The 144,179-nt window shown below is 34.5% G+C and overlaps 5 protein-coding genes and 2 long non-coding RNA genes across 8 annotated transcripts; 4 read left to right on the top strand and 3 right to left on the bottom strand.

The window, feature by feature from the left end:
* Positions 1-48,842: 48,842 nt before the first annotated feature.
* Positions 48,843-51,035, bottom strand: LOC139851297 (uncharacterized). Its single transcript, XR_011760588.1, has 4 exons — positions 50,786-51,035; positions 50,059-50,198; positions 49,422-49,509; positions 48,843-49,066 (listed from the first exon to the last, which is right to left on the bottom strand). It is a non-coding gene; the product is annotated as an uncharacterized lncRNA (long non-coding RNA).
* Positions 51,036-52,887: 1,852 nt separating this feature from the next.
* On the bottom strand, positions 52,888-56,254 carry LOC139855945 (uncharacterized). 2 transcript variants are annotated; one of them, XR_011761612.1, is made up of 3 exons: positions 55,970-56,254; positions 54,899-54,968; positions 52,888-53,163 (listed from the first exon to the last, which is right to left on the bottom strand). It is a non-coding gene; the product is annotated as an uncharacterized lncRNA (long non-coding RNA). The 2 variants fall into 2 exon arrangements; XR_011761613.1 differs by lacking the exon at positions 52,888-53,163 and adding an exon at positions 53,412-54,089.
* A 1,211-nt stretch (positions 56,255-57,465) lies between these two features.
* Positions 57,466-57,906, top strand: LOC139854183 (uncharacterized). Its single transcript, XM_071843502.1, has one exon. It carries the CDS (start codon positions 57,466-57,468, stop codon positions 57,904-57,906), a length of 441 nt encoding a protein of 146 aa, XP_071699603.1.
* Positions 57,907-57,921: 15 nt separating this feature from the next.
* Positions 57,922-65,604, top strand: LOC139854181 (uncharacterized). The gene is made up of 3 exons (XM_071843501.1): positions 57,922-58,235; positions 58,413-58,728; positions 65,551-65,604. Exons 1-3 carry the CDS (start codon positions 57,922-57,924, stop codon positions 65,602-65,604), a joined length of 684 nt encoding a protein of 227 aa, XP_071699602.1.
* A 150-nt stretch (positions 65,605-65,754) lies between these two features.
* Positions 65,755-73,593, top strand: LOC139854180 (uncharacterized). The gene is made up of 4 exons (XM_071843500.1): positions 65,755-66,125; positions 72,440-73,177; positions 73,265-73,387; positions 73,478-73,593. The coding sequence occupies exons 1-4, from the start codon at positions 65,786-65,788 to the stop codon at positions 73,591-73,593; spliced, it is 1,317 nt and encodes a 438-aa protein (XP_071699601.1). The 5' UTR covers positions 65,755-65,785.
* A 5,774-nt stretch (positions 73,594-79,367) lies between these two features.
* On the top strand, positions 79,368-80,735 carry LOC139854179 (uncharacterized). The gene is made up of 2 exons (XM_071843499.1): positions 79,368-79,998; positions 80,085-80,735. Exons 1-2 carry the CDS (start codon positions 79,627-79,629, stop codon positions 80,733-80,735), a joined length of 1,023 nt encoding a protein of 340 aa, XP_071699600.1. The 5' UTR covers positions 79,368-79,626.
* Positions 80,736-98,454: 17,719 nt separating this feature from the next.
* Positions 98,455-98,893, bottom strand: LOC139854178 (ABC transporter E family member 2-like). The gene is made up of 2 exons (XM_071843498.1): positions 98,640-98,893; positions 98,455-98,554 (listed from the first exon to the last, which is right to left on the bottom strand). Exons 1-2 carry the CDS (start codon positions 98,891-98,893, stop codon positions 98,455-98,457), a joined length of 354 nt encoding a protein of 117 aa, XP_071699599.1.
* Positions 98,894-144,179: the final 45,286 nt, after the last annotated feature.

The following is a 144,179-nucleotide window of genomic DNA, read 5'->3' as shown; positions in this document are numbered from 1 at the left end:
GAGTCAATGGGACTTGTTCTAGAGGTAGACATCTATCACATAATATCAAACGCGTTAAGAGATTAATATATCACATAATATTCACATGTTAAAAATATATAGTTTCCAACAAAATTTGTTAAGCAATCATTTTTCAAGTAAACACGGTCGAAGTCCAGACTCACTAATGCATCCTAACAAACTCGATAAGACACACTAATGCAAAATTCTAGTTCTCTAAGACCAACGCTCGGATACCAACTGAAATGTCCCGTTCTTATTGATTAAAAACGTTCCATATTAATTGATTTCGTTGCGAGGTTTTGACCTCTATATGAGACATTTTTCAAAGACTGCATTCATTTTAAAACAAACCATAACCTTTATTTCATCAATAAAGGTTTAAAAAGCTTTACGTAGATTATCAAATAATGATAATCTAAAATATCCTGTTTACACACAACCATTACATAATGGTTTACAATACAAATATGTTACAACAAAATAAGTTTCTTGAATGCAGTTTTTACACAATATCATACAAGCATGGACTCCAAATCTCGTCCTTATTTAAGTATGCGACAGCGGAAGCTCTTAATAATCACCTGAGAATAAACATGCTTAAAACGTCAACAAAAATGTTGATGAGTTATAGGTTTAACCTATATATATCAAATCATAATAATAGACCACAAGATTTCATATTTCAATACACATCCCGTACATAGAGATAAAAATCATTCATATGGTGAACACCTAGTAACCGACATTAACAAGATGCATATATAAGAATATCCCCATCATTCCGGGACACCCTTCGGATATGATATAAATTTCGAAGTACTAAAGCATCCGGTACTTTGGATGGGGTTTGTTAGGCCCAATAGATCTATCTTTAGGATTCGCGTCAATTAGGGTGTCTGTTCCCTAATTCTTAGATTACCAGACTTAATAAAAAGGGGCATATTCGATTTCGATAATTCAATCATAGAATATAGTTTCGCGTACTTATGTCTATTTTGTAAATCATTTATAAAACCTGCATGTATTCTCATCCCAAAAATATTAGATTTTAAAAGTGGGACTATAACTCACTTTCACAGATTTTTACTTCGTCGGGAAGTAAGACTTGGCCACTGGTTGATTCACGAACCTATAACAATATATACATATATATCAAAGTATGTTCAAAATATATTTACAACACTTTTAATATATTTTGATGTTTTAAGTTTATTAAGTCAGCTGTCCTCGTTAGTAACCTATAACTAGTTGTCCACAGTTAGATGTACAGAAATAAATCGATAAATATTATCTTGAATCAATCCACGACCCAGTGTATACGTATCTCAGTATTGATCACAACTCAAACTATATATATTTTGGAATCAACCTCAACCCTGTATAGCTAACTCCAACATTCACATATAGAGTGTCTATGGTTGTTCCGAAATATATATAGATGTGTCGACATGATAGGTCGAAACATTGTATACGTGTCTATGGTATCTCAAGATTACATAATATACAATACAAGTTGATTAAGTTATGGTTGGAATAGATTTGTTACCAATTTTCACGTAGCTAAAATGAGAAAAATTATCCAATCTTGTTTTACCCATAACTTCTTCATTTTAAATCCGTTTTGAGTGAATCAAATTGCTATGGTTTCATATTGAACTCTATTTTATGAATCTAAACAGAAAAAGTATAGGTTTATAGTCGGAAAAATAAGTTACAAGTCATTTTTGTAAAGGTAGTCATTTCAGTCGAAAGAACGACGTCTAGATGACCATTTTAGAAAACATACTTCCACTTTGAGTTTAACCATAATTTTTGGATATAGTTTCATGTTCATAATAAAAATCATTTTCTCAGAATAACATCTTTTAAATCAAATTTTATCATAGTTTTTAATTAACTAACCCAAAACAGCCCGCGGTGTTACTACGACGGCGTAAATCCGGTTTTACGGTATTTTTTGTGTTTCCAGGTTTCAAATCATTGAGTTAGCATATCATATAGATATAGAACATGTGTTTAGTTGATTTTAAAAGTCAAGTTAGAAGGATTAACTTTTGTTTGCGAACAAGTTTAGAATTAACTAAACTATGTTCTAGTGATTACAAGTTTAAACCTTCGAATAAGATAGCTTTATATGTATGAATCGAATGATGTTATGAACATCATTACTACCTTAAGTTCCTTGGATAAACCTACTGGAAAAGAGAAAAATGGATCTAGCTTCAACGGATCTTTGGATGGCTCGAAGTTCTTGAAGCAGAATCATGACACGAAAACAAGTTCAAGTAAGATCATCACTTGAAATAAGATTGTTATAGTTATAGAAATTGAACCAAAGTTTGAATATGATTATTACATTGTATTAGAATGATAACCTACTGTAAGAAACAAAGATTTCTTGAGGTTGGATGATCACCTTACAAGATTGGAAGTGAGCTAGCAAACTTGAAAGTATTCTTGATTTTATGTAACTAGAACTTGTAGAATTTATGAAGAACACTTAGAACTTGAAGATAGAACTTGAGAGAAATCAATTAGATGAAGAAAATTGAATAATGAAAGTGTTTGTAGGTGTTTTTGGTCGTTGTTGTATGGATTAGATATAAAGGATATGTAATTTTGTTTTCATGTAAATAAGTCATGAATGATTACTCATATTTTTGTAATTTTATGAGATATTTCATGCTAGTTGCCAAATGATGGTTCCCACATGTGTTAGGTGACTCACATGGGCTGCTAAGAGCTGATCATTGGAGTGTATATACCAATAGTACATACATCTAAAAGCTGTGTATTGTACGAGTACGAATACGGGTGTATACGAGTAGAATTGTTGATGAAACTGAACGAGGATGTAATTGTAAGCATTTTTGTTAAGTAGAAGTATTTTGATAAGTGTATTGAAGTCTTTCAAAAGTGTATAAATACATATTAAAACACTACATGTATATACATTTTAACTGAGTCGTTAAGTCATCGTTAGTCGTTACATGTAAGTGTTGTTTTGAAACCTTTAGGTTAATGATCTTGTTAAATGTTGTTAACCCAATGTTTGTAATATCAAATGAGATTTTAAATTATTATATTATCATGATATTATCATGTATGAATATCTCTTAATATGATATATATCCATTAAATGTCTTTACAACGATAATCGTTACATGTATGTCTCGTTTAAAAATCATTAAGTTAGTAGTCTTGTTTTTACATATGTAGTTCATTTTTAATATACTTAATGATATGTTTACTTATCATAGTATCATGTTAACTATATATATATCCATATATATGTCATCATATAGTTTTTACAAGTTTTAACGTTCGTGAATCACCGGTCAACTTGGGTGGTCAATTGTGTATATGAAACATATTTCAATTAATCAAGTCTTAAGCTTAACATGTTGGAAACATTTAATCTTGTAAATATCAATCTCAATTAATATATATAAACATGGAAAAGTTCGGGTCACTACAGCCGACGCCTTGAGCAGGAAGGACAGAGAACCCATTCGAGTAAAATCTATGAATATAATAATTCACAATAACCTTACTACTCAAATAAAGGAGGCGCAACAAGGAGTTTTAAAAGAGGGAAATTTAAAGGATGAAATACCCAAAGGATCGGAGAAGCATCTTAATATTCAGAAAGACGGAACCCGGTATAGGGCTGAAAGGATTTGGGTACCAAAATTTGGAGATATGAGAGAAATGGTACTTAGAGAAGCTCATAAAACCAGATACTCAATACATCCTGGAACGGGGAAGATGTACAAGGATCTCAAGAAACATTTTTGGTGGCCGGGTATGAAAGCCGATGTTGCTAAATACGTAGGAGAATGTTTGACGTGTTCTAAGGTCAAAGCTGAGCATCAGAAACCATCAGGTCTACTTCAACAACCCGAAATCCCTGAATGGAAATGGGAAAACATTACCATGGATTTCATCACTAAATTGCCAAGGACTGCAAGTGGTTTTGATACTATTTGGGTAATAGTTGATCGTCTCACCAAATCAGCACACTTCCTGCCAATAAGAGAAGATGATAAGATGGAGAAGTTTGCACGACTGTATTTGAAGGAAGTCGTCTCCAGACATGGAATACCAATCTCTATTATCTCAGATAGGGATGGCAGATTTATTTCAAGATTCTGGCAGACATTACAGCAAGCATTAGGAACTCGTCTAGACATGAGTACTGCCTATCATCCACAAACTGATGGGCAGAGCGAAAGGACGATACAAACGCTTGAAGACATGCTACGAGCATGTGTTATTGATTTTGGAAACAGTTGGGATCGACATCTACCGTTAGCAGAATTTTCCTACAACAACAGCTACTGATAATGCTAAAAACGAACATATATTTCATAGCATTATTCCTCAAGAAAGACAAGCTTTTAGTTACAATTGTTCTATTTAAAAGTGATATTCGTTTAAATAATAAAAGGTGAAGATAAAAGACAGATTCGACGAATTGAAGACGCAAACGACCAAAAAGCTCAAAAGTACAAAAGACAATCAAAGAGGTTCCAATTATTGATAAGAAACGTCTCGAAATTACAAGAGTACAAGATTCAAAACGCAAAGTACAAGATATTAAATTGTACGCAAGGACGTTCGAAAATCCGGAACCGGGACATGAGTCAACTCTCAACGCTCGACGCAACGGACTAAAAATTACAAGTCAACTATGCATATAAATATAATATAATATTTAAATAATTCTTATAATTATTTATATATTATATAAATAAATAAAAACCGTCGGCAAGAAAGACTCCAAAAGCTGGTGAGCTATATTTACAAACTCCGCGGAGTTTGAAGGCAAAATGGGCCGCGAGTCGCGGAGCACCCCTGAACTCAATTCCCTATAAAGCCAACCGAATTCTGATCATTTTCATCATCTTTTTTCTTCTTCTCTCATAAAACGTATTATATATTTATATTTTAATTTTAATTTTAATTTTAATTCTAATAATAAGGGTATGTTAGCGAATGTTGTAAGGGTGTAAGTCGAAATTCTGTCCGTGTAACGCTACGCTATTTTTAATCATTGTAAGTTATGTTCAACCTTTTTAATTTAATGTCTCGTAGCTAAGTTATTATTATGCTTATTTAATCCGAAGTAATCATGATGTTGGGCTAATTACTAAAATTGGGTAATTGGGCTTTGTACCATAATTGAGGTTTGGACAAAAGAACGACACTTGTGGAAATTAGACTATGGGCTATTAATGGGCTTTATATTTGTTTAACTAAATGATAGTTTGTTAATGTTAATATAAAGATTTACAATTGGGCGTCCCTATAAATTACCATATACACTCGATCGGACACGATGGGCGGGGTATTTTTATGTACGAATAATCGTTCATTTAACCGGACACGGGAATGGATTAATAGCCACTAGAATAATTAAAACAGGGGTGAAATTATGTACAAGGACACTTAGTATAATTGATAACAAAATATTAAAACCTTGGATTACACTCAGTCGACATCCTGGTGTAATTATTAAACAAAGTATTAAAATCTTGTTACAGTTTAAGTCTCCAATTAGTTGGAATATTTAACTTCGGGTATAAGGATAATTTGACGAGGACACTCGCACTTTATATTTATGACTGATGGACTGTTATGGACAAAAACCAGACAGACATATTAAATAATCCAGGACAAAGGACAATTAACCCATGGGCATAAAACTAAAATCAACACGTCAAACATCATGATTACGGAAGTTTAAATAAGCATAATTCTTTTATTTCATATTTAATTTCCTTTATTTTATATTTAATTGCACTTCTAATTATCGCATTTTTTATTGTTATTGTATTTAATTGCACTTTTAATTATCGTACTTTTTAATTATCGCAAGTTTATTTTATCGCACTTTTATTATTCGCAATTTCATTATTGTTATTTACTTTACGCTTTAATTTAAGTCTTGTATTTATATTTATTATTTTACATTTGGTTTTAACTGCGACTAAAGTTTTAAAATCGACAAACCGGTCATTAAACGGTAAAAACCCCCCTTTATAATAATAATATTACTTATATATATATTTGTATTTTTATAAAAGTAAACTAATATAGCGTTAAGCTTTGTTTAAAGATTTTCCCCGTGGAACGAACCGGACTTACTAAAAACTACACTACTGTACGATTAGGTACACTGCCTATAAGTGTTGTAGCAAGGTTTAAGTATATCCATTCTATAAATAAATAAATATCTTGTGTAAAATTGTATCGTATTTAATAGTATTTTCCTGCTAAAATTAATAGCTATTTTATATACACCTCGCGAAACATCAAGTTATTTTTGGCGCCGCTGCCGGGGAACAATCTAGCTTAAAAGCCGGAAGCGCAACGCTAATATAAAAAAAAAAGATTTTTAGTTTACTTTTATTAAAATTCGCCTTTGTAAAAATACGTTTTAAATATTCGAAAATATAAAAAGAAAAACAAAAATATAAGTATTTTTAAGATTTTGTTAAATATTTAAGTTTTATAAAGTTTCTTTATTTTTATATAAGTTTTATTTAAGTATTTTGTTTTTATTTAAAACATAATAAAAAAAACCGAAAAAAAAAACGCGTCAGTTTTAAAATGTTCCAGGGTTGAGTTTTGAAACCCCGCGACTCGCGGGGTTTACTGCTTGAAATACCGCAAGTCGCGGAGATACTCTGACACGCTACAGAACCCTAATTCTGCATTTATTACGGGTAATTATTAATTATTATAATTATTAACCCTAATTATTATTATTATTATTATTAGTTTTATTTTAAAGTTTTACTTTTTATTTAATTTATATTTTAGTTAAATTAGTTTAATTAAATTGTAAAATTAATAGTTTTATAAAATAAATAATATTTTTATAAAAAATTGTACTTTTTACAACTTTTTGTATATTTTTATATTTTATCCCTTTTTAATTGTTTTAGCGTAATATTTTTATTTTTAGCTCATATTTAATTTTAAACTTAGTTTTTGCCATAGTTATTTATACTTCTAGATTTTTAGGCTTTGCCGTAGAATTCCTTAAGTGCTTTTTCTTTAGACTAAGATTTAGGTACTTTAGAATTTTGCGACGCCTTTTTAAGTTTTAGTTTCTTTTTAAGTTATTTCCATTTGGGATTTAGTTTTTCTTTTAAGCTTTAATATTTTTAGACGACTTTTACCTATGTATCAATTATCATTCCAATTAGTAATCTCAATTTGCGATTATAATTTTAAGTTAGTTGTAGTAATAAGGTTAGGTTAGTCAATTGTTTTTAAGTTTTATAAGTTTCTTTTATTTTTCCGTCACCTTTTATTTTTCAACCATTTTTCTTTTTCGATCTTTTTCCGACGAACTCTTTTTCTTTCTTATTTCTCGCTATTCTAGTTTTAGGACATAGATTTTTATTCTACTTCTTATCTAATTTTCTTAAAATTACGAAAATTTATTTTAAGTGGTTAAATTGATAGACATCAAAATTTTCTGGTTCGTAGTAATAGTTGGATTTGTACGTGGACCGGGTTATTGGAGCCAAACAGTCCTCAATTATATTGAGACCAAACGAATCCTGCCCCTCTGCTGCATCTTTTAGCTATTCGAAACGTGGGCAAAATCAGAAAAGTCTATTGATTGGATAACTTATTATAATTTTTCTTTTCTTTTTAAAACTAATAGGATATTCAGTGAATGCACTGTAAGACCCGAATATTCGTAGTGTACATAGGTGTATATGAGTTACTCAAGTTTGGGGTTTTTGTTGCACATAATTAAAAAGACAAAAGATGCTGAACTGGGAGGGTCGCGCGCCGCGCGGCTAGGTGGCGCGCCGCGCCATCTGTCTGCGACAGATTCCCCTTTTCTTTTTAATTAGATATTTTGAGGGCATTTTGATAAAATCACCTTGGGGTCCGAATTTAATGCCTTAGGATCAGTTTGGTGAGCTCATTACTCCATTTCTCAACCACCAAACATCATCCATTCATTCTAGAGAGAGAGGGGGTGTTTAAGTGTGAGAAAGCTTAAATCGGGGAAGAAGAAGCTCATTTCGGGTTAGAACTCGGGAGTTAAAGTTGTTCATCTCCTCCTTAGCTACGTTTTGATTGTTGTGGTAAGCCCTAAACTTGATTACCTTAGTTTAATGTGTTTAAGGGTTAGGGTTTGGGTTAGTGATGCACACAAAACCCACTTGCTAGTAATTTTGGGGTTTTGGGTGAATTTGGGTCATGTAGACTCAAAGGTAACTAATTAGGGTTTTCAAAGTGTTAATTTATGTTTATGAACCTAATTAGTTAGTTAAAGTACTAGAACACTTCAATGATATGTAAATGGGTGTTAATTGGGCATGGATGACCCAAATGGGTGTGTTGACCTTGAAATGGGTCAAATGGGTCTTTAATGACCTAAGTGATCTTGCATGTGTGAAAATGAGTTAAATTGGTGATGTAAAAATGTAATAAGACCATATTTGACTAGAGTTAGGGTTTTTGGTGAAGTTGACCCATTATTAGGGTTAATGGTGCAAAATGGGTCGGGATTGCACTTTGGGTCAAAATGACTTAGGAATGGTGAAAGAATTGGTTGACCGACTTGAGTTTGCGTTTGATAATATGTATAATGTGATAGGTACGTTACTTTGAGGTTTTGCAAGCTCGGGTATCTTTTCACAAGACTTTGAGGTGAGTGGAATAATTATATGTGTAGGTATATAATGTATCTATTTGTTGTAGCGTGAAATGTGTAGTGTTGAGGTGTTAAGACACCACGTTTCACGTGAAAAGTGTAGCATCGAGGTGTTAAGATGCCACTCGGGTGTAGCATCGAGGTGTTAAGATGCCACCTAGGAGTGTAGTGTCGAGGTGTTAAGACACCACTCCATAAAACTAATGAGTGATGCATCGAGGTGTTAAGATGCCACTCAGGGTGATGTGCCGAGGTGTTAAGGTGCCACCCTAGGGGTTAGTGGTGCGAGGTGTTAAGTGCCCTAACGGATGTTATGAACACCGATGGCGTTTTCGCGAGCGCCGTTCCCTTGTACTATTGGTTAACCATGGTCATTTGTGTTGTAAGCATATTATATTATTCGAGTTATATTTATATGCGGTTGTTATGCTAGCTTGTGGTATTGGAGATTTATAGCTTGTTATTGTGACGATAAGCTAATTATGTTCGCTAGCGTGTTTGCGGTTTGTGTAAGTGTTTGCAAGTAGGTATAATTATATATGTATTCGTATAATTATTGCATTCACTAAGCTTTGCTTACCCTCTCGTTGTTTATCATTTTATAGGTTCGGTTTTGGACAAGGGTAAGGGCATCGTTTTGGACTAGAGATCCCGCTTGATGCTAGGGGACGCTTTTGGCTTTAGTAGCTCTTGGAGTTTGACCGATAGTTGGGTAGTTTAATCCCAAACGCCATGCTCATTGTGTAGTTTGGAACTTAAACTTTTTGGTGGTCGAAACTCGTAAATAGTATTAAACTCGTAAAACGGCCGATGTGGGCCCCGCCTGTAAAACATTGATTTTATATTTAAAACAAGTTAGTTTTACATATTTGGATGTATGGTAAAAAGCGTTTCGTCTAAAAGTGTCGGGAACTAGTCAATCTTTTTCGCATTATGAGACTTCCCGGACAGTCCTATCTGGTGCGCCGCGCCCCTATCTGGCGCGCCGCGCGGGTATGCTGCACAGGAAATTTTTTTTATTTTGTATTTTCGCGTGGTTTGGTCGAGGGTTGGTTTGGGTTGTTACAAGTGGTATCAGAGCATGGTCTAAGGGATTTAGGTGACTTGAGATAGGCGCCTAGACTTAGACTTTTTGTGTGCGCGTTTATGCGGGACTTGTAGGACTTTGGGTCGGATCGGGATTGGTTTGTGCATAGGTTTATGTAAACTAATCATGTGCTATTGGTTATGTATGTTTAGCGAGCATCGAGCGAGATGGACGTTGTACTAGCAAATTAATGCGACGTGCTCGCGTAACAATGATTAGCTACCATTGTTACGGGCGCAAATCGTGTCGAACGAGCAATGTACGACGATTGTTGAGCAAGATGGGGTAGTGTGGTGTATATGTATATACATACGTGTTATGTCTTTTTGTTTCGCCGCTTAACCTACTTCGTTTTATAGAATGAAGACGAGAAACGGACCCGATCATGATAACGGAAGTACAAGTGAGGACGCCGAGTTTTCGGCCAAGGTTGAGGCCGTCTTTAAAAAGTTAAAAGCGGATTTTCTTACGGACGTCCGAAAGGTCTTCCAAGATTCGGTCGATGGGCAAGTGACCGATTTGATAAATGAACGAATGAAGGCCACTATCGAAGAGGCCCTTGATGCTAGAAACATTTATCCTCGTGGTGAAGGAGGTGAAGGAAGGCGGGACTTCCACTACAAGAATTTCAAGGACGCTCAACCCCCGATGTTTAATGGGGTACGAGATCCTTTAAAAAGTACATGTTGGATCTCCGACATCGAGGGAGCTTTCCGTACCTCGGAATGTCCTCCTGAGAAGAAGGCGAGGTATGGCTCTAGCATGCTACGAGAAGAGGCTAAGTTATGGTGGGATGATAAAATCAACTTGTATGGTGAGGAACAATGTATGGGCTTGACGTGGGAAGAGTTTAAGAAGGAGTTTTTCAAGGAATACCGAACTTCTTCCGACCTCGATAGAATCCGGGACGAGTTGCACCATTTGCAACAAGGCTCAATGGACTTAGTTACTCTTAAGTCTACATTCTTGGCAAAGACTCGTTTTTTCCCGGAATATGTTGGTGATGATCATAAGCTCATGAAGGATTTCTACCGTACTTTGAATGATGAGTACAAGGGGAAGATTAGTCGGGGTATGGCTAAGTCTTTTGAGGAATTGTTCGAGTTGGCTCGGGGTTTTGAGCCGGAGGTTCCAAGAAAGAGTGATTTCATGTTTTCCAAAAGAAAATTTGAGGGTTTTAGTTACTCTAACGCCTCAAGCAAGAAGAGCAAGAGCAAGAGGGGGGCCGAAAGTGTCAATAGTGCAAAGAAGGGCACTACCGGCGAGTTTTCTTATACGTGCTACAATTGTGGGCAATCGGGTCATATGGCTCGTGAGTGTCCGAACCCACGTTCCGGAAACAAAGTCACTTGTTTTAATTGCGGCAAAGAGGGGCATAAGAAGCCGGAGTGTCCCGATTTGCGAAATGGTAATGTGAAGCGGTTAGAGAAGGCGGCGGGTACGGCTAGGGGTCGCAACTATTTGATGACCAATGATGAAGCCAAACAATCGCACGAAGTTGTCTCGGGTACTTACATGGTTAATTCTAATCCGGCAAGGATTCTTTTCGATAGCGGTGCAAATTTGTCGTTTGTGTCTCCTAAATTTGTGCCTAAACTTAATAGACCGTTAGCTAAGTTAAGTCGTCCGATAGAAGTCGAAATAGCGGACGGCAAGACGGTGCTAGTGGTTGATGTGTGTGAAAATTGTGATGTTGTTTTTGGTTCCGAAACCTTTAAAATTGATCTTATTCCAATGACCTTGGGCGACTTTGATATTGTCGTTGGTATGGATTGGCTCGATCGTTATAGAGCCGATATTGCATGCCATGATAAGTTTATTCGTGTGAAGGCCCCAAGTGGGGGAGAGTTAATTATTCATGGTGATAAGCGAAGGAGACCGGTGCCGATATGCACTTTTGCACGGGCACGTCGTTTTGTTGTTACCGGTGGCATGGCTTTCCTTGCTCATGTTGTTGATACTCGCAATGAGCCACCACCTATTCGTGAAATTCCGGTTGTTAGTGAATTCGAAGACGTTTTTCCGGACGAATTACCGGGTGTTCCGGCGGAAAGACAAGTTGAGTTTCGTATTGAGTTGGTTCCGGGAGCTACTCCCATTGCTAAAACTCCTTATCGTTTAGCACCAACGGAAATTCAAGAGTTGTTAAATCAAACCCAAGAGTTGCTCGAGAAGGGTTTTATTCGACCGAGTGCTTCGCCATGGGGCGCTCCGGTGTTATTTGTGAAGAAGAAAGATGGTAGTATGCGTATGTGCATTGATTACCGTGAGTTGAATAAAGTGACGATCAAGAATCGTTATCCATTACCTAGGATTAACGATTTATTTGATCAACTTCAAGGTGCAACGTATTTCTCTAAGATTGACCTACGGTCCGGCTATCACCAAATGCGGGTCCGTGAGGAAGACATAGAGAAGACGGCTTTTCGAACGCATTACGGGCATTATGAGTTTGTAGTTATGCCCTTTGGTCTTACGAATGCACCGGCGGCATTCATGGATCTTATGAACCGAGTGTGCCAACCTATGTTGGACAAGTCGGTAATAGTGTTCATTGACGACATACTAGTCTACTCGAAAAGTATGAACGAGCATGAACGTCATTTGCGTGAAGTATTGAAGACGCTACGAAAGGAGAAGTTGTATGCAAAGTTCTCCAAATGTGAATTTTGGCTAAGGGAAGTTCAATTCCTTGGTCATATCGTGAACGAAAACGGTATTCAAGTAGATCCGGGGAAGATCGAAACGGTGAAGAGTTGGGGACGACCGACTACGCCTACGGAAATCCGAAGTTTTCTCGGATTGGCCGGTTATTATCGTCGGCTTATCCAAGACTTTTCTAAGATTGCTTCTCCATTGACGAAATTGACAAGGAAGAATGCGAGGTTTGGTTGGGAGAACGAGCAAGAAATTGTTTTTCAATTGTTAAAAGAGAAGTTGTGTCAAGCTCCGGTGTTAGTGTTACCGGAAGGTGTTGAAGACATGGTGGTTTATTGTGATGCTTCCTTAAATGGTCTCGGGTGTGTTCTAATGCAAAGAGGTAAGGTTATCGCTTATGCCTCTCGACAATTAAAGGAACATGAAACGAGGTATCCGACTCATGATCTTGAGTTGGCGGCGGTAGTGCATGCGTTGAAAATTTGGCGCCATTACTTGTATGGTGTCAAGTGTACGATTTATTCGGATCATAAGAGTTTGAAACATCTCTTTAATCAACGAGATTTGAATTATCGCCAACGTAGGTGGATGGATGTGGTGAAAGACTACGATTGTGAAATACTTTATCATCCGGGTAAGGCGAATGTGGTCGCGGATGCGTTGAGTCAAAAGAGTCAACATCCGGTGATAAAAGTGGGGTCGTTACGTTTGATTATTACCAACGATTTTCTTGAAAAGCTTGGTGAGATTCAAATAGAGGCTTATGTTCACAACAAGCATACGGAGCGAATCGTGGGCCAAACGGAGTTTATTACTATGGGTCCGCGTGGGATGTTGTCCTTTCAAGGAAGGGTGTGGGTGCCTAAGATGGGTGATTACCGACGAGTGCTACTTGATGAAGCACATAAGTCAAAATACTCCATTCATCCGGGCGCGACGAAAATGTATCTTGACTTGAAGAAAGATTATTGGTGGCCGGGCATGAAACGTGATGTTGTGAAGTATGTTGAGCAATGTGTCACTTGTTTACAAGTAAAAGCCGAACACCAAAAGCCGTATGTTAAGTTGCAACCATTAGAAATCCCGAAATGGAAATGGGAGCACATTACCATGGATTTCATTACAAAGTTACCTAAAACGGCGAGAACCCAATTCGATTCGATTTGGGTTATAGTTGACCGATTGACAAAAAGCGCTTTGTTTCTTCCCATTAAAGAAGCGATATCGTCGGAGACCTTGGCTAAGTTGTTTATCAAGGAAGTGGTCTCGCGACATGGGGTTCCTATATCTAATATTTCGGATCGAGATACCCGTTTTACATCTCGGTTTTGGGAAAAGTTTCATGAAGATATGGGTACGCAATTGAAGTTGAGCACGGCGTATCATCCTCAAACGGACGGTCAAACCGAACGTACGAATCAAACTTTGGAAGATATGCTACAAGCGTGCATCATTGACTTCGGTGGTAGTTGGGATGAGCATTTGCCTTTGGTGGAATTCTCGTACAATAATAGTTATCATACTAGTATCGGGATGCCACCTTACGAAATGCTTTATGGGCGTAGGTGTCGAACTCCCGTTTGTTGGGGAGAAGTGGTTCAAAGAGAGATCGGGAGTACCGATTTGGTTTTAGAGACCAATAGCAAGATCGATTTGATTCGGGAACATTTGAAGAAGGCTCAAGATAGGCAAAAGTCGTATGCCGATAGACGTAGGCGATCGATTGAGTTCCAAGAAGGCGATATGGTGATGCTTAAGGTTTCGCCATGGAAGGGTATTATCCGATTTCGAAAACGGGGAAAGTTAGCTCCTCGGTTTATTGGGCCATTCAAGGTTTTAGCTCGTGTTGGTGAAGTTGCATATCGATTGGAATTACCCGAAGAGCTTGCGGGGATCCATAATACATTTCATGTTTCCCACCTCCGTAAGTGTCTTGCAGATGATTCCTCATGGATGCCTTTAGACGAGATCGAGCTAAACAACAAGTTAGAATATGTCGAGGAACCGATTGCTATCCTTGACGAGAAGGTGAAAATGTTGAGAAATAAAGAGGTGAGAACTTTCAAGGTTCAATGGCGACGAAGTAAAGGTTCCGAGTTCACTTGGGAACCCGAAGAGTTCGTGTTGGTTTATCTTCCCTCGTGTCATGCGGCTTGGATTGCGAGGACGCAATCCGAATAAGTGGGGGAGAGTTGTAAGACCCGAATATTCGTAGTATACATAGGTGTATATGAGTTACTCAAGTTTGGGGTTTTTGTTGCACATAATTAAAAAGACAAAAGATGCTAAACTGGGAGGGTCGCGCGCCGCGCGGCTAGGTGGCGCGCCGCGCCATCTGTCTGCGACAGATTCCCCTTTTCTTTTTAATTAGATATTTTGAGGGCATTTTGGTAAAATCACCTTGGGGTCCGAATTTAATGCCTTAGGATCAGTTTGGTGAGCTCATTACTCCATTTCTCAACCACCAAACATCATCCATTCATTCTAGAGAGAGAGGGGGTGGTTAAGTGTGAGAAAGCTTAAATCGGGGAAGAAGAAGCTCATTTCGGGTTAGAACTCGGGAGTTAAAGTTGTTCATCTCCTCCTTAGCTACGTTTTGATTGTTGTGGTAAGCCCTAAACTTGATTACCTTAGTTTAATGTGTTTAAGGGTTAGGGTTTGGGTTAGTGATGCACACAAAACCCACTTGCTAGTAATTTGGGGGTTTTGGGTGAATTTGGGTCATGTAGACTCAAAGGTAACTAATTAGGGTTTTCAAAGTGTTAATTTATGTTTATGAACCTAATTAGTTAGTTAAAGTATTAAAACACTTCAATGATATGTAAATGGGTGTTAATTGGGCATGGATGACCCAAATGGGTGTGTTGACCTTGAAATGGGTCAAATGGGTCTTTAATGACCTAAGTGGTCTTGCATGTGTGAAAATGAGTTAAATTGGTGATGTAAAAATGTAATAAGACCATATTTGACTAGAGTTAGGGTTTTTGGTGAAGTTGACCCATTATTAGGGTTAATGGTGCAAAATGGGTCGGGATTGCACTTTGGGTCAAAATGACTTAGGAATGGTGAAAGAATTGGTTGACCGACTTGAGTTTGCGTTTGATAATATGTATAATGTGATAGGTACGTTACTTTGAGGTTTTGCAAGCTCGGGTATCTTTTCACAAGACTTTGAGGTGAGTGGAATAATTATATGTGTAGGTATATAATGTATCTATTTGTTGTAGCGTGAAATGTGTAGTGTCGAGGTGTTAAGACACCACATTTCACGTGAAGAGTGTAGCATCGAGGTGTTAAGATGCCACTTGGGTGTAGCATCGAGGTGTTAAGATGCCACCTAGGAGTGTAGTGTCGAGGTGTTAAGACACCACTCCATAAAAATAATGAGTGATGCATCGAGGTGTTAAGATGCCACTCAGGGTGATGTGCTGAGGTGTTAAGGTGCCACCCTAGGGGTTAGTGGTGCGAGGTGTTAAGTGCCCTAACGGATGTTATGAACACCGATGGCGTTTTCGCGAGCGCCGTTCCCTTGTACTATTGGTTAACCATGGTTATTTGTGTTGTAAGCATATTATATTATTCGAGTTATATTTATATGCGGTTGTTATGCTAGCTTGTGGTATTGGAGATTTATAGCTTGTTATTGTGACGATAATCTAATTATGTTCGCTAGCGTGTTTGTGGTTTGTGTAAGTGTTTGCAAGTAGGTATAATTATATATGTATTCGTATAATTATTGCATTCACTAAGCTTTGCTTACCCTCTCGTTGTTTATCATTTTATAGGTTCGATTTTGGACAAGGGTAAGGGCATCGTTTTGGACTAGAGATCCCGCTTGATGCTAGGGGACGCTTTTGGCTTTAGTAGCTCTTGGAGTTTGACCGATAGTTGGGTAGTTTAATCCCAAACGCCATGCTCATTGTGTAGTTTGGAACTTAAACTTTTTGGTGGTCGAAACTCGTAAATAGTATTAAACTCGTAAAACGGCCGATGTGGGCCCCGCCTGTAAAACTTTGATTTTATATTTGAAACAAGTTAGTTTTACATATTTGGATGTATGGTAAAAAGCGTTTCGTCTAAAAGTGTCGGGAACTAGTCAATCTTTTTCGCATTATGAGACTTCCCGGACAGTCCACTTTAGCGCGCCGCGCCCCTATCTGGCGCGCCGCGCGGGTATGCTGCACAGGAAATTTTTCTTATTTTGTATTTTCGCGTGGTTTGGTCGAGGGTTGGTTTGGGTTGTTACATGCACCGAGCAAGACGTTCACCACCTTTTGTACGATCACCACCTGTAACTAGATCAAGACATTTAGCAAATATAACCGCCGTTGATTTCTCTTTAGAATCGTCATCCAGTCGACCAAGTACTTCAGTTCAAATTTCCGATAATCCATTTTTTGAACCCGACCTCACAATTGAGAATTCGGAGAATATTCAGGAACGATTCGTAGATCCTGAACCATTAAATTTTCCTCCGGAACCACTAATCATTCAAACAGAGATTGTTGAGGAACGAACCATTAAATCAGAATCCTCTAGTGATTCTGATTCAACAAATTCAATTATGGAGAATCTGGAACCTTTAAGTATGGAAGACCGAATGAGAGCTAAACGCATTGGCCAAGGTCACGCAATTACTCATCCAGACATTAATGCGCCAGATTATGAAATCAAAGGACAAATTCTACACATGGTGACAAATCAATGCCAATTTAGTGGTGCGCCGAAGGAAGATCCAAATGAACATCTACGTACCTTTAATAGGATCTGCACACTATTTAAAATCCGAGAAGTGGAGGATGAACAGATATATCTCATGTTATTTCCCTGGACTTTAAAGGGAGAAGCCAAAGATTGGTTGGAATCGTTACCTGAAGGGGCGATTGATACATGGGATGTTTTAGTTGACAAATTTCTTAAACAATTCTTTCCTGCATCTAAAGTCGTAAGACTTCAAGCAGAAATTGTTACGTTTACACAGAAGCCAAATAAAACTCTATATGAGGCGTGGACAAGATTTGGAAAGTTATTAAGAGGATGTCCGCAACATGGTTTAGACACCTGTCAAATAGTACAAATATTCTACCAAGGATGCGACATCACTACAAGGAAAGACATAGATATAGCAGCTGGTGGTTCTATTATGAAGAAAACCGAAACTGATGCTTACAAAATTATTGATAACACTGCTTCCCACTCACATGAGTGGCACCAAGAAAAAGATATCGTTAGATCATCTAAAGCAGCTAGAGCCGATTCTAGCCATGACTTAGATTCCATTTCCGCAAAGATAGATGCTGTCGAGAGACGAATAGAAAAGATGACTAAAGATATTCACTCAATACGAATTAGTTGTGAGCAATGTAGAGGACCACATTTGACAAAAGATTGTCTCAGTATTGAATTAACAATGGAACAAAGAGAGAATATTTCATACATAAACCAAAGGCCTGGAAATAATTATCAGAATAATTATCAACCGCCAAGACCGATTTACAATCAAAACCAGAATTATAACAGAAATATTTCATACAACAACCAACAAGGTCCTAGCAATCAACAAGTATCCAATAATACTTACAATCAGCAAAGACCTAATTTTCAAAACAAACCACCACAACAAACCGATGATAAAAAGCCGAATTTAGAAGACATGATGACGAAGCTAGTTGAAACTCAAACGCAGTTTTTCACATCTCAGAAACAAACTAATGAACAAAATGCTCAAGCATTTAGAAATCAACAAGCTTCTATTCAAAATCTGAAACAAGAAGTAAGTAACCTAGCAAGGTTAATAGGTGAAAGAAAACCGGGAAGTCTACCTAGTGATACAAATGCTAACCCCTGGAATAAAACAGCTAAAGTCATTACCACAAGAAGTGGTACAACACTTAAACCACCTAAAATACCTGTAACTTCTGATGAAGCTATTCCTACTCCACAAGAACCACAACCTGATCAAGATAAGGAAAAAGAACCGGTAGTTGAAAAGGTTAATGAAGATAACACAGCTAAGGATAAACCTTATGTTAAACCATACCAACCACCACTTCCTTACCCGAGTAAAATGAAAAAAGAGAAACTTGAAGCCGAGCAATCCAAATTCTTGGATATGTTTAAACAGATAAATGTAAATCTTCCTTTCATTGATGTGATTTCAGGAATGCCTAGATATGCTATATTCTTGAAAGATCTAATCTCAAATAGAAAGAAAATGGAAGAACTCTAGGCCGTTACTATGAATGCTAATTGTTCAGCAGTGCTGTTGAATAAGATACCAGAAAAACTATCTGATCCGGGAAGTTTCACAATTCCATGTTTTCTGGGTAGTCTTAGTTCAATAGAAGCATTGGCAGACTTAGGTGCTAGTATAAATCTAATGCCGTATTCACTATACGCTAAACTAGACCTTGGAGAATTGAAACCAACCAGAATAAGCATACAACTAGCCGATAGATCAATAAAATATCCTAGAGGGATAATGGAGAACATGCTAGTTAAAGTTGGTACTTTAGTATTTCCAGTAGATTTTGTTGTTCTGGACATGAAAGAAGATTCTCAAGTTCCTCTCATATTAGGAAGACCATTCTTAAACACGGCTAAAGCAATGATAGACGTGTTCGGTAAGAAATTAACCCTAAGTATAGAGGATGAGAGTGTTACCTTTTCAGTTGATAGAGCAATGCAACAACCACAATCTGCAGATGATACATGTTATTATATTCAAACTATAGATGCACATGCAGAATTATTAGAAGAATTTCCAGAATTACAAGGAACAGGAGAATGTTCTTTAGGAGAAGGTAATGAACCAATTGATGAAGCTGAAATGTTAGCTACACTTATAGCTAATGGATATGAACCAACAACAGAAGAAATCCAAATGCTAAAAGAAGAAGACAGATATCGATACAAATCATCGATAGAAGAACCTCCGAAATTAGAGTTAAAGCCACTTCCAAACCATTTGGAATACGCTTATTTACATGGTGAATCTGAATTACCTGTAATAATATCGTCTTCTCTTACTGAAAATGAGAAATCACAACTCATTTCTGTGTTGAAAGCTCATAAACCAGCCATTGCATGGAAGATTCATGATATTAAAGGAATAAGTCCTTCGTATTGCACACATAAAATCCTTATGGAAGAAGGTCATAAAACGTATGTGCAACGCCAACGAAGACTAAATCCTAATATGCAAGATGTAGTTAAGAAAGAGATTATTAAACTGCTAGATGCAGGTTTAATTTATCCAATCTCTGATAGTCCATTGGTAAGCCCAGTTCAATGCGTGCCTAAGAAGGGTGGCATGACTGTCATTACAAATGAGAAAAATGAGCTTATTCCTACTAGGACTATAACAGGATGGCGTGTATGTATTTATTATAGAAAATTAAATGACGCCACCAGAAAAGATCACTTTCCCTTACCTTTTATTGATCAAATGTTGGAAAGATTAGCCGGAAATAGTTACTATTGTTTTCTAGATGGATTTTCCGGATATTTTCAAATTCCAATAGCACCCGAAGATCAAGAGAAAACCACATTCACGTGCCCTTATGGTACTTTTGCTTACAAACGCATGCCATTTGGACTTTGCAACGCCCCTGCAACCTTTCAAAGGTGTATGATGGCGATTTTTCACGACATGATAGAAGAATGCATGGAAGTTTTCATGGATGACTTTTCAGTCTTCGGTGATACATTTGAATCATGTCTAGTTAATCTGGAACGTATGCTAATTAGATGCGAAAAATCAAATCTAGTACTTAATTGGGAGAAATGCCATTTCATGGTTAAAGAAGGCATCGTTCTTGGACATAAAATTTCAAAAGAAGGAATTGAAGTGGGTAGAGCTAAAGTAGATGTAATTGCTAAACTTCCACATCCCACCAATGTTAGAGGAGTTAGGAGTTTTCTAGGGCATGCCGGTTTTTACCGACGTTTCATAAAAGATTTTTCTAAAATTGCCACTCCTATGAATAAACGCCTAGAAAAGGATGCTCCATTCATCTTTTCAGATGAGTGTATCAAATCTTTTAATATTCTTAAAGAAAAACTCACTAATGCACCGATCATGATAACACCAAATTGGAATCTACCATTTGAACTAATGTGCGATGCAAGTGATTTTGCAATGGGAGCCGTTTTAGGACAAAGGATTGAAAAACGATTTCAACCTATATATTATGCTAGTAAGACGTTACAAGGAGCACAAACGAACTATACAACTACTGAAAAAGAACTCCTTGCTATTGTCTTTGCTTTTGACAAATTTCGATCATATCTCGTTCTAGCAAAAACGGTTGTCTATACCGACCATTCTGCTCTTAGATACCTATTTTCGAAACAAGATGCTAAACCAAGATTAATCCGTTGGATCTTACTCTTACAAGAGTTTGATATTGAAATCCGAGATAAAAGAGGAGCAGAAAATTTCGCCGCTGATCATCTTTCTCGTCTTGAAAATCCCGAATTAGAAGTTCTAAATGAATCGGCCATACAAGACAACTTTCCTGATGAATATCTATTGAAGATAGATTATAAATAAATTCCATGGTTTGCAGATTATGAAAACTACTTAGTTTGTGGATTCCTTGAAAAAGGATTATCGTACCAAAGACGAAAGAAATTCTTCAGTGATATAAAACACTATTTTTGGGAAGATCCACATCTGTTTAAAAGTTGTCCCGATGGAATAATACGCCAATGTGTATTTGGAGATGAAGCTAGTAAAATTTTAAACCATTGTCACACAGGACCAACAGGAGGGCATTATGGGCCTCAACTAACAGCAAGAAAAGTTTATGATGCTGGATTCTATTGGCCTACAATTTACAAAGACGCACACCTTCTTTGCAAATCCTGTGATGCTTGTCAAAGGGCTGAAAAAATAAGTCAACGTGATGAAATGCCACAAAATGTCATCCAAGTATGTGAAGTATTTGACATTTGGGGTATTGACTTTATGGGTCCATTTCCAAAATCTCATAATAATCTCTATATTCTCGTAGCCATTGATTATGTATCTAAATGGGCGGAAGCACAAGCTCTCCCAACTAACGATGCACGAGTTGTAGTCAACTTTTTAAAACGTCTTTTTGCAAGGTTTGGAACACCGAAAGCTTTAATAAGTGATCGGGGTACTCATTTCTGTAATAATCAACTTGAGAAAGTTCTTAAAAGATATGGAGTAACTCATAAAATCTCCACCGCATATCATCCACAAACAAGTGGACAAGTTGAAAATACCAACCGAGCTTTAAAACGTATTCTAAAGAAAACCGTAGGATCAAATCCGAAGGAATGGTCCATTAAATTTGTGACGACCCGGAAATTTTCGACCAAATTTAAACTTAATCTTTATATGTTTTCGACACGATAAGCAAAGTCTGTAATGTTGAGTCTAGAAAATTTTGAAACGATGTTCATATATTCAATTGACCTTCGACTGCTCTCGACGATTCACGAACAATTAATTGTAAATAGATATGTGTGTATATATATATAAATAAATAATAATTCGAAATATAATTTGAAGTATTATATGTTACTATTAAAAATTAATAAAATAAAGATAGGATATTATAATAATAATTATTAAAAATATATTTCTATATATAAATAAAGTATATTAAAAATAAACATTAAATGATTGTAATACTCGTTTGATGTTTCAATTGATATTAAGCAAGTTAAATTCAAACTTACGTAATTTTAAAATAAACGGTGATACGAAATTGTGTTCTATAAATTTTAGACTTATTAAAAAAATATAATTAGGAACTATTTGTTTAATTTTAAAATTTTTATATTGTACTTAGGGGTTGGGAGTAAATAATTAATGTAATTTTTATTTAATAATTTACGATCGAATTTTATACCATAATGACTAAAATAAATAAAAATAGTTAATATAGAATTTTGGGATTTTTGTTTTTTTTTTTGGAAGACTTTTATCCACACCTGATTAACAACGAAGCGTGATATAGTACTCTGTGAAAACTGTTGGCAGAAATATCTAACTAGTGGGGATGCTAGAACATTTTTTTTTAACCCTTTTATTTATGTGATATATTATTAGATTATTATTATTCTTATATTATATATTATATGTAGTTACCAATATTAGTAAATGTGTATTAAATAATATAATATGATAATGATACTAATCATTCATAGAAATGGCCGACCATAATTTTAATGGATTCTCCCACCTCATCTTTTTATATCATCAATCAATTAGTATTTATATTTTAATATTAATATTAATAATTATAAAAAAAAATTTTAAATAGTAACAATATTAATAATTAACCTAATAGATGATGACAACTACTTGAAGAATCTGGACATTTTTTCTACAATGGTGTGTACAATTGTGAATTCGTAAGTCAAAGTTTGGGTAAACGCTAAAACTCAATTATTTTCATCTTCACCCATACACATATATTCTTTTTAATGCTACTGCTATTAGTGCACTCTTTCTACCTATCAAGAACCACCAATTAACCCTACCATATATTCCATCTTTCTTTCTTTTGTCCGATTCCCTTTATCATTTTCTTGTTACCATCTTGTTTATCTTACTAATATAATATACATAGTGGCGATGGCTTTCCTGTATCCAAATAAATGCACGTTTATTTTTTTTACTATATTATAATTTATATTATTGGTTCTTTTTAGCAAGTTGTATAATTATGTACCTACATATAATCATAGAGAAAGAGATTGGAAATTATTTTCATCACTTCCTTTTTGATTTTTTACAACGGTCACCACCAAACCTCACTACCACCGCCATCCTACAGTCAACCGGCGACCACCACTGCAACCCTTGGCCACCACTATCCGACTACCTTACAACCACAATCATCTTCATCTATTACCCCATCGAACCACCATCATTTTTTTCATTAACCATATCGATGTCTTAATCCATCACCACACATGACAACCATCATGGTGGCTATGTAACCAAGCACTACTATTGTTATTTCTGTTATGATTCCATCTTAGCCGTAAGCCCGTAAACCGCTATTCATCTCTCCATCTTCTTTCTTGATTTCTCGTTCGTGAACCTACAATAAAACCATTGTGAACAAACGTCACACTACAGCAAACCACCATTGCTACCACTCGTCTTTTCGCTTCCGTTCCTGGTTCAAATCAAACTACCCTCGGAGCCCACACCCACTGTTGTCGCTAACAGAAACCCATTTAAAAAGACGGTGTATAGTGTATGTTTGTTGATGTTGTTAACCGATGAAGAGGATGATATTGATGATGATAACGATACGCACGATGATAATGAATCAAGATATAGTATGATGATAAGCATATGTCGATGATGAAATGATCATGAAATAATGGTGTTCGTGATTTTATGTGAATGATGATAGAGGGATCGAAAATGATGATGATGGAAAAGTGATACGATTTGATATGGATACCGTGAGGTGGTGAGGAAGAGGATATGTATTATGATATTGATTATATTATGATTATGATACATGAGATGATTGTATGATGATGAAGAACAATTATGTTTTAAGTTATGATGAATAGTTCTGGGTTAGGTTATGAGGGAAGAAGATGAGACAGAAAAGCTTTGGGTTAAATAGAAAAAGAATTTAAGTTCAAGCAAATATAATAGAGCGGATGGATGGTTTGGAATGTTTGTGTTATACGAAAGGTCACAGGTTCGAAACTAGGCATAGGCGCCTGCATGTATTTTTTTTTTAAACTGGCTGTTGTCAAAGTTTGAGATGTTGGGCCGTGATTAGATACTTGGGCCGTAATTGTTAACTTGGGCCGTGATTAGATACTTGAGCCGTAATTGTTAACTTGGGCCGTTTATGGTTGGGCTAAACAAATGGGAACAATAAAACTCCGTTAATGCTGATGATGGAATAATGGAAAATGATGATAGATGATGTTAGTGAAGAAGGAAGACAGATAAATAGTTAAATAAACTTAACCTGTGAATTTGATCAGAAAAAGAAACAACAGAAGAATGGTTTAAGGGTGTGGTTGCTAAGCAAGAGGTCATAGGTTCGAGTCCGGGCAATGACAGATTGATTTTTTTTTTAACTTGTTTCCTTTAAAGGTAGTTTTATTATTATTTTTATTATATTATAAATATTATTATTATTATTTATATTATTATTATTGTTGTTATTAGTATAATTATGATATAAAAGATATATAAATTAGAAATATTAAGATAAAAGTAATTATGGTTATATTTAATGATTATGAATATTATAAGTATGATGAAGATTAGGTTAAGATTATAAATGCATATAATATTATCATTAGTAGTAAGATTGTTATTATTATTATTACTATTACTATTATTATTATTATTATTATTATTATTATTATTATTATTATTATTATTATTATTATTATTATTATTATTATTATTATTATTATTATCATTATTATTAAGTATTAAGTATTATTATCAAAATTATTATTTTCATTATCATTATTATTAAACTTATCATTTTTATTAAAAATTACTATTATTATTATATGTATCATTATTTTACAATCATTATTATTATTTTTACTAACAATATTTTTATTATCATTATTTTGATTACCATTAATAATATTATTATTATCATGATTATTATTATTGTAATTATTTTTATTATTAAAATTATTACTATTATTATTATTATCATTATAAGCTAATACAATTTTTTATTAATATTAATTTACCAAATAACAATTAGTTACATAAAATCATATTTAATACATATAACATATAATTTATTAAAATAACAAATATATCATTAATAATATAAAACTTCGTTCGATTTCAATTATATGTGTTAATATAGATATAAATGATATAGGTTCGTGAATCCGAGACCAACCCTACACTTGTTCAATGACGTCATATGTATTTTTACTACAAAATACATTAGGTGAGTTCATTTGAATCCCTTTTACTCTTTACATTTTTGGGCTGAGAATACATGCAAATGCTTTATTAACTGATTTACAATATTTATATGTGTGAGTTTCATTTGCTCCTTTTTACTCATTACATTTTTGGGCTGAGAATACATGCAAATGCTTTATTAACTGTTTTTACAATATTTATATGCGTGAGTTTCATTAATCCCTTTTTAAATGCTTTTGCAATATATATTTTTGGGACTGAGAATACATGTGCTGCTTTTATAAATGTTTGACGAAATAGACACAAGTACGTGAAACTATATTCTATGGTTGAATGATCGAAATCGAATATGCCCTTTTTATTAAGTCTGGTAATCTAAGAATTAGGGAACAGACACCCTAATTGACGCGAACTCTAAAGATAGATCTATCGGGCCCAACAAGCCCCATCCAAAGTACCGGATGCTTTAGTACTTCGAAATTTATATCATGTCCGAAGGAGGATCCCGGAATGATGGGGATATTCTTAAATACATATTGTGAATGTCGGTTACCAGGTGTTCAATCCATATGAATGATATTTTTGTCTCTATGCATGGGACGTATGTTTACGAGAAATGGAAATATGAAATCTTGTGGTCTATTAAAATTATGAAATGATTATTTATGTTAAACTAATGAACTCACCAACCTTTTGGTTGACACTTGAAAGCATGTTTATTCTCAGGTATGAAAGAAGTCTTCCGCTGTGCAATTGCTCATTTTAAAGATATTACTTGGAGTCATTCATGACATATTTCAAAAGACGTTGCATTCGAGTCGTTGAGTTCATCAAGATTATTATTAAGTCAATTATAGTTAGATATATTATAAAATGGTATGCACGCCGTCAACTTTCGATGTAATGAAAGATTGTCTTTTCAAAAACGAATGCAATGTTTGTAAAATGTATCATATAGAGGTCAAGTACCTCGCGATGTAATCAACTGTTGTGAATCGTTCATAATCGATATGGACTTCGTCCGGATGGATTAGGACGGGTCTTCACAGTTGGTATCAGAGCGGTGGTCTTAGCGAACCAGGTCTTGCATTAGTATGTCTAACTGATAGTCGTTAAGATGCATTAGTGAGTCTGGACTTCGACTGTGTCTTCATGTCAAAAGTTTTGCTTATCATTCGTGTCGAAAATTACCTGCTTATCATCCTTAGGGAATCATTTGCTTATCATTTTTAGTCTAGACACATCTTACTGCATTGAATGTATGAATAGTGTATAGACAAAATTCATATCTTAACGTATCTGTTATTGTTACCTTTGCCTGACAGCTTCCGTAGATTCCTCCGTAACTTATGAGGTTTTAGTATTATATATGCATATGTAAATTATGTATTGCAGGGTACTAATCTACATCATATTATCTACTTCTTATCAAAAATCATTCATCTGATCGTACGAGATGAATCACTCAACCAGATCGAATTCTTCGGATTCCGACAGCTATTCCAATATGGAGTTTCACCTAAGCTCCGAAAGTAGTGTCACCAGAATGAATCAACCAATCATACATCCCCAATTCATCTGATGGGTTCGTTGTCGACTTAATCGATGGAGACGCGCAGACGGCGATCCCTTTCACTAACCGAATTCACCTCTTGATGAAGAACCTGTTCGTAACACCATTTTCACCCTCATTTCCCAAATATCTGGCCACGACTATATCATAACTCAGATTCTAAACCTTATTCATCCCCTCGTCTGACCCACAATCATCCCGGAATAATAGAAGAAGTCAACGAACTTCACGCTCAAATAATCAATTTGGAAAACGTGGTGCAAAACCTACCAGCTTCAGCAACAGCACCAGTAACACCAGTACCACCAACAACCCAAGTTTCAACATCACACGCCTCAACATCTCAATCTGTACCTCGAGTATAATCATCGTTCTATATCATTTATTTTCGTTCGACATGGCGATCATGTAATCTCTAATGTTTTAGAGATTATATATTCTTGTTCTAACGGTAAACCAAATGAGTTTAATATCATATTAACTCATTAAATCCATGATTACATCTGAAGAATATATATATGTATATATGTTTTCATAAAGATTGTAATTAAAAATTCTTTTGTACAAACTGTTAATGGTGAAAATATTTTAACGGGTAGGTAATACCCAAAGAATATTTAGATTTCACCTTAATAAATTACACTGTACATTCTTCGAATCTGATTCAACAATCATTTACTATCCTATTTATAACCACCGATATACAAATCCGTTCACCACAAAATAACCAGTTTCATTCAATTTCATATTTGAATTCTGACCTATCAGAATCCTACAAGTGGCATAATGAAGAAAACATTGGACAAAATAAAATTTGTTAGAAATAAACAAATTAACTATGAGAAATTTTGTTAAGAATCCACGCTAACCAAATCCTAGATAACTGTTCCTAGCTAACTGATTACATTTTATTTATCGAAGTTTATTTATCACAATTTAGTTATCGTAATTTTATTTATCGTCATTTAATTTCTGTTATTTATTTTACGCACTTTAAATAGCGGGACACGTATACAAGGTTTTGACATATCATATCGACGCATCTATATATATTATTTGGAATCACCATAGACACTCTATATGCAGTAATGATCGAGTTCTCTATACAGGGTTGAGGTTGTTTCTCAAATAATATATATACTTTGAGTTGTGATCGAGTCTGAGACATGTACACGGGTCACGATATTCATTAATTAATTCAAATATTATATATTAAACTATATATGAATTATTGGACTGTCAACTGTGGACTATCGACTGAGGACTAATAACATTGGACAATTAAAATAAATTAAAATATTGATTATAATATATGAAACTAAACAACTCTTCAAGTTTGCCACTTGATTTCATCTTAAACCTAATTTGTATCTTGACAATTACAATCTGCGTCCAAACCTTTCATGATTCTTGAAAACACCTCAATCGAGAGGATGATTCAGCCACATGTTATCTACGTAAGAAAAGATCGATGCATCTAGTTATGCACCTGAAAACTCTCGAAAACTGAGTAAACGTTTAACGCATAGCTGTGCTAATTCCTTTGGCATTATTATTACCTAAAATAACTTTGCAATCTCTTTTCAAATTAGCCAATTTTATCACAGCTTCAACAAGTCAACTTCGATTTTTCGTTCGAAACAATCTTATCATAACTTTGATATATATGTGTGCTCTTTTATTGTTATCGGAGAACCTTTGATATTCCACCACATCACCAACAGACGTACCAGCAACCTCGTTGCTCCTTGGCTTAAATCTCTCCGATAAATCACTATATTTATCTATTGAAGTCTTATCATGAACTCATCCGCACCTTGTAACGAGAATTGCCATACCAATTACCAGAAATCAGCGTTTAATCATCTAAAAACACAAGTCTCTTGAAACCCCTCGGTTTGATAACCAATGATTCAGATCCGTTAACTTTGAGAATGCTGACGAAGCAGCATGTAGTAAATGGTCTTAATGGCCAAAAGTGATGATAAAAGAATGGAGTGTTGGGAACATTCGATAGAAAATTTGGTACTGAAAAATGGATTGAACAAACCATGAAGGAGACCAAGGACAAATACAAGGATCATACCCTATATTCAAAGAATCCAGATAATTCTGTATACAATGAAGTCTTCAGTGTATATCTTGCCCCGAAGTCATGTTAAAATCTTGCGAAAAATTTTTCTTCATAAACCTTCGAACTTAGAAATTCCCAAAATATCATCATAAATATCTTCGATATTTCTGAAGATATTTTTATAAATATTTTCATCCGTAATTATCTATCTCCTCGTGCTATCTATGTTACATCATAAAAGAAACTATTTTAGTTTCTATCCTTCTATAAATTTGAGTTTAAATTATGAATGAGTGCTGGAGAAGTGTTGGGAATTGAAGCATGAGTTAGTATAATATAATGACACTTGGCCAACGTGATTATATTACAGTAAGTCATGCTGAGTTTCTAATAAAACGTGATGATGGTTCACAGTAGATCCTACCATCATCATGTGCCATGTTACATAAATCTTTCATTCTACTTAACTTCTGAACATATCAAGAAAATATATTCTTGATAGTTCTATCCTCAGTAATACTGGTAATTTGACAAATCAAATCGTGCAACTACCTTTCCTTTCTACCTTGTATACTATGATAATTCGAAACTCCATACCTATGAAGTCTGGACCATTACTTGCGAAAAGAAAACAAAAGCATGAAGTTTCGAAAGAGAAAGGGGGTATAAACCGCAGCAAATAGGAGGGAGTATTAACAGTGGATAACAATGATTATAGGAAACAGAAATAGGGACATTGAAATATGAGGGGAGATATCAAGCCTGATAACAACACATAAATTACAAACCGTGTATATCAATGTTTATCACAACATAAAGACACAGGAGAATTAAAAACACTATAACCTCAAGGACGAAGTAGAAGAAAACAGATTCCTCCGGTGGAAGTTGGAAAAGGAGAATGATTGTTGCGATAGTGAGGATAAGGACAAGGATCAGAACTGGATTAAGCATTTTCATAAACTTTTGAAATTGAGAATTGGGTATAGGAATGGTAAAAGTAACGGAACGGAAGAAGTTAATTTATAGAGAAATATCTGATAGTAAAAATCAAGGCAGATCTCCGCATTTATTAAAAGAGATCTTAATTTCCTTATTTGCCGACGAATCAAATCTTTTAGATTTCGAAGATTTTCTTTCAAATCGCTTGAATTCCGGAATTCAACCCTGGCTCCATCAAAAGTTAAGATGAATCTTTACTTTTCCTATTTCAATCTTTTGTGATAGCTTCATTCGTACACTTCGAATAATCGAATTGTTTTATCCATATTACTCAATGATGATAAAACTCTATTTATCAACTCATAGTCGTCATGAAAGCATTTTTATTGTTAGCCATGACCACCTCACTCAAATTTCGGGACGAAATTTCTTTAACGGGTAGGTACTGTGACGACCCGGAAATTTTCGACCAAATTTAAACTTAATCTTTATATGTTTTCGACACGATAAGCAAAGTCTGTAATGTTGAGTCTAGAAAATTTTGAAACGATGTTCATATATTCAATTGACCTTCGACTGCTCTCGACGATTCACGAACAATTAATTGTAAATAGATATGTGTGTATATATATATAAATAAATAATAATTCGAAATATAATTTGAAGTATTATATGTTACTATTAAAAATTAATAAAATAAAGATAGGATATTATAATAATAATTATTAAAAATATATTTCTATATATAAATAAAGTATATTAAAAATAAACATTAAATGATTGTAATACTCGTTTGATGTTTCAATTGATATTAAGCAAGTTAAATTCAAACTTACGTAATTTTAAAATAAACGGTGATACGAAATTGTGTTCTATAAATTTTAGACTTATTAAAAAAATATAATTAGGAACTATTTGTTTAATTTTAAAATTTTTATATTGTACTTAGGGGTTGGGAGTAAATAATTAATGTAATTTTTATTTAATAATTTACGATCGAATTTTATACCATAATGACTAAAATAAATAAAAATAGTTAATATAAAATTTTGGGATTTTTGTTTTTTTTTTTGGAAGACTTTTATCCACACCTGATTAACAACGAAGCGTGATATAGTACTCTGTGAAAACTGTTGGCAGAAATATCTAACTAGTGGGGATGCTAGAACATTTTTTTTTAACCCTTTTATTTATGTGATATATTATTAGATTATTATTATTCTTATATTATATATTATATGTAGTTACCAATATTAGTAAATGTGTATTAAATAATATAATATGATAATGATACTAATCATTCATAGAAATGGCCGACCATAATTTTAATGGATTCTCCCACCTCATCTTTTTATATCATCAATCAATTAGTATTTATATTTTAATATTAATATTAATAATTATAAAAAAAAATTTTAAATAGTAACAATATTAATAATTAACCTAATAGATGATGACAACTACTTGAAGAATCTGGACATTTTTTCTACAATGGTGTGTACAATTGTGAATTCGTAAGTCAAAGTTTGGGTAAACGCTAAAACTCAATTATTTTCATCTTCACCCATACACATATATTCTTTTTAATGCTACTGCTATTAGTGCACTCTTTCTACCTATCAAGAACCACCAATTAACCCTACCATATATTCCATCTTTCTTTCTTTTGTCCGATTCCCTTTATCATTTTCTTGTTACCATCTTGTTTATCTTACTAATATAATATACATAGTGGCGATGGCTTTCCTGTATCCAAATAAATGCACGTTTATTTTTTTTACTATATTATAATTTATATTATTGGTTCTTTTTAGCAAGTTGTATAATTATGTACCTACATATAATCATAGAGAAAGAGATTGGAAATTATTTTCATCACTTCCTTTTTGATTTTTTACAACGGTCACCACCAAACCTCACTACCACCGCCATCCTACAGTCAACCGGCGACCACCACTGCAACCCTTGGCCACCACTATCCGACTACCTTACAACCACAATCATCTTCATCTATTACCCCATCGAACCACCATCATTTTTTTCATTAACCATATCGATGTCTTAATCCATCACCACACATGACAACCATCATGGTGGCTATGTAACCAAGCACTACTATTGTTATTTCTGTTATGATTCCATCTTAGCCGTAAGCCCGTAAACCGCTATTCATCTCTCCATATTCTTTCTTGATTTCTCGTTCGTGAACCTACAATAAAACCATTGTGAACAAACGTCACACTACAGCAAACCACCATTGCTACCACTCGTCTTTTCGCTTCCGTTCCTGGTTCAAATCAAACTACCCTCGGAGCCCACACCCACTGTTGTCGCTAACAGAAACCCATTTAAAAAGACGGTGTATAGTGTATGTTTGTTGATGTTGTTAACCGATGAAGAGGATGATATTGATGATGATAACGATACGCACGATGATAATGAATCAAGATATAGTATGATGATAAGCATATGTCGATGATGAAATGATCATGAAATAATGGTGTTCGTGATTTTATGTGAATGATGATAGAGGGATCGAAAATGATGATGATGGAAAAGTGATACGATTTGATATGGATACCGTGAGGTGGTGAGGAAGAGGATATGTATTATGATATTGATTATATTATGATTATGATACATGAGATGATTGTATGATGATGAAGAACAATTATGTTTTAAGTTATGATGAATAGTTCTGGGTTAGGTTATGAGGGAAGAAGATGAGACAGAAAAGCTTTGGGTTAAATAGAAAAAGAATTTAAGTTCAAGCAAATATAATAGAGCGGATGGATGGTTTGGAATGTTTGTGTTATACGAAAGGTCACAGGTTCGAAACTAGGCATAGGCGCCTGCATGTATTTTTTTTTTTAACTGGCTGTTGTCAAAGTTTGAGATGTTGGGCCGTGATTAGATACTTGGGCCGTAATTGTTAACTTGGGCCGTGATTAGATACTTGAGCCGTAATTGTTAACTTGGGCCGTTTATGGTTGGGCTAAACAAATGGGAACAATAAAACTCCGTTAATGCTGATGATGGAATAATGGAAAATGATGATAGATGATGTTAGTGAAGAAGGAAGACAGATAAATAGTTAAATAAACTTAACCTGTGAATTTGATCAGAAAAAGAAACAACAGAAGAATGGTTTAAGGGTGTGGTTGCTAAGCAAGAGGTCATAGGTTCGAGTCCGGGCAATGACAGATTGATTTTTTTTTTAACTTGTTTCCTTTAAAGGTAGTTTTATTATTATTTTTATTATATTATAAATATTATTATTATTATTTATATTATTATTATTGTTGTTATTAGTATAATTATGATATAAAAGATATATAAATTAGAAATATTAAGATAAAAGTAATTATGGTTATATTTAATGATTATGAATATTATAAGTATGATGAAGATTAGGTTAAGATTATAAATGCATATAATATTATCATTAGTAGTAAGATTGTTATTATTATTATTACTATTACTATTATTATTATTATTATTATTATTATTATTATTATTATTATTATTATTATTATTATTATTATTATCATTATTATTAAGTATTAAGTATTATTATCAAAATTATTATTTTCATTATCATTATTATTAAACTTATCATTTTTATTAAAAATTACTATTATTATTATATGTATCATTATTTTACAATCATTATTATTATTTTTACTAACAATATTTTTATTATCATTATTTTGATTACCATTAATAATATTATTATTATCATGATTATTATTATTGTAATTATTTTTATTATTAAAATTATTACTATTATTATTATTATCATTATAAGCTAATACAATTTTTTATTAATATTAATTTACCAAATAACAATTAGTTACATAAAATCATATTTAATACATATAACATATAATTTATTAAAATAACAAATATATCATTAATAATATAAAACTTCGTTCGATTTCAATTATATGTGTTAATATAGATATAAATGATATAGGTTCGTGAATCCGAGACCAACCCTACACTTGTTCAATGACGTCATATGTATTTTTACTACAAAATACATTAGGTGAGTTCATTTGAATCCCTTTTACTCTTTACATTTTTGGGCTGAGAATACATGCAAATGCTTTATTAACTGATTTACAATATTTATATGTGTGAGTTTCATTTGCTCCTTTTTACTCATTACATTTTTGGGCTGAGAATACATGCAAATGCTTTATTAACTGTTTTTACAATATTTATATGCGTGAGTTTCATTAATCCCTTTTTAAATGCTTTTGCAATATATATTTTTGGGACTGAGAATACATGTGCTGCTTTTATAAATGTTTGACGAAATAGACACAAGTACGTGAAACTATATTCTATGGTTGAATGATCGAAATCGAATATGCCCTTTTTATTAAGTCTGGTAATCTAAGAATTAGGGAACAGACACCCTAATTGACGCGAACTCTAAAGATAGATCTATCGGGCCCAACAAGCCCCATCCAAAGTACCGGATGCTTTAGTACTTCGAAATTTATATCATGTCCGAAGGAGGATCCCGGAATGATGGGGATATTCTTAAATACATATTGTGAATGTCGGTTACCAGGTGTTCAATCCATATGAATGATATTTTTGTCTCTATGCATGGGACGTATGTTTACGAGAAATGGAAATATGAAATCTTGTGGTCTATTAAAATTATGAAATGATTATTTATGTTAAACTAATGAACTCACCAACCTTTTGGTTGACACTTGAAAGCATGTTTATTCTCAGGTATGAAAGAAGTCTTCCGCTGTGCAATTGCTCATTTTAAAGATATTACTTGGAGTCATTCATGACATATTTCAAAAGACGTTGCATTCGAGTCGTTGAGTTCATCAAGATTATTATTAAGTCAATTATAGTTAGATATATTATAAAATGGTATGCACGCCGTCAACTTTCGATGTAATGAAAGATTGTCTTTTCAAAAACGAATGCAATGTTTGTAAAATGTATCATATAGAGGTCAAGTACCTCGCGATGTAATCAACTGTTGTGAATCGTTCATAATCGATATGGACTTCGTCCGGATGGATTAGGACGGGTCTTCACAAAATTGGAGGATGCACTCTGGGCTTTTAGAACAGCCTACAAAACTCCAATTGGAACCACACCTTTTAGACTTGTTTATGGAAAAGCATGTCATCTTCCAGTAGAAATTGAACACAAAGCATTTTGGGCTTTGAAGACATGTAATCTTGATTTACATGAAGCCGGACGTCTACGATTAAGTCAACTAAACGAATTAGAAGAATTAAGACATGAAGCATACGATAATTCATTAATCTATAAAGAAAGAACGAAGAAATGGCATAATAAAAGAATCAGAAGTTCAAAAGAATTTAAAGAAGGAGACAGAGTTCTTCTTTTCAATTCACGATTCAAGCTATTTCCTGGAAAATTGAAATCAAGATGGTCTGGACCATTCATAGTCAAAAGAGTTTTCCCATACGGAACAGTAGAATTGATAAATTCAAATGGGATTGAATTTAAAGTTAATGGTCACAGAGTTAAACACTACATAGATAGTCCGATGGAAGTCGACAACGAAGTTAATTACAATTTCAACACCACAGCTAACTAAGTGTGGGGAGAATCAAGTCTTTAAAGGATAATATGTATTTCTGTTAGAGTTAGATTGTCTGTTTTTGTGTAGTTCTCGAAAATGGAACCCGAATGGTCTTTCCCTAGCAGACCCTCAAGAACTAGTCTTCTCCCCCCATTCTGAATTTTTATTTTTTTAGGAAATGAAGACTGCCTGTGAACTAAACCATGGTCTAATGCTACACGCTTTGATCATTAAACGTAATAATGAAACACTTCCGAGTGAAATAGTATCAGTAATCAGAGAAAGAATGGACGGAGTTAGAAAAGAATCCAGATGCGAAGATAATAAGTTACAATTTGGTAAAGGAAAATCAAAATCCGCAGCGAAAAGAAGAGCACGACACCTAGAAAGATGTCACAAATGCGGAAAATGGTCACATGGAGGTAAATGTTCAAATAATCAAACCTATTCAAATACCGAATTTGTTACTTTATGCAGAGACGGACCGTTCATATGTTTAGAAGAAAAGACACTGAATGCTCGAGGTTACGCCTATGTAGCCATGGAAAACCAATTAAACCGACTATCTTATGAATGGGATAGATCATATAACTAAGAATACTATCTCACAGGTATGTTTGTACAGTTTTTAATTTTTTTTTATTTTTAACCTTTTGATAATAAACGCTAATTTGTTCGCTATAAAGTATTAAATTGGTATTGAATAAAATTAGGTTTGGCGACCGAAATTATTGATATCATTCAAAAATGTATTACATCACTGCGAAATTTAACGTTTATTCTTAAGGTATAAATATCTTTAAACAATCAACCCAAAATATTTCAAAAATTCGTCATGAGTTAAATTAGGTCTTGGAACCGAAATTACTTTACCGAAAAGAGGGGCGCATATTTTTGATAATATTTGATTGATTAAAGTGGGATAAAAAGCCAAAAAGATTTTTAATTTTATTTTTACCATGTTTTTAAAATTAATATATAAATCTTAAATTAATATTGTAAACTTTGGAAAATCAATATATTTAAAATTGTAAATATTTGAAAAATTAATATAAGTTTGGTGTGAATTTATAATATGAATTTTTAAATTAAGTTTGGTGTAAATTTTTTATTTTTAAAATATGAATTTTATTTTTATGCATTTTAAATTTTAAGTTTGGTGTGAATTTTTAATATTAATTTTGAATTTTATATTTAAATTGTGTGAATTTAAAAACAAAAATTTACTTTATCTCATTAAGTAAAAAATATGATTTTTAAAATTCGTCGTAAGTTGAAGACTAGGTCTTTGAACCGAAATTGCTTTACCCAAGAGAGGGACGAGAACTTTTATTATCATTATTTTTAATCTTATTGAATTAAAGTATGCCAAAAACATTAAAAAAACCCAAAAATCTTAGCTTTTAAAACAATCGCTACAAAAAGACAAATTTTAAAATTTTGTCGAAGGACGGACTAGGACATCGATCCGAAACGACCTCGTCCTAAATAATAAGGGAAACAAAATTTTAAAATTAATTACTTAATTGTTTTAATTAATATAAGATGTTAAAAAAAAAACAAAACAAACTCCGCGACTCGCGGAGTTTGAAGTTTCAAACACCGCGACTCGCGGAGGTATCGGATTACAGAAAAAAAAAATAAGAGCTGGAACAGCTCAGTCCACACAACACCCAAAGAAAAATACTGCGAAAAACCTGCGCAAAAACCCGAAAAAAAAACCCTCCCAAAATCACAATTTTTAACCGTTAATCATCAAATCTTTTACTAAAATCATGTTGAGAAGGATGCTATCAAGGAATTACTCAAGAAAAACGGTAAATTTCTACACTTAAACACCATTTAATCCGAAATTAGTGTTCTTGAGCAATTTTTTCCCCAATTTGATTTTGATGCTTTTCAGTGTAATTAGGCTTAAATTGTTTATGTATTATGCTTGTATAACCTAGATTGATGCTGTTTAACATGATTAGAAGCCTTAAACTTCAAATTTTGAGTAATCTAGGGTTTGTGTTCTTGAGCAAATTTGGGGCTTTTTGATATAAACAGGTTATGGCCGATTTTTGTCATGAATTGTTGCTAAATTAAGTAGTGTAACATGTTTAGGTAGTTAAATGATCCAAACTTTGAGCCTAAACATGATTTTGAGAATTAAAGTGGACTTTTTCAAGTCTAAAAATTCATGAACTTGATTTTTGAGAGATAATGCCATTTGAAACTTGTTTAATTGCTAGTAATGATTATTTTGACATGTTATTTGAGTTGAATGCTTATGAACTTGGCGAACGTTTTCGTATATGCTTATTTGAAAAAGTGTAGATTTGATAAAAATGTGAAAATAAGCTTAAGTTTGATATAAATTGATCATGTCATTGTAATTATTTTGATTGATGATTTGCTGACACTAATGCATATTTGGATGCACAAAAATTGTGTTTGATGTGTTTTGCAGACTGAAAGGGGTGAATCTTCATCCCAAGCTCGCAATGCTCCTGCTGAGAATGCGGAACAACAGGAGGTGGATAGCTTCTACAAGCAAGATATACCTCATCCAGTCATGACATTTTCTGATATGCACTTGGAAGATTTGCATCCGAACCTGAGATTTGACAGACTTTGGATAGATTATCCAAAATACCAAAGGGGTTTGCATACTCTTCATTCTAAGGTTGTTGAGGTACCTAGGGTCATAGAATGGGGACCATTAGAAACTGTAGAATTGGCCGGACTAATTAGGGAATTACTTGTACAGAGGTATGGTAATTCTACTTTTAATGACTGGGTACGTTTATTCACCATGCGTAGACCTGTATATAAAGTATGGTGTGAAGAATTGTTGTGTAGTATAGAATTAAATGATCGGGTAGCTAGTTTAACCGATCGATCTTTTATTAGATTTTTGTTAGGAGGTTCGATGCGCCACATGTCTTTACTAGACATGGCTCAGGCTTTACGTATATATACGCCTGAGGAGTTAGCATCTGCCGATTGTAGAGGGTTGATACTAAATGGTAGAAAGATAGATGAAAATTTTGATACACACGGTGTGTGGAGTCAAATGACAAGCCATCACCGTTTCAAAGGGGGAAATTACTCTTATTTGGATATAGATAGAGCCGAATTAAGAGTGATTCATAGGTTTTTAGCTAATTCGATTACACAAAGAGGTAAGAACAAGGAAAAGGTAAATGAACAGGATTTGTTTTACCATATGTGTATTCGAGACCCACAAAGCGCTGTAAGTATACCTTATTGTGTGGGTTATTATTTATCAGCTATGGTTAGGGGGATGAGACCGCATAGCATAATAGGAGGTGGTATTTTTATTACTTTGATTGCTGAATATCTCGGTGTGGATATAAGTCGGGGGGGATTATTAGTCGAAGAACCAGAACCCCGCGATACTATAGGTTTAAATGTATACCATGGTGCGAAAGTTTTGAAGAGGCAAAATAACGCCGCAGTCCAATACCACGGTAGACATCCACAGGTTGAGATAAACCAACAGCAAGGTAATGTAGGAGGGGGAAATGAGATGCAAGAAATGCAAAGGTTTATAGCTTCACAGGAGTACGAAAATGCTAGACAGAGAGCATTTGAAGATTGGAAAGTTCATCAAAACCAAATCATAGCTCATTGCCAACATATAGGTAGAAACTATATTCCTACTCCGAAACCCATATTCCCTCCCTGGTCTATAGAGATGCAACCACCGTATCCTACGTATAACCCTGCCGAAGCATTTTATAGCACCTATGGTTATGCTTGGAACCCCTATTGGTACCAGTATCATCCCTAGTCTACTTAGTTTTATTTATTTTTTAATTTATAATGTTGATACGTTTAATACTTATGTTAATATTGTAATAGTTTTTATAATTTTCTAACTTTTATTCTTAGATTTTAATAATTTTTGAATGTGGGGTAATATACCAAACTTCAAAAATATGTATATATGTTTGCAGTTTATCTTATGTACACAACAGGGTAAAACAACGCATTTTCAAAGACTGGCATTAAGTTCAGCAAAAGCAACTAATTTTGACGACAAGATGCAAAATATATGTGAAATAACAACAAGACGGAATGAACAAATGATGTGCACCATTTATCATTCAGCAAACAAACGCCAATATGTTTGGAAACTTTGGTAAAATTTAATCATTTTCACACAAATCACCCTCAATAATTTAAATTGTTACTGTTTTCTTGCAAATGAGGGCATTGCAAGATCTTAAGTGTAGGAAGGGGTTAAATTCTTTTGGATTTTAAAATTTTTATCTTAAACACTTGGTTACCATTAGAAATACTAGTAAAGTAGTAGTTGTATTAGAATCTAGTGCTCTCTGATAATAAAGAACAGCCCTAGTCTTATATACTGACTACCCAATTCTAGTAAAATTTTTCAAAATTTTCAATTAAATGAACTCAAAATCATGTTTATACATATTTATGAACAATAAAACTAGGTTTTAACACAGAAATTATTGTTACCTCGGAAAGGACATAAATTGAGAAACAAACCAAAATGTTAAAATTCATTTAAAATGGAATATAGGACGATAAAAAGGAAAATAAAAGCCAAGTGTGGGAAAATTTACTAAGTTATCTTAAACATATGTCACATATTTTTGTACAAATAACTGAAAATACTTTTGCTTTGGACTAAACTAAACTGTTTTACCTGATTTACTGTAAGAAAGATGGATCTACACGATGAATCAATTCCATCATTAAAAGGAAGTAAAGTCTTCCGAAAAAGAAACGCGCTTCTTGATTTAGGTCAAGAAGTTGTCGTCCAGACCAGCTGTAGGTTGACGAAAAATCTAGAAAAGTCATCACTAAAATCAGCAGGAAATCCACGGACCTCAGCATTAAACAGGGTCGCCAAGTGGTCAGATTTATCCTAACCATGAGAAGGATTTATCTCGTACAATGGGGGGGCACCGTGCAAATTAGCTTGATAAGACTAATGAATCAGATCTCCAGAAAGGATAATCTCCTTAAAGATTAAAAATCAGCTTTTAAGACTGATATTACTCAATCCTTAAGATTGACCTTAAAGATTGAGAATTACAAACTCATGGAATTCGATGATATCTAAACTCGAGCTTGAACGAGAAAATATTTTGATCAAATTAAAACCGATTTGTTTTCTGAAAACCTATTTTCAATGCGTTCATTACCATTGAACGTGAAATCCTAGGAATTCACCTGGAATTCATTAGGTCACCTGAACTAAATCGGGTGTCAACCGTAAGAACGGTGGTTGCATAGTGGTCAAATACAGGACCTTGTGCCAGACCGAAAAATTATAAGGGTGAGCTTTATTATTGCTCCTACCAAGGATAGTAATTGCGTCCGACACGTTATAGACCATAATTAAAAGCATGTCAGGAGACATTGCCTTAACAGTTGCTTGTTCAACGCTTTCCTTTACAACCGGACGGTAGTTTACCGAAAGGTAATATACGGGACAAGTAAACTGGATGTGTTGATTTCCAAATACAAGGTTAGCAAGTGGGTGACACAAAACCATAAGTTTTGAGCTAAAATTTTCAAATCTGAAACCTACCAAACCCACAAAAATATTTTGCAAACACCGTTAAAGGGTTATTCTGGAAAACTTATCTAGGGTAAAAACTAGATTTAATTTTTAAAAGATCAAATGTTTTCATAAAGATCCAATTTCCTTAATGGATCTAAATTTTTATAGTCATGTGGGACTGTAAACCATATCATTATTACCATTGTTTATACCGCCGTATAGAAATCACTGATGTACAAAGTGTGAAGAATAAAGAAGTGATTCTAGCATTTCAAGACAATATTGCTTGAGGACAAGCAACGCTCAAGTGTGGGAATATTTGATAATGCTAAAAACGAACATATATTTCATAGCATTATTCCTCAAGAAAGACAAGCTTTTAGTTACAATTGTTCTATTTAAAAGTGATATTCGTTTAAATAATAAAAGGTGAAGACAAAAGACAGATTCGACGAATTGAAGACGCAAACGACCAAAAAGCTCAAAAGTACAAAAGACAATCAAAGAGGTTCCAATTATTGATAAGAAACGTCTCGAAATTACAAGAGTACAAGATTCAAAACGCAAAGTACAAGATATTAAATTGTACGCAAGGACGTTCGAAAATCCGGAACCGGGACATGAGTCAACTCTCAACGCTCGACGCAACGGACTAAAAATTACAAGTCAACTATGCATATAAATATAATATAATATTTAAATAATTCTTATAATTATTTATATATTATATAAATAAATAAAAACCGTCGGCAAGAAAGACTCCAAAAGCTGGTGAGCTGTATTTACAAACTCCGCGGAGTTTGAAGGCAAAATGGGCCGCGAGTCGCGGAGCACCCCTGAACTCAATTCCCTATAAAGCCAACCGAATTCTGATCATTTTCATCATCTTTTTTCTTCTTCTCTCATAAAACGTATTATATATTTATATTTTAATTTTAATTTTAATTTTAATTTTAATTCTAATAATAAGGGTATGTTAGCGAATGTTGTAAGGGTTTAAGTCGAAATTCTGTCCGTGTAACGCTACGCTATTTTTAATCATTGTAAGTTATGTTCAACCTTTTTAATTTAATGTCTCGTAGCTAAGTTATTATTATGCTTATTTAATTCGAAGTAATCATGATGTTGGGCTAATTACTAAAATTGGGTAATTGGGCTTTGTGCCATAATTGGGGTTTGGACAAAAGAACGACACTTGTGGAAATTAGACTATGGGCTATTAATGGGCTTTATATTTGTTTAACTAAATGATAGTTTGTTAATGTTAATATAAAGATTTACAATTGGGCGTCCCTATAAATTACCATATACACTCGATCGGACACGATGGGCGAGGTATTTATATGTACGAATAATCGTTCATTTAACCGGAAACGGGAATGGATTAATAGCCACTAGAATAATTAAAACATGGGTGAAATTATGTACAAGGACACTTGGTATAATTGATAACAAAATATTAAAACCTTGGATTACACTCAGTCGACATCCTGGTGTAATTATTAAACAAAGTATTAAAATCTTGTTACAGTTTAAGTCCCCAATTAGTTGGAATATTTAACTTCGGGTATAAGGATAATTTGACGAGGACACTCGCACTTTATATTTATGACTGATGGACTGTTATGGACAAAAACCAGACGGACATATTAAATAATCCAGGACAAAGGACAATTAACCCATGGGCATAAAACTAAAATCAACACGTCAAACATCATGATTACGGAAGTTTAAATAAGCATAATTCTTTTATTTCATATTTAATTTCCTTTATTTTATATTTAATTGCACTTCTAATTATCGCATTTTTTATTGTTATTGTATTTAATTGCACTTTTAATTATCGTACTTTTTAATTATCGCAAGTTTATTTTATCGCACTTTTATTATTCGCAATTTCATTATTGTTATTTACTTTACGCTTTAATTTAAGTCTTGTATTTATATTTATTATTTTACATTTGGTTTTAACTGCGACTAAAGTTTTAAAATCGACAAACCGGTCATTAAACGGTAAAAACCCCCCTTTATAATAATAATATTACTTATATATATATTTGTATTTTTATAAAAGTAAACTAATATAGCGTTAAGCTTTGTTTAAAGATTTTCCCTGTGGAACGAACCGAACTTACTAAAAACTACACTACTGTACGATTAGGTACACTGCCTATAAGTGTTGTAGCAAGGTTTAAGTATATCCATTCTATAAATAAATAAATATCTTGTGTAAAATTGTATCGTATTTAATAGTATTTTCCTGCTAAAATTAATAGCTATTTTATATACACCTCGCGAAACATTAGCTACCATTCAAGCATTGAGATGGCGCCGTTTGAAGCACTTTATGGTAGAAAGTGCAGGTCTCTGATTTGTTGGAGTGAAGTGGGGGATAGACAGATTATGGGTCCGGAGATAATACAAGAAACTACCGAGAAGATCATCCAAATTCAACAACGGTTGAAAACCGCCCAAAGTCGGCAAAAGTGCTACGCTGACATTAAAAGAAAAGATATAGAATTTGAAATTGGAGAGATAGTCATGCTTAAAGTTGCACCTTGGAAAGGCGTTGTTCGATTTGGTAAACGAGGGAAATTAAATCCAAGGTATATTGGACCATTCAAGATTATTGATCGTGTCGGACCAGTAGCTTACCGGCTTGAATTACCTCAACAACTCGCGGCTGTACATAACACTTTCCACGTCTCGAATTTGAAGAAATGTTTTGCTCGAAATCCAAATCAACGAAAAACTTCAATTCATCGAAGAACCCGTCAAAATAATGGATCGTGAGATTAAAAGACTTAAGCAAAACAAGATACCAATTATTAAGGTTCTATGGAATGCTCGTAGAGGACCCGAGTTCACCTGGGAACGAGAAGATCAGATGAAGAAGAAATACCAGCATTTATTTCCAGAAGATACGTCAACACCTCCAACTGCTTAAAATTTCGGGACGAAATTTATTTAACGGGTAGGTACTGTAGTGACCCGAACTTTTCCATGTTTATATATATATTAAATGAAATTGTTATTTACATGATTAAGTGTTTCCAACATGTTAAGCAATCAAACTTGTTAAGACTTGATTAATTGAAATAGGTTTCATATAGACAATTGACCACCCAAGTTGACCGGTGATTCACGAACGTTAAAACTTGTAAAAACTATATGATGACATATATATGGATATATATATATATAGTTAACATGATATTATGATAAGTAAACATATCATTAAGTATATTAACAATGAACTACATATGTAAAAACAAGACTACTAACTTAATGATTTTGAAACGAGACATATATGTAACGATTATCGTTGTAACGACATTTAATGTATATATATCATATTAAGAGATAGTTATACATCATAATATTATGATAATATAATAATTTAAAATCTCATTTGATATTATAAACATTGGGTTAACAACACTTAACAAGATCGTTAACCTAAAGGTTTCAAAACAACACTTAACAACTAACGATGACTTAACGACTCAGTTAAAATGTATATACATGTAGTGTTTTAATATGTATTCATACACTTTTGAAAGACTTCAAGACACTTATCAAAATACTTCTACTTAATAAAAATGCTTACAATTACATCCTCGTTCAGTTTCATCAACAATTCTACTCGTATGCACCCGTATTCGTACTCGTACAATACACAGCTTTTAGATGTATGTACTATTGGTATATACACTCCAATGATCAGCTCTTAGCAGCCCATGTGAGTCACCTAACACATGTGGGAACCATCATTTGGCAACTAGCATGAAATATCTCATAAAATTACAAAAATATGAGTAATCATTCATGACTTATTTACATGAAAACAAAATTACATATCCTTTATATCTAATCCATACACCAACGACCAAAAACACCTACAAACACTTTCATTCTTCAATTTTCTTCATCTAATTGATCTCTCTCAAGTTCTATCTTCAAGTTCTAAGTGTTCTTCATAAATTCCAAAAGTTCTAGTTTCATAAAATCAAGAATACTTCCAAGATTGCAAGTTTACTTCCAAGTTTTCTAAATCCATTCCAAGTAATCATCCAAGATCAAGAAACCTTTGTTACTTATAGTAGGTTATTTTTCTAATACAAGGTAATAATCATATTCAAACTTTAATTCAATTTCTATAACTATAACAATCTTATTTCGAGTGGAAATCTTACTTGAAATTGTTTTCGTGTCATGATTCTGCTTCAAGAACTTTCAAGCCATCCAAGGATCCTTTGAAGCTAGATCCATTTTTCTCATTTCCAGTAGGTTTATCCAAGGAACTTGAGGTAGTAATGATGTTCATAACATCATTCGATTCATACATAAAAAGCTGTCCTATTCAACGTTATAAACTTGTAATCACTAGAACATAGTTTAGTTAATTCTAAACTTGTTCGCAAATAAAGTTAATCCTTCTAACTAGACTTTTAAAATCAACTAAACACATGTTCTATATCTATATGATATGCTAACTTAATGATTTAAAACCCGGAAACACGATAAACACCATAAAACTGGATATACGCCGTCGTAGTAAAACCGGGGGCTGTTTTGGTTGGGATAATTAAAAGCTAAGAAGAACTTTGATTTAAAAGCTATACTTCTGGAAAAATGATTTTTCTTATGAACATGAAACTATATCCAAAAATCATGGTTAAACTCAAAGTGAAAGTATGTTTTTCAAAATGGTCATCAAGATGTCGTTCTTTCGACGGAAATGACTACCTCTTTCAAAAACGACTTGTAACTTGTATTTCCGACTATAAACTTATACTTTTTCTATTTAGATTCATAAAGTTAAGTTCAATACGAAACCGTGGCCACTGGAATCACTCAAAACATATTAGAAACGAAGAAATGGCGAGTAAAACAAGATTGATAAAAACTACTCATTTTACCTACGTGAAAGTTAGTAATAAATCTATTCCAACCATAACCTAATCAACTTATATCGTATATTATGTAATCTTGAGATACCATAGACACGTATACAATGTTTTGACCTATCATGTCGACCCATCTATATATATATATTGCGGAACAACCATAGACACTCTATATGTGAATGTTGGAGTTAGCTATACAGGGTTGAGGTTGATTCCAAAATATATATATAGTTTGAGTTGTGATCAATACTGAGATACGTATACACTGGGTCGTGGATTGATTCAAGATAATATTTATCGATTTATTTCTGTACATCTAACTGTGGACAACTAGTTGTAGGTTACTAACGAGGACAGCTGACTTAATAAACTTAAAACATCAAAATGTATTAAAAGTATTGTAAATATATTTTGAACATACTTTGATATATATGTATATATTGTTATAGGTTCGTGAACCAACCAGTGGCCAAGTCTTACTTTCCGACGAAGTAAAAATCTGTGAAGGTGAGTTATAGTCCCACTTTTAAAATCTAATATTTTTGGGATGAGAATACATGCAGGTTTTATAAATGATTTACAAAATAGACACAAGTACGTGAAACTACAATCTATGGTTGAATTATCGAAATCGAATATGCCCCTTTTTATTAAGTCTGGTAATCTAAGAATTAGGGAACAGACACCCTAATTGACGCGAATCCTAAAGATAGATCTATTAGGCCTAACAAACCCCATCCAAAATACCGGATGCTTTAGTACTTCGAAATTTATATCATATCCGAAGGGTGTCCCGGAATGATGGGGATATTCTTATATATGCATCTTGTTAATGTCGGTTATCAGGTGTTCACCATATGAATGATTTTTATCTCTATGTATGGGATGTGTATTGAAATATGAAATCTTGTGGTCTATTGTTACGATTTGATATATATAGGTTAAATCTATAACTCACCAACATTTTTGTTGACGTTTAAAGCATGTTTATTCTCAGGTGAATACTAAGAGCTTCTGCTGTTGCATACTAAAATAAGGACAAGATTTGGAGTCCATGTTTGTATCATATTGTGTAAAAACTGCATTCAAGAAACTGATTTCGATGTAACATATTTGTATTGTAAACCATTATGTAATGGTCGTGTGTAAACAGGATATTTTAGATTATCATTATTTGATAATCTATGTAAAGCTTTTTAAACCTTTATTTATGAAATAAAGGTTATGGTTTGTTTTAAAATGAATGCAGTCTTTGAAAAACGTCTCATATAGAGGTCAAAACCTCACAACGAAATCAATTAATATGGAACGTTTTTAATCAATAAGAACGGGACATTTCAGTTCCCACATGTGTTAGGTGACTCACATGGGCTGCTAAGAGCTGATAATTGGAGTGTATATACCAATAGTACATGCATCTAAAAGCTGTGTATTGTACGAGTACGAATACGGGTGCATACGAGTAGAATTGTTGATGAAACTGAACGAGGATGTAATTGTAAGTATTTTTGTTAAGTAGAAGTATTTTGATAAGTGTCTTGAAGTCTTTCAAAAGTGTATGAATACATATTAAAACACTACATGTATATACATTTTAACTGAGTCGTTAAGTCATCGTTAGTCGTTACATGTAAGTGTTGTTTTGAAACCTTTAGGTTAACGATCTTGTTAAATGTTGTTAACCTATTGTTTATTATATCTAAAGAGATGTTAAATTATTACATTATCATGATATTATGATATATTAATATATCTTAGTATGATATATATACATTAAATGTCGTTACAACGATAATCGTTACATATATGTCTCGTTTTGAAATCATTAAGTTAGTAGTCTTGTTTTTACATATGTAGTTCATTGTTAATATACTTAATGATATGTTTACTTATCATAATATCATGTTAACTATATATATATATCCATATATATGTCATCATATAGTTCTTACAAGTTTTAACGTTCGTAAATCACCGGTCAACTTGGGTGGTCAATTGTCTATATGAAACCTATTTCAATTAATCAAGTCTTAACAAGTTTGATTGCTTAACATGTTGGAAATACTTAATCATGTAAATATCAATTTCATTTAATATATATAAATATGAAAAAGTTCGGGTCACCACATATTACACTTGCTTCCTACATGTGCTACAACTTGATCATTTTCCTAAATCTAAAGTAATTTTGATGAGTTGCAACAAATAACAAAGATAATGACTATCTTGTGCTTCACACATGTGCAGCCATCAAGAGCTTCCATCTACCTAATGGGATAAAATGATTTTTGATGAGTTACAGGAAATATACCATTTGTATAAAATGATTTTTGATAAGTAACAGGAAAATGAAAAAAGAAAGGAAAGTTTTAAAAAATTAATAGTTGTCATTACTATAATCCCTGTATTATAACTACAACCTGGAATAGGGAAAAAGACTATCAAATTCAAAACAAAACAAAATAAAAAGGATGCAAGAAAATTACAGCCCCATAGGTTGTTAAAAAATTTTAAAAATTTCTGTACCCTTTGTATAAGAGTACTTGGCAGATCTAATCATTTTATCCGAAAAAATTGGTGAAAATTGTGAATCGAACTCAGATGTCATCGAATTAGGGTTATTTACACCCAATCCTAGACGGACCGTAATAAGAAATGATTTTTTGGACCTGTCACCCAATCACCCACCCCGCCACTTCTAGTCAGTATTTTACCCACAAGTGACACGGATACATTAGATGAACAAACACATACAAAAATGAGCATGAAAGAATTCCAGCACTCAACTTAGTTTATAGTAGGATAGTCATATGTAAGTTGGTTGAATGCATTATTGACTGGCTAAATAGGAAATACTGTAAGACTACAATTGAACATAGACGGAACATGAAACTGAAATTAAAAATAGAAGGAACATAAAAAACTGTAATAACTGAACACATGCCTCTTAAGTTTAAGATAACCCATTGCCCTGGTTGCATAAGCTACTACAGTTAGTGATATTGCAAGAATCGTGGAATAGGAGTCACCGCTTGTTTATAGTTTCTATTCAGAAGAACTCGTTACCCTGCAACATCATAAAGAGATTTAATGACAAGAAGTTAAGGGCGTTACCGAAAAAGGTCATCAGGCTATTCTATTCTCATAGTGGTTATTTTCAGTCATTTGCTTTCTCATTTTACGTTAATAAAAAGCATAAATTGATATTACACTCTCTTCCAACCTGACATGTCCATTTATTCCGATTAAAAACTGTTGGCTTTTAAAATCCATATTAGTTAGTTGACACTTTGACCTCTAGTAAAAATGTAAAGTTGACACTTTGACCTCCAGTAACATTGTAATCTCAAATGAATAGTAGTCAATATCATAAAATCCATTTTGTGTATAATTAACTTTATTAAACTTTTGAAGAAAGTTACCTACGTAGAGCTTCTAAGCATTAGGCACACCTTTACGCAGGGAGACTCGGATTTTGTAAGTATATAGAACCCATGATCAATTATAGTCCTAACTCGAAGAGACAAGCAAAACAATATTTAGACATGAAATTTCAACTCATATAATTTAACTGCATTTTCAAGCATGCAAATCAAATAATAGTTACATGTAGGTATGGGACAAGAGTTTATATAGAAAAAGGTTTAGAAAAAATAAAATTTACCAATGAGGGAGGATTTTATGGATTGACATCCATTGCAGCTCATAAAAGCAAGAGACTGAAAATATTGAGGTTAATCTCTAAATTATTTCTTGTTTCTTAAAACAATTTTTATACCCAATTTCATAGTTAATCCAACACCATTCTATTAAAAAACGCCCATATTACTTATTCATAGCTCCATTAGTAGACAACAATATTAAGTTCTGGAGTATTGTAATAGTTATACAAAATCATTGTATTCATATTTAAAGATTCAACTATTATCATAAGAAGTTCAAAAAGTAGACAAAAGAACTGTTGCTGTTGCTTGTCAGTTTTACCCGACCAACCTGATAAGTATGATACGTTTCAACATAACCCATTTGACATGTTACCCCAAACACCCATATAGTAACCTGAATTGAAAAACTGAGTAGATTCTTAAGCTAATTGGCTCTTTTTCAGCATCTTTAAACTTCGTCATAACATCAGCATTAGCTTTTATTGTCGACTTTCTAACTTTTCCTACCTCATGTTTTTAGTTTAGTAGCATTGCCTAAAAAAGTTGGATGAAAGATTATAGTAAGCAATCAAAATCAAAGGCATAGCAATACTATGAGATCAGAAGTACAGAGTATCATTGAGTTAAAATTTGAGATTTGACAGATATCAAAATTTAGAATAATAAAATACCTTTGAAAATTCACTAAGCATAAAGCAATATCAAAGGAATTAACAAAGTGAAAAAATAGATAGTAATAGAATGACATTGAGTTTAAAAAAAAAAAACCACGTACGCTAATGTATGCGTGAAATTGATGATAACAATGACAATAAAAAATTTACAGTTTGAATCGTTTTCTAACATTTTTATGAAAATAAATATTTATTTATAAAATAATACGGAGTACATAAGTAGGGTTTAATGAAAACGAAATTTAAATCAAATCAAATAACAAATCAGCAAAAATCAAATTTCTCAATCCACGGCTTACATTATAAGATTTGTGAAATTACATACCTGATCCGACCGGAATAAAATTTTCAATTTATATTATGAATAAACTGGAAACAATTACGTTTTGGCGATTATGAAGATTTCTCAGAATTGGAATTGATTGATGATTCAAATTAAATACACACCTCTATAATTGATCCTTCAAGAAATTGATTCATCATATATCTTCGGGGTTTGAAACGGTATTGTTGATGCTTGAATCATGATTTGAAAAATATTACTGAATCATGCTTGAAGCGCCAGAGTAACATGATTTGCGTTTGAATCGCTATGATTTAGGGAGTAATCGATGAGAAAATTTAGAGAGAGGGTAGTGCAAGCCGCGATTTTAGGGTTTTTTGTAACCGTTAATCAAGAGGAGAGGAATAGTTTTAATCTCTGTTTTTAGATGTAATTAGTGACATGGATTTGATGAATTTCCTACGTGGGTTACTTATGTAGTTGACAACTAAGCATTATTAGTGAATAATTAACAACATAATTAAAATAAACCACAGTTTGACAAATCAGAAATAAGTTTACGGTTTATACATATGTATATATGAATCGCTATGATTTAGGGAGTAATCGATGAGAAAATTTAGAGAGAGGGTAGTGCAAGCCGCGATTTTAGGGTTTTTTGTAACGGTTAATCAAGAGGAATAGTTTTAATCTCTGTTTTTAGATGTAATTAGTGACATGGATTTGATGAATTTCCTACGTGGGTTACTTATGTAGTTGACAACTAAGCATTATTAGTGAATAATTAACAACATAATTAAAATAAACCACAGTTTGACAAATCAGAAATAAGTTTACGGTTTATACATATGTATATATGTATGATGTATGATGTATGATATGACGCTTGTTGATTATCAGTTTCGTCTTCTCTGATTGAAGTTCATTTGGGGTTTTATAGAACCCTAAGTTGGAGGTATGCATCTATTCTTAAATTGTTGATAATTATTGAGGTTATTAAAATCAGAAATAAGTTTACGGTTTATACATATGTATATATGTATGATGTATGATGTATGATATGACGCTTGTTGATTATCAGTTTCATCTTCTCTGATTGAAGTTCATTTGGGGTTTTATAGAACCCTAAGTTGGAGGTATGCATCTATTCTTAAAGTGTTGATAATTATGGATGGCCAATCCCCATCGTCCATGTGAAAGAGACGTCCGTTTCTTCTCTCATTTCTTTCTCCCGGACGCCACAGAGACGCCACCAAGTGCCCGACCGTTACCTATGATTCTGGCATTTCTTTATGTCCAACTCAGCAAGTAACGGGGTCACTTCGACCCGTTACAGATGGTCTAAGACTACGGATAATGGTGATTGAAACGTGGAGTGAATAATGTGCAATTTTTTAGGCAAGTCAGAGACTGGACCATGCTAGGGAAGGGGAAGTTGTTATTTGGGTGGGGTGGGGTGTGGGGGGGGCTTTTGTCAAATGATGACAGTGACGTGTCAGTTTATTTTTAATTCTTTTTTGGTTACTTTAATTAGTTTTTATTTATTAAATAAGATAAAATGTAACATTTCATATATAAAAAAAATAAGTTACATTAATAAAAAAAATTTACATAAAAAAAAAAGTTACATTAATAAAAAAACATTACTTTAAAAAAAACATTACACTAAGAAAACATTACATGAATTAAAAAAATAAAAGTGCACATTAAAAAAAGGGTTAAAGTCAAAAATAGGCTACAAACTTACACAAATGTACCGATGTCGCCCACAAACTCATTTACATCCTATTGTCGCCTACAAACTTTCAGAAAATGTGCTAATATCAACATTTTATAGTTTTGACCTTTACATACTAATTTTGACCTTTTATTTTTTTTTTTTTATTTTTTTAAGAATTAAGATCAAATCCACGAACGACACGTGTTGATTTTAACCAGTTTAGCCGGTAGCAAGTCATTTTTGTTTACATTGGTACACTTTTTAAAAGTTTTTGTTTACATTGGTACATTTTTTGAAAGTTTGTAGGCGACAGTAGGACGAAAATGAGTTTGTAGGCTACATCGATACATTTGTGTAAGTTTATAGCCTATTTTTGGCTTTAACCCTTCCAAAATGTACCAACTATTTGATAAATGTACCAACAATTTGATATTTTCTAGCAAACAACAATTAACGCATCAATAACCTCTTAAACACGAATCCTAAAAATCTTTTTAGAGAGAAAATCAAAGAAAGATCTTCCATCAATAAAAAAAAGTATCTCATATGACACTGCTGAATGACATCTCTGAGATTGTAGCTTCTGACCTACAGGATATCAGTCAATTGGTGAACATCATTTAATTTTTCTCCAATTAGGCTTTTGATGTAACAAATAATAAAGTAAACATTCTTTGCAAGAATTAAAAGAGCACTAAAGAAACAATACTACAAAACGATTCAAAATGATATAGTATCCACATCTATGATCTATCCATGGCTGCCGAAGCATCTTCTACGCAATCAATTGTTCGGAGAATCGATCCCTAGGGAATGAGGGACCTGCCTTGAGACGGGAAGATGGGGTTAGATGTAATGCAAGTGCTGATCACATCCAAAGAATATACTGCAGAGTGCATATTATTACAGTTGATAATCTGGGCCATACAAAAATTAGCAGAACCAACTTGATTAGAGCTGTCTTCAACCTTAGACCAGTTGTAACGAGCCCTTGGTCACGGCGTGGGGATGAGGTGGCAGCAGACGCAGCCCCCTTCCTCCCGTATCAGGGCGTGGGTGATGGTGTGGGTGCGTGGGTCTGCAACGCAAGAAGCCATGGGCGTGTTCAATTTTTTTAATTTTTTTATTAATTTAAAATATTATTTTATACCCCTTTTTAATATTTAACTCAATTATATTTTAACACATCATCACAATACTCCCAATCCACACCAAAATCCCACACCACCACTACTCCACAAAAACAACCCACACGTCCTAGTCATCAAAAAGGTACAAAAAGCAACTCACGCCCCCAACCGTTACGAGTGGTCTTATAAGAAAAACACTGAGGGAATATGAATATATGATATAAGGTATACATTTAAAAAATACAAATGAAAAGGAGTACTTGTGATTGTGTGATTCGTTTTAGCGCTGGAAAAAAAATTAACTTAGGGAGAGCCAATAGGAATGTCACTCCTTTAAATTACTCCAAATTTCTTTCATGTCAATAAAAATAAAAATAAAAATAAAAATACTTGACGTAAAAACAAATTCTTGCAAAATTGATAGATAATAGGACAACCATTCCTTCCAAAAATTTCCCCAAATTATATAACAATTAAAGTCTTCAAGAAAATTAAATGTATGAGTAAGAGACAAGTATTTTATTAAAAAAAAAAACATTAACTAGTTCAAGCATAGCTAGATCATCCTTTGTAACCTATCATCAAGCCACCAACTATAGTTAAATTAGCCGTTGTAACCTATCACAAAGTTTAAAAGAATTTTAAGTCTCATGTTAAACATTGAGAATCTTACTGATTGTAAGGTCAAGGCATTAATAAGTACACACAGGAGATACTGCTAAAGGCAATGCGATAAGAATAGTACCTTCCATAGATTAACTTAAAAATTACAATATCTAACTAACAAACCCGTTTGAGTAACACAACTGCCAACATTACTTTTATGCTTCATGATAGGGTCGCAAACTATTGGTAAGTTAAAAATAGTATCTTATGTGACGAGTTGAGCTGGTCAAGTGGGTCAAGTATCATCCTAGTTGTATCAGTTATCAAACACACAAGTCATAACCTTTTAAAAATCTTAAATAAGATGCTTGTCGGGTTAACACTTAAATATAAATAGAACAAAAGTTATTCTCAATCCAATCTTATCCGCACCCAATTATCTTGCCCAATACCCATTCCACCATTGTCATCAGCATTGAATACTAAAGGTTGAAAGACATGTTCAGCTTATATTTATGAGCGGGTCAAAAACTTAAAACAAGGCAGGGCATGCCAGGTTGAGTTGCCTCACAAACAAACCTTTTGTCCTTTCATCTAAATAAAGTTGTTAAGTTTCAAAAATAGCAACTCCAATCCTTTAGGATTTGATTGATTATGTTAAGTTTCCAACTATCAGTTGGTCACTTGGTCAGTTGGTCTAGTTGCTAAAACTGACTCATGGAACTTTTAATTAACCCCTATTGCTACCCGTACGTTGTCTGGTTGCATATAACAGAAAAACTATTTAATTTCATGTATATCATATAAAGTTATGAAAAGACCTGAATATGTTCAAAAGTTGTTGAAACTCAGAGTCACCAGAAAACAACGCCTGTCTTTTTGCCATTTCATCTGTGCAAAATTACAATATGGTGTCATTAAATGGCCTAATATTAACACTTCAAGCGCGCTGATTTACAACAAATCTGAAACTACTAAATATATAAATTATACTCCAGTTAATATGAAATACATAAGCATTGAGACTAGCGAATGCTAACAGAATAAAAACAATTGACAACAGATTTAAATACAGATAAATACGAATGACGACACTGTTCTGTTCATATATCGATAACAACGTATCTAAATCCAGTCTTTATAGAGTTGGTCAACCTAATTCAACATGTTAACATTCATCAAAATGTTACCAAAACAAAACAGTTTTCGATTTGCTACAAAACAGTTTTCGATTGATTTGATTAAGGATATAAGCTCTAAACTAGAAGCCCTAAACAAATGCAAACAACACTCACTTGCAGTATACAATACATCTTTTCTAACATGCATTTCATCAAACACCTTAAGAACATCTTGTAATAAACTGTATAGTTTGATGAGATGTATGTTCTAACATTTTCACATTCATTTTCTAAGAGACCACATTATATGCAGCAAAAAATTGAAGAAAACAATAGTCAAATGATTGAATCTAGCTGAAAATAAATATATATGGTATCGTAACACATCAGCTAGTAGAGTTTTTGATTTCTGGTACACTTAAATAGCATAAAAATTAAGTTCGGCTAGGTTAACAATCTAACACATAATCAGTTGTAAATGCAGTCATATCTAAATGATAACATTTATTTATTTATATCTAAATAATGTAAATGATAACAGTTGTATACATCAAATGCAGTCATACTTAATGAACGATAACATATGTAAATGACGAAAATTTATCTTAATAACGAATCAATACATATATGGTTGCATAAGCTATTGTAATCAATTAATGACCAGAATCAGCTTCTCAACATGAACATAGAACATCTGAATGTATGGAATAATAATGTTATTTAACGATTCGTGCTCCAGTCAAAGATTACCGAGATTAAAGAAGAAATTACCGATAGAGTGGCAAGGATTTGTAGAAAAGACTTGAATGAAGATATGGAGCGGCTGAAATTAGGGTTTGAGATTGGGAAAAAAATCAAAGAGTTGAAAAAATAGAGATCGGTGAACCCATTAGACCATAGATAACGCGGTATGCCGCCACAAATGCCACCACAAACGCCGGAAATGGGCGGTTGTGGGCATTTGTGCGGCGGCGTTTGTCGCCGGATCACGGGGGTGAGGGAAGGGCGGGTTGCACACGTGTATTTCTCTGATTGGTGGAGGTATTTCTCTCTCTTCTAACGTCTCTTTCTCTCTGTCTTGCTCCACCCCAAAAAGCAAACAACCACCTATTACATTTAAACTTAAATTGTTCTTAGCTTGGATCAAATTAGAAGCCGTCACCGGCACCATCAAAATCGCAGCAATTTTCCGAACCTGAGAGTATAACTTTCGCCGGCAAACCTCTCGCAACGCGCCACCACGCGCCGCCTCTCAGGTCGCCGGAATAGTTCCCGGTCATTTTTATTTTTTTTTCTCGCAGGTAATATAACGGAGCCTGTAACAAAAGTCCTCACGATCCAGAAACCTAGCTAAGTCGCTGTTTGCTGCTACCTCTTTGCCGTCGGGAGCCGCTGCTGCCGGAACTCCTTCATCCTCGTAAGGCTGTGTTTGTTTTCTCTGACCCTTAAATTTCTCTTCTCCATAACCTAACTTTTCTGTAGCCAACCTTACTGTACAATTTCTATTTGGTTTTCATAACTTAAACTTTTATGCTGTTTGTCTTTTTTTTACGCCTTTACAACCTGTGCTTTCCCCGTATTACGAGTAATATTTTTGTAGCTATAGTATATTAAGTTTCCATCTAATAGATTTTTTTATAAATTTATTAAGTATTTTCCATTGGGTATAAATTCTTCTTATATATACATATATATATTTTTTTCCTTTCTTTCTCTCCTATTTGACTATATTGGATTATATATTATTCTTTTATTAATATACCGCCTAGTTGTAATTTATATTATAGTATAACTTACATTTATATATCCTTTTTAGTTCTAAATATTATAATTTACAATTTATACGAATTTATCTTATTCATATTATTTAGCTTGTACTTGGTCATCTTTTTAGTGCACAAAGTAATATAGATCCTTCGCATAGTTATGGTCACTTGAGGTCATGTTCTCCTGTTTTAGGGGCGGGTAGGCCTAGCGGGGTTAGAGGAGGTTGTAGGGTAGCCACCGTTGGTAGGATTAGAGTGGGTAGTTGGAATATATGAACCTTGACTGGTAAGAGGATTGAGCCCGTTGTTACCTTTCTTAAGAGTAAGGTAGACATAGTGTGTGTTCAAGAGACTAGATGGAAGGGTGAAGAGGCGATAGAGATTCAGGACTATAAGTTGTGGTACTCGGGTTCTAGGATAGCACGGAACGAGGTAGGTATCTTTTTAGGAAAACTACATAAAGATAACGTTGTTGACGTGGGCAGGTTTAGCGATATGATTATGTCGGTTAGTTTAATTATTAAGGAGGAGACTTTCACGGTCATTAGTGCATACGCACCTCATGCGGGTTTAGGTGATGCGGAAAAGAAGAGTTTTTGGGAATTGTTAGATGAGGTGGTGAGGGGGTGCCCAGCCGACCATCGACTGATTATAGGTGGTGATCTGAATGGACATATAGGAGTGGAGGCAGAAGGTTATGAGGGAGCCCATGGTGGCTTTGGGTTTGGTCCTAGAAATGAAGAGGGGCGCTCAATTCTTGAGTTTGCCATTGCCCACAAGTTGGTGGTAGCAAACTCTTTCTTCAAGAAGAGGGATGCTCAGTTAGCCACATTCCATAGCGGGAGTCGCAACACCCAGATTGACTTTTTGCTTCTTCGTAAAGGGGAACTTAGGACATGTAGGGACTGTAAGGTCCTTCCAGCTTTGACGTGCTCCTCCTAGCACAGATTGCTGGTCATGGACCTAGTCACTAGGGGAAGAGTTGGCAGGAGGGCTAGGGCTGTACAACCTAGAATCCTTTGGAAGAACCTCTATGGAGCGAATGCGGAGACTTTTAGAGCGATTGTTGTTAATAGATTGAGTGTAGAAGAGGATTACGTTGCCCCTACGGACGCAGACCAGATATGGAATCGCATGGTGTCCACTATCAGAGATGTGGCAAAAGAGACCTTAGGAGTGGCTATAGGGACATCGAGAGCCCATAAGAGTAGAAGAGAGTCGTGGTGGCTTAGTGACGTTGTCCAATCGAAAGTCGCGTTAAAGCAGACGAGGTTTAGGGAGCTCATTACTCTTGGAGAAGGGACACCTGAAGAGAGAACTAGGGTAGAAGAAAGATATAAAGAAGCTAAAAGAGAAGCTAAGAAGGCCGTAGCAATTGCAAAAGACAAAGCATATGAAGACTTATATAGAAAACTAGACTCTAAAGAGGGAGCTATTGACATATATAGGATAGCCAAAGCTAGGGAGCGAGGAAGGAGGGACTTAGGTAACATCAAATATATCAAGGATGTAGCAGGGCAAAGTATAGTGAGAGAAGACCTTATTAGGAAAAGATGGGAAGAATATTTTGCATCCCTTTTCGGTAGGGGAAGACCAGAGCGGAACGGTGAACCCCACGAGGTTCAGGAGTTTCAAAACAACTGTTTCTGCACGAGGATTAATCAGGAGGAAGTTAGATTGGCCCTACGAAAGATGGGGAGAAACAAAGCAGTAGGACCAGACCAAATTCCGATTGAGGCGTGGAAGTGCCTAGGAGGTGACGGGGTTAGATGGTTGACAAACCTTTTCAACACGATGTTTAGAAGCGCAAATATGCCTATGGAATGGAGACTCAGTGAGGTTATTCCCATTTACAAGAACAAGGGAGATGCGCAATTATGTAGTAACTATAGAGGCATAAAGTTACTCAGTCATACTATGAAGCTTTAGGAAAGAGTGATCGAGACGAGGCTCAGACGCGAGACAAAGGTTTCAGAGAACCAATTCGGCTTCATGCCAGGACGCTCGTCGATGGAAGCGATTCACATAGTTAGAAGCCTTATGGAGAAGTATAGGGAAAAGCAAAAGAACCTACACATGGCGTTCTTAGACTTGGAAAAAGCTTATGACTGTGTCCCGCGTGAGCTGATTTGGAAGACTCTTAATGCTAGGGGAGTCCCAAGTAGATATATAAGATCTATTAGAGATATGTACGAGGGGGCGAAGACTCGTGGACGTACGACGGTAGGTGTAGTGACCCGAACTTTTTCATGTTTATATATATTAATTGAGATTGATATTTACATGATTAAATGTTTCCAACATGTTAAGCAATCAAACTTGTTAAGACTTGATTAATTGAAATATGTTTCATATAGACAATTGACCACCCAAGTTGACCGGTGATTCACGAACGTTAAAACTTGTAAAAACTATATGATGACATATATATGGATATATATATAGTTAACATGATACTATGATAAGTAAATATATCATTAAGTATATTAACAATGAACTACATATGTAAAAACAAGACTACTAACTTAATGATTTTTAAACGAGACATATATGTAACGATTATCGTTGTAAAGACATTTAATGTATATATATCATATTAAGAGATATTCATACATGATAATATCATGATAATATAATAATTTAAAATCTCATTTGATATTATAAACATTGGGTTAACAACATTTAACAAGATCGTTAACCTAAAGGTTTCAAAACAACACTTCCATGTAACGACTAACGATGACTTAACGACTCAGTTAAAATGTATATACATGTAGTGTTTTAATATGTATTTATACACTTTTGAAAGACTTCAATACACTTATCAAAATACTTCTACTTAACAAAAATGCTTACAATTACATCCTCGTTCAGTTTCATCAACAATTCTACTCGTATGCACCCGTATTCGTACTCGTACAATACACAGCTATTAGATGTAGGTACTATTGGTATATACACTCCAATGATCAGATCTTAGCAGCCCATGTGAGTCACCTAACACATGTGGGAACCATCATTTGGCAACTAGCATGAAATATCTTATAAAATTACAAAAATATGAGTAATCATTCATGACTTATTTACATGAAAACTAAATTTCATATCCTTTAAATCTAATCCATACACCAACGACCAAAAACACCTACAAACACTTTCATTCTTAAATTTTATTCATCTAATTGATCTCTCTCAAGTTCTATCTTCAAGTTCTAAGTGTTCTTCATAAATTCCAAAAGTTCTAGTTTCATAAAATCAAGAATACTTTCAAGTTTGCTAGCTCACTTCCAATCTTGTAAGGTGATCATCCAACCTCAAGAAATCTTTGTTTCTTACAGTAGGTTATAATTCTAATACAAGGTAATAATCATATTCAAACTTTGGTTCAATTTCTATAACTATAACAATCTTATTTCAAGTGATGATCTTACTTGAACTTGTTTTCGTGTCATGATTCTGCTTCAAGAACTTCGAGCCATCCAAGGATCCATTGAAGCTAGATCCACTTTTCTCTTTTCCAGTAGGTTTATCCAAGGAACTTAAGGTAGTAATGATGTTCATAACATCATTCGATTCATACATATAAAGCTATCTTATTCGAAGGTTTAAACTTGTAATCACTAGAACATAGTTTACTTAATTCTAAACTTGTTCGCAAATAAAAGTTAATCCTTCTAACTTGACTTTTAAAATCAACTAAACACATGTTCTATATCTATATGATATGCTAACTTAATGATTTAAAACCTGGAAACACGAAAAACACCGTAAAACCGGATTTACGCCGTCGTAGTAACACCGCTGGCTGTTTTGGGTTAGTTAATTAAAAACTATGATAAAATTTGATTTAAAAGTTGTTATTCTGAGAAAATGATTTTTATTATGAACATGAAACTATATCCAAAAATTATGGTTAAACTCAAAGTGAAAGTATGTTTTCTAAAATGGTCATCTAGACGTCGTTCTTTCGACTGAAATGACTACCTTTACAAAAACAACTTGTAACTTATTTTTCCGACTATAAACCTATAATTTTTCTGTTTAGGTTCATAAAATAGAGTTCAATATGAAACCATAGCAATTTGATTCACTCAAAACGGATTTAAAATGAAGAAGTTATGGGTAAAACAAGATTGGATAATTTTTCTCATTTTAGCTACGTGAAAATTGTTAACAAATCTATTCCAACCATAACTTAATCAACTTGTATTGTATATTATGTAATCTTGAGATACCATAGACACGTATACAATGTTTCGACCTATCATGTCGACACATCTATATATATTTCGGAACAACCATAGACACTCTATATGTGAATATTGGAGTTAGCTATACAGGGTTGAGGTTGATTCCAAAATATATATAGTTTGAGTTGTGATCAATACTGAGATACGTATACACTGGGTCGTGGATTGATTCAAGATAATATTTATCGATTTATTTCTGTACATCTAACTGTGGACAACTAGTTGTAGGTTATTAACGAAGACAGCTGACTTAATAAACTTAAAACATCAAAATATATTAAAAGTGTTGTAAATATATTTTGAACATACTTTGATATACATGTATATATTGTTATAGGTTCGTGAATCAACCAGTGGCCAAGTCTTACTTCCCGACGAAGTAAAAATCTGTGAAAGTGAGTTATAGTCCCACTTTTAAAATCTAATATTTTTGGGATGAGAATACATGCAGGTTTTATAAATGATTTACAAAATAGACACAAGTACGTGAAACTACATTCTATGGTTGAATTATCGAAATCGAATATGCCCCTTTTTATTAAGTCTGGTAATCTAAGAATTAGGGAACAGACACCGTAATTGACGCGAATCCTAAAGATAGATCTATTGGGCCTAACAAACCCCATCCAAAGTACCGGATGCTTTAGTACTTCGAAATTTATATCATATCCGAAGGGTGTCCCGGAATGATGGGGATATTCTTATATATGCATCTTGTTAATGTCGGTTACCAGGTGTTCACCATATGAATGATTTTTATCTCTATGTATGGGATGTGTATTGAAATATGAAATCTTGTGGTCTATTATTATGATTTGATATATATAGGTTAAACCTATAACTCACTAACATTTTTGTTGACGTTTTAAGCATGTTTATTCTCAGGTGATTATTAAGAGCTTCCGCTGTCGCATACTTAAATAAGGACGAGATTTGGAGTCCATGCTTGTATGATATTGTGTAAAAACTGCATTCAAGAAACTTATTTTGTTGTAACATATTTGTATTGTAAACCATTATGTAATGGTTGTGTGTAAACTGGATATTTTCGATTATCATTATTTGATAATCTACGTAAAGCTTTTTAAAACCTTTATCTATGAAATAAAGGTTATGGTTTGTTTTAAAAATGAATGCAGTCTTTGAAAAATGTCTCATATAGAGGTCAAAACCTCGCAACGAAATCAATTAATATGGAACGTTTTTAATTAATAAGAACGGGACATTTCAGTAGGAAACACAGAGTTTTTCCCGGTAGAGGTTGGTTTACATCAGGGATCTTCCCTTAGCCCTTATCTTTTCTCTTTGATCCTAGACGAGTTGACTCATAGGATACAAGACAACATCCCATGGTGCCTGATTTTCGTCGACGATATTGTATTAGTTTCGGATTCTCAGGATGAGCTTAACAGGAGGCTAGAGCAATGGAGGATCGCCTTAGAATCAAATGGCCTACGGATTAGCAGACTTAAATCGGAGTACCTTAGATGCAATTTCAAGGGGGGCGAAGAGGAACACGACGATATAGTGGATATCAGAATTGGGGATCAGATTCTACCCCTGCAAGAGTCCTTTAGATATTTAGGCTCGATGCTTCACATTTCGGGAAGGATAGATGAGGATGTGACGCATCGTATACGAGTAGGATGGTTGAAGTGGAGGGCTGCGAAAGGGGTGTTGTGCGACAAGAAGGTCCCACTTAAACTGAAAGGTAAATTCTTTAAGGTGGCAATTAGACCAGCCATGTTGTACGGATCAGAGTGTTGGCCAATGACGAAGGCCCAAGAGAGAAGGATGGAGGTGGCAGAAATGAGGATGCTTAGATGGACGTGTGGTAAGACCATGCTAGATATGATACCAAATGGAGTTTTTAGGGAGAAATTGGAAGTTGGGAACATCATCAACAAACTTAGGGAATGACGACTTAGATGGTTTGGGCATGTTAGGAGGCGCCCACTTTTAGCCCCAGTTAGGAGAGTCGAGACCCTCGTCGTTGGCGGCGTAAGGAGAAGGGGTAGACCTAGACGTAGGATGGAGGATAGATTGAAGCTTGACATGAAAGAGCTCCTACTGACGGAGGACATGACTTCTGATAGGAGCCTGTGGAGGAGTAGAATTAGAATTATTGAGTAGGTTGTTTTTTTTTTTTTTTTTTTCATTGTGTTAGTTACTTTTATTATACAACTACATATATAACTATAACCAGATATTCAATAACCACACTATTTATACCCCTCTACATGGTTTATATGCCTTTGTATCTATGTATATGTTTTTAGGCTATATATATGTACCGATGTATATGTTTGTATCTATATATGTATCTATGTATCTAAGTGCATGTATTGGTGTATGTATGTTTGTCTGTCTTGTATCTGTACCTAGGTATATATATCTACGAATATATCTATATGTATTTATGTTTAAGCACGAGTTTTTTGTTTTTTTTTTTTTCATGCTTTCGTGTGGTATATATATATCGATGTGTGTGTCTGTGTGGGTGGGTATATATATATATATATGTATATGTATATGTATATGTATATGTATATGTATATGTATATGTATATGTATATGTATATATTTTGTTTGTCTGTATGTCTACCTGAAATTAAATGGTTATGTGCACTATTTTATTCATGCTCTTTGCCCTACTGTTGTGCATTACTGCTATATGTGTCCCCTTTATGGTTACTGTGTATGGTTGCTTCTTGCTAGGCGCTCATTACTCGTACATGTACGTATCATTTGCCCTCTCTATTTCGTTCTTATGAGCTCTTCAGGCCGGAGGTCCTTTAGGAAGCAATCTCTTTTGCGCTAGAGTAGAGGGAGGGACGACCTTATCTAGGCGCGGGTTCTATACCCGCGGGTGGAGTAGTGACTTCCTTCTAATCTAGGGTACGAGGAATGATTGTCTACACTCACCTCCCCCATACCCCACTTTCGTTAGATGGGGTATTGTTGTTGTTTTGTTGTTGTGGAGGTATTATACCCGTTGAGATGTAGCCGTTGCAATTTTTTCCTCCTATAAATACATACACATTTAACCATTCATTTCACACATTTCTCATACTTTCTACTTATCAATTCAATTTATATAAACATAAACACTTTCGTTTTTATCAACAAAAAATGGAGTTTTTAGCCGCTAGTCTAGATTTTCTATTCGATAGCACCTCGTCCGACGAAGAGGAAGAAAGCCCACCTATAAGAACTCGGGTGCAACGGAACCCACGACGTTTTATTAATAGTACTAATGTAATGTTTTTTTTAGGGTTAAAGCCAAAAATAGGCTATAAAATTACACAAATGTACCGATGTAGCCCACAAACTGATTTCCGTCCTACTGTCGCCTACAAACTTTCAAAAAGTGTACCAATGTAAACAAAAACTTTTAAAAAGTATACCAATGTAAACAAAAATGACTTGCTACCGGCTAAACTGGTTAAAATCAACACGTGTCGTTCGTGGATTGGATCTTAATTCTTAAAAAAAAAATAAAAATAAAAATAAAAGGTCAAAATTAGTATGTAACAGGTCAAAACTATAAAATGTTGATATTAGCACATTTTCTGAAAGTTTGTAGGCGACAGTAGGACGGAAATGGGTTTGTGGGTGACATCGGTACATTTGTGTAAGTTTGTAGCCTATTTTTGACTTTAACCCATTTTGGAAACACCTTGTTTTTGTTGAATATATAGCTGAGTTTTAATTGAATGCAGTAACGAATTTAGCATAAAATGATCATTCATATTATATTATGTCAATATGGAGGATTAACAATGATGACCATATTTTAGTCTCTAATAGAAAAATAGTGACCATATTTCGGTCTCTAACCACATTTTGGTCTCTAAATTGTGATCATGTTGTGGTCATTAACATCAAGAATGTGATCATTTTTTGGTCACAAATAGTAAGTGAGAGTGACTACTTTTTTTCGTCACTAATATTAGTGACCACAATTAGTTGGTCACTCTAGTGACCAATTTATTTTTTTGGTCTCTAATTAAATTTTGTGACGGACCTATAGTGACGAAGAGTGACCAACTAATTTTGATCACTAATTTGTCTTAGTGACCATTTTTGTATGGTTAGTGATCAAAAAGCCCTTGTCACTAAAGCTTTTTTTTCTTGTGGTGTTTTTGACATATCAAACGGACTCTTTGTAATTTTGTAACATAAACGGTGATAATAAGACAAATAGACTATGATAAAATAAAGAGATTTGCTAACGACAGTTACACATTGACTTTTTAATGACGGTTAGTGGAATATAGAATACTTTTAGGCACGTTAACGAAAACCTTAATAATGCCTTAAATGCACTCGTTAGCAAAATGCTAATACGGAGTATACAATAAGGGCGATAGGTAATTGGGACCACTAGAGGTTTGTTTTTATCAAATCCGAAAAACCAGTTCTCTTGGCTTTCTTGACTATCCAACGGCTTGACTTTTAGAAGCAAATTGTTCTATCCAAGTCTTGCATGCGATATACGCCACTCATTGAGGTATCAAGATTAATTAATACACAAACTTTTTTTATCTGTATATACATTTTGCAGTGAAATGGCCTCAACTTCAAACTTTCCGGTTGATGCCAGTAAGTACTTGCGTGCATCAAGTAGTACTAATGTCTCTAATTTTGTTTCAGTTAAGCTTTCCGGGAACCACAACTTTCTTCTTTGGAAGGCACAGATGTGGTGCCTCATGGATGCTCACAATATCTGTGGCATTGTGGATGATTCATTTACCGGTGTCGAGAAACAATACGACAGTCTTCTAAAAGGTTGGATTTTCGGGTCAATTAGCGAGGAAGTACTCGTCAACGTATTCAACCTTTCTTCGGCTAAAGATGTTTGGGATAAACTCATTTCCCTTTATGACCCTTCTTTGGTTGTCGAAAAAGGTACGCACATCTTAATTTCATTTAAATCAACGGCTCGATCTTTAGACGATTTTTGTCCATTCTCTCCCGAGCTCCTCTTTGACACTCGGCGAGTTGATACCTATATCTTCTATCATATCTATTTCAAGTATATCCAAGGGCATTTTTATAATTTCCACTTAAAAAAAAATGTTATTTTTAAGATCCCTTTTAAAACTTGTTTATAAATCCTTTTTCTTAAAATTTTTGCAGAGTATTGATAGGGCTGGTGATAGGGCTGCGGAATGTAATAAGGAGTCAGGCCCAACAAATAGCCATGAGCCCAACACAAGGAAATCACAAAGGCCTAAGAATAGGCCCAAACGTTATGATGAGTAATTAGCAGGTTAACTAGTCAATGTAATTAGTAGTGACACGTGTCATGAGTTAGTTAGTCTGTTCAAGTTGTTAGAGTGATTGGTTAGGTTATTAAGAGATTATCTGATTCAATTGTATGCTCATAATATCAAATTCAATTAATAAAATTTCTGTTCTTTTCTCTCTAATTTCTTGGAGATTTGACTTGTCTCGAATCAAAGTCGTATCATTTGGTGCTTTCATTGTTCTTGCTCCGGCCACAATCGCCGGCAACAATGGCGGAATCATCGTCACAAAGTGAGATCTTGGAACGCATGACTGAGCGTTTCATTCAAGCTTTGCAACCATTACAAACAGCGTTGTTAGCTATGGCGTCTCAAACTCCTCCACCACCGGCGATTCAAAATGTCGATGCAATTAATCCGGCGAATACAGTGTTTCCGGCGAAGAAATTCACCATGGAATTTCCAAAATTTGGGGGTGGAGATCCTTCGGAGTGGTTGTATAAGGCAGAGAAATTCTTTACGATGCAGAATATTTCTGAAGCTCACAAATTAGCATATGCAGCAATGCATCTTGAAGGTAATGCAAGTAATTGGTTTCAGTGGGTAGAGATGACTAATCAAATTCATTCTTGGCCTGATTTTGTGATTGCTTTAAAAGTGCATTTTGGTCCTTCTTCTTATGAGGATCCAATTGAACTTTTAACAAGATTAGTACAAAAGGGTACAGTTCAAGATTATTTGTTGGAATTTCAAGCATTATGCTGTAAAACAAGAGAGCTTTCTGATCGTACATTAAAGAGTTGTTTTATCGCTGGTTTGAAGCCTGAGATTAGAAGGGAGGTTAAGTCAAAGACACCTTTCTCCTTGAGTCAAGCAATTGGATTAGTCAAATTGTATGAAGCTAAGTTGCAGGATAAACCATCTCCTAATACATGGTTTAATAGGCAACAGGGCATTTTACCAACTCCAACAACCCACAGACCATTTCAATCTACAATTGTCAAACCTAACCCACCAAGATATACTAGATTAGGCAAACAATTATCTGATATAGAAAGGGCTCAAAAAGATGCTAAAGGTGAATGTTACAATTGTGATGAGAAATGGAGTAGAAGTCATAAATGCAGTTCAAGACCTAATCTGCATGTTATGGACTTAGATGAGGAAGAATTATCTGATCTTAAACATCAAGAGGTCATAAGTGAAGAGGATATGAGGTATGATACTCAAGATAGGTCTGCAGAGACTCCTGCCATTAGTCTTCATGCCTTATGGGGTCAAGCTAACCCTAGAGCATTAAGAATGGAAGGCACAATAGTGAATAGGAAGATACAACTAATGGTGGATAGTGGTAGTAGCCATAATTTCTTACAAGAAAGAATGTTTAAATATCTCAATTTGGCCTTACATCCTTCTGATCAGTTTAATGTGATGGTGGGTAATGGTCAACACTTGAAATGTTTGGGTAAATGTGTTAAAGTCACTGTCAGAATTCAAGATTATTCCTTTGAAACAGACTTTTATGTAATTGATCTTCATGGGGCAGATGCAATTCTTGGTATGGCATGGATGGAAGAATTAGGAGATGTGACTACTAATTACAAGAACAAAACTATGAGTTTTGTTGATAAGGGTCACCAGGTGTTGTTGCAGGGTATTTCATCTACCTTAGTAGAACCAATCACTGGCAGGCAACTTAAAAGATTGGTGAAGTCTGCACCCTCTTTCAACTATTACATGCTTTGGGTTCAAGATACCACCCCTCAATTGGAATTCTTTGAGCACAACTTACAACCTGATGTCATCCAAGATCCTATTCAGCTACCACCAGGCTTGGACCCAACCATTGTGAGTGTCCTTCAGTATTATTCTGATGTGTTTGCTGAACCAAAGGAGTTACCTCCCAAAAGATTTTTAGACCATCGAATCAATTTGTTACCTACTGCACAACCTGTGAATGTGAAACCTTATAGGTATCCACATTTTCAAAAAGATGAAATAGAGAAACAAGTGAACCAAATGTTATTAGCTGGTGTGATTCAACCGAGTACAAGTTGTTTTAGTTCACCAGTCTTATTGGTTAAGAAAAAGGATGGTACTTGGAGGTTTTGTATAGATTATAGAGCTTTAAATGCTGTGACTGTTAGGGATAGGTTTCCTATTCCCACCATTGAGGAGCTATTAGATGAGTTGCATGGTGCTGCTTATTTTACTAAGTTTGATTTGAGGGCAGGGTACCATCAAATTAGAATGCAAGAAGGGGATATACATAAGACTGCATTTAGAACTCATTCAGGACACTATGAGTTTAAGGTGATGCCATTTGGTTTGACAAATGCTCCTTCTACCTTCCAGGCGACTATGAACACTATTTTTACAGGGCTTTTGAGGAAATGTGTCATAGTTTTCTTTGATGATATATTGGTTTATAGTAAGAGTGTAGCTGAGCATGTGGAACATCTTACAAAAGTTCTGCAAATTTTGAGGTCCCATCAGTTTTATGTTAAAGCAAGCAAGTGTAGTTATGCAGTTTCAAGCATAGACTATTTGGGTCACATAATTGATGTTAATGGGGTGCATCCGGATCCTAGTAAAATTAAAGCCATGGTTGATTGGCCTGTCCCACAGAATACTAAACAATTAAAAGGGTTCTTAGGTTTAACTGGATATTACAGGAAGTTTATCCAAGGGTATGCTAGTATAGCTAGTCCTATGACTCAATTACTTAAAAAAGATGCTTTTGAGTGGTCTGAAAATGCAGAAAAAGCATTCAACACTTTGAAAGAAAAGATGGTGACAGCTCCTGTTTTAAAGTTACCCAACTTTGACCTACCATTTCAAGTAGAAACAGATGCTAGTGGGTCAGCAATAGGTGCAGTTTTATTACAAGAAAGGCACCCTATTGCATTTTTCAGTAAAAAATTGAGCCTCAAGTTACAAAGATCCTCAACATACATCCGTGAACTGTATGCCATCACTGCAGCACTTTCTAAGTGGAGACAATACTTGTTAGGGGGTAAATTCACAATTTTCACTGACCATAAAAGTTTAAAATACTTGATGGAGCAAGTAATTCAGACCCCTGAACAACAACATTATCTTACTAAGTTGTTGGGATATTAATATGATATTACCTATAAACCTGGAATTGCTAATGTCACTGCGGATGCCTTATCCAGGGTACCAAGTAATACAGCATCTTTCATGGCAATCTCAACTGTTCAATTTGATTTGGTTGATGATTTAAGAAGATTTATTGCAGAAGATGCCAAATCTCAACAATTGATTAAAGATATTGGAAGCAGTGTAGAAAAACAAGTCCACTGGAAAGTCAAAGATGGGTTGATATACTATAAATGCAAGTTGTTCATTCCTGATGTTCAGTCATTGAAACAAGCCTTATTAGATGAGTATCATGCTACTCCAGTGGGTGGTCATGCAGGTATCCATAGAAGTTACATGAGACTTGCAGCAAATTTTTATTGGCCAGGCATTAAACAAGATGTAGCCAAGTGGGTTCAACAGTGCGTGATTTGTCAACAAGTTAAAACACTCAACATTGCTCCTTATGGATTACTGCAACCATTGAATATTCCTGAGCAGGTTTGGGAAGAAGCTAGCATGGATTTCATTACAGGTCTGCCTTCTTCACATGGTTTTTCTGTAATTATGGTAGTGGTGGACAGATTATCTAAAGGTGTTCATTTTGGGGGGCTAACTGCTAAATATTCAGCTCAATCTGTTGCCCATTTGTTTTTTGAAATAGTGGTTAAGTATCATGGCATGCCCAAATCAGTGGTCTCAGATCGAGACAAAGTGTTCACTAGTAAGTTTTGGGCAGAGTTATGCAGGCTTTCTTCCACTAAACTCAAAATGTCCTCTTCCTACCATCCTCAAACAGATGGTCAGACTGAAGTAATAAATAGATGCTTGGAACAATATTTGAGGTGCTTTGTCTCTGAATGCCCAAAAAAATGGTATCAATTTCTATCCTTGGCTGAGTTTCATTATAATACAGCAACTCATTCTGCTACTGGAGTAAGTCCTTTTGAAGCAATGTATGGGAGGGCTCCACCTGTTTTATCAGATTATCTCAATGAATCCACAAATGTTGATTCATTACATGTGTTATTACAAGAGAGACATGCTCAGCTGCAATCACTGAGAACTGCTTTATCTTAAGCTAATGCAAATATGAAGTTGCTTGCAGATAATCATAGGACTGCCATGGAATTTCAAAAGGGTGATTTGGTGTGGGTCAAACTGCATCCTTATAGGCAATTGTCTGTGGTAAAAAGGATTAATCAAAAGCTCAGTAAAAGGTATTTTGGTCCATATGAAATTGAAAAAAGAATTGGTGCAGTGGCTTATAAACTCAAGCTACCAGAATGTTCAAAAATTCATCCAGTTTTTCACATTTATTTGTTGAAGAAATTTAGGGGTGATGAGGCTGTTTTATGTCACCCTTTGCCTGAATTAGATAATGGTAGTGGTCCAATTCTGGTGCCTCAACATGTGTTGGATACTAGGCAGATTATGCGAGATGGGGTTGTGGTAAATCAAGTGTTAATTAAATGGGAATTATTGTCCATTGATGAGGCTACCTGGATTGATGAAAGTGATTACCTGGCAATAAAGGCTGACTTGATCCATGAGGACATGGATGTTTTTGAAGAGGAGAGTAATGATAGGGCTGGTGATAGGGCTGCGGAATGTAATAAGGAGTCAGGCCCAACAAATAGCCATGAGCCCAACACAAGGAAATCACAAAGGCCCAAGAATAGGCCCAAACGTTATGATGAGTAATTAGCAGGTTAACTAGTCAATGTAATTAGTAGTGACACGTGTCATGAGTTAGTTAGTCTGTTCAAGTTGTTAGAGTGATTGGTTAGGTTATTAAGAGATGATCTGATTCAATTGTATGCTCATAATATCAAATTCAATTAATAAAATTTCTGTTCTTTTCTCTCTAATTTCTTGGAGATTTGACTTGTCTCGAATCAAAGTCGTATCAAGTATATATTTTTATATATAGGCTTGTACCGATTATCAATATACATATTTGAGTCATAAATCAATTATATATCGAAACCTTCTATTTGTATTGATGCAAATGATTTTCATAGAAATAATAGTTGCCTTGAAGGTGCATAAAAGTTTTATATATGATAGTTATATGTAGTATTAAATTAAGATGACAGTTATTGAACTGCACACGACTTTCAGGGCCATCTTGTTAAAATTATGGGCCATGTTCAGCATACGTAAACTAGGCCATTTGTATATCAAAAATTTTCATATATAATGAATAACTGAATAAATTTTATGGACCATTTAATGGTCTTTAATAGACTGATCACTTATACCTAATACATATTGAATTTTTTTTGAGCTCCTATGAATTATGAGCCCTGTTCCATGACACATTTAGAACATGCCCAAATCCGCCGCTGACGACTTTTATGTATTTTAATGATTTAATCACGTTGAAACTTATAAATTTTATATAACAAGTAACTTAATTACGCTAAACCTCAAAAATAGAACACTTTTGCAGCGAGGCATGACTCCTCATTACTCATTCTATTCAACGTCAAGGTACAATAAAACAAAATTTTTAAATCTACATTATTATAACTCCGGATCATTGCACTCAAGCCGAAATATTCTTAACCGGTGAATTTTGGCTTGATCAACACACTTTTGTGGTTTTTTATATATTTTATTTAGTGGACCTATACAAATATCGATTCACGATATTAATGATATACTCCAGTTATCATTATTTCATCACCAACTATTATATTGTTGGATATATTACTCTATCCTATGTCATATAAGTATTTGTTAGAAGCTCCGTACTATCATATAGATGCATTGACAGTATATCTTACCAGCTAGTCTATTACTTCTGATGCATTTCTGGGTAACATCTAATTACCATGTAAAAAATTTTCAACGCGAGACATGCAGATTCTGGTCCAACAATGTTAGATGGAAAAACAAAAGAAGAAGAAGAGATAGTCAGGGTTGCCCCTGAAACAAACCTGAATAGTGAACACTCACTTGAGATAGAAACATTTACAAAACTAAATTTAGTAAAAACCAAATCAGAAGTTTTAAAAGGCCTCCCAATTAGTAGCAGATGGCGTGTAACAATGTTAGGGACGAAATTCTTATCAAGGCCTCTCGCAATCGCTGATGAGAAAAAACGGAAGAAAATGTTTGAAGCTACTATAGTGGGAGATTGGTCAAAAGCAGAATCCTTACTAATTACGGACAGGTCTCTAGCGACAAAGGAAATCAGTCCAGAAGGAAATACGGCACTTCACGTAGCAGTTGGAATAGGTCATAATGGTTTTGTAAAAAACTTACTTCAGTATCTGAGCTGTGAGGATGTGGTTGGAAAGAGAAAGTCGGATGGAAGTACAGCCCTTCACATAGCCGCAATTGTCGGTAACACATTTGCAGCGGATCTTTTAGTGAGAAAATACAAAGGCTTGTTGCGAGTTGTAGACCATAAAGGTGATGACCCATTGCATAAAGCGTATGAAAATATGCATATTGATACCATTGGATTTTTGTTGAAAGCCGTCAATGATGATGTCAAAAGCGGGGAGAATTCATTACGTAAAAGCATCGATTCTGTTCACCCTGGTGTTGAAATAGGAGTTGACCTTCTTGTTAATTCCATTTCTGCAAAGCAATACAGTAAGTAGCCGATGATATATCATCGAATTGCTATGATAATAGAGACATTTCAATTGTTTTTATATTAATACCAGCCCATGGTTGCAGAATTAGCATCGGAGCTAGTCCTTCAATTCCCAGAATTTGCTACGCAAAATGATAAAGTCCTTATGGCTATAGCTAAAACCTTTCCACATGGTTTAGGATTTGTGGAAACACTCATCTATCCTTGTAAGTTTCTAATGTATCACAAAATCTCATTTTATTTCAATATTTGTTATATGAGTGATTGATAATTTTGCTTCTTGTTTTTGTTTTCAGCTTTCGGAAACTTTTCAGAAAGGATGTTTGATGCTATTATTTTTTTCTTTATTATGTTGTTATACTTTCTGTTGGAAGCTTCGACGAGCCCAACACACCCACTATTGAGGACCTAGATTATACTACACTCACTACACCAACACTTTGACGTTGGTTAGCCTTTAATTTTATGAATCCTTAGTGCACAATAATAGTGAGGCGACAGTGTCGACCATATATCATTCAGGCGGTATAACCGACCATGTATTACTTAGGCGGCAGAGCCGACCATATAATAAGAACAACAAAAGTGCACTAAGAACTTAAACACAAACTAAGGCTTGATCGGGAAACTTAACAAAAACACTTATATTAAATTACAATTACAATATTACTTACAAGCTTTATCTTCTCTACTTTCGCTAACTCACACTCTTCTTCTCTTCTTCACAACTCACTTCTTATTTCACTCTCACAACTTCACACAACACAAATGAAATCTCCTCCCATATTTATACTACTCCATGGAACATTCTAGAACCTAGATATTTCCATGGATATATAAATATCTAGATATTTCTACAACCTACAAATATCTAGATTTTTCTTTTACATTTCAATTTCTAGATTTTTCTCTCATATTCTAATATCTAGATATTTTCTTATACATATTAATATCTATATATTTTACCCATATACATTTACTAATTCCATATTATTCTAAATTTGCATTGTATTTTAACACTCCTCCTCAATGCAAATTTTCTTCCAACGATGTCTTGCAGACCATTCCAAGTGCTTCTCTGAATTTTGTAAACTTCGGTTTACTTAGGCTCTTGGTGAATATATCTGCTACCTGTTCATCTGTCTTTGTTGGCACCATTTTGATCTCCCCTTCAAGGACCTTCTCGCGAACATAGTGATAGTGTACTTCTATATGTTTTGTTCTTGCGTGAAAGACTGGATTCTCTGCTAGACGTATAGCTGATAGGTTATCGCAGAAATGCTCTACTTGATAGTCTGTTGATTGATGAAGATCTTCCATTAGTTGTTTCAACCATGTAATTTCTTGTGTTGCTGACGATGCCGATCGATATTCTGCTTCAGTGCTTGACAAGGATACTGTTGGTTGTCTCTTGCTGCACCATGATATTACTCCTGACCCAAGACTAAACATGTATCCAGTTGTTGACCGTCGTGTATCATAGTCTCCAGCGTAATCGGCGTCACAATATCCAGTCACGTGACATTCTTTAGTTTTCTTGTATAAAATACCAAAGTTAATAGTGCCTTTAACATACCTTAAGATGCATCGTACAGCATCAAGGTGAGGCTTCTTCGGATTGCTCATGTATCGACTTACCACTCCAACTGCATAAGATATGTCTGGCCGGCTTAGTGTGAGATAAATAAGACTTCCGACCATCTTTCGATACATGGTAACATCTTGAAGACTTTTTCCTTCATCTACTTGTAGTTTTGTATTCGGATCCATCGGAGTTGAGATAGGTTTGCAATTAAGCATTCCGTACTTTTGTAAAAGATCTCGCACATATTTCTGTTGTCCCAGAAATAATCCTTCTCTTTTCTGCTCTATTTCGAGTCTAAGAAAATGTTTGAGTTCTCCAAGTTCCTTCATATGAAATCTGATAGACAGATTCTCTCTTGTTCTTTGAATCTCCTCATAGTGATCTCCCGTGATGATTAAGTCATCCACATATACTAGCACTATGGCTAGTTTTCCTTGATCTTGTTTCACAAATAAACTAGAATCTGAAGGAGCAACTGTGAAACCACTTTTTACTAAAAACTCGCCAATCTTCCCGTACCAAGCTCTTGGAGCCTGCTTCAAGCCGTATAGTGCTTTCTTTAATTTGCAGACATGGTCAGGATGAGACTTGTTCTCAAAGCCTCTTGGTTGCTCCATATAGATTTCTTTGTCAAGTTCTCCATGTAAGAAAACGTTCTTGACATCCATCTGCCACAGCTTCCAAGATTTGCTAGCGGCTAAAGCTATTAGAACTCGAATTGTTGTGATCTTCGCCACTGGACTAAACGTTTCTTCATAATCCAGCCCATATTGTTGAGAAAAACCTCTAGCAACAAGTCGAGCTTTATACCTTTCAATGGAGCCATCTGATCGAGTCTTCACCTTGTAAACCCATTTACAAGATATTGGTTTTACATCTTTTGGCTTTGGAACTAAACTCCATGTCTGGTTTTCTTTTAGTGCATTAATTTCTTCTTCCATTGCTTTCTGCCACTCTCGACTTTGTGCTGCTTCTTCATAAGTAGAAGGCTCAATAGGTATTGATTTATCCACATGAGCAGCATTGGCATACCTTGGATTAGGTTGCCTCGGTCTTGTTGATCTCCGTAATTCTTGTACATGCTCCTCGACATCCATTTGGCTTGGACGAACCTCCTCGGATACAGATTGATGCACACCAGTTTTCCATGGACTCTTTTCCTTAGAGTACGACCCTTCTCCTTCTTTTATTGGATCCAATATCTGCTCTTTAGGTTCTTCTTTTTCTTCTGGACCTTCTTCTAATCCATGAGATTCTGGAAGCTCTATCTTTTGAGGTGACCACCATGAAGACGCTTCATCAAATACCACATTTCTTGAAGTATGACACTTTTCAGTATTTGGATCACAACATCTCCATCCTTTTCTTGATTCATCATAACCGACAAAAATGCACCGAATTTCCTTCTTATCAAATTTGCTTCGTAGATGATCTGGTACGAAGACGTAGCATACACATCCAAAAACCTTGAGATGGTTGACGGTTGGCTTGATCTTCCATAATCTTTCATATGGTGAAATATATCCCAACTTTGTTTGTGGGAGTCTGTTAATCACGTATGAAGCCGTCCTCATACATTCGGCCCAAAATTTTCCTGGTACATTCTTACCATGAAGCATACTTCGACAGGTTTCAGCAAGATGACGATTCTTACGTTCTGCCACTCCATTCTGTTGTGGAGTATTAGGTCAAGTTAATTGCCTTCTGATCTTGTGCTTCTTAAGATAGATATTGAACTCGGTTGATAAATATTCTCCTCCATTATCTGTGCGTAAGCATCGAATCTTAGTATTGAGCTCACTTTCTACCTTGTTCTTGAACTCTTTAAACTTCAGAAAAGTCTCCGACTTCTCCTTCATGAAGTAAACCCACACATATCTTGAGAAGTCATCAATGAATGTCACCATATATTTCATACCTCCAAGTGATGTTTGTTTCACTGGGCCGAAAACATCTGAGTGTATGAGCTCTAGTGGTGTCTTGGACTGATGCGCTGACTCCTTAAATGGCAATTGGTGAGCTTTGCCAAATTGACATCCAGCACATATTGTATCTGTTCGGATATCAATTTGAGGAAGCCCATTTACTATGCGTTTTACCATCATCTCCTTTAACTTGTTGTAGCCCACATGCCCAAGACGTTCATGCCAAAGATCAGCCGTCTCATTTTTTCGAGTCTTATCCACATAAGCTGTTTCAGCAGATAATACATAGACCGATTCTATTCTTCTTCCATGCATAACTGGATTGCCAACCACCTTTACTCTCTTGAATACGGACACATCTTCTGGTCCAAAGAGCACATAATTTCCTTCTGCTGTCAATTGTGGTACTGACAGTAAATTCTTCTTTAGGCCAGGGACAAGATACACCTTCTCGAGTTGGAGCTTATGAGAGTCACCTTCACTTGGAATTATTGTCTTTCCAATGTGAGAAATAGACAACCTTGAATTGTTGGCTGTCAACACGACTCTTTTTCCTTTGTAATCCTCCATTTCTTGCAGCTTCGTCTCATCATTGGTCATATGATTTGAGCACCCAGAATCGATGATCCAATCATCTTTGTAGTTTATTTTTGACTTTAAGGTTGCTGCAAGAGCTTGATCATCCATGTCAGCTTCAACGGAGAGTCCTGCTTCTGCATCCCATGTTTCCTCATTAATGGTTGCTTCGAATGTGACCTCTTTCTTCTCATCTCTTGCGGCGGCCACATTTCCTTCGAAAGTTCGCCTTCTGGGGAATCTACATTCTCGAGCAAAATGACCCTTCTTGCCACAATTGAAGCATTCACCATTCTTTCTCTTATCATTTTCCCCGTATTGTTGGCGATGATCTCTTCTTCCTTGTTGAGCTCCCCCTGAAGCGTTGCCTTTTGATTTTGGGTGACCCTTCCACCCATATGTCTTACTTTCTTTCATCGCCTCTTGTCTTCGAGATGTTGCTTTCTTTTTATTGGTGAAGAGTGCATCTTCTCCGTCTTTTATGGTTACTTCATTCATCTGCTTGGCTAATGCCTCTTGATTAGCCAACAAATTCTCCAGCTCTATTAATGATGGTTGAGTAGGCCATCCTCTCACAGCGGCTATAAATCCATTATACTCGGATCTTAAGCCGTGGATGATAATTCTCTTCATCCTTGCATCACTCACTTTCTCTTCAGGAGCAAGTTGAGATATCTCACGACAAATAGATTTCACCTTGGTGAAATACTGAGAAATAGACAGACTTCCTTGTGAGATACCCGCGAGCTCATTTTCCAGGAGCTGGAGGCGTGCTTCATTCTTCTTTGAAAATAATTTTTCAAAAGTTTCCCAAGCTGCCTTTGGTGTTTTCTCGTCACGGATGTGCTCCAATAGATCCTCCTCGATTGTAGTCTTCAATATAAATAAAGCCTTCCCGGCCTTGATGTTCCATTTTCTCAAGGCTTCAGCATTTTCTTTCGGTGGAGGCGTTGTGTCACTGCCAGCAACTATTTCCCATAAATCCTGTCCTTGTAGGTAGGATTCTATGCAAGTCCGCCAATAACCATAGTTGTGGTTATTGAGACTCTTGATTCCACTGCTCGTACTTGCAAGATCTGCCATCATGACGTCCAACGTCCAATAAGCTTGGTCCCTGACCGATGAGCTTTCACAGTTCCTAACTGTGCTCCGACAGAATCTTCCTTAGAGCCTTGGTGAAAACAAGCCGATGTAAACGTCCAACGTTTACCGATTTCCTCCACTAGAAATGGTCCCGAACGACCCGCTCTGATACCAATTGTTGGAAGCTTCGACGAGCCCAACACACCCACTATTGAGGACCTAGATTATACTACACTCACTACACCAACACTTTGACGTTGGTTAGCCTTTAATTTTATGAATTCTTAGTGCACAATAATAGTGAGGCGACAGTGTCGACCATATATCATTCAGGCGGTATAACCGACCATGTATTACTTAGGCGGCAGAGCCGACCATATAATAAGAACAACAAAAGTGCACTAAGAACTTAAACACAAACTAAGGCTTGATCGGAAAACTTAACAAAAACACTTATATTAAATTACAATTACAATATTACTTACAAGCTTTATCTTCTCTACTTTCGCTAACTCACACTCTTCTTCTCTTCTTCACAACTCACTTCTTATTTCACTCTCACAACTTCACACAACACAAATGAAATCTCCTCCCATATTTATACTACTCCATGGAACATTCTAGAACCTAGATATTTCCATGGATATATAAATATCTAGATATTTCTACAACCTACAAATATCTAGATTTTTCTTTTACATTTCAATTTCTAGATTTTTCTCTCATATTCTAATATCTAGATATTTTCTTATACATATTAATATCTAGATATTTTACCCATATACATTTACTAATTCCATATTATTCTAAATTTGCATTGTATTTTAACACTTTCCTATGTTACTTTTTTGCCCAAATGCTCTTGACGATGATGGGTTTACTATGTTTGAACTCTTAATTGGGATGTTTATGACAGGTAAACACAACTCTGAAATTAATTGTATATCATCTCAAAGTGTAATGCTCAAGTACTGTCGGAGTAACTCTTTTTCTTGCATATGGATGTTTATGCAGTTCCAATCTTGCTTGGATCCGTGTTTGTATTGATATACATCCTCGTGTTGATGGTTTGTATACCATTGCTCATGATTTATTACGTATTGTGGAAGGGCATAAAGATATTAGGTACATTGCCAATTTGACTTTTAAATTTAACTCCAAAAATCTAACTCTTTGTTGTAAATAGTACAGTTAATATTTGTGACTTTCAGGTGGACCTACAAAGCATATTGAGAAGAAGAAAAAGGAATGGGAAGAAGCAATAAAGATCCTGGAAATGGTATGTGATGAAATAGACAAGTTGAAGCTCACTGAAACTGGTCATCCCCATTATACCAGACCAATTCTTGAGGCTGCATCTCAAAATGCTTATAAAGTTGTTGATGAGATTTTACTTGGATCACCTATTGCAATTCAGAGCACAGATGAAAGTGGGTACGACATTATTCAGTTGTCGATTATTCACCGTTCGGAAAAAGTCTACAACCTTATCTATGAGATTGGGGAACGTAAGAATCGGTATAGAACAATTCTAGATTCTTCTAAGAACAATATCGTGCACTTGGCGGGAAGGTTAGCTCCATTACGTGAACTCCGGCGAAGAAGGGGTGCAGCATTACAACTGCAACGAGAACTTCAATGGCGTGAGGTATTAATTTTATAGATGTTATATATGATTCATGTATCATCAACAACTATAATATAATAAGTTAACATTAGACATTAATTCGTTAGGAGGTGAAGAAACACGTCTTCCCTACATACATTACTCGGGAGAACATTAAAAAGGAGACGCCTGATATGATTTTCACAAGGGAACATGAAAAGTTGTTGAGCGAAGGAGAAAAATGGATGAGAACCACAGCGGAATCATGCAGCATCACCGCTGCATTAATTACCACAATCGTATTTGCAGCAGCAATAACTGTACCCGGCGGAAACGATGATAAAGAAGGGATTCCTTTGTTTTCTAACAACACTGCCTTCATTCTCTTTGCTGTGTCAGATGCGATATCACTATTTGCATCAAGTACCGCATTACTAGTGTTCTTATCCATACTGACCGCACGTTTTGACGAGATTGACTTTCTTGTAAGTTTGCCAAACCGGATGCTTATTGGAATTGTCTCCTTGTTGCTCTCAACAATTGCCATGATGGTAGCCTTCAGCGCAACCTTGTTCCTTGTATTTTGTCAACAAAAGTTATGGATGATTGCTCCCATATGTGTCTTAGCTATCATCCCGATTGTTTCCTTCGTGGCTCTACAATTCCCACTCATAGTAGATCTTTTCTGGTCAACACATGTATCTGTCTTTGGCTACCAAAGGAAAAGTGCTGTCAGAAAATTTAATCCGAATAACATACGCTTGCTTTTTCACAAGTGAAGTTGATTGGTATTCAAAGGATCGGAAACTGCTCTTCAAATCATATGTGCGTACACTGTGGTCTTCAAGTTATGTGTGCATTTGCAATTTGTAGTTACCGTTTTAATGTTTGATAATTGATACATAGTTTCTGGAAGCTTTTTATGGGTGTGTATTGTGCAAACAGTGGGTATGAACATTACAATTAGAACGCTTTATTTATCATTAATAATATATAGTATTTGATATTTAATGTATATAGGATCGTATTGCGTAATCTGGTTGAATGAATATTAGAGAAGTCCAGATTTCTCTCTTTTTGAAATGACCCGTTAAATTACGGGTTTGTTTAAACGAAACAATTTAATGACATGTTTTAGGTATTAAGTGAATGTAAATGCTAAAGTCATTTATTATAATGACCCGTTTGACTAAGAAACTTGTCATTGTTTTTACAAATATATACGGACATGTATTTTTGCATAAGTATGTAACGTAATTAATTTCGCAAAAAGAATCTATATTTGAATATTAATGATATAATAATTATAATTACAAATATTATATTAAAAGTAAATAATAATAATAATAAAGTTAGCTCAAAGTTGAGTATTTATATTTTTAATAATAATAATAATAATTAGTGATAATAAATGTCTTTTAAATTTTTTTAGAAAATTAAAATTACAATTTAGGAGAGATTGGTATTTTCTTTTATAAAAGATTTGGTATTATTTTTTTAATTAAATTAATAAATAATTATGATATCATCATTTATGAAAATTAAAGGGTAATTAGCTTAATTATGACATTATCATTTTAAAGCTTTATATGACTATATAGATTTTAGAACTTTATTGCTGTTCTTAATTTTAACTCACTATCTCTGAAAGTTAAACGCCGATCAGTCACTAAATAATTAGTTTTTGTTCATCCATATACACCCATTTAATTTCAGTTCGTTCATACATTCATATCTATATCCGTTGAATTAAGCGGGTTAATTGATATCCATTAGATATTAAAAAAATGGTATCATATTTCCTAATATGCGATGAAAACAAAAATAAATATAACATGACATAATTAAAATGTATTCACAAGAATGTATAATCTTTGTCGAAGATATAACACAAATTGTTGAATTTACTATTAAACATAAATTATGAAAAATTAAATACGTAATTTGTACATTTATTTTGTTATATATATATATATATATATATATATATATATATATATATATATATATATATATATATATATATATATATATATATATATATTATTGTAATATATCATAGTTATTTCATTATAAGATTGAAAAAAATGTAAATATAACGGTAAATGCATTTTTAATATTAAATATGTAAACATATATCTATATTTATATATTTGTACATGTATTTCGGATTTTAGTGGATATATCCATAAATGAAACTTTTCATTAATGTCCATATCCATATCCATATTCATATCCATATCTATTTAGATTCATCCATATTCATATTCATATCCATTTAGGTTCATTCATATCCATTATAAAGCGGGTGGATCGAATGAATATCCACTGAATCCGATGATCATTGTCATCCCTACATACCAGTAGGTAAGTTTTGTTACCAATTGTGCTATAAGTTCAAATTTAAATTAGTGTGAAAGTTTAATAAGATATATGAGATTACAAATGTTTTTGACTAAATTAATATATATTATTTTTGTCAACAATCCAAGCCAAAAAAAAAATCAACTCAAGTAATGGATGAGATATAGATGGGATAATCCTATATTCACATTTATATACATTTAAATTTATTTATTTATATTTATATTCATTTAATTCAAGTTCATCCGTCTATATTCATATTCGCTGTATTCTGCAGGTTAATGGATAATTATTGGATATTTAATAAATTGTTCAAAATATTCTCAATTATGAAATGAAATTATCAAAGTATTTTTAACAAATAATTTTTTTTTATAGAAAATGCAAACACAAACAAGTGTAATCTTAGTTAATTACACAAAATATTTTACCAATGTAAGTGTATATGTGTAATCTTCAATTATTTAGTCACATTTGTTTTGAGGTACTTTTGATTGTTATTTGTCGTTTTGCTACATAGTTTGAAGTAAAATTTGACTTCCTAATTGATGTTGAGTTACTATCCGTCGATAATTAAAAGAAATGAAAACTCAAAATAATATTAGATAAATATTTTAGATATACGAATTTATTTATTCACATAATCAAAACCTCCCAATAATGAAGGCACTTTGCCCGATGATCAAGCCAACATTCACTTGTAACGTGAACTTCGGCTTGAGTGCAATGAGGTGGTGGTTCTTTTGCCGGTTGAAGGTCCCTACAACGGTTAAACTGGTAGAGATCATCAGTTGCCAGGTCCGATCATTGAGCATACCTAGATACTCAAATGATCCATGTTCCAATGATACGTTCTCATTCACAATCTACTTTAGCTTACATCTATCAAGATTAGCAGGATAACATGACTTCAGTTGTAATCTCTCTAATCCAGCAACCCTTAAAATGATGAACCTCACCCTCTATTTATAAAAGTTGCTTATGTTCGTATCTGACTTTAGCCATATCTTCAGCAGTGCAAGTAGGATGCGAAATTCATATCTTCATATGTGTAACTTACGCATATGATCACCCGACTCCCACTAGCTTAACGAGCACACTTTTAAACCGATTATCCAAAAATTTTGCCACTATTTAATAGAAGAAACCAATAAGACCAATGAAACCAATGAAACCAAGCTCATGGAGCCTTTTTGAGTCCATATAGCGATTTGCAAAGATAGCGAGTTGCAAAGATGACAAACATAATCAGGGTTATGAGAATCATGAAAACCTAGAGATTGGTGCATATATACAGCTTCTATGTTAGATTACCATGCAAGAAAGCGTTCTTGACATCCAGTTTATGAATAAGCCAGTGTCAAGAAACAGATATGCTAAGGACAACTTTTAATAGTACCTGGTTTTACCGCCAAACTAAAGTCTCACCACAATCAATACCATATCATTGAATTTTGCCATTACCCACCAACCGAGACTTGTACATGTCTAAAGTGCTATAGAGTGTAACTTACGTTTAAAAGCGATATAGATGTTACAATATTAACACCTAAATGTCTAGGAACTGTAGCCTAATTACCATTTTTTATTAAACCATTGTATTCATCAAGCATTGCATGTTTCAAGCTATGCTCGACAAGGATTTGGATGTCAGGTTTAAAAATATAAGGCGAGGTTTTAATGTTTAAGTTTAAATGAGAGATGGGTTTATATATTCCGATTTGGAAATGGTGAGCATGGGGTGTTGATTGTGGGTTGTCGTAGTAGAGATGGTCACACTGGCCGATAAGGAGGGAACATAGGTTGATGCATCAGTAAAAGGAGGTTCTGGATTAGCAGAAGCAGGAACCAAAGTAGTAGATGGTTGGTATGTTATGGTTATTGGTGTATTGGTGGTACAGGTGAGGTTATAATTCACCGAAAATGTAAAGAAACAAGTAAGAGAGAGAGGAAGACCACTAAAGAATTGCTTATAAACTAAACAAATGTTTATATACGCTTACTAAAAGACTGACTTTTATTCATATTCAATTCATTAGGTCAACGTGAAACTAAGAAAGATAGATGTGCCTAAGGCATAAGTAAAATGTGCACACTAAGAGAAGAGAAGAGATGTTCGCAAAAACTGCCATAAGAACGCCAAACCCTATATGTAAAAGAGCCTATCACGGGGTTCTATTCAGAAACCTCGTCTGAGAACTTGTATAGCGCAACACAACAATGGTGTTTGCGCCGAAGGAGGGTGGTGTAAAGCGTTGAGCCATTGGCTTGCTGAGCTTTTCTAATTTGGATTTCTCACCCACATCACCGAGAGGAGGAAGCCTCAAAAAGCGGAGGCCGCGCTGTAGGTCACGTGACCTGCACCGAGTTGGTGGCTATATATGAATTATATATATATATATATATATATATATATATATATATATATATATATATATATATATATACACACACACACACACACACACTTAATGTTGTACATTTTCAATTTTTGATGTAGCACTCTTTTTGCCGATTATTTATCTTCTTTATTTCTACCAAAACTAAATACCGACACCATGATGCATTATAGTATTTTATCTTAACTCTATCTAAGGAAAACAAATATATCTAATGGGTTGTGCGCTGTGATAGAACATTTTCATGCCTTTTCTGAAACTAATGTTAGGTGAAAACTGAGAAAGAAATTGTGAAAAAAGGGACCCAGGTCTTTTTCACTTACCAACAAATATATCTTATGACCACGTAATCCATGCACTTGATATGATTACGTGGTTTTGTTTATTATATATATATATATATATATATATGCATGGATTGGAACATGTGATAAGTTCATGAGTTGGTAAGTGAAAAGACCTGGGTCCCTTTTTTTTGCAATTTCTTTCTCAGTTTTCACCTAACATTAGTTTCAGAAAAGGCATGAAAATGTTCTATCACAACACACAACCCATTAGATATATTTGTTTTCCTTAGATAGAGTTAGATAAAATACTATTTTGCATCATGGTGTCGGTATTTGGTTTTGGTAGAAATAAAGAAGATAAATAATCGGTAAAAAGAGTTCTACATCAAAAATTGAAAATGTACAACATTAAGTATGTATGTAATAAGTAGTAGAAGATAAACTAGAAAGTGTACATATAACTATTTTGTAGAATTTTTCGGATAATATTAGTTGCGTAAACATAGTAGTCATTTTATACATAAATATTATATGATACTACAAACACGTACGAAACAACTTATATTCAAATGCAACTGTCGCAACGCGCGATCTGAAATCTATCATATCATAGTTAATTTAACATTCTTGTTTATTAATACAATTACATAACACCGCACACATACATTAGCTTCTATACACTTGTATATTCCCTTCGTCCCATATTAATAGTTCAGTATTTTATTTTGGGATGTCCTAAATTAATAGTCCACTTCCATAAATGGAAAAGAATAAGAAGATTAAGTTCTATTGTGTCCTTAATGTATGCGGATGGGATTAAAGGAGAAAGAAAATATAAGAGTAAAACTAGAAAGTAAACAGAAAGTGTAGTACTTTTATGAAATTTCCTTAAACTGTGTGTTTTTTTTGTCTGTGGACTATTAATATGGGACAGAAGGAGTATATAATAGTATAATAGTCGTATGTTAACTATTGTGACTTTTCACACTAAGGCCGAATGCAATAATTCGTTAGCCACCACCGCCACCGACCACCACTCGTTAACAGCCACCACCAGCAAACCGTTAAATGGCTCGCCAGTGGACCCTACAACGAGCCTAAAGGCTGGATTAGTGGGCCCCACTTTTTTAATTTAAATGGCTAGTTTTTTTTTCTTTTTCTTTTTTCCAACCCATTTCATATATATATATATATATATATATATATATATATATATATATATATATATATACACACACACACACACACACACACCCCATTACTTAATTAAAATCATACCATTTCACTCTCAAATTATCTCACACATACATTTTTCACTATCAATATTTACAAAAAAATGGTTATCACAAACACGGTTACGTTCGAGGTTCACGGCGGCGTGTTATTTTTCGATGACATGGACCGATACGACGAAGGGTCGATACCTTAGATGTGGTGGTTACCGGCCTTTACGTTAGCGATTTGTTTGATTATTTAAGGCGAACCGCTAATTGTGATGAAGTTTCGCATTTTGCATACTCAAATGACGAAAAGAAGTTCTTCGAGTGGCTCGAGGATAACGATACTTGGGCGTGGCTACTCGAAACCGCAATAATCAACTCGAAAAATGTCGTGTTGTTACGAAAAATATTTGGGACGATCTTCCTCACGTAACTGATCGTAGTGAGGATGATTATTATACCGATTAATCGGTATTTAATTTATTTACTAGTACTCCCTCCGTCCCAAAATAAATGTTCTGATTTGACTTTTTGACTCTTTTTTCGTAAACTTTGACTTTGAATATCTTTCTTCGTGTCATAAAATAATTGATGAAAGTTATATCAATAAAAACACTAATAGAAAATCAATCTATTCATATAATTGTCATCAAAAATTATATAGCAAAAACCATAAAATTTTGAAGTCAAAACATAAAAGACTGACTTACAAAAGTCAAACAAGACATTTATTTTGGGACGGATGGAGTATTTTGTTTATGTACTCGTTTTTTCTTATGTACTCGTTCTTTTTATGTACTCATAGTTTAATTTTAATATTAATGTAAGCGTATTTTTATTAATTAATGTAATCGGTTTTTTTATTATTTTTTCTCTAATCCGTATTTTTTTAGTTTATAAATGTTATTTATATTTATATTTGAAGTTTTAAATAATAATTAAAAATGGTTAAAGTGTGGTGGTGAAGTTTATGATTGTGAGGGTTTAGTGAAAGAAATGTTAAAGTGTTTGTGCGGATGTGGATATAAAAGTAGTGTTAAAATGTTGCACCATTGTATGTGACCTAATAACCTACGGTTGTAACTTTACCAGAGGGGTGTGATTTTTCAAATGGTTATGACTTTTAATAACTAATAACTTCCAATAACTACCACACTTTAACTACTTGACTTTTAATCCAACGAATATGTCCCACTATTTAGCACTTATCTGAGTTTTATTCCAAAAAAATACCTCCTTTATACTCCGATCTCTTTTGCTTTTTTTTCATTTCATTTCACCGCTTGCACCCTGATCAAGCATAAAATGTTCCAACGGGTTCGGTTCATGCGAGATCAACAAAGAGGGGGGGGGGTTAAGGGATTTTTGAGTTTAACTTTCCGATACGGAGTACTGTGAATAACCCTCTTACGAGATGATGATCTCAGAAAGGGTGGTTAAATGTAACCCACCATCATCCGGGTTAACCGGAGTTGATGGCCCAATGGCGATGTTAGGATTTACGTCGTGTGCGCTACCTAAAATTGCTGAGTGTTTGAGAGAGTTGTTCGGGTTGTGCGGGTTAGTTGGAGTATGATCGAGAGTGTTTTGTTTGTAAAATGGAATGTAATTCCAGAGTTGTGTGTTCTTTGTTCATGTTACTCCTATTTATACTCGTGAGCTTTTGTCCCTTAGTGCCACATAAGAGGAAAAAGGATATGTTGGTGCCATGTTGTATTATCTTTGTCCTTTTATTCCAAAAAGCCGTAAAAGTAATACCATTATCTTAGTGATGTCTCCCTTATACCCTGCTGTCCTTTTCTGGCTGTCCTGCGATGTCAGGATCGTATCGTGATGCCATAGGTGTCTTTTCTTCTTTAGTGTTGCCATAGTACATTTCGAGCCTTATTCGTGCCCTAAATATGGCGCCATGTTTAAAATGTGCGACCAACATTTGTGGGCATATTATCAAAGCGTGATGAGATGGCACGTAGCTAGCGTATGGATATGATCCTACGCAATTATATAGGGCGATGCGCTCTAATCTGATATTGCGCAAATAGATGTGCAGCTATGCGCATCATTAAGTCCCCCCAGTTCTAGATTGCGCGCAATTTATTGCGCTTGATGTAGAACTCTAATTACGACATACAGTGCGCTAAGGAAGTTCATTTAGTGCTAGGTATTGCACATGGTGCAGAACTCTAATCATGACATACAGTGCGCTAAAGAAGTTCATTTAATGTTAGGTATTGTGCACGATGTAGAACTTTTATTATGACATACAATGCGTTAAAGAAGTGCATTTAATGCTAGGTATTGCGCATGGTGCAGAACTCTAATTATGACATACATTGCGCTAAAGAAATGCATTTAATGCTAGGTATTGCGTACGGTGCAGAACTCTAATTATGACATACAGTGCACTAAAGAAGTGCATTTAATGCTAGCTATTGCGCACAGTGCAGAACTCTAATTATGACATACAATGCGCTAAATAAGTGCATTTAATGTTAGGTATTGAACACAGTGCATAACTCTAATTATGACATACAGTACGCTAGAGGAATGCATCTAATGCCAGGGTGGTTTTTACGGCTTGTCAGTCTGTCAAGCGCAGGAAGCCGTAAACACTTATTATCACTCTGACACGATCACTGTAGCCTGGCTATTGGAAGCTTTCAACTTAATCATTATCCTGACACGATTACTGTAGCATGTTAGTTTTTCCTCCGTTATATTTGCGGCACGTGTACGGCTGTGACGCGCTTTCCATTTTTCCATGCTTTTCGTTCAAATTTATCCTTATAAATACCACATTAACCTTTTTATGAAGTGTTTATCACCTACACACTCTCTTCTTCTTTGAGCAATTAATTCGACACTTTTTCTAGCTCCCTTTCCTTTCTTCTTATACAAAATTCCGTATTCTTCTTCCTCTGTTACTGAAAGTAAGAACGTCGGGGAGATCTTCTTCAATGATCTTTTGCTAGGATTTGGAGGACATTTTGGTGGATTATCTTCTTCTTCATTCTTTTAGACCTATTCCCCTAGTAACAGTTGTAACAACCCAACTTTTCCCGTTAAATTATTTTAACGCCGTCTTTTTTTTAGATAATATCTTTCGGATCTAGATTCGTATCTTCCGTTATTTAGCGTTTCTAATATTCACGTTATTTAATTATAACATCTCTCGTTTACTCTAGCGTATTTAAAATATTCGTTCGGTTAATTCGCGCACCCGCTTTTAAAACTTGAGGGACTAATCGTGTCAAGTGGCCAAAGTGGTGACTAGGTCAACTAGTCAACCACCTCACCACCTTCACTCATTCATTCACCTCTTCTTTCTACTACTTCCATTATTTTGCTCTCAAACTCCCAATCCTTAATTCATCATCTAAATCCAATCTAGCAATCAAACATCAAAACAAATTTCATATTTGTGATCCTTGCATCATCCTCTTCAATTTGGTACCAATTTCATAGCTTGGGGTAAGCTTTTCAAAATCTCTAATTTTCATAAATTAGACCTTTAAACTTAAAAGTGTGTTAGTTAGTGTCTATGGCTCGAGTGTAACATGAATATGTGATTTATTTGCTCGATCTTGTTATTTTGCGTAAACTAGCATGAACTTGAAATAGATTAGTTTAATCCTTGAATTTTGGTTGATTAAATGTTGTAAATGTTAAAGTTCATGTATTAAATGTGTTACTAGCATCACTAGCTTCGTTTTGGTATGTAGGTTGATTTAGAAAAACTTCATTTACAAAATTATTGGATTCATGATTCTTGGTTAGGATTTGATAGCTTTAAATATGAACTTTTGATGCATTGAAGGCTATGAAATGTTGTTAGTAAGTATTTAGTTTCAATGTATGTTTAATTACCTTCGAAACGGCATATCTTAGGCGTAAATTGGATTCCCGAATCATCGTTTGCATTTATGAGCTTGAAACGTTATAAAATGATCATTCGATGGGATTTTTGTTGTTGTTAATGATGAATTTGATTGATGATATATGTTTAGATGTATTCCTCATTAAAACACCTTCCCAACGATATAAGATACATGTTGTGAATGTTTACGGTTCATTAGTTGCGTTAAAATGAAGTTTGGTTCGAGACTTGAACATTTGAAACAGCCCAGGCACCAGCTCACGCCTGTCGGCGCGACGCGGCCCACCAATGTAGCGGCGTGACATATGCCGTGTTTGGGGGCTGTTCAACTTTCCTTTTTCACGATAAATTCTAACTATGCTACGCACCTCCGATTAACATGTAATTTGTTCTAACATGCTTATATATGATTAATTAGCTCAGAAAAATAGTCCGAGACCCTACCCGAACGTGTTGACTTTTTCGTTGACTTTGACATTGATTGAAGTTGACTTTTATTCAAACTAAACCAATACTTTGTTTAATCGTTATAACCTCTCTCTTGTACTTGTATCTTGCATGAAACTTGACAACGTGATTCACATGCTATATAATCGAGTCGTAACGAGTCATAGGACTAATTGAACAACTTTGACCGACCTTGTGTCGTAACCGGTAATTGATACAACTTATTTGTTTAGGTCAAGGCTAAGCAACTTTCATTTGCACAACGTTTAAAATTCAAATACTTTGGCGTGCAACTACGGTGAGATCATAGTCCCACTTTTACTCTTTTATACTTATATTTGGGATGAGAAAACATAAACGTTTCTTTTTACAACGTGAAAGCAAGTACAAAAACCACCATTCTACGTACGAGTTAGAATAAAAATGCCTCAATTCAATTATCATTAGTTACACTTGCAGGGTGTAAGCGAGAACTTATGTTGTGTGGCCATACGAGTTTGAAAAACCCTCATTCGGACGGTTCGCTACCGTTAATCGGATGAAATATCTTTTCGGGGATAAGTGTAGGTTCTAACACTATATTAATGGGGTTCGTGACAGTTAAGCCTTGATAATTGGGTGCTCGTGATAACAACAACTTTTAGATTGGCTTACTATTATTTCAACGTTACATATCTCGTGATTTAACTTACTTACTTACTAAACCTATGATTTCACCAACGTTTTCGTTGACATATTTTCTATGTTTTTCTCAGGTCTTTGAATGCTAAGTGATTTATGCTTCCGCACTCTATTTTGATACTTCCTTGGATGTCGAGTATACATGCATAAATGGAGCGTCTTTTGACTTTATTTTAAATTGTGACGCATAGGTTTCATTTGTACTTAAAACGTTGTAACTTATTTAGTCGTTGAACTACTTTGTAAACTTTGAAACATCTTTACCTTTGAAATGAATGCGATATATTTTGGTCAAACGTTGTTTTAAGGATTTATGACCACGTAACGGGACCTAAGTAGACGGCGCCGTCAATGACAATTTTGTCGGGTCGTTACAGATGGTATCAGAGCGTTGGTTGTAGGGATTAGAGTTCATTGGTGTCAATCCCGAGTCATAGGGTGCATTAGTGAGTCTAGACTACAACCGGTATATAGACTCGAAGTAGGACTTACTTGACTACTTGTGCATTTATACTCGAACTCTTATATTCATATCTAACTCTTATTCCATCTTAATCTTACGTTGTTGATTTGATTGACACGCCATCTTGACTCTATGAGGTAATGTTAAATGCACATGTGAATTAGGATAATATAACTGCCGGGATTATGTTATGGTGACTCATGTAGACATTCCGACATTACGACATAGAGAATCGAGGGCGGGTCAAGGAAAATTATCTCTCTATCTTTATTCCATATCACGATTAGTATTATTGAGAATACTAATCAACGATATTCTTGCATTTTCAAGGAACAATGGCGCACCGAGGTCAACACAATACTATTCCCGAAACTCTCGAACAAGCTCTTCAACGAATGATAGCCACCGCCGTAGATGCGGCCATGGCCGGTCACTCCTCCAACAACAACAACAACAATCATGGAGCCGGTAATTCAAACGAGGGGTGCTCCTACAAGAACTTCATGGGGTGCAAACCTCCTACTTTCGATGGAACCGGGGGACCGATTGCTCTCACCCGATTGTTTGAGCAAACGGAAGCCGTTTTTGGCATAAGCGGTTGCCGGGACCAAGACAAGGTCAAGTATTCCACCCACACTTTCGCCGGTATTGCTCTCTCATGGTGGAACACGTACGTGCGATCGGTGGGTACCGATGAAGCCCAAGCACTCTCTTGGACCGAATTAAGAGAAAAGATGATCACCGAATACTTCCCACGCGATGAGACTCGAAGGCCCGAACACGGGCTAAGAAATTTAAAAACGGTCCGGAATGACCTCGAAGCTTATAATCAACGGTTTGCCGAACTAGCCTTAATGTGTCCAAACCTCATGACTCTCGAGTCCCTAAGAGTTGAACTTTACAAGGATGGCCTCCCTAAGAGCATTTAACCCGGGGTAATGTCATCCGAACCCACTAACCTACAAAAGGCTTTAAGGATGGCCCACCAATTTATAGAAACGGTGGATGAAATTGAAGCGCCAGCACCAACGGCCGAGGATCAATCGGGTGGCAACAAAAGAAAATGGGAAGCCTCTCAATCAAGCAACTACAACCACAATAACTCTGCCAAGAAGCCTTTCACCTCCAATGGCAAGAAAGGGTATGCCGAAAACCTACCTTATTGTAACAAGTGCCACAAACATCATTTGGGTGAATGTGGCAAACCATTTTGCAACAAATGTCAAAGAAGTGGCCATGTGGCCCATGATTGTAGAAGTGCCGTCCCCGTCACTAAAAAGGGGCCCAATGCACACAAAACGGGTGTTTGTTTCGAATGTGGCTAACCGGGTCATTTTAAGAATGCATGCCCAAAGAAGAAATCAAACCCTAATGTACGCGGATGAGCTTTCAACATTAACGCCAATGATGCCCGAGATGACAATGAACTAGTCACGGGTACGTTCTTCTTAACAACTCTTATGTTTCTTGTTTATTCGATTCGGGTGCCGATAAATGTTTCATATCCAAGGCTTTGGATCATACTCTTTGCACTCCACCACTCCCCCTAGATACTACTTATTCCATTCAAGTGACCAACGAAAAACTATTGCGTGCTGACAAATTTTATCGAAGGGTGTAAGTTAAACTTATTGGGTAAAGAGTTTGAAATTGACTTGATACCTATAGAACTAGAAAGCTCAAAACCTATTCGTTAAGAAGAAAATGGCTCACTACAAATGTGTATAGATTATCGTGAACTAAATAACTTCCGGTTAAGAACCAATATCCTCTTCCCTGTATCGATAACCTGTTGATCAATTACAAGGATCCCGTGTGTATTCCAAAATCGACCTCCATTCCGGTTATCATCAATTGAGGGTTAAGGGAGAAGATGTCTCCAAAACCGCTTTCCAAACTCGCTACAATAGTTATGAATTTTTTTAGTGTCGTTAAGTTTAACTAGGCTCCGTCCGTATTCATGGATCTTATGAATCGCATATGCAAGCTTTATCTAGACAAATACATTATCGTATTCATAGATGATGTCTTAATCTATTCAAAAAGTGAAGAAGAAAACGAACAACATCTCCGTCTTACGCTCGAACTCTTTAGAAAAGAGCAACTCTATGCCGAATTCTCCAAGTGTGAATTTTTGTTAAACGAAGTCCAATTTCTAAAACATGTTGTTAGTAGTCAAGGTATTAAAGTAGATCTCGCAAAAATCGAAGCCATATGTAATCGGGAAGCCCTCACGACTCCGACTTGAATTCGTAAAAATTTGGATCTCGCCGGTTGTTACCGAAGATTCATTTCCGACTTTTCCCATATTGCTCGTCCTTTAACCTCGTTAACTCACTAAGGGAAAAATTAAACCTCTCTGTGTCTGAACCTTGAACGTGATTATTCACACCAACCTTACTAGTCAAATTCGTGTAGCCCAAAATGGAACTCAAATATGAAAATATTTCTAAGTGAACGTCTGAAAGGCATCCTCTCTCGACTCGAAGTCAAGGAAACTGAAATTCGTTATTTTTGCATGAAGAATTGGAGTACTTAATTATGGGCCCGATCAACCTTCTCATCACCACGTACCACGTAACATAACTCTGTTATTTCACTATTACTGTCTGATGTTACTGGAACCCAAGATAACACACAATTCAAGGATACCTCTTTCTTCTTTGACTTATTGTCCTTATGCTTCTGATATACGGCCAGCTACTACTCAACTCCAAAACATATATAACTATGTGTACAACCTTGTTTTCCACCAAGTCTCAACATTTGACCACAAGACGCGCGATGTGACTATATAAAAAATATGAAAAATCCTCCTGTCATTACACTCATACTTCCGTATAAGGAAATCTTACCATCCGATCTCTCAATGGAGAGGGACTCCACACACTATACCAGTTTTCACCACGAAGGGGAATAATCTTATTAAACGTATTCAGAAATCGATGAGATGGGAAAAACTTGCACAACTATTCATTGAAGAGATTCTATTCTAACACAGTGTGCCATTGTCTTTTATTTCGGATCGAGATGCTCGTTTCACTTCCAGTTTTACAAGAAGCCTTAGGAACACTTTTAAACATGAGTACCGCGTATCATCCACAAACCGACGAACCAAGCAAATGTACGATTCAAATCTTGGAAAGACATGTTACAAACTTGTATTGTCGTTTTTAGCCGATTCCTCTTACAATGGTAGTTATCACTCGTGTATTAACGTCGCACCTTTTCGAAACTTTATATGGCCGCAAATGTTGTTCTCCTATTCGTTGGGCCGAAGTAGGTGACAAGAAAATCACCGGATCCGAGCTCATTCAAGAAATGACCGTTGAGATCGTTCAAATCCAAGAAGGGCCCAAGACGGCCCGTCGTCCTCAAAATAGCTATGCTGATGTTAGACGTAAACCTCATGAATTTCAAGTGGTTGACCACAGATGTTAAAAGTCGCACCTTGGGAAGGTGTAATCCATTTCGGGAATGAGGAAATTTAAATCCGCGATATATTGATCCTTTTGAAATCTTGGGGCGTATTGGACCTGCTGCATACCGTTTAGATCTTCCGACTCAATTAAGTTCCCGTTTATCCTACATTCCAGGTATCAAACTTAGAGAAGTGTCCTGCGGAATAGGAACTTGTTATTCTTTTAGATGAGCTTACTATTTATGACAAACTCCACTTCATAGGAGAACCGGTTAAAATTATGGATCGTGAAACCAAACCTTGAGACAATGTAAAATCTCGACTGTCAAGTTCGTTGGAATGCCAAAAGTGGACCCGAGTTTACGTAGGAGAGACAAGACCAAATGAAAAGGAAGTACCTTCACTTATTCGTAGAATTGACAATGAAAGGTCTCGAGGAAGAGACATCGACTACTGCTTCCAACTAAATTTCGGGATGAAATTTCTTTTAAGGTGTGGGTAATGTAACAACCCGACTTTTCCCGTTAAATTATTTTAACGCTGTCTTTTTTTTAGATAATATCTTTCGTATCTAGATTCATATCTTCTGTTATTTAGCGTTTCTAATATTCACGTTATTTAATTATAACATCTCTCATTCACTCTAGCGTATTTAAAATATCCGTTCGGTTAATTCGCGCACCCGCTTTTAAAACTTGTAGGACTAATCATGTCAAGTGGCCAAAGTGGTGACTAGGTCAACTAGTCAACCACCTCACCACCTCCACTCATTCATTCACTTCCTCTTTCTACTACTTCCATTATTTTTCTCTCAAACTCCCAATCCTTAATTCATCATCTAAATCCAATCTAGCAATCAAACATCAAAACAAATTTCATATTTGTGATCCTTGCATCATCCTCTTCAATTTGGTACCAATTTCATAGCTTGGGGTAAGCTTTTCAATATCTCTAATTTTCATAAATTAGACCTTTAAACTTAAAAGTGTGTTAGTTAGTGTCTATGGCTCGAGTCTAACATGAATATGTGATTTATTTGCTCGATCTTATTATTTTGCATAAACTAGCATGAACTTGAAATGTGTTAGTTTAATCCTTGATTTTTGGTTGATTAAATGTTGTAAATGTTAAAGTTCATGTATTAAATGTGTTACTAGCATCACTAGCTTCGTTTTGGTATGTAGGTTGATTTAGAAAAACTTCATTTACAAAATTGTTGGATTCATGATTCTTGGTTAGGGTTTGATAGCTTTAAATATGAACTTTTGATGCATTGAAGGCTATGAAATGTTGTTAGTAAGTGCTTAGTTGCAATGTATGTTTAATTACCTTCGAAATGGCATATCTTAGGTGTGAATTGGATTCTCGAATCACCGTTTGCATTTATGAGCTTGAAACATTATAAAATGATCATTCGATGGGATTTTCGTTGTTTTTAATGATGAATTTGATTGATGATATGTGTGTAGTTGTATTCCTCGTTAAAATACCTTCCCAACGATATAAGATACATGTTTTGAATGTTTACGATTCATTAGTTGCGTTAAAATGAAGTTTGTTTCGAGACTTGAACATTTGAAACAGCCCAGGCACCAGCTCATGCCTGTCGGCGTAGCGCAGCCCACGAATGTCACGGCGCGACATATGCCGCGTTTGGGGGCTGTTCAACTTTCATTTTTCACGATAAATTATAACTATGCTACGCACCTCCGATTAACATGTAATTTGTTCTAACATGCTTATATATGATTCATTAGCTCAGAAAATAGTCCGAGACCCGACCCGAACGTGTTGACTTTTATGTTGACTTTGACTTTGACTGAATTTGACTTTTATTCAAACTAAACCAATACTTTGTTTAATCGTTATTACCTCTCTCTTGTACTTGTATCTTATATGAAACTTGACAACGTGATTCACATGCTATATAATCGAGTCTTAACAAACCATAGGACTAATTGAACAACTTTGACCGACCTTGTGTCATAACCGGTAATTGATACAACTTATTTATTTAGGTCAAGGCTAAGCAACTTTCATTTGCACAACGTTTAAAATTCAAATACTTTGGCGTGCAACTACGGTGAGATCATAGTCCTACTTTTACTCTTTTATACTTATATTTGGGATGAGAAAACATAAACATTTCGTTTTACAACGTGAAAGCAAGTACGAAAACCACCATTCTACGTATGAGTTAGAACAAAAATACCTCAATTCAATTATCATTAGTTACACTTGCAGGGTGTAAGCGATAACTTATGTTGTGTGGCCATACGGGTTTGACAAACCCTCATTCGGACAGTTCGCTACCGTTAATCGGATGAAATATATTTTCGGGGATAAGTGTAGGTTCTAACACTATATTAATGGGGTTCGTGACAGTTAAGCCTTGATAATTGGGTGCTCGTGATAACAACAACTTTTAGAATGGTTTACTATTATTTCAACGTTACAAATCTCGTGATTTAACTTACTTACTTACTAAACCTATGATTTCACCAACGTTTTCGTTGACATATTTTCTATGTTTTTCTCAGGTCTTTGAATGCTAAGTGATTTATGCTTCCGCACTCTATTTTGATACTTGCTTGGATGTCGAGTATACATGCATACATGGAGCGTCTTTTGACTTTACTTTAAATTGTGTCGCATAGGTTTCAGTTGTACTTAAAACGTTATAACTTATTTAGTCGTTAAACTACTTTGTAAACTTTGAAACATCTTTACATTTGAAATGAATGCGACATATTTTGGTCAAACGTTGTTTTAAAGACTTATGACCACGCAACGGGACCTAAGTAGACGGCGCCGTCAATGACGATTTTGTCAGTTCGTTACAGATAATGATCCTTCTACCGACAAAGAAGCCATATACTTGAAGGTTATGTAATCTAGTGCCCTTCGCTACCCACCTACCACTGACATGGAGAGCAATGTTCCTTCTACTGGCGTCGAGTTACATGCGCTCGAGGTGGCGTATATTCGGAGGGGGTTCTATGCACAGATGTGGAGTCCATCGATCATGATACTTGGGTACCCACCCCTTCTATCGTAACCCAAAGGGACTCGGCTGATCAGGGAACTTCTTCCCACAAGAAGGGGTGCAAGCATGCTGTCAAGACTGGGGAGAAGTCCTGCAAGAAGGAGAAGAAGGCTGGTAAGCGCACTTGTTTGCATTCCTTTCCATTATCTTTTTAGTTTTCTATATTGCCTGCTCTAACGTGTAATTGCTTGTCTTTCATTGTGCAGCTGGTGGCGAGGGCGCGCATGGCCCTCTTTAGAACGTGGTTTTGTAGTTTAACAAGCTGGTAACTCGAACCGATATATGTAACTAAGTTAGTCGTCCAAGTAATAGTAAGATCCAGCAAGTTTCTGATCCCTATCCTTTGTTGGATTAAGCTTGTTGATTCTTGGTCGAAAATTAATTGGGTCCTGCCTGAATGTAATGGTCAGGTGAGACAAGAAGAGATTCACTTCAGTCCGTAACGATTGAGGCGCATTTGCAACACATTCAATCAAACATGATTCCTTTATAAACGATAACTCGGTTCGCTAAATAAGTTGCCATTATAATGTTACGTTCAACCACAAATGCAGTCTTCTTAGCATGCAACATAAATCTCTTTATCACTTTTGAGGTAACAATGTGTTTCTTAGAAGATAGGTACGCACTTGGTTCATCTATCAGATAGATATCAGCAGGCTTGCCGAGACTCGAAGTTAATGCAACTCGATGCAACTCACCATCAGAAAGATTAACAACTTTTTGATCCATTAGCTGCTCGATTTGAAAAGGCTATATAGGCTATACCCCCGCAAGGGGGTTGAAGCTGTTTAAAAGGGAGAATTCAGAGACAGATCTATACATGGATGCGCAGAGAATTCTCACCACGCTTTTTGTGGTGCCTTTCAGATTCAAGACAAGTACGCGCCGTTGGAGGAGGAGCCCAGCTCGAGGCAGGAGGCGCACGAACGTCTTACTATTTTTATGATGGGGTGGAGGCGACGCAGGATGTGCGTGTTAGCGCAGAGGCTATTGTTGAGTAGTTTTTGAATGTTGACTTGTAATTTTTACGTTTATGTATTGTACACGCATCGCGCTGTTTGTATTGAACACTTGATGAAATGAAGTATTTTGTTCTTTTAAGTAATGTTTCTTTTTGTTCGGGTTATTACTTTTATTACTTGTATTCAAATACTGTGCATGCATGATACCGGGTATAGACTTGTGTTTGTAAATTGTGGTGATGTGTTGAAAGTGTGTGCAGTAGTGCTTAGCTTATTCTTCAACTTTTAAATTTATAAAACCTTTTATTAATACACTTTAACACCCTAACTAGCAACAAAACCCGATCAGAGATAGTATGTAAGGTTATCGTCCCATGAGAAGGGTGGTATCGATAAGAGTTGCTTTATTATTTAATTCTTATTAAAGAATTAAAGATATATTTTTATGTCTTTTATGGGATAGATTTCTCTTAGGAAAGAGTTTGCTTTTTAAAGATAAAAAAAACAAAATAAGGAATTGAAGATTCAAAATAAAGATAAAGATACAAGTAAATATACAAGTGATTACAAGGACAATCAATTCATACTGAATTCATATTAGATAAGTTTCATGACTTATATTAACACTAAGTAGAGTAACAATCATAGACCAATTATTATCCCTTAATAGGTTAAACTAAGTGTTGCATAGTAATCAATAAGTAGGATTTAAAGCATATGCTAGATATGTGATGTGCACAACTAACATCTTAATTCTTCATGTTCAATTCAATTACATGATACATACCAATCTTGTGATGAGGATCAATATGCAAATAGACTGACAAATTATATAAGCTATTAAACACCTAGTAGATCAACTCAAGTTACTAGCTGAAAGTCAATTACTACTAAGTTTTCATGCAATCATTAATTAAACAAATCCAAACGAAGGATTTTCGATTAAACCTAACAATATCAACTTCTATTATATAAGCATAATTCAAATCAAATAAATTTATCACTATTAAACTCTTTAACTTAGTTGTATGCAATTCAATTTAACAAGTTTAATAGACTAGATCTAAACAAGTAGCATGAATCAAATAATATATTTATCAGATCAAGGACTAATCAACCTTAAAATCATGTTATTTAATCATTAAGCATGGAAAACAAGTATAATCAAGCAAAACAGATTCAAAACAGTTAAATATCATTACAGAAACTCAACCATACAGATCTGGAAAAGAACCAGAAACTGTACAGAATGAAGCACGAAGCCGGCGACTTCCTTCACACCAAGCCGGCGGCTTGAGTGTGAAGCCGGCGGCTTCATCTGAATTCCAGATGAAGTCTGACTTTCGTCCACGTAATCACTATGAACATTTAGTTCATGGTAAAATACAAACAGAAACAAATACAGAAAATAAAATAGACAAAACAATAAATTAAAGATAGAATCATACTTTGAAAAGAAGGCAGATGTAAAATTACTTGAATAAAATCTTAAATCTTGATTACAAAAGAGTAAATCTAACCTAAGGGTTTAGAGAAAACCCCTAAAAAATGAACTATCTACTTCTAAAACTTTTGAACATATGAAATCTGAGACCAGGGTCTTCAATTTATATTATTCTGGAGCGGTGGCCAAGCCGGCGGCTTCAGTGGGAAGCCGGCGGCTTGCCTTGAGTCGGTGACTCCTCGTGCAAGTTATACTTGATCAGCAAGTCAATTCTTGTAATCGTCATACTGAAGCCGGCGGCTTCACTTGATTCGCCGGATCTTTCTGATTTTATCTTGATTTTGTTTCCATTTTTACTTGAACTTGATCAATAAGTTGAGAAAACGTGTAAACCAGGCCGGCGGCTTCATTGGGAAGCCGGCGGCTTCAAGTGCCTTTTTCTTGATCTCCAAGTTCTTTCAATTATTATCAATTTTGGAACATTCTGTTACTTTTACCCTCAAAGCCGGCGGCTTCATATTGCCCATGCCGGCGGCTTCATACAGCCGATCTGCAATTTTCTTCATTTTTGATCATGTTTAATACATAACTTGGACATAATCATTAGAAATATCTTTTTCCCATTTTAGTGTGTTTTGGCATCAAAATGACTTAAAAATACTAATATAACTCCTCAAAATGTTATCAAAAAACTGTATAATTTAGGAGTTATCAAATTCTCCACACTTAAACCTTTACTTGTCCTCAAGTAAACCTTACAAATTATATCATGGGTATTAAAGTAAAATTACAAAGTCAAAAGTATGTCTTAATAAGAAGTTAGTATTTATTATTCATAAGAACTAGTCTGAACCAGACTAAGGATTACAAGTAGTCTTAAAGGTTATTAAGTCAGATTTATACAGCTTGGTCATCATTGGACTCTTTTGTTTTCTAACTTTAAAAAGTGTATGGTTCTCATTGGAACTCTTTTTCTTTTGATTGGCCTTCATTGGGCTCTTTTTCCTTTCATTCCTTTTGCTTTCATGCTTAGCTTTTAGCTTTACACTTTGCAAAATTTTTAAGTTGGCCCTTACTTTAGACTCTTTTGCTGCCTCAGTGGTCCATGCTTCTTATGTCATATGGTAGTTGCTATAAGCTTGCACTCGTTTCACAATTTTTGGCTTTTAACTTCCTTATCTTAAACAAGTAATCTGATCTCGAAATTGAGAGTAGTTCTATTTATTAGCATTAAGATTAAGTTAGTAGAAAGACATAAGTTTGACTAAGAATTTATACTTTCGAAAAATCGAATTTTTTTAAAATTATACCCATTTTTTCAACCTTTTCGGCAATATTTGATAATATCTTTTATACTTTTTTTAAGTGATTAATCACTTCCCTCCCCACACTTAGATTATGCAATGTCCTCATTGCATTTATAATAAAAGAATGAAATAAATAAATAAAGGACATAATTAAAAATAAGGGAAAGAGTGATGTTACTCGATTTGTAGGATCATAGTATGATTTGCGAGCACTTTTGCTGACTTCTTTTGAATTCAATAAATAACTTGACAAAAATATTAAATAACACAAACATAATACGAACATAATATTTTATTAATAATTCTTCATCACTTAAACATTTAAACACTTATGAGCTATATTGCTCTTACATTCATAATAAAGTAATAAAACAATTAAAACACTTGGACATAATATAGTCCTAATAAACGAACATATATGGATAGGTAGTTTTGATTATAGAGTCATTTGCGCGTCTCTTTTCTTTTTACGGAATTACTCTTTAGGCTTATTCTCTTCACATTCACTTTTTTCATACTCATTCAACTTCCTTTTCAAACCTAATTTTGAAGTTATAGGCATGGTTTCACTATGATGTCCTTGATGAATAATAATAGTATTACTGACATAATTGATGATGGCTTTGGATATGGACAGAAATGGTGTTCCCAAAAGAATATGTGTGATTTTATGTTCCACCATGTCCATAACAAGGAAATGAATAAGAAATTTAGTTGACCCTATGTTAACTTTAACATTCTTCACAATAACCCTTGGACGACTTAAGCTTTGAGTACCAAAATAAATAATCCCATCAATAGGTTCTAGCGTGTTTAACTTTAATCGCTCAAACATACTAAAAGGCATAATATTCACACTAGGCCCACTATCAGTTAAAGCACGAACAAATGTGGAACCATTAATTTCACAAGGGATATGAAATTCTCCAGAATTAGCACGAACTATCGGAAAGTCGGAAATTGAAATTTCTATCGGCTTTAATGGCACTTCACTAACAAATTCCTTCTCCTTAACCAGATTATCATTCTGAATTTCATCACGTGGCCGAATGAATACCCAACGCTTATATCCTTCCAACGATTCAGCGAACTTTGTGACTTCCTCAGTTTCATTATCTATCTTGCGAGTGGTCTCTTCGACTACTTTGTCCACATATCCATCTAAATCAGTATCCTCTTGCTTAATGGATTTGGATTTAGTAGCAACATCTTCTTCTTCTGAATTAGGATATCCACCATTCATTTCTTCTACCTCTTTGGACAATTTCTCTTCAGTCAATTCATATTCCCACATTATATCAGCTCCTTTAGAGGCTACATATTCACGGACTGCTTTTCTTCCAAGATGTTCTCTTTCAAATATTCCCTTAATAGTTTCCCAAAACCTATTATATTCAGGATCATTTTCTCTAGGCCCCTTATCAAAATCATATTCAGAATTATCAGAACCTTCACTGTCATCACTATCATCTATATTAATAAAAGTAACTGCATTTACCTTTTCAAAACGAACTTCCTTAGAAACTTCAGATTCAACCGAAACTTTACCCTCGACAAGTTTAAATAACTTAGTAACATTGCGCTCTAAGTTTTGAATTGACGCTTGATGATTATTTTGTACTTGGGAAAGTTGAGCTTTTATGTTATCATTAGCTTCATTTTGATTTTTGATGAAAGTAAGAATGCTTTCTTCAAGATTAGATTTTTGAGCATTAGAAGAATTTGGAATGAAGGGTGCTCTAACAGGAAAGAAACCAGGTGGGTTTTTATTATTAGCAGGATAAGGCGTATTATAATTATTACGGTAATTCGGGTTTCCTTGAAATTGATTAACATACGAAACATTCTCGACTTGCTCCATGGTAAGACTAGCAACACAATCTTTAGTAGTATGAGGACCTTGGCATTTTTCACAACCTACTTTAATCATATGCATCTCCTTAGTAAGCTTTTCAATTTGCCTTCCTAAATTACCCAATTGCACATTCATAGCTTTAACCATATCTTCAAAATCAAAACTAATAGATCTTACCAAACGAGAAATATCTAAGTCTTGGTGCCATTCGTGGGAATGAGCAGCCAACTTGTTAATAAGAGTTTCGGCTTCTTCGGCAGTTTTGCTCATAATGTTTCCTCCAGCAGATGTATCAATCTCTCTTCTCGTAGCAATATCACAACCCTTATAGAAAGTAGTTACCTTTTAAAACTTATCCAAACCATGTTGCGAACAACCTCTAAGCATTTGACCAAATCGAACCCACGCAGAATAAAGAGACTCGTTAGTTTTCTGACGAAAATTAGCAATTTCAGTTTGCAGGGTGACAGTTTTAGACGCAGGAAAGAATCGAGTGAGAAACTTCTCAACCATCGTATCCCAACTAGTAATATCTCCTTCAGGTAACGAGTTCAACCATTCCCTAGCTTCATCCTTTAGTGACCATGGAAAGAGACGAAGATAAATAATATTACTCTCCATATTATTAATGTTAAACAGATTACAAATATCTTTAAAATTCCAAATGTGGGCATTAGCATCTTCCTTCTCCGTACCCCTAAATTGATTATCTTTTAGCAAATGAAAAATAGGTCCCTTAATATCAAAATTTTCTTTAATTTCGGGCTGAGTAATAGCATGACCTAATCCTTCCCGACCAGCTTTCATTAACGCTTCCATTGAATCAGTCATTTTAATTTCTGAACCAAAAAGAGACTCCAAATTAGAATCAGGACTAGACGGAGTGCTAGATAATGAATCATCACTAGAAGTAGTTCCATCTTGGAAATCTAATTTCTTAACTATTTTCGAATCCTTAGAAAGTTTAAATAATATATCAGGATTTGACAACGTTCTTTGTAAGATCGGTTTCTTGGATCGAGTAATCATTTGATTTAGAATCATGAAAAAAAATTTTTTAGGAGAAAATCTTTTAAGCCTTAAAGGATTTATATATTTAAGTTTCTATTTAAGAAGTATCTTAGGATATAAGTAAATTTTAAATTAATAAATATATTAAATATTAAAGACGTAATTAATAATATAAATATTAAATAACAACTTTTATCGCATAACAAAGAATAATTAAACATACACGGCCTATTGAATCTTTCAATACTTAAGTGACCCGTCAGCGTCTAGGTTTGGGCAGGAGCCTTTAAATCGGAACCCCAACAACCCTCTCCTAAAGGAAGACAGTCATCACCCATTTTCAAGAAATATCAACAACCAAAGAATATCTAATTTCCGTATTTACCACGCCATCCCCGGCAGCGGCGCCAAAAAGTTGATGTGTTGAAAGTGTGTGCAGTAGTGCTTAGGTTATTCTTCAACTTTTAAATTTATAAAACCTTTTATTAATACACTTTAACACCCTAACGAGAAACAAAACCCTATCAGAGGTAGTATGTAAGGTTATCGTCCCATGAGAAAGGTGGTATCGATAAGAGTTGCTTTATTATTTAATTCTTATTAAAGAATTAAAGATATATTTTTATGTCTTTTATGGGATAGATTTCTCTTAGGAAAGAGTTTGCTTTTTAAAGATAAACAAAACAAAATAAGGAATTGAAGATTCAAAATAAAGATAAAGATACAAGTAAATATACAAGTGATTATATGGACAATCAATTCATACGAAATTCATATTAGATAAGTTTCATGACTTATATTAACACTAAGTAGAATAACAATCATAGACCAATTATTATCCCTTAATAGGTTAAACTAAGTGTTGCATAGTAATCAATAAGTAGGATTTAAAGCATATGCCAGATATGTGATGTGCATAACTAACATCTTAATTCTTCATGTTCAATTCAATTACATGATACATACCAACCTTGTGATGAGGATCAATATGCAAATAGACTAACAAATTATATAAGCTATTAAACACCAAGTAGATCAACTCAAGTTACTAGCTGAAAGTCAATTACTACTAAGTTTTCATGCAATCATTAATTAAACAAATGCAAACGAAGGATCTTCGATTAAACCTAACAATATCAACTTCTATTATATAAGCGTAATTCAAATCAAATAAGTTTATCACTATTAAACTCTTTAACTTAGTTGCATGCAATTCAATTTAACAAGTTTGGTGGACTAGATCTAAACAAGTAGCATGAATCAAATAATAGATTTATCAGATCAAGGACTAATCAACCTTAAAATCATGTTATTCAATCATTAAGCATGGCAAACAAGTATAATCAAGCAAAATAGATTCAAAACAGTTTAAATATCATTACAGAAACTCAACCATACAGATCTGGAAAAGAACAAGAAACTACACAGAATGAAGCATGAAGCCAGCAGCTTCCTTCACACCAAGCCGGCGGCTTGAGTGTGAAACCGGCGGCTTCATCTGAATTCCAGATGAAGTCTGACTTTCATCCACGTAATCACTATGAACATTTAGTTCATGGTAAAAGACTAACAGAAACAAATACAGAAAATAAAATAGACAAAACAATAAATTAAAGATAGAATCATACCTTGAAAAGAAGGTAGATGTAAAATTACTTGAATAAAATCTTGAATCTTGATTGCAAAAGAGTAAATCTAACCTAAGGGTTTAGAGAAAACTCCTAAAAAACGAAATATCTACTTCTAAAACTTTTGAACATATTAAAACTGAGACCAGGGTCTTCAATTTATAGTATTCTGGGGCGGTGGCCAAGCCGGCGGCTTTAGTGGGAAGCCGGAAGCTTGCCTTGAGTCGGTGACTCCACGTGCAATTTATACTTGATCAGCAAGTCAATTCTTGTAACCGTCATACTGAAGCCGGCAGCTTCATAGCCATGCCGGCGGCTTCACTTGATTCGCCTGATCTTTCTGATTTTATCTTGATTTTGTTTCCATTTTTACTTGAACTTGATCAATAAGTTAAGAAAACGTGTAAACTAGGCCAGCGGCTTCATTGGGAAGCCGGCGGCTTCAAGTGCCTTTTTCTTGATCTCCAAGTTCTTTCAATTATTATCGATTTTGGAACATTCTGGTACTTTTACCCTCAAAGCCAGCGGCTTCATATTGCCCATGCCGGCGGTTTCATACAGCCGATCTGCAATTTTATTCATTTTTTTATCATGTTTAATACATAACTTGGACATAATCATTAGAAATATCTTTTTCCCATTTTTACCCATTTTAGTATGTTTTGGCATCAAAATGACTTAAAAATACAAAGATAACTCCTCAAAATGTTATCAAAAAACTGTATAATTTAAGAGTTATCATGTGGTGACTCCAATTGTGCGCATATTGACTTAATCGTTTCAAGCACGTTATGTGTGTGGCTTAATCATGTTAAATTTTTTAATCGTATATCATACTCAAGGCATGTCAGCGTGTGATTTATCATATATGTTGTTGTGTACACAACATAGACTTAAATCACACACCCTAATAGCTGCGCATTGAGAGTCTTCTAAGTGCGCCAACACTTAGGATTGAGGTCAAAGGGCGACCAACCCTATCGCTTATAGTCATGACTTGCAGATCTCGTATTCTGCTCGGGTGTGACTAGGAAAAACCAATGTCCGTCACCTTTCGGTAATAAATTCTAGCTTGTCACCAAATAAGCTTCTATCGCGTGGGGGTTGGAGATAACACCCCTTCAAAGGAAGGAGTGCGTGGGGTATTCGCGACCGTACGCACCAGTCCAAGTTAAAGACCTACTTTGCATTATATATGGCACAAAGATTTTTGCAGACAATATCTTGGAAAATAAAAGAAATACAGGCGCATTGCCGAGATTGATTACAATAGTTTTTTGCTAGTGCAGTTATATAGGTAGTACGATGGTTTTCTTTTAGGAACAACATATGAAAAATGTAGCTTAAATTACAAAGACTCTAAAGGCGTCCTTGCATTTGCTGTGCGCAACTTCATGGCTGAACGTCACGGTTCCCATCTTCCTTTACTCCTTTGGTCGGGTTATTTTCTTCTTCGACTTCCATTGCGTTGTTCCGTGGGACCTGTTTAGACCAGTTCAATATTTTTTGTAAATCAACAAATACGCGTGGATATGCCTTATTGTGCATTTAAAACGTGCGTCTTATGCTTCGGATTGTACAAGATTATGCTCATTTAAATGTGGTAAGCGCGCTGAACTGTTTGTGCACTTAAGCATCTATTCAGATCAAGTGACTATGTTATAATCGCGGAATCAACAATTAGTAAAATACCCGATCGTTGCTGCTTTCTGGTGATTTTGACATCAACGTCGCAACTCCAGCTTTCGTGGGAAACTTGAACAAACTATGTACGATGGAAAGCACTGCCTCAAACTTCTGTAACGATGGGTATCCTAAAAGCGCATCATAGTCTGATGCTGCACGCACGATGCTTAACTTTACTTTCTCAATTTGCCTTTTCGCCCAATTGTCATCATCTTTGAGCTGTAATTTGACCTCCAAGGTTCCCAGGGTTAGCAATGAGTAACCAGAGAGCCCTTGGAATCTTTCTTTTGATGGCTTCAAGCTAAGTTTGAGTTTGCACGGAAGTTTTTGGAAGTATCGTTCAAACATGATGTCGGCGTTGCTGCCAGTGTCCACGCAAAGGTGCCTGATCTTGAGTCTTAACTCCGGCAAACGTCCACAATCATGATGAGGTCGCTCTTAGCTTCTTAAACTTTACTGGTTGAAGACCCCACAAGTATTCCCAAGAGTGCGCAGGTCTTGTCTTTGCGGCTGATAATGCCAAAAATGAACATATATTTCATAGCATTATCCTTCAAGAAAGACAAGTTTTTGGTTGCAATTGTTCTATTTATAAGTGATATTCGTTTAAATAATAAAAGGTGAAGACAAAAGACAGATTCGACGATTTGAAGACGCAAATGACCAAAACGCTAAAAAGTACAAAGTACAATCTATGAGGTTCAATTTATTGATGAGAAACGTCTAAAAGTTACAAGAGTACAAGCCGCAAAATGCAAAGTACAAGATATTAAATAGTACGAAAGGACGTTCGAAAATCCGGAACCTGGACATGAACCAACTATCAACGCGCGACGCAACGGAGCTAAAATGACAAGTCAACTATGCACATGAATATAATATAATATATAAATAATTCTTAAAATTATATATATATATATATATATATATATATATATATATATATATATATATTAAAAACCGTCAGCAAATAAGAAAACAAAAGCATGTGGTCTGATCCAGCTGGCCATGCAATCGTATGGCCTGGAAGCACAAAAGCCATGCGATCGTATGGGGTACTGTAGCAGCTCACATTCTATAAATTGCACGATTTCTGGCAGAGAACATACACATCTTTTTCTATCTACTCTCTATCTCAATATATATATATATATATATATATATATATATATGTATATATATATATATATATATATGTATATATATATATATATATATGTATATATATATATATATATATATATATATGTATATGTATATAAATATATATATATATATATATATATTTATAATTTTAATTTTAATTTAAGATTTATAATAATAAAGTTATGTTAACGAATGTTGTAAGTGTGTAAGTCGAAATTCTGTCCGTGTAATGCTACGCTATTATTACTCATTGTAAGTTATGTTCAATCTTTTTAAATTAATGTCTCGTAGCTAAGTTATAATTATGCTTATTTGAGCCGAAGTAATTGTGATGTTAGACTAAATATTTAAGACGGGGTAATTGGTCTTTGTACCATAATTGGGGTTTGGACAAAGACCGACACTTGTGAAAATTGGACTATGGACTATTAATGGACTTTATATTTGTTTAACTGAATGATAGTTCTTTAATTTAATATAGAGATTTACAATTTGACGTATCTATAAATAACCATATACACTCGATCGGACACGATGGGCAGGATATTTATAAATACTAATAATCGTACATTTAACCGGACACGGGAATGGATTAATAGTCAATGGACTCATTAAAACAGGGGTGGATTACATACAAGGACACTTGGTGTAATTGATAATAAAGTATTAAAACCTTGGATTGCATACAGTCGATAACCTGGTGTAATCATTAACAATGTATTAAACCTTATTACAGTTTAAGTCCCCAATTAGTTAGAATATTTGACTTCGGGTATAAGGATAACTTGACGAGGACACTCGCGCTTTATATTTATGACTGATGGAATGTTATGGACAAAAACCGTATGGACATATTGAATAATCCAGGACAAAGGACAATTAACCCATGGTAATAAACTAAAATCAACACGTCGAACATCATGATTACGGAAGTTTAAATAAGCATAATTCCTTTATTTTATATCTTATCGCACTTTTAATTATCGTACTTTTTAATTATCACAATTTTATTTATTGTCATTTTATTTATCGCACTTTAATTTATCGCACTTTAATTATCGTCATTTACTTTACGCTTTAAATTAAGTTATATTTATTTTTAATATTTTACATTAGGTTTTAATTGCGACTTAAGACATAAAATCGACAAACCGATCATTAAACGGTAAAACCCCCTTTTTATAATAATAATAATATTACTTATATATATATATATATATATATATATATATATATATATATATATATATATATATATATATATATATATATATATATATATATATATATATATATATATATCTATACAAATATAGTTTAAAATAAATATAGCGTTAAACTTGGCTAGCTCCCTGCGGAACGAACCGGACTTACTAAAAACTACACTACTGTACGATTAGGTACACTGCCTATAGTGTTGTAGCAAGGTTTAGGTATATCCACTCTATAAATAAATAAATAATTTGTGTAAAATTGTATCGTATTTAATAGTATTTCGTAGTAAAAATATAATTATTTCATATACACCTCGCATAACATCAAGTATTTTTGGCGCTGCTGCCGGGGAACGCCGAAGCGAAACGCTATAAAAAAAAGATTTTTATTAAGTTTTAATTTCTTTTTGTAAAAATAATTTTTAAATATTAAAAATACAAAATTATAAAAAGAAAAACGAAATATATATATTTTTAAGAGTTTGTTTAAAATATATAAAATTATAAAGTTTTCCTATTTCTATTTTAGTTTTTAAAAATTAAGTTTTTATTTATTTTATATAAATAAATTAAAAACAGAAAAAAAGTAATCGGGCCACTACACTGTAGCAGCCCAACATCTGAACGGGATCCGAGGGTCATGCGACCGCATGGATATATAGCATACAACTCATGCGATCGCATGAGTTGAAAAGACAGCCCAGGTACCTAGTCCGACCAGTTTAGGGTTTATTAATAATAATTATTATTATTAACCTAATTAGGGTTAGTTATTTTATTATTTAGTTTTAGTTTTAATTAATTTTGTAATTTTAGTTTTAGTTAGTTTTATTAAATTAGAAAATTAATATCTTTTTAAATAATAATATAAAAATAATATTTATATAAGTATTTTTATTTTTATATCTTTTTATTAGTTTAATTTGTAATTTGTATTTATCGTTTGTAATTAGTTTTAAGTCTAGTTTTTGCCGTAGTTATTTTATTTCTAGATTTTTAGGTTTTGCCGTAAAATCCCTTAAGTGCTTTTTCTTTAGATTAAGACTTAGACGCTTTAGAATTTTACGACGTCGCTTATTGCTTTAGTATTTAAAATTTTAGTACTTTTTAGGTTATTGCCGTTTTGGATATAGAATTCCTTTTAAGCTTTAATACCTTTAGATGTAAGTTTTAAATTTTAGTTTTTAGACTTTTAAGTTTCGACGCTGCATTTTATTATTTTTCGACGCTTAATTTTTCGACCTTTTATTTTTTGACATTTTTCGACGCGCTCTTTTTATTTCTTATTTCTCGACGCTCTAGTTTTTAGGACATAGAATTTTCTATTTCTTCTCTAAAATTTCAAAACGAAAAATTATTTTAAGCGGTTAAATTGATAGACATCTAAAATTTTCTGGTTCGTAGTAATAGTTGGATTTGTTAGTGGCGAGTTGTGGGCTTTCGATTTAAAGGGTCCTGGCTACCTGATGCATCTATTGGCTATTCGAAACGTGGGTAAAATCAGAAAAGTCTATTAATTTGATAACTTATATAAATTTTTTTTATAACTAATAGGATATTCAGTGAATGCACCGAGTCATACGTTCACCACCTTTCATACGTTCACCACCTGTAACTCGATCAAGACATTTAGCCAACATTGTCGCCGTTGATTTTTCTTTAGAATCGTCATCTAATCGACCACGTACTCCAATTCAAATTTCCGATAATCCATTTTTTGAACCCGACCTCACAATTGAGAATCCGGAGGATATTCAGGGACAATTCAGAGATCCTGAACCACTAATCATTCCTCCTGAACCACAAATCACTCATCCAGAGATTTTCGAGGAAGAAACCATTAAGTCAGAATCTTCTAGTGATTCAGATTCAACAAACTCAATCATGGAAATCTGGAACCTCCAAGTATGGAAGACCGAATGAGAGCTAAACGTACTAGCCAAGGTCATGCAATTACTCAACCAGACATTAATGCGCCAGATTATGAAATCAAAGGACAAATCCTTCACATGGTAACTAATCAATGCCAATTTAGTGGTGCGCCGAAGGTGTAGTGACCCGAACTTTTCCATGATTATATATTAATTGAAAACTATATTTGCATGATTAAATGTTTTCAACATGTTAAGCAATCAAACTTGTTAAGACTTGATTATTTGAAATGAGTTTCATGTAGACAATTGATCACCCAAGTTGACCAGTGATTCACGAACATTAAAACTTGTAAAAACTATATGATGACATATATATGATTATATATATAGTTAACATGATATTATGATAAGTAAGTATCTCATTAGGTATTTTAACAATGAGTTATATACATAAAATTGAGTTTATTGAATTAAGAAACTCGAAACGATATATATAACGATTATCGTTATAACAACGTCTTACTAAATACATATGAATCATATTAAGATATTGATACACTATGCTTAATCATGATAAATGATAAGTAAACATGTCATTAAATGTATTAACAATGAACTACATATGTAAAAACAAGACTACTAACTTAATGATTTCGAAACGAGACATATATGTAACGATTATCGTTGTAACAACATTTAACTATATATATATCATACTATGATATCTTAATATATCATAATATCATGATAATGTAATAATTTAACATCTCTTTAGATATAATAAACAATGGGTTGACAACATTTAACAAGACCGCTAACCTAAAAGTTTCAAAACAACATTTACATGTAACGACTAACGATGATTTAACGACTCAGTTAAAATGTATATACATGTAGTGTTTTAGTATGTATTCATACACTTTTTAAAGACTTCAAGACACTTATCAAAATACTTCTACTTAACAAAAATGCTTACAATTACATCCTCGTTCAGTTTCATGAACAATTCTACTCGTATGCACCCGTATTCGTACTCATACAATACACAACTTTTAGATGTATGTACTATTGGTATATACACTCTAATGATCAGCTCTTAGCAGCCCATGTGAGTCACCTAACATATTTGGGAACCATCATTTGGCAACCAGCATGAAATATCTCATAAAATTATAAAAACATTAGTAATCATTCATGACTTATTTACATGTAAACAAAATTACACATCCTTTATATCTAATCCATATACCAACGACCAAAAACACCTACAAACACTTTCATTCTTCAATTTTCTTCATCTAATTGATCTCTCTCAAGTTCTATCTTCAAGTTCTAAGTGTTCTTCATAAATTCTATAAGTTCTAGTTTCATAAAATCAAGAAACCAGTGATTCAGATTAGAGGGTTGTAATCATGTTGTGTATTATATGTATTGTAGTGTGCTTGTACTTTTATGTTCTATGTAAAAATTGCTAGTATTGTTTGTTAATTATCTTTTACAAATCTAATCCTTGTCTATTTTACAGTATAAAAACAAAATGGACGTTAAGGGTAGACAACCGAATATTTTAGAAGATCTACCAGAGGATATGATTGAGGAAATCTTGTCTAGAGTCGGTCAGAATTCATCAGCACAATTAATTATGGCAAAATTAACTTGTCAAACATTTGAAAGACTTTCAAGAAATTCCTTAGTTTATAAAAGGCTTTCGTTTGATAGGTGGGGTATATCACATTGGGGAGACCGTAAGTTACGCCGTGTTTTCTTTAAAGCGTTAAATGAGGGGAACCCAAATGCAATTTTACGCTACGGGTTAAGAACCTATTTTGACTCAACATATCCCAACATAGGATTTCGTGAATTAGAAAGAGCTTCTAACATGCAACATAAAGAAGCATGTTATGCTTACGGGTTAGTGATGATTGCTTCTAACCAAAGTGAGCAAAAGAACATCGGATTGCAACTTTTAAATAAAACCTTCCCACAAGTGACGGATTCAGTAGTTGGGGTGAGAAACAAGGTTTTTAGATTATTACGGGGCTGTTGGACATTACGAAACCCTCATCCTTTTGACGACATTACAACATGCTGCCTAGCCAATGGTCATAACGGTTATTTTCCACAAGATCAAGGATGGGAAGTCGGCTTAGTAAAACCAGAATGCATGACTTGTTTCTGGACTTATGAATTACGTGTCTTTATTTCCTTTGCTGAACAACTTGCGTATTAACTAGATTTATCTTCAAAACTGTCCTGTATCAAAGTGTACTATATTTCATGATATATGTAATATAGCGAAGTTGTAAGTTTGAAGAATATTTGTATGTGATATATTATTATAATCAGTTTTTCATATGGAATTGTAGTAGTTGAATTGTATATTAGCTACTAAGTATGAACTTAACGGGTAGGTAGTACCCGAATTAAAAACTATAAAACGCTAATGTGAAGAAAAAGCTTTTATAAATAAGTTCATACAATGCTACGAAATACTATTGACTACTCTTAAAATTCTATATGATTAATTTAATTCTTTTGGGCTATTTTTGAAGGAAATGGCACCGGCGACTCGTCAGGATTTGAACATGAGTGAGGAAAACTTTCGTGTTTTCCTTGCAACAAACATAGCCGCAGTACTGGCTGCGATGCAAAATAACAATAACTCTGGATCTAGCAGTGGAACTAATTTCACAAGAAATCGTGTAGGATGTTCCTACAAAGAATTCACTACCTGCAAACCTTTGGAATTTGATGGAACCGAGGGTCCAATTGGATTAAAACGGTGGACCGAGAAGGTTGAATCGGTGTTTGCCATAAGTAAATGTACTGAAGAAGACAAAGTAAAGTATGCTACGCATACCTTCACAGGTACAACGCTAACATGGTGGAATACCTATCTCGAGCAGGTAGGACAAGATGCTGCTTACGCACTACCGTGGTCAGCATTCAAGCAATTGATGAACGAGCAGTATCGTCCCAGAAACGAGGTCAACAAGCTCAAGGTAGAGCTTAGAGGATTACGAACGCAAGGTTTCGATATCACCACGTACGAATGATGATTCACCGAATTGTGCCTATTGTGCCCTAGAACGTTCGAAGACGAAGAAGAGAAGATCGACGCATTTGTAAAAGGGTTACCGGAAAGGATTCAAGAAGCTGTGAGTTCACACGAGACTGCCTCCATACAAAAGGCAAGTTGAATGGCTCACAAATTAGTGAACCAGATTGAAGGAAGGATTAAAGAGAAGACGACTGAAGAGGCTAACATGAAACAAGTCAAGAGAAAGTGGGAAGAAACCAATGACAAGAGTCACCAATACAACAACAACAATCACAACCACAATCGCAATAACTATCCCAACAACCGCAACATCAATCGCAACAACAACTTCAACAAACGTCCTAACAACAACTACAATAACCGTCCCAACAACAATAACAACAACAACAATAGCAACAATAACAATCCAACAACAATCTCAATAACAACAATGGCAAAAAAAATCAAAAACAGTCACACCAAAGGTGTGAAGAGAATCACCAGGGGTTCTGCACAACATTTTACACTAGGTGTAGAAGAAATGGTCATAGTGCGGCAAAGTGTGAGGCCTACGGACCAATGTTTAACAGAATTAAAAGAACAAATAATGTCAGAACAGATAATGCTACCATAGTTTGCTTTGCATGTGGAAAACCGGGCCACATTAGTAGAAATTGCCCGAATCAGGGGAATACTAGTGGGCAGGGCCGTGGAAGAGTTTTCAATATTAATACGGCAGAAGCGCAGGAAGACCCGGAGCTTGTTACGGGTACGTTTCTTTTTGACAATAAATCTGCTTATGTTTTATTTGATTTGGGTGCGGATAGAAGCTATATGAGCAGAGATTTTTGTGCTAAACTAAGTTGTCCACTGACACCTTTGGATAACAAATTTTTACTCGAATTAGCAAACGGTAAATTAATTACAGCAGATAATATATGTCGGAATCGAGAAATTAATTTGGTTAGCGAAACAATTAAGATTGATTTGATACCAGTAGAGTTGGGGAGTTTTGATGTGATAATCGGTATGGATTGGTTGAAAAAGGAGAGAGCAAAAATCGGATGTTAGAAAAATGTAATTCGTATTGTACGAAAAAAAGGAAATCCCTTAATGGTGTACGGAGAAAAGAGCAATGCGAAGCTAAATCTTATTAGTAATTTAAAGGCGCAAAAACTAATAACAAAAGGTTGCTATGCTGTTTTAGCACATGTCGAGAAAGTACAAACCGAAGAAAAGAACATCAATGATGTTCCCGTCGTAAAAGAATTTCCCGATGTATTTCCGAAATAATTACCAGGACTGCCTCCACACCGATCTGTTGAATTTCAAATAGATCTCGTACCAGGAGCTGCACCAATAGCTCGTGCTCCATACAGACTTGCACCCAGGGAAATGAAGGAACTCCAAAGCCAATTACAAGAACTTTTAGAGCGTGGTTTTATACGACCAAGTACATCACCATGGGGAGCTCCTGTTTTGTTTGTCAAAAAGAAGGATGGTACATTCAGGTTGTGTATCGACAACCGAGAGTTGAACAAACTTACCATCAAGAATCGTTACCCACTAACAAGAATCGACGACTTATTTGATCAACTACAAGGCTCGTCGGTTTATTCGAAGATCGATTTACGTTCCGGGTATCATCAAATGCGGGTGAAAGAGGATGATATTCTGAAGACTGCTTTCAGGACGCGTTACGGTTATTACGAGTTTATGGTTATGCCGTTTGGGTTGACTAACGCACCAGCTGTGTTCATGGACCTCATGAACCGAGTGTGTGGACCATACTTTGACAAGTTTGTCATTGTTTTCATCGATGACATACTTATTTACTCAAAGAATGATCAAGAGCACGAAGAACATTTTAGAAAAGTGCTAGAGTTGTTGGGGAAAGAAAAACTGTACGCTAAGTTTTCAAAGTGTGCATTTTGGTTGGAAGAAGTTCAATTACTCGGTCACATAGTGAACAAAGAAGGTATTCAAGTGGATCTGGCAAAGATTGAAACCGTTGAAAAATGGGAAACCCCAAAAACTCCGAAGCATATACGCCAATTTTTAGGACTGACTGGTTATTACAGGAGATTCATCCAAGATTTTTCCAAAATAGCAAAACCCTTGACTGCATTAACGCATAAAGGAAGAAATTTAAATGGAAGGATGAACAAGAGAAAGCATTTCAATTATTGAAGAAAAAGTTAACTACGACACCTATATTGTCATTACCTGAAGGGAATGATGATTTTGTGATATATTGTGATGCCTCAAAGCAAGGTCTCGGTTAACGAAGGAAATTGCTTATGCGTCTAGACAATTGAAGATTCACGAGTAGAATTATACGACGCATGATTTGGAATTAGTCGCAGTTGTTTTTGCATTAAAGACTTGGAGGCACTACTTATATGGGGTCAAAAGTATTATATATACCGACCACAAAAGTCTTCAACACATATTTAATCAGAAACAACTGAAAATGAGGCAGCGTAGGTGGATTGAATTGTTGAATGATTACGACTTTGAGATTCGTTACCACCAGGGGAAGGCAAATGTGGTAGCCAACGCCTTGCGCAGAAAGGACAGAGAACACATTCGAGTAAAAGCTATGAATATAATTATTCGTACTAACCTTACTACTCAAATAAAGGAGGCGCAACAGGGAGTTGTAAAAGAAGGAAAGTTGAAGAATGAAATACCCAAAGGATCGGAGAAACATCTTAATATTCGGGAAGGTGGAACCCGGTATAGGGCTGAAAGAATTTGGGTACCAAAGTTTGGAGATGTGAGAGAAAAGGTACTTAAGGAAGTACATAAAACCAGATATTCAATACATCCCGGAGTGGGGAAGGTGTACAAAGATCTCAAGAAACACTTTTGGTGGCCGTGTATGAAAGTCGATATTGCTAAATACGTAGGAGAATGTTTGACGTGTTCTAAGATCAAAGCTGAACATTAGAAACCATCAGGTCTACTTCAACAACCTGAAATCCCGGAATGGAAATGGGAAAACATTACCATGGATTTCATTACTAAATTGCCAAGGACTGCAAGTGGTTATGATACAATTTGGGTAATAGTCGATCGTCTTACCAAGTCAGCACACTTTCTGCCAATGAGAGAAGATGATAAAATGGAGAAGTTGGCGTGATTATACTTGAAGGAAGTTGTCTCCAGACATGGAATACCAGTCTCTATTATCTCAGATAGGGCTGGCAGATTTGTTTCAAGATTTTGGCAGACATTGCAACAAGCATTGGGGACTCGTCTAGACATGAGTACTGCTTATCATCCACAAACTGATTGACAAAGTGAAAGGACTATACAGACCCTTGAAGACATGCTACGATCATGTGTTATCGATTTCGGAAACAGTTGGGATCGACACCTACCGTTAGCAGAATTTTCCTATAATAACAGTTACCATTCGGGTATTGAGATGGCGCCGTTTGAAGCACTTTATGGTAGAAAGTGCAGGTCTCTGATTTGTTGGAGTGAAGTGGGGGATAGAAAGATTACGGGTCCGGAGATAATTCAAGAAACTACCGAGAAGATCATCCAAATTCAACAACGATTGAAAACTGCCCAAAGTCGACAAAAAAGCTATGCGGACATTAAAAGAAAAGACATAGAATTTGAGATTGGAGAGATGGTCATGCTTAAGGTTTCACCTTGGAAAGGCGTTGTTCGATTTGGTAAATGGGGGAAACTAAATCCAAGGTACATTGGACCATTCAAGATTATAGATCGTGTCAGACCAGTAGCTTACCGACTTGACTTCCCGCAACAACTCGCCGGGGTACATAAAACTTTTCATGTCTCGAATTTGAAAAAATGTGTTGCTAAAGAATATCTCACCATTCCATTAGACGAGATTACAATTAACGAAAAACTACAATTCATTGAAGAACCCGTCGAAATAATGGATCGTGAGGTTAAAAGACTTAAGCAAAACAAGATACCAATTGTTAAGGTTCGATGGAATGCTCGTAGAGGACCCGAATTCACCTGGGAGTGTGAAGATCAGATGAAGATAAAATACCCTCACCTATTTCCAGAAGATGCGTCAACACCTTCAACAGGTTAAAATTTCGGGACAAAATTTATTTAACGGGTAGGTACTGTAGTGACCCGAACTTTTCCATGATTATATATTAATTGAAAACTATATTTACATGATTAAATGTTTCCAACATGTTAAGCAATCAAACTTGTTAAGACTTAATTATTTGAAATGATTTTCATGTAGACAATTGACCACCCAAGTTGACCGGTGATTCACGAACGTTAAAACTTGTAAAAACTATATGATGACATATATATGATTATATATATAGTTAACATGATATTATGATAAGTAAGTATCTCATTAGGTATTTTAACAATGAGTTATATACATAAAATTGAGTTTATTGAATTAAGAAACTCGAAACGATATATATAACGATTATCATTATAACAACGTCTTACTAAATACATATGAATCATATTAAGATATTGATACACTATGTTTAATCATGATAAATGATAAGTAAACATGTCATTAAGTGTATTAACAATGAACTACATATGTAAAAACAAGACTACTAACTTAATGATTTCGAAACGAGACATATATGTAACGATTATCGTTGTAACAACATTTAACTGTATATATATCATACTAAGATATGTTAATATATCATAATATCATTATAATGTAATAATTTAACATCTCTTTAGATATAATAAATAATGGGTTAACAACATTTAACAAGATCGTTAACCTAAAAGTTTCAAAACAACATTTACATGTAACGACTAACGATGATTTAACGACTCAGTTAAAATGTATATACATGTAGTGTTTTAATATGTATTCATACACTTTTGAAAGACTTCAAGACACTTATCAAAATACTTCTACTTAACAAAAATGCTTACAATTACATCCTCGTTCAGTTTCATTAACAATTCTACTCGTATGCACCCGTATTCGTACTTGTACAATACACAGCTTTTAGATGTATGTACTATTGGTATATACAATCCAATTATCAGCTCTTAGCAGCCATGTGAGTCACCTAACACATATGGGAACCATAATTTGGCAACCACCATGAAATATCTCATAAAATTACAAAAATATTAGTAATCATTCATGACTTATTTACATGTAAACAAAATTACACATCCTTTATATCTAATCCATATACCAATGACCAAAAACACCTACAAACACTTTCATTCTTCAATTTTCTTCATCTAATTGATCTCTCTCAAGTTCTATCTTCAAGTTCTAAGTGTTCTTCATAAATTCTATAAGTTCTAGTTTCATAAAATCAAGAATACTTCCAAGTTTGCTAGCTTACTTCCAATCTTGTAAAGTGATCATCCAACCTCAAGAAATCTTTCTTATTTACAGTAAGATATCTTTCTAATACAAGGTAATACTCATATTCAAACTTTGATTCAATTTCTATAACTATAACAATCTTATTTCAAGTGGAAATCTTACTTGAACTTGTTTTCGTGTCATTATTCTGCTTCAAGAACTTTCAAGCCATCCAAAGATCCTTTGAAGCTCAAGTTATTTTTTCATCATTTCCAGTAGGTTTACCTACTAAACTTGAGGTAGTAATGATGTTCATAACATCATTCGATTCATATATATAAAACTACCTTATTCGAAGGTTTAAACTTGTAATCACTAGAACATAGTTTAGTTAATTCTAAACTTGTTCAAACAAAAGTTAATCCTTCTAACTTGACTTTTAAAATCAACTAAACACATGTTCTATATCTATGTGATATACTAACTTAATGATTTAAAACCGGAAAACACGAAAAAAACACCTTAAAACAGGATATACGCCATCGTAGTAACATCGCGGGCTGTTTTGGGTTTGATAATTAAAAACTATGATAAACTGTGATTTAAAAGTTGTTCTTCTGTAAAAATGATTTTTCTTATGAACATGAAACTATATCCAAAAATCATGGTTAAACTCAAAGTGGAAGTATGTTTTTCAAAATGGTCATCAAGACGTCGTTCTTTCGACTGAAATGACTACCTCTTACAAAAATGACTTGTAACTTATATTTCCGACTATAAACCTATACTTTTTATGTTTAGATTCATAAAATAGAGTTCAATATGAAACCATATCAATTTGATTAACTCAAAACGGATTTAAAACGAAGAAGTTATGGGTAAAACAAGATTGGATATTTTTTGATTGTTTTAGCTACGGGAAATATTGTAACAATTCTATACAAATCATATCTGTTGTGACCCGAACTTTTCCATGTTTATATATATATTAATTGAGATTGATATTTACATGATTAAATGTTTCCAACATGTTAAGCAATCAAACTTGTTAAGACTTGATTAATTGAAATATTTTTCATATAGACAATTGACCACCCAAGTTGACCGGCGATTCACGAACGTTAAAACTTGTAAAAATGACATGACGATATATATATGGATATACATATGGTTAACATGAGATTATGATAAGTAATTATCTCCATAAGTATATTAACAATGAGTTATATACATATAAACAATACTACTAACTTAAGGATTTCGAAACGAGACATATATGTAACGATTATCGTTGTAACGACATTTAAATGTATATATATCATATTAAGATATATTAATATATCATAATATCATGATAATATAATAATTTAACATCTCATTAGATATAATAAATAATGGGTTAACAACATTAATTGAGATCGTTAACTTAAAGGTTTCAAAACAACACTTACATGTAACGACTAACGATGACTTAACGACTCAGTTAAAATGTATATACATGTAGTGTATTTAGATGTATTAAAATACTTTTGGAAGACTTCAAGACATATATCAAAACACTCATACTTAACGAAAATGGTTACAGTTACTTTCCCATTCTTTTCTTTCATCAAGAATTCTAGTCGTATTCTTACCCGTATTATACACAGCTTCAAAACGTACTTACTATGGGTATATACCAATAGGAACTAGCATGGGATTCCACTCTTGATTATGTCATGTATTACTAATCAATTTTAACTTCTACCATGAGCTAGTCAACTAACTAGAACTCCTTTTAACCCCACTCACCACTCACCAATTACCACTCATCATTCACTCCATTTCACTTCCAATTTTCTTTCTAATTCTCTCTCAACACACACACACTATTATGAACGTATTTTTCCAGTAGTTAATCATCATCTTCATCAAAAATCACTTCAAGAATCAAGCTATAATCATCATAGGAAGAACACTTCAAGAACACTTCAAAAATCCCTTCAAGTTTACTAATTTACTTCCAAGCTTTCTAATCCATTCCAAGTAATCATCTAAGATCAAGAAACCTTTGTTATATACAGTAGGTTATCTTTCTTATTCAAGGTAATATTCATATTCAAACTTTGATTCAATTTCTATAACTATAAACTATCTTAATTCGAGTAAAAAATCTTACTTGAACTTGTTTTTGTGTCATGATCCTACTTCAAGAACTTTCAAGCCATCCAAGATCCTTTGAAGCTAGATCATTTCTTGTCACTTCCAGTAGGTTTACCTACTAAACTTGAGGTAGTAATGATGTTCATAACATCATTCGATTCATATATATAAAACTATCTTATTCGAAGGTTTAAACTCGTAATCACTAGAACATAGTTTAGTTAATTCTAAACTTGTTCGCAAACAAAAGTTAATCCTTCTAACTTGACTTTTAAAATTAACTAAACACATGTTCTATATCTATATGATATGCTAACTTAATGATTTAATACCTGGAAACACGAAAAACACCATAAAACCGGATTTACGCCGTCGTAGTAACACCGCGGGCTGTTTTGGGTTAGTTAATTAAAAACTATGATAAACTTGGATTTAAAAGTTGTTATTTTGAGAAAATGATTTTTATTATGAACATGAAACTATATACAAAAATTATGGTTAAACTCAAAGTGGAAGTATGTTTTCTAAAATGGTCATCTAGACGTCGTTCTTTCGACTGAAATGACTACCTTTACAAAAACGACTTGTAACTTATTTTTCCAACTATAAACCTATAATTTTTCTGTTTAGATTCATAAAATAGAGTTCAATATGAAACCATAGCAATTTGATTCACTCAAAGCGAATTTAAAATGAAGAAGTTATGGGTAAAACAAGATTGGATAATTTTTCTCATTTTAGCTACGTGAAAATTGGTAACAAATCTATTCCAACCATAACTTAATCAACTTGTATTGTATATTATGTAATCTTGAGATACCATAGACACGTATACAATGTTTCGACCTATCATGTCGACACATCTATATATATTTCGGAACAACCATAGACACTCTATATGTGAATGTTGGAGTTAGCTATACAGGGTTGAGGTTGATTCCAAAATATATATAGTTTGAGTTGTGATCAATACTAAGATACGTATACACTGGGTCGTGGATTGATTCAAGATAATATTTATCGATTTATTTCTGTACATCTAACTGTGGACAACTAGTTGTAGGTTACTAACGAGGACAGCTGACTTAATAAAATTAAAACATCAAAATATATTAAAAGTGTTGTAAATATATTTTGAACATACTTTAATATATATGTATATATTGTTATAGGTTCGTGAATCAACAGTTGCCAAGTCTTACTTCTCGACGAAGTAAAAATCTGTGAAAGTGAGTTATAGTCCCACTTTTAAAATCTAATATTTTTGGGATGAGAATTATTGTTATAGGTTCGTGAATCAACAGTGGCCAAGTCTTACTTCTCGACGAAGTAAAAATCTGTGAAAGTGAGTTATAGTCCCACTTTTAAAATCTAATATTTTTGGGATGAGAATACATGCAGGTTTTATAAATGATTTACAAAATAGACACAAGTACGTGAAACTACATTCTATGGTTGAATTATCAAAATCGAATATGCCCCTTTTTATTAAGTCTGGTAATCTAAGAATTAGGGAACATACACCCTAATTGATGCGAATCCTTAAGATAGATCTATTGGGCCTAACAAACCCCATCCAAAGAACCGGATGCTTTAGTACTTCGAAATTTATATCATATCCGAAGGGTGTCCCGGAATGATGGGGATATTCTTATATATGCATCTTGTTAATGTCGGTTACCAGGTGTTCACCATATGAATGAATTTTTATCTCTATGTATGGGATGTGTATTGAAATATAAAATCTTGTGGTCTATTGTTACGATTTGATATATATAGGTTAAACCTATAACTCACCAACATTTTTGTTGACGTTTAAAGCATGTTTATTCTCAGGTGAATATTAAGAGCTTCCGCTATTGTTTACTTTGACGCATATATTGCGGGGAACCCAAATGCTATTTTACGCAATGGGTTAAGAAATTATTTTGACTCAATATATCCGAATATTGGACTTCGTGATTTAGAAAAAGCGGCTAACATGCAACATAAAGAAGCATATTATGCTTACGGATTAGTAATGTTCGCTTCTCACCAAAGTGAGAACAAGAACATCGGCCTACAACTATTAAACAAAACATTCCCACAAGTGACGGAGTCGGTAATTGGGGTAAGAAATGAGGTTTTTAGATTGTTACGGGACTGTTGGTCATTACGTAACCCTCGTCCCTTTGACGACGTTACAACACGCTGTCTTATCAACGGCCATAACGGTTATGTTCCACAAGACCAAGGATGGGAAGTAGTCCTAGTAAAACCAGAATGCATGACTTGTTTCTGGACGTATGAATTACGTGTCTTTATTGCCTTTGCTGAACGACTTGTGTACTAGCTAGAATTATCTTCACAACTATCTTGTATCAAAGTTATTGTGTGCTATATTTCATGCTTTATGTAAAATAAGCGGTATTGTAAGTTTGTAAAATATTGTATAAAAGTTTGAACGCGAAATATTATTATAATCAGTTTTTCATATAGAATTGTAGTAGTTGAATTGTATATTAGCTACTAAGTATGAACTTAACGAGTAGGTACTACCCGAATTTAAACTTATAAAACGCTAATATGAAGAAAAAGCTTTTATAAATGAGTTCATATTATGCTATGAAATACTATTAACTACTCTTAATATTCTGTATGATTAACTTGTTCCATTTGACTATTTTGAAGGAAATGGCACCGACTACTCGACACACCGTGAATATGAATGAAGAGGAATTCCGTACTTTTCTAGCTTCAAACATAGCCGCAGTACAGGCTGCGCTACATACCAACAATAACCTTGGATCTAGCAGTACAGGAAATCGTGTAGGATGCACCTACAAAGAATTCACTGCCTGCAAACCTTTGGAATTTGATGGAACCGAAGGACCGATCGGATTGAAACGGTGGACCGAGAAGGTCGAATCGGTGTTTGCCATAAGTAAGTGTACTGAAGAGGACAAAGTAAAGTACGTTATGCATACCTTCACAGGTTCTGCGTTAACATGGTGGAATACCTATCTAGAGCAAGTGGGACAAGACGATGCGTACGCACTACCGTGGTCAGCATTCAAGCACTTGATGAACGAGAAGTACCGTCCCAGAACCGAGGTCAATAAGCTCAATACAGAACTTAGAGGGTTACGAACCCAAGGATTTGATATTACCACGTACGAAAGACGATTCACAGAATTGTGCCTATTGTGTCCGGGAGCATTCGAAGATAAGGAAGAGAAGATCGACGCGTTTGTGAAAGGATTACCGGAGAGAATCCAAGAAGATATAAGTTCACACGAGCCCGCCTCCATACAACAGGCATGTAGAATGGCTCACAAACTAGTGAACCAGATTGAAGAAAGAATTAAAGAACAGACTGCTGAAGAGGCCAATGTGAAGCAAGTCAAAAGAAAGTGGGAGGAAAACGGTGATAAGAATCACCAATACAACAACAACAGCAATTACAACAATAATCGCAACAATTATCCCAACAATCGCAACATTAATCGCAACTACAACAAATGGCCCAACAACAACAACAACAACAACAACAGCAACAACAGCAACTACAACAATCATCCCAACAACAATAATAACCGCAACAACAACAATCAGAAGCAGCTATGCCAAAGGTGTGAAAAGTATCACTCGGGGTTCTGCACCAAATTTTGCAACAAGTGTAAAAGAAATGGTCATAGCGCGGCGAAGTGTGAGGTCTACGGACCAGGGGTTAATAGAACGAAAGGAACAAATGGTGTCGGAATGAGTAATGGCGGAGCAAGTAGTGTCGGAGCAAGTTATGCCAATGTAGTTTGTTATAAATGTGGAAAACCGGGCCACATTATTAGAAATTGCCCGAACCAGGAGAACACGAATGGACAAGGCCGCGGAAGAGTTTTCAATATTAATGCGGCAGAGGCACAGGAAGACCCGGAGCTTGTTACGGGTACGTTTCTTATTGACAATAAATCTGCTTACGTTTTATTTGATTCGGGTGCGGATAGAAGCTATATGAGTAGAGATTTTTGTGCTAAATTAAGTTGTCCATTGACGCCTTTGGATAGTAAATTTTTACTCGAATTAGCAAATGGTAAATTAATTTCAGCAGATAATATATGTCGGAATCGAGAAATTAAACTGGTTAGCGAAACATTTAAGATTGACTTGATACCAGTAGAGTTAGGGAGTTTTGATGTGATAATCGGTATGGACTGGTTGAAAGAAGTGAAAGCAGAGATCGTTTGTTACAAAAATGCAATTCGTATTATACAAGAAAAAGGAAAACCCTTAATGGTGTACGGAGAAAAGGGCAACACGAAGCTACATCTTATTAGTAATTTGAAGGCACAAAAACTAATAAGAAAAGGTTGCTATGCTGTTCTAGCACACGTTGAGAAAGTACAAACTGAAGAAAAGAGCATCAATGATGTTCCCGTCCCAAAAGAATTTCCCGATGTATTTCCGAAAGAATTACCGGGATTACCCCCACATCGATCCGTTGAATTTCAAATAGATCTTGTACCAGGAGCTGCACCAATAGCTCGTGCTCCTTACAGACTCGCACCCAGCGAGATGAAAGAACTACAAAGCCAATTACAAGAACTTTTAGAGCATGGTTTCATTCGACCAAGCACATCACCGTGGGGAGCTCCTGTTTTGTTTGTCAAGAAGAAAGATGGTACATTCAGGTTGTGTATCGACTACCGAGAGTTGAACAAACTTACCATCAAGAACCGCTACCCACTACTGAGAATCGACGATTTATTTGATCAACTACAAGGCTCGTCTGTTTATTCAAAGATTGACTTACGTTCCGGGTATCATCAAATGCGGGTGAAAGAAGATGATATTCCAAAGACTGCTTTCAGAACACGTTACGATCATTACGAGTTTATGGTCATGCCATTTGGTTTAACTAATGCACCAGCTGTGTTCATGGACCTTATGAACCGAGTGTGTGGACCATACCTTGACAAGTTTGTCATTGTTTTCATTGATGACATACTTATTTACTCAAAGAATGACCAAGAACACGGTGAACATTTGAGAAAGGTATTAGAAGTATTGAGGAAGGAAGAATTGTACGCTAAATTTTCAAAGTGTGCATTTTGGTTGGAAGAAGTTCAATTCCTCGGTCACATAGTGAACAAAAAAGGTATTAAGGTGGATCCGGCAAAGATAGAAACTGTTGAAAAGTGGGAAACCCCGAAAACTCCGAAACACATACGCCAGTTTTTAGGACTAGCTGGTTACTACAGAAGGTTCATCCAAGACTTTTCCAGAATAGCAAAACCCTTGACTGCATTAACGCATAAAGGGAAGAAATTTGAATGGAAGGATGAACAAGAGAAAGCGTTTCAGTTGTTGAAGAAAAAGCTAACTACAGCATCTATATTGTCATTGCCTGAAGGGAATGATGATTTTGTGATTTATTGTGACGCATCAAAGCAAGGTCTCGGTTGTGTATTAATGCAACGAACGAAGGTGATTGCTTATGCGTCTAGACAATTGAAGATTCACGAGCAAAATTATACGACGCATGATTTGGAATTAGGCGCGGTTGTTTTTGCATTAAAGACTTGGAGGCACTACTTATATGGGGTCAAAAGTATTATATATACCGACCACAAAAGTCTTCAACACATATTTAATCAGAAACAACTGAATATGAGGCAGCGTAGGTGGATTGAATTGTTGAATGATTACGACTTTGAGATTCGTTACCACCCGGGGAAGGCAAATGTGGTAGCCGATGCCTTGAGCAGGAAGGACAGAGAACCCATTCGAGTAAAATCTATGAATATAATGATTCATAATAACCTTACTACTCAAATAAAGGAGGCGCAACATGGAGTTTTAAAAGAAGGAAATTTAAAGGATGAAATACCCAAAGGATCGGAGCAGCATCTTAATATTCGGGAAGACGGAACCCGGTATAGGGCTGAAAGGATTTGGGTACCAAAATTTGGAGATATGAGAGAAATGGTACTTAGAGAAGCTCATAAAACCAGATACTCAATACATCCTGGAACGGGGAAGATGTACAAGAATCTCAAGAAACATTTTTGGTGGCCGGGTATGAAAGCCGATGTTGCTAAACACGTAGGAGAATGTTTGACGTGTTCTAAGGTCAAAGCTGTGCATCAGAAACCATCAGGTCTACTTCAACAACCCGAAATCCCAGAATGGAAATGGGAAAATATTACCATGGATTTCATCACTAAATTGCCAAGGACTGCAAGTGGTTTTGATACTATTTGGGTAATAGTTGATCGTCTCACCAAATCAGCACACTTCCTGCCAATAAGAGAAGATGACAAGATGGAGAAGTTAGCACGACTGTATTTGAAGGAAGTTGTCTCCAGACATGGAATACCAATCTCTATTATCTCTGATAGGGATGGCAGATTTATTTCAAGATTCTGGCAGACATTACAGCAAGCATTAGGAACTCGTCTAGACATGAGTACTGCCTATCATCCACAAACTGATGGGCAGAGCGAAAGGACGATACAAACGCTTGAAGACATGCTACGAGCATGTGTTATTGATTTCGGAAACAGTTGGGATCGACATCTACCGTTAGCAGAATTTTCCTACAACAACAGCTACCATTCAAGCATTGAGATGGCGCCGTTTGAAGTACTTTATGGTAGAAAGTGCAGGTCTCCGATTTGTTGGAGTGAAGTGGGGGATAGACAGATTACGGGTCCGGAGATTATACAAGAAACTACCGAGAAGATCATCCAAATTCAACAACGGTTGAAAACCGCCCAAAGTCGACAAAAGAGCTACGCTGTCATTAAAAGAAAAGATATAGAATTTGAAATTGGAGAGATGGTCATGCTTAAAGTTTCACCTTGGAAAGGCGTTGTTCGATTTGGTAAACGAGGGAAATTAAATCCAAGGTATATTGGACCATTCAAGATTATTGATCGTGTCGGACCAGTAGCTTACCGACTTGAGTTACCTCAACAACTCGCGGCTGTACATAACACTTTCCACGTCTCGAATTTGAAGAAATGTTTTGCTAAAGAAGATCTCACTTTTCCGTTAGATGAAATCCAAATCAACGAAAAACTCCAATTCATCGAAGAACCCGTCGAAATAATGGATCGTGAGGTTAAAAAACTTAAGCAAAACAAGATACCAATTGTTAAGGTTCGATGGAATGCTCGTAGAGGACCCGAGTTCACCTGGGAGCGTGAAGATCAGATGAAGAAGAAATACCCGCATCTATTTCCAGAAGATTCGTCAACACCTTCAACAGATTAAAATTTCGGGACGAAATTTATTTAATGGGTAGGTACTGTAGTGACCCGAACTTTTCCATGTTTATATATATTAATTGAGATTGATATTTACATGATTAAATGTTTCCAACATGTTAAGCAATCAAACTTGTTAAGACTTGATTAATTGAAATATGTTTCATATAGACAATTGACCACCCAAGTTGACCGGCGATTCACGAACTTTAAAACTTGTAAAAACGACATGACGATATATATATGGATATACATATGGTTAACATGAGATTATGATAAGTAAGTATCTCCATAAGTATATTAACAATGAGTTATATACATATAAACAAGACTACTAACTTAAGGATTTCGAAACGAGACATATATGTAACGATTATCGTTGTAACGACATTTAAATGTATATATATCATATTAAGATATATTAATATATCATAATATCATGATAATATAATAATTTAACATCTCATTAGATATAATAAACAATGGGTTAACAACATTAATTGAGATCGTTAACTTAAAGGTTTCAAAACAACACTTACATGTAACGACTAACGATGACTTAACGACTCAGTTAAAATGTATATACATGTAGTGTATTTAGATGTATTAAAATACTTTTGGAAGACTTCAAGACATATATCAAAACACTCATACTTAACGAAAATGGTTACAGTTACTTTCCCATTCTTTTCTTTCATCAAGAATTCTAGTCGTATTCTTACCCGTATTATACACAGCTTCAAAACGTACTTACTATGGGTATATACCAATAGGAACTAGCATGGGATTCCACTCTTGATTATGTCATGTATGACTAATCAATTTTAACTTCTACCATGAGCTAGTCAACTAACTAGAACTCCTTTTAACCCCACTCACCACTCACCAATTACCACTCATCATTCACTCCATTTCACTTCCAATTCTCTTTCTAATTCTCTCTCAACACACACACACACACTATTATGAACGTATTTTTCCAGTATTTAATCATCATCTTCATCAAAAATCACTTCAAGAATCAAGCTATAATCATCATAGGAAGAACACTTCAAGAACACTTCAAAAATCTCTTCAAGTTTACTAATTTACTTCCAAGCTTTCTAATCCATTCCAAGTAATCATCTAAGAACAAGAAACCTTTTTTATATACAGTAGGTTATCTTTCTTATTCAAGGTAATATTCATATTCAAACTTTGATTCAATTTCTATAACTATAAACTATCTTAATTTGAGTAAAAAATCTTACTTGAACTTGTTTTTGTGTCATGATCCTACTTCAAGAACTTTCAAGCCATCCAAGATCCTTTGAAGCTAGATCATTTCTTGTCACTTCCAGTAGGTTTACCTAATAAACTTGAGGTAGTAATGATGTTCATAACATCATTCGATTCATATATATAAAACTATCTTATTCGAAGGTTTAAACTCGTAATCACTAGAACATAGTTTAGTTAATTCTAAACTTGTTCGCAAACAAAAGTTAATCCTTCTAACTTGACTTTTAAAATTAACTAAACACATATTCTATATCTATATGATATGCTAACTTAATGATTTAAAACCTGGAAACACGAAAAACACCGTAAAACTGGATTTACGCCGTCGTAGTAACACCGCGGGCTGTTTTGGGTTAGTTAATTAAAAACTATGATAAACTTGGATTTAAAAGTTTTTATTCTGAGAAAATGATTTTTATTATGAACATGAAACTATATCCAAAAATTATGGTTAAACTCAAAGTGGAAGTATGTTTTCTAAAATGGTCATCTAGACGTCGTTCTTTCGACTGAAATGACTACCTTTACAAAAACGACTTGTAACTTATTTTTCCAACTATAAAATTATACTTTTTCTGTTTAGATTCATAAAATAGAGTTCAATATGAAACCATAGCAATTTGATTCACTCAAAGCGAATTTAAAATGAAGAAGTTATGGGTAAAACAAGATTGGATAATTTTTCTCATTTTAGCTACGTGAAAATTGGTAATAAATCTATTCCAACCATAACTTAATCAACTTGTATTGTATATTATGTAATCTTGAGATACCATAGACACGTATACAATGTTTCGACCTATCATGTCGACACATATATATATATTTCGGAACAACCATAGACACTCTATATGTGAATGTTGGAGTTAGCTATACAGGGTTGAGGTTGATTCCAAAATATATATAGTTTGAGTTGTGATCAATACTGAGATACGTATACACTGGGTCGTGGATTGATTCGAGATAATATTTATAGATTTATTTCTGTACATCTAACTGTTGACAACTAGTTATAGGTTACTAACGAGGACAGTTGACTTAATAAAATTAAAACATCAAAATATATTAAAAGTGTTGTAAATATATTTTGAACATACTTTAATATATATGTATATATTTTTATAGGTTCGTGAATCAACAGTGGCCAAGTCTTACTTCTCGACGAAGTAAAAATCTGTGAAAGTGAGTTATAGTCCCACTTTTAAAATCTAATATTTTTGGGATGAGAATACATGCAGGTTTTATAAATGATTTACAAAATAGACACAAGTACGTGAAACTACATTCTATGGTTGAATTATCAAAATCGAATATGACCCTTTTTATTAAGTCTGGTAATCTAAGAATTAGGGAACAGACACCCTAATTGACGCGAATCCTAAAGATAGATCTATTGGGCCTAACAAACCCCATCCAAAGTACCGGATGCTTTAGTACTTCGAAATTTATATCATATCCGAAGGGTGTCCCGGAATGATGGGGATATTCTTATATATGCATCTTGTTAATGTCGGTTACCAGGTGTTCACCATATGAATGAATTTTTATCTCTATGTATGGGATGTGTATTGAAATATGAAATCTTGTGGTCTATTGTTACGATTTGATATATATAAGTTAAACCTATAACTCACCAACATTTTTGTTGACGTTTAAAGCATGTTTATTCTCAGGTGAATATTAAGAGCTTCCGCTGTTGCATACTAAAATAAGGACAAGATTTGGAGTCCATGTTTGTATGATATTGTGTAAAAACTGCATTCAAGAAACTGAATTCGATGTAACATATTTGTATTGTAAACCATTATGTAATGGTCGTGTGTAAACAGGATATTTTAGATTATCATTATTTGATAATCTACGTAAAGCTTTTTAAACCTTTATTTATGAAATAAAGGTTATGGTTTGTTTTAAAAATGAATGCAGTCTTTGAAAAACGTCTCATATAGAGGTCAACACCTCGCAACGAAATCAATTAATATGGAACGTTTTTAATCAATAAGAACGGGACATTTCAATATCCTAGCTAACTTATATTGTATTATACATGTATTCTAATATATTATGTAATCTTGGGATACCATAGACACGTATGCAAATGTTTTGACATATCATATCGACCCATGTATATATATTATTTAGAACAACCATAGACACTCTATATGCAGTAATGTTTGAGTTAGCTATATAGGGTTGAGGTTGATTCCAAAAATATATATACTTTGAGTTGTGATCTAGCCTGAGACATGTATACACTGGGTCGTGGATTGATTCAAGATAATATATATCGATTTATTTCTGTACATCTAATTGTGGACAACTAGTTGTAGGTTACTAACGAGGACAGCTGACTTAATAAACTTAAAACATAAACGTATTAAAAATGTTGTAAATATATTTTGAACATACTTTGATATATATGTACATATTTATTATAGGTTCGTGAATCGACCAGTGGCCAAGTCTTACTTCCCGACGAAGTAAAAATATGTGAAAGTGAGTTATAGTCCCACTTTTAAAATCTAATATTTTGGGATGAGAATACATGCAGTTTTATAAATGTTTTACGAAATAGACACAAGTAAATGAAACTACATTATATGGGTGAATGATCGAAGCCGAATATGCCCCTTTTTGCTTGGTAACCTAAGAATTAGTAAACCGATCTACTAATTGACGCGAATCCTAAAGATAGATCTATTGGGCCTAACGAACCCCATCCATGGTTGCGGATGCTTTAGTACTTCGATGTTGTTTTATCATGTCCGATGGATTTCCCGGAATGATAGGGGATATTCTTATATGCATTTTGTTAATGTCGGTTACCAGGTGTTCACCATATGAATGATTTTTATCTCTATGTATGGGATGTATATTGAAATATGAAATCTTGTGGTCTATTATTACAATTTGATAAATATATAGGTTAAACCTATAACTCACCAACATTTTTGTTGACGTTTAAAGCATGTTTATTCTCAGGTGATTATTAAGAGCTTCCGCTGTTGCATGCTAATATGTGAATAAGATTTGGTGTCAGCATGCTTGTATAATATTGTTTTAACCTGCATTCAAGATTTATTTTGTTGTAACATATTAATATTGTAAACCAATATGTATTGGTAGTGTGTAAGTGTGATATTTTTAGATTATCATTTCTGGATAATCTAGGTGGTGTCTTTTTAACCTTGTAGATAAAATAAAGGTTATGGTTTGTTTTAAAAACGAATGCAGTCTTTGAAAAACGTCTCATATAAAGGTCAAAACCTCGCAACGAAATCAATTAATATGGAACGTTTATAATCGATATGAACGGGACATTTCAGTTGGTATCCGAGCGTTAGTCTTAGAGAACCAGAAATTTGCATTAGTGTGTCTTATCGAGTTTGTTAGGATTCATTACTTCGACCGTGTTTTCTTTAAAAACGATTGCATAACACTTTTGTTGGAAACTATATGTTATTAACATGTAAATATTATGTGATATATTAACCTCTTAATGTGTTTGATATTGTGTGAAAGATGTCTACCACTAGTACAAATCCCATCGATTCACCTAATAATAATAAAGAGTCGAATATATTTTGGGAAGATTCACAAATTCCCGAAGAAGAACCGGAAGAGGAGGAACCGGAAGAGGAGGAACCGGAAGAGGAGGAATCGGAAGAAGAGGAACCGGAAGAGGAGGAACCAGAAGAGGAGGAACCGGAAGAAGAAGAGGTTCCGGTGGAAGAAATATTGATACCTACAGTAATTCGATTAAATAAAAGAAAATCCTCAACCAACGGACCAATGTTAATAATGGTCAATTGTGTTTCCACCGAGGAAGCAAAATATTGGGAAGATTACCAATTTTCCGATGAATCGGATCCCGATGAGGATTCCGATGATGTTATAGAAATTACCTCGACCCAATTTAATAAAGCGAAAGAAAATAATAAGGGAAAAGGTATAAAAATAGAGAAACCCGATTCTAACCCCGATGAACTTTATATGTATCGGCAACATCCATATTTCCTGAAATGTAACAATGACCCGGGAACCTCTAAACCACCAGGTTTTTCTAAACCATTGTGGAAAACGACGGCACATATTAGAGGAACACCATATATTCCTAGAAAATTAGGAAAACGAACCAAGTTCGAAGAAGAAGAAACCAATGATTCAGATTAGAGGGTTGTAATCATGTTGTGTATTATATGTATTGTAGTGTGCTTGTATTTTTATGTTCTATGTAAAAATTGCTAGTATTGTTTATTAATTATCTTTTACGAATCTAATCCTTGTCTATTTTACAGTATAAAAACAAAATGGACGTTAAGGGTCGACAACCGAATATTTTAGAAGATCTACTAGAGGATATGATTGAGGAAATCTTGTCTGGAGTCGGTCAGAATTCATCAGCACAATTAATTATGGTAAAATTAACTTGTCAAACATTTGAAAGACTTTTCAGAAATGCCTTAGTTTATAAAAGGCTTTCGTTTGATAGGTGGGGTATATCACATTGGGGAGACCGTAAGTTACGCCGTGTTTTCTTTAAATCGTTAAATGCGGGAACCCAAATGCAATTTTACGCTACGGGTTAAGAACCTATTTTGACTCAACATATCCCAACATAGGATTTCATGAATTAGAAAGAGCTTCTAACATGCAACATAAAGAAGCATGTTATGCTCACGGGTTAGTGATGCACGCTTCTTACCAAAGTGAGAAAAAGAACATCGGATTGCAACTTTTAAATAAAACCTTCCCACAAGTGACGGATTCAGTAGTTGGGGTGAGAAACAAGGTTTTTAGATTATTACGGGGCTGTTGGACATTATGAAACCCTCGTCCTTTTGACGAAATTACAACATGCTGCCTAGCCAATGGTCATAACGGTTATTTTCCACAAGACCAAGGATGGGAAGTCGTCTTAGTAAAATCAGAATGCATGACTTGTTTCTGGACTTATGAATTACGTGTCTTTATTTCCTTTGCTGAACAACTTGCGTATTAACTAGATTTATCTTCAAAACTGTCATGTATCAAAGTGTACAATATTTCATGTTATATGTAATATAGCGAAGTTGTAAGTTTGAAGAATATTTATATGTGATATATTATTATAATCATTTTTTCATATGGAATTGTAGTAGTTGAATTGTATATTAGCTACTAAGTATGAACTTAACGGGTAGGTAGTACCCGAATTAAAAACTATAAAACGCTAATATGAAGAAAAAGCTTTTATAAATAAGTTCATACTATGCTACGAAATACTATTGACTACTCTTAAAATTCTATATGATTAACTTAATTCTTTTGGGCTATTTTTGAAGGAAATGGCACCGGCGACTCGTCAAAATTTGAACATGAGCGAGGAAGACTTCCGTGTTTTCCTTGCAGCAAACATAGCCGCAGTACAGGCTGCGATGCAAAATAACAATAACTCTGGATCTAGCAGTGGAACTAATTTCACAAAAAATCGTGTAGGATGCTCCTACAAAGAATTCACTGCCTGCAAACCTTTGGAATTTGATGGAGCCGAGGGTCCAATTGGATTGAAACGGTGGACCGAGAAGGTTGAATTGGTGTTTGCCATAAGTAAATGTACTGAAAAAGACAAAGTAAAGTACGCTACGCATACCTTCACAGGTACGGCACTAACATGGTGGAATACCTATCTCGAGCAGGTAGGACAAGATGCTGCTTACGCACTACCGTGGTCAGCATTCAAGCAATTGATGAATGGGCAGTATCGTCCCAGAAACGAGGTCAACAAGCTCAAGGTAGAGCTTAGAGGATTATGAACGCAAGGTTTCGATATCACCACGTACGAACGACGATTCACCGAATTGTGACTATTGTGCCCCAGAACGTTCAAAGACGAAGAAGAGAATATCGACGCATTTGTAAAAGGGTTATCGGAAAGGATTCAAGAAGATGTGAGTTCACACGAGACCGCCTCCATACAAAAGGCAAGTCGAATGTCTCACAAATTAGTGAACCAGATCGAAGGAAGGATTAAAGAGAAGATGACTGAAGAGGCTAACATGAAACAAGTCAAGAGAAAGTGGGAAGAAACCAATGACAAGAGTCACCAATACAACAACAACAATCACAACCACAATCGCAATAACTATCCTAACAACCGCAACATCAATCGCAACAACAACTTCAACAAACGTCCTAACAACAACTACAATAACTATCCCAACAATAACAATAACAACAACAACAACAATAGCAACAATAACAATCCCAACAACAATCTCAATAACAATAATGGCAACAAAAACCAAAAACAGTCATGCCAAAGGTGTGAAGAGAATCACCAGGGGTTTTGCACGATATTTTGCACTAGGTGTAGAAGAAATGGTCATAGTGCGGCAAAGTGTGAGGTCTACGGACCAAAGTTTAACAGAATTAAAAGAACAAATAATGTCGGAACAGATAATGCCGCCATAGTTTGCTTTGCATGTGGAAAACCGGGCCACATTAGTAGAAATTACCCGAATAAGGGGAATACTAGTGGGCAGGGCCGCAGAAGAGTTTTCAATATTAATACGGCAGAAGCGCAGGAAGATCCGGAGCTTGTTATGGGTACGTTTATTTTTGACAATAAATCTGCTTATGTTTTATTTGATTCGAGTGCGGATAGAAGCTATATGAGTAGAGATTTTTGTGCTAAACCAAGTTGTCCACTGACGCCTTTGGATAACAAATTTTTACTCAAATTAGCAAATGGTAAATTAATTACAGCAGATAATATATGTCGAAATCGAGAAATTAATTTGGTTAGCGAAACATTTAAGATTGATTTGATACCAGTAGAGTTAGGGAGTTTTGATATGATAATCGGTATGGATTGGTTGAAAAAGGAGAGAGCAAAAATCGTATGTTACAAAAATGCAATTCGCGTTGTACGAGAAAAAGGAAATTCCTTAATGGTGTACGGAGAAAAGAGCAATGCGAAGCTAAATCTTATTAGTAATTTAAAGGCGCAAAAACTAATAAGAAAAGGTTGCTATGCTGTTCTAGCACATGTCAAGAAAGTACAAACCGAAGAAAAGAACATCAATGATTTTCCCGTCGCAAAAGAATTTCCCGACGTATTTCCGAAAGAATTACCGGGACTGCTTCCACACCGATCTTTTGAATTTCAAATAGATCTCGTACCAGGAGCTGCACCAATAGCTCATGCTCCATACAGACTTGCACCCAGCTAAATGAAGGAACTCCAAAGCTAATTACAAGAACTTTTAGAGTGTGGTTTTATACGACCAAGTACATCACCATGGGGAGCTCCTGTTTTATTTGTCAAAAAGAAGGATGGTACATTTAGGTTGTGTATCGACTACCGAGAGTTGAACAAACTTACCATCAAGAATCGTTACCCACTACCTAGAATCGATGACTTATTTGATCAACTACAAGGCTCGTCGGTTTATTCGAAGATCGATTTACGTTCTGAGTATCATCAAATGCGGGTGATAGAGGATGATATTCCGAAGACTGCTTTCAGGATGCGTTACGGTCATTACGAGTTTATGGTTATGCCGTTTGGGTTGACTAACGCACCAGCTGTGTTCATGAACCTCATGAACCGAGTGTGAGGACCATACCTTGACAAGTTTGTCATTGTTTTCATCGATGACATACTTATTTACTCAAAGAATGATCAAGAGCACGAAGAACATTTGAGAAAAGTGCTAGAGTTGTTGAGGAAAGAAAAACTGTACGCTAAGTTTTCAAAGTGTGCATTTTGGTTGGAAGAAGTTCAATTCCTCGGTCACATAGTGAACAAAGAAGGTATTCAAGTGGATCCGGCAAAGATTGAAACCGTTGAAAAGTGGGAAACCCCGAAAACTCCGAAGCATATACGTCAATTTTTAGGACTGGCTGGTTATTACAGGAGATTCATCCAAGATTTTTCCAAAATAGCAAAACCCTTGACTGCATTAACGTATAAAGGGAATAAATTTGAATGGAAGGATGTACAAGAGAAAGCGTTTCAATTATTGAAGAAAAAGTTAACTACGGCACCTATATTGTCATTACCTGAAGGGAATGATGATTTTGTGATATATTGTGACGCCTCAAAGCAAGGTCTCGGTTGTGTATTAATGCAACGAACGAAGGTAATTGCTTATGCATCTAGACAATTGAAGATTCATGAGCAAAATTATACGACGCATGATTTAGAAATAGGCACAGTTGTTTTTGCATTAAAGACTTGGATGCACTACTTATATGGGGTCAAAAGTATTATATATACCGACCACAAAAGTCTTTAACACATATTTAATCAGAAACAACTGAATATGAGGCAGCGTAGGTGGATTGAATTGTTGAATGATTACGACTTTGAGATTCGTTACCACCAGGGGAAGGCAAATGTGGTAGCCGATGCCTTGATCAGAAAGGACAGAGAACCCATTCGAGTAAAAGCTATGAATATAATTATTCGTACTAACCTTACTACTCAAATAAAGGAGGCACAACAGGGAGTTGTAAAAGAAGGAAAATTGAAGAATGAAATACCCAAAGGATCAGAGAAACATCTTAATATTCGGGAAGACGGAACCCGGTATAGGGCTGAAAGAATTTGGGTACCAAAGTTTGGAGATGTGAGAGAAAAGGTACTTAAGGAAGCACATAAAACCAGATATTCAATACATCTCGGAGCAGGGAAGATGTACAAAGATCTCAAGAAACACTTTTGGTGGCCGGGTATGAAAGCCGATATTGCTAAATACGTAGGAAAATGTTTGACGTGTTCTAAGATCAAAGCTGAACATCAGATACCATCAGGTCTACTTTAAAAACCTGAAATCCCGGAATGGAAATGGGAAAACATTACCATGGATTTCATTACTAAATTGCCAAGGTCTGCAAGTGGTTATGATACAATTTGGATAATAGTCGATCGTCTTACCAAGTCAGCACACTTTCTGCCAATGAGAGAAGATGATAAAATGGAGAAGTTGGCGCGACTATACTTGAAGGAAGTTGTCTCCAGACATGGAATACCAGTCTCTATTATCTCAGATAGGGATGGCAGATCTGTTTCAAGATTTTGGCAGACATTGCAACAAGCATTGGGAACTCGTCTATACATGAGTACTGCTTATCATCTACAAACTGATGGGCAAAGTGAAAGGATGATACAGACCCTTGAAGACATGCTACGAGCATGTGTTATCAATTTCAGAAACAGTTGGGATCGACACCTACCGTTAGCAGAATTTTCCTAAAACAACAGTTACCATTCGAGTATTGAGATGTCGCCGTTTAAAGCACTTTATGGTAGAAAGTGCAGGTCTCCAATTTGTTGGAGTGAAGTGGGGGATAGAAAGATTACGGGTCCAGAGATAATTCAAGAAACTACCGAGAAGATCATCCAAATTCAACAACGATTGAAAACTGCCCAAAGTCGACAAAAGAGCTATGCGGACATTAAAAGAAAAGATATAGAATTTGAGATTGGAGAGATGGTCATGCTTAAGGTTTCACCTTGGAAAGGCGTTGGTCGATTTAGTAAACGGGGGAAACTAAATCCAAGGTACATTGGACCATTCAAGATTATAGATCGTGTCAGACCAGTAGCTTACCGACTTGACTTCCCGCAACAACTCGCCGAGGTACATAATACTTTTCATGTCTCGAATTTGAAGAAATGTTTTGCTAAAGAAGATCTCACCATTCCATTAGATGAGATTACAATTAACGAAAAACTACAATTCATTGAAGAACCCGTCGAAATAATGGATCGTGAGGTTAAAAGACTTAAGCAAAACAAGATACCAATTGTTAAGGTTCGATGGAATGCTTGTAGAGGACCCGAATTCACCTGGGAGCATGAAGATCAGATGAAGCTGAAATACCCTCACCTATTTCCAGAAGATGCGTCAACACCTTCAACAGCTTAAAATTTCGAGACCAAATTTATTTAACGGGTAGGTACTGTAGTGACCCGAACTTTTCCATGATTATACATTAATTGAAAACTATATTTGCATGATTAAATGTTTCTAACATGTTAAGCAATCAAACTTGTTAAGACTTGATTATTTGAAATGAGTTTCATGTAGACAATTGACCACCCAAATTGACCGGTGATTCACAAATGTTAAAACTTGTAAAAACTATATGATGACATATATATGATTATATATATAGTTAACATGATATTATGATAAGTAAGTATCTCATTAGGTATTTTAACAATGAGTTATAAACATAAAATTGAGTTTATTGAATTAAGAAACTCGAAACGATATATATAATGATTATCGTTATAACAACGTCTTACTAAATACATATGAATCATATTAAGATATTGATACACTATGTTTAATCATGATAAATGATAAGTAAACATGTCATTAAGTGTATTAATAATGAACTACATATGTAAAAACAAGACTACTAACTTAATGATTTCGAAACGAGACATATATGTAACGATTATCGTTGTAACAACATTTAACTGTATATATATCATACTAAGATATGTTAATATATCATAATATCATGATAATGTAATAATTTAACATCTCTTTAGATATAATAAATAATGGGTTAACAACATTTAACAAGATCGTTAACCTAAAAGTTTCAAAACAACATTTACATGTAACGACTAACGATGATTTAACGACTCAGTTAAAATGTATATACATGTAGTGTTTTAATATGTATTCATACACTTTTGAAAGACTTCAAGACACTTATCAAAATACTTCTACTTAACAAAAATGCTTACAATTTCATCCTCGTTCAGTTTCATCAACAATTCTATCGTATGCACCCGTATTCGTACTCGTACAATACACAGCTTTTAGATGTATGTACTATTGGTATATACACTCCAATGATCATCTCTTAGCAGCCATGTGAGTCACCTAACACATGTGGGAACCATAATTTGGCAACTAGCATGAAATATCTCATAAAATTACAAAAACATTAGTAATCATTCATGACTTATTTACATGTAAACAAAATTACACATCCTTTATATCTAATCCATATACCAATGACCAAAAACACCTACAAATACTTTCATTATTCAATTTTCTTCATCTAATTGATCTCTCTCAAGTTCTATCTTCAAGTTCTAAGTGTTCTTCATAAATTCTATAAGTTCTAGTTTCATAAAATCAAGAATACTTCCAAGTTTGCTAGCTTACTTCCAATCTTGTAAAGCGATCATCCAACCTCGAGAAATCTTTCTTATTTATAGTAATATATCTTTCTAATAAAAGGTAATACTCATATTCAAACTTTGATTCAATTTCTATAACTATAACAATCTTATTTCGAGTGGAAATCTTACTTGAACTTGTTTTCGTGTCATTATTCTGCTTCAAGAACTTTCAAGCCATCCAAAGATCGTTTGAAGCTTAAGTTATTTTTTCATCATTTCCAGTAGGTTTACCTACTAAACTTGAGGTAGTAATGATGTTCATAACATTATTCGATTCATATATATAAAACTACCTTATTCGAAGGTTTAAACTTGTAATCACTAGAACATAGTTTAGTTAATTCTAAACTTGTTCGCAAACAAAAGTTAATCCTTCTAACTTGACTTTTAAAATCAACTAAACACATGTTCTATATCTATATGATATGCTAACTTAATGATTTAAAACCTGAAAACACGAAAAAAACACCGTAAAACCGGATATACGCCGTCATAGTAACACCGCGAGCTGTTTTGAGTTTGATAATTACAAACTATGATAAACTTTGATTTAAAAGTTATTCTTATGGGAAAATGATTTTTCTTATGAACATGAAACTATATCCAAAAATCATGGTTAAACTCAAAGTGGAAGTATGTTTTTCAAAATAGTCATCAAGACGTCGTTCTTTCGACTGAAATGACTACCTCTTAAAAAAATGACTTGTAACTTATATTTCCGACTATAAACCTATACTTTTTCTGTTTAGATTCAGAAAATAGAGTTCAATATGAAACCATAGCAATTTGATTCACTCAAAATGGATTTAAAACGAAGAAGTTATGGGTAAAACAGATTGGATATTTTTTGATTGTTTTAGCTACGGGAAATATTGTAACAATTCTATACAAATCATATCCTAGCTAACTTATATTGTATTATAAAAGTATTCTAATATATTATGTAATCTTGGGATACCATAGACACGTATGCAATTGTTTTGACATATCATATCGACCCATGTATGAATATTATTTGGAACAACCATAGACACTCTATATGCAGTAATGTTGGAGTTAGCTATACAGGGTTGAGGTTGATTCCAAAAATATATATACTTTGAGTTGTGATCTAGCCTGACACATGTATACACTGGGTCGTGGATTGATTCAATATAATATATATCAATTTATTTCTGTACATCTAATTGTGGACAACTAGTTGTAGGTTACTAACGAGGACAGCTGACTTAATAAACTTAAAACATAAACGTATTAAAAATGTTGTAAATATATTTTGAACATACTTTGATATATATGTACATATTTGTTATAGGTTCGTGAATCGACCAGTGGCCAAGTCTTACTTCCCGACGAAGTAAAAATCTGTGAAAGTGAGTTATAGTCCCACTTTTAAAATCTAATATTTTGGGATGAGAATACATGCAGTTTTATAAATGTTTTACGAAATAGACACAATTAAATGAAACTACATTATATGGGTGAATGATCGAAGCCGAATATGCCCCTTTTTGCTTGGTAACCTAAGAATTAGTAAACCGATCTACTAATTGACGCGAATCTTAAAGATAGATCTATTGGGCCTAACGAACCCCATCCATGGTTGCAGATGCTTTAGTACTTCGATGTTGTTTTATCATGTCCGATGGATTTCTCGGAATGATAGGGGATAT

The sequence above is a fragment of the Rutidosis leptorrhynchoides genome, chromosome 6 (assembly GCF_046630445.1).
Source record: "Rutidosis leptorrhynchoides isolate AG116_Rl617_1_P2 chromosome 6, CSIRO_AGI_Rlap_v1, whole genome shotgun sequence".
In the NCBI taxonomy this organism is placed as follows: Eukaryota; Viridiplantae; Streptophyta; class Magnoliopsida; order Asterales; family Asteraceae; genus Rutidosis; species Rutidosis leptorrhynchoides.
This window is presented reverse-complemented; position numbering and strand designations above follow the sequence as displayed.

What these genes read in the sequence shown, in the direction of transcription:
- LOC139854183 (XM_071843502.1), top strand. Translation starts at nt 57,466, where the DNA reads ATGTCGGTTAGTTTAATTATTAAGGAGGAGACTTTCACGGTCATTAGT.
- LOC139854181 (XM_071843501.1), top strand. Translation starts at nt 57,922, where the DNA reads ATGGACCTAGTCACTAGGGGAAGAGTTGGCAGGAGGGCTAGGGCTGTA. An exon ending in GTCGCGTTAAAGCAGACGAG is followed by an intron (nt 58,236 to 58,412) that starts GTTTAGGGAGCT and finishes TGACATATATAG; the next exon opens with GATAGCCAAAGCTAGGGAGC. An exon ending in AGTGCCTAGGAGGTGACGGG is followed by an intron (nt 58,729 to 65,550) that starts GTTAGATGGTTG and finishes TGCACTCGTTAG; the next exon opens with CAAAATGCTAATACGGAGTA.
- LOC139854180 (XM_071843500.1), top strand. Translation starts at nt 65,786, where the DNA reads ATGGCCTCAACTTCAAACTTTCCGGTTGATGCCAGTAAGTACTTGCGT. An exon ending in CATTTCTGCAAAGCAATACA is followed by an intron (nt 73,178 to 73,264) that starts GTAAGTAGCCGA and finishes CCATGGTTGCAG; the next exon opens with AATTAGCATCGGAGCTAGTC. An exon ending in GGAAACACTCATCTATCCTT is followed by an intron (nt 73,388 to 73,477) that starts GTAAGTTTCTAA and finishes TTTTGTTTTCAG; the next exon opens with CTTTCGGAAACTTTTCAGAA.
- LOC139854179 (XM_071843499.1), top strand. Translation starts at nt 79,627, where the DNA reads ATGGTATGTGATGAAATAGACAAGTTGAAGCTCACTGAAACTGGTCAT. An exon ending in GAGAACTTCAATGGCGTGAG is followed by an intron (nt 79,999 to 80,084) that starts GTATTAATTTTA and finishes TTAATTCGTTAG; the next exon opens with GAGGTGAAGAAACACGTCTT.
- LOC139854178 (XM_071843498.1), bottom strand. Translation starts at nt 98,893, where the DNA reads ATGGATCAAAAAGTTGTTAATCTTTCTGATGGTGAGTTGCATCGAGTT. An exon ending in ATCGTTTATAAAGGAATCAT is followed by an intron (nt 98,555 to 98,639) that starts GTTTGATTGAAT and finishes CATTACATTCAG; the next exon opens with GCAGGACCCAATTAATTTTC.